Source organism: Anomaloglossus baeobatrachus, chromosome 2 (genome assembly GCF_048569485.1).
Source record: "Anomaloglossus baeobatrachus isolate aAnoBae1 chromosome 2, aAnoBae1.hap1, whole genome shotgun sequence".
In the NCBI taxonomy this organism is placed as follows: domain Eukaryota; kingdom Metazoa; phylum Chordata; class Amphibia; order Anura; family Aromobatidae; genus Anomaloglossus; species Anomaloglossus baeobatrachus.
Window position 1 is genome coordinate 110,410,901 of NC_134354.1, and position 144,179 is coordinate 110,555,079.

Here is a 144,179-nt window from a genome sequence, read left to right on the forward strand (position 1 = left end):
GAATAGTGGAGGGGGCCAAAAGCCTCCATCTCCTCTCAAGGGGTGTGGTAGAGAGCCTGGTTGCTAGGTGGCGTAGGCAGGCACAAAAGGGAAAAGAGAAGGAGGAGTAAACAGTCTGCAGCAGAGTGTGGAGGAGTGAGGAGCATGAAGTGGAGCTCAGACAGGAGGAGAAGTGAAGGTCCCAGATGTGAGCCGGCTCAGAGCAGAGTCCAGGGAGCTCCGAGGAGAGCTGACCCCTTCCCCTGGGCTGCTGTAGTCTGACAGCGTCCGCGCAGTGGCTACCGACGGGGGAGAACGGTCACCTAGGAGTGCTACCCGAAACCCATCTCCAGCTAGAGAGAGAGCACAGAGTGGGAAGTAAGGAGACTGCTAGGGAGAACCAGGCCCAAACGGGCGGCAGATCCCGGAGCGGGGATAGATCCACCTTTCCTTGCTAAACCTGCCGGTGTGGGGCCCTCAAAGCCCACACCACAACACCTAAAAGCCGCAGCCACGTAGCCACAGTTAGGGCCCACAGTTCACAGGAGGCAAGAAGCTGGAGTGATCTGGCCCAGGCAACAAGCACACGGCAAACGAAGGGGAGAGAGGCTTCAGCAACTTCCCTGGGTGACCCCCATAGGGACTAAAAGTCGGGGTTACCCCAAACCACCAAGGGCTAAGGAAGGCGAGTTGGTAGTCACCATCAGAAGTCAGCCTGAAGGATACCTGGTTCCCGCCTGGTTCATCCCAGCTACGCCCGGGTTACTCACCCTGCCACCTGAAGTGAGTAAAACCCCTGAAAGACATCCTGCGTGTGTGGAGTTATTCTGCGCCTTGTGGTACTACGCACCTACACAGGGCCCTGGGGCTTGCCTCACTCTCAGGAGGCTATTCCAACTAACTGCACTCACCATCAGCCCCAGGCGTCCCCTAACCTGCAGTGGCGGTCCCCACTGACCGCAATTCTGAGAGTGGCGTCACGACAAATAGAAGATTTCCTACCTGTGACAAGATCCAGCCGAGTGGAGTCCCTGAAGGTAATGCACCGACACTGCACCTGTGGGGCTTCACATCTGGCGTCACGAACAGGATAAGGACTAGACCTGTTCAGACAGGTGACCATGTGCCTGGGCGGTCCGCTTGAAAAATTGGAAGCGCCGCCATATTGCCACCATGAAAAGCGCGCCGAAAAACAACAGCAGCCCGCGCTGGGAGAAGTTACCGCCCACGAAGAGGTGTGGCTACCCAGAGATCCCCTGCAGAGTTCTGACCTCGCTTGTGAAGAGAGCGGAAGCGTCCAGAGACGGCGGAACGGAAAAGAAGCCAGCAGCTTGTTGCTAGAGAAAATGGCGTCTGAATGCAGAGACCCAGAGCCAGGCTCCGCTGCCTGGTGGTGTCGGGAGCTCGCCGAGTTCTGCGATCAACTGGAGGCCAGGGTCGGAAGGCTGATCAGAGAGGGACGTGCGGAGTTCCTGGGGATGACCGCGGCGGTTCAGGCCTATGAAGGGAGAGCCGCGCGCCGAGTGCCAGACCGGGCGGTGACGACTCAGACCCCGATGCTGTCACCGATGGGTGAGTCCAGTGATGCCCCTGCCAGCGCGAGTGCCCCGACCCCTGCTGCTACGTCCGCGGTCCCTGAAGAGGCGTCCGGCGCGGCGACGCTGAAGCAGGCCGCAGCCACGCCAGGTGCAGCCCGCCAAGCTCAGGCCGCCGCAGCGATGCCCTGCTCGGCCCACCAAGACCCGGTCCCTGCAGCAACGCCCAGTCCGGCCCGCAAAGATCCGGCTGCCACCGCGACCCTCATCCATGCCGCGGGTGTGACGCTGACCCAGGCCGCCGCCTTGCTAGGCCCGGCCCGCCGAGACCCCACCGCAGCAGCAACGCTCGTCCGCGCCGCAAGTGAGGTGCTGAACCAGGCCGCAGCCCCGCCAGGTGCGGCCCGCCAAGCTCCGATCGCTGCAGCGACGCCCAGCCCAGCCTGCACCGATCCCATCGCGACCGCGACGCCGATCCAGGCCGCCGCCATGCAGGGCGCGGCCCGCCAAGACCAGGCCGCCGCCATGCCAGGCGCGGCCCGCCAAGACCAGGCCGCCGCCATGTCAGGCGCGGCCCGCCAAGACAAGATTGCATCACCATTTCCCCCGGCCTGCAAGGCCAGAGCAGCCACCGCTCCCCAGTCCAAGGAGGTCCCTGCTAGGAAGCCCACGCTGGAGGAGGACCCTGCATACTGGCAGCTGAAGGCTGACATGGAGGCCAAGTTCCCACAGGAGATGGTGGATCAGTACATGCTCCCTCCGCACACCCCCAAGAGGATTCCGACAACTCCTGCAGCAACCACGCCAAAGAGTCCCCCGCCTGGGCCTGCTGAAGAAGATTTGCCTAAAAGCCTTACCTGGGAGCTTGTAAGTTGTACCTCGCAGAATACAGTCCGCAAGACACGGCGCCGTAGCAGAACCCAGTCTTTCCCTGCACCGCCATCCCCAGAGCAGAGAGAAGTCACGGCCAGAGACCTAGAAGAAAAACGGTTCCTGAGAAGAGCCAAAGCACAGGTCAGAGGACCCCTTTGTAGAGGAGTTGTGGAAGACTTTAACTTGAAGAGTGGATATGGCTTTATAGTGGCATCAGGTATGAAAGAGGGCATTTTTGTCAATAGACGAGACGTCAGAGCCCACTTGCCCAGAGGACATCCTGGAAGAAACCTGAGAATGGGAGACACAGTGCAGTTTACCATGCATCAAGGCGAAAGAGGCTGGTATGCGCTAGATGTAGCACCATGTCCTAAAGAAGAAGAAAGGAAAGACAGCGATAAAGAAAGAAAAGACAAAGGACCTACTGATGAGACAACCACAGATGAAGAAAAAGGTCAAGGAAACAACAGGTGCCGCAGCCCTACAGGCCCAAGCCCTGGTGAGGAGGAATCTGCATAAAGTTCATGTAAAGTAAAGCAAGTTACCAGTTTGAAAAAGTTTGTTTTGCAACGTTTTACAAGTTTAAGAATGTGCCCACATAAACTCATGTGAGAAATGAACCTTAAGGCTATGAACTGGCTATAGCCACAAACTCTCGCAGTGTAAATAGTTACACCAGAGGGCACCACCACCACCAGAGTCAGCCTGTTTAGGGGCTTGGCTCGTCTGCAACCAGGGAGCACGTCCGTATATAGGGCCTTGGCTTACCTGCAACCAGAGAGCATGCCTGTTTATGGGGCCTGGCTCTCCACCACAAAGAGGGTACCTGGTCAGCACCAACTGTGGAGGCCGCCTCTACATCCTGCCAGAAGAGGCTGAAGGCGCGGATCCACCAGGCCAGGTATACCCTGAAAACCACCAGCCCATGAAAGCCGCCTCTACATCCTGCCAGAAGTGGCTGAAGGCGCGGCCAACGTGAGAGGGTTTTGGGTGGGTTAACGGACTTGTGGGTGGAGGGTGGTGATGTATGGTACCTGGTGGTTTTAAAAATGTTTTACCATGTTTTTACTGTTTTATGCATTTTAAAATGTTGTCTTGCAGCCCGAGGACGTGCTGGTGATAACTAAGGGGGAATGTGGCGCCCCTGACCTGGTCAGGCACCACTGAGTACTGCACCCATGCTGGGGACAGTACAATACAGGTAATCCAGAAGGCTGACCGAGGTGTGACTACACAGGCGCATAGTGATCAGGTCTCACACATGTACCTATGAGAGGACCCCTGGGGATCCCAGGAGGGGGAAAAGCCTTCACCTCCACTGGAATAGTGGAGGGGGCCAAAAGCCTCCATCTCCTCTCAAGGGGTGTGGTAGAGAGCCTGGTTGCTAGGTGGCGTAGGCAGGCACAAAAGGGAAAAGAGAAGGAGGAGTAAACAGTCTGCAGCAGAGTGTGGAGGAGTGAGGAGCATGAAGTGGAGCTCAGACAGGAGGAGAAGTGAAGGTCCCAGATGTGAGCCGGCTCAGAGCAGAGTCCAGGGAGCTCCGAGGAGAGCTGACCCCTTCCCCTGGGCTGCTGTAGTCTGACAGCGTCCGCGCAGTGGCTACCGACGGGGGAGAACGGTCACCTAGGAGTGCTACCCGAAACCCATCTCCAGCTAGAGAGAGAGCACAGAGTGGGAAGTAAGGAGACTGCTAGGGAGAACCAGGCCCAAACGGGCGGCAAATCCCGGAGCGGGGATAGATCCACCTTTCCTTGCTAAACCTGCCGGTGTGGGGCCCTCAAAGCCCACACCACAACACCTAAAAGCCGCAGCCACGTAGCCACAGTTAGGGCCCACAGTTCACAGGAGGCAAGAAGCTGGAGTGATCTGGCCCAGGCAACAAGCACACGGCAAACGAAGGGGAGAGAGGCTTCAGCAACTTCCCTGGGTGACCCCCATAGGGACTAAAAGTCGGGGTTACCCCAAACCACCAAGGGCTAAGGAAGGCGAGTTGGTAGTCACCATCAGAAGTCAGCCTGAAGGATACCTGGTTCCCGCCTGGTTCATCCCAGCTACGCCCGGGTTACTCACCCTGCCACCTGAAGTGAGTAAAACCCCTGAAAGACATCCTGCGTGTGTGGAGTTATTCTGCGCCTTGTGGTACTACGCACCTACACAGGGCCCTGGGGCTTGCCTCACTCTCAGGAGGCTATTCCAACTAACTGCACTCACCATCAGCCCCAGGCGTCCCCTAATCTGCAGTGGCGGTCCCCACTGACCGCAATTCTGAGAGTGGCGTCACGACAAATAGAAGATTTCCTACCTGTGACAAGATCCAGCCGAGTGGAGTCCCTGAAGGTAATGCACCGACACTGCACCTGTGGGGCTTCACAAAAGCAGTGCAGGCAATGGACTTAATAAAAGTACAGTCGCAGAACATTATATCTGTTGAGGTTTCCCAGGATATACCAAATCCCAAACTAAATGCAGAGCGCAAGCTGGACTTTCAAAAAATAAAAATGGAGTATGCTGATTTATTTGAAGGTGATGGATGTTTTGAAGGTAAATACAGGCTAGAAATTGATAAAACCGTGCAGCCTACCAGATTACCTACAAGAAGGGTGCCTGTAGCTTTAATGCAACCACTGAAAGCAGAGCTACAAGATTTACAGAAAAGAGGCATGATAGAACCAGTCCAGAAGAGTACAGATTGGATCAGCAGTTTGGTCATAGTGCAGAAACCATCAGGCAAGTTAAGAATATGCATTGATCCGAAGCCACTCAACAAGGCGCTGAAAAGAAATCATTACCCGATGCCAACATTGGAGGATGTTCTCCCAGATCTATCAAAGGCTAAAATATTTTCTGTATGTGATGTCAAAAATGGATTCTGGCATGTGGAAGTGACTGAAGAATCAAGTTTATTGACAACATTTTCTTCACCATTTGGACGCTATAAATGGCTGAGACTGCCCATGGGACTAAAACCTGCTCCGGAGATGTTCCAGCAGAAATTGATGCAGGCTTTGGAAGGACTTCCTGGAGTAAAAACAATAGCAGATGATATCCTTACAGTGGGAGAAGGCGAAGATATGGAATCTGCAATCAAGGATCATGATCAGAAGATGATACAATTTTTGGACCGATGTAGAGCAAAACAAATAAAGCTGAACGTGGACAAATTCAAACTGAAAATGACAGAAGTTGCATATATTGGACATCTTCTGACCTCAAATGGTGTAAAAGTGGATCCAGAAAAGGTGAGAGCAATTCAAGATTTGCCAACCGCAACTGATGTGTGTGGAGTACAACGATTTCTGGGCATGGTAAATTATCTCTCCAAGTTTTGCAAGCATCTGTCAGATATGTGTGAGCCACTGAGACAGCTAACCCACAAAGATGTGCTCTGGGAATGGACAGAAAACCAGGAAACTGCTTTCCGGTTAGTAAAGAAGGCTATTGCAGACGCAGCAACCCTGAAATATTTCGACCCAGATCGAGAAGTGGTGGTACAATGTGATGCTTCAGAAAAAAGCCTTGGAGCTACACTAATGCAGAACAAACAGCCAATCACGTTTGCAAGCAGAGCCCTAACAACAACAAAGCAGGGATATGCTCAGATTGAGAAGGAGTTACTGGCTGTGGTATTTGGGATGGAGAAGTTTCACCAGTACACCTATGGTCGACGAGTAAAGGGGGCTTTACACGCTGTGACATCGCTAATGCAGAGTCGTTGGGGTCACGGAATTTGTGACGCACATCCGGCCGCATTAGCGATGTTGCTGTGTGTGACACCGATGAGCGATTTTGCATCGTTGCAAAAACGTGCAAAATCGCTCATCGGTGACATGGGGGTCCATTCTCGATTATCGTTACTGCAGCAGTAACGATGTAGTTCGTCGCTCCTGCGGCAGCACACATCGCTAAGTGTGATGCCGCAGGAACGAGGAACCTCTCCTTACCTGCCTCCCGGCCGCTATGAGGAAGGAGGTGGGCGGGATGTTCCGGCCACTCATCTCCGCCTCTCCGCTTCTATTGGGCGGCCGCTCAGTGACGTCGCTGTGACGCTGCACGGACCGCCCCCTTAGAAAGGAGGCGGTTCGCCAGTCACAGCAACGTCGCCGGGTAGGTAAGTATGTGTGACGGGTCTGCGCAATGTTGTGCGGCACGGACAGCGATTTGCCCGTGTCGCACAACAGATGGGGGCGGGTACCCACGCTAGCGATATCGGGACCGATATCGCAGCGTGTAAAGTAGCCTTAACAGTGCAATCTGATCACAAGCCATTGGAGAGCATTACAAAGAAACCACTACTAAATGCCCCAAGGAGACTACAGCGCATGCTGTTACGACTTCAGAAATACGATTTTGACATCTGTTACTGTCCAGGAAGAGACTTACTGATTGCAGATACTCTAAGCAGAGCATACCTACCTGTCACAAATGATGAGGAGAATGAAATTGAAACCATCGCTGGTACTGCAGACAGAGTGCAGGCAGCAGAGAGAGATGTTATGGCTGACAATACCACCTAATAAATAGCCTGAATATCTCCACTGAGTGTGATTACTGAGAGACACAACAACAGAACATAGTCTTTGTAATTGATGGAGGGACTTAACGTTGGGGTGCAGGAGTGAGGACGCCGCTAATAACTGGACAACACAAGGGCCGTAGTTTCCTTTACCTTTTACTTGGTTGATGGTACAGACCCGGGGGACTGGTCCAGCAGGTAACGGAGGTCCGGTCAGCCTAGAAGCAATTGAGGGGATCCACCTAGCCAGGTGGGTTGTAGGCCTTCCTGCTTGCGCTGTAATGTGTAGGTCCCTGCGGCTTGAAGCTACGCTGCAACCCTCTTCCTTATGTTGGTTCTAGTTCTCACCCATATGGCAGGCAGTGTGAGTCCTTTACTGGTGCCGCTTCTTCTATCACAGCTCCTGGCTCTAGTATACTGCTGTGCTCCGGGCCCTCTGTAGATCAGAAGACCTGTGGTCTCCTGCCTTTTGGATTATGCTACGGAGACTTCAGCAGCCTCGGACTCCAATGTCCGGTTCTATGCGCTCGGCCCTTAGGGAGCTATGTCGCAGCTCTCTTCTCAGTGACCGTCACTTTCGTGTGTCTGTGTGTTCCTAACTCCTCCTCCAGGCCAGAATGCATAGAGAAGCTCCCCTCAAAACGGGTTCTCGAGTTCCCCCTTCTGGTCTGAAGTAGGAAGTGTTGAGTGCTAGTGCACCTGTGACGCCCTGAAATAGCCAGGTAGTCACATTTAGATCCTTACACAAACACCTCCCCCCCTTAATAAGGTGACAGCAGCCAACCTACAAAACCTTCAGAAAAGTAATAGTTCTGGCACACTAAGAAGAATGAGGACATGAAAAAAAATTTTCTTGAATGCAGAATCAATTTTATTAGTGCAAAAAACAAGATTAATTCATCCAACGTTTCGACCGTCTTAGTCGTTATCAAGGATAGAATTATCTACCAAAGAAAATCATAGAAAATACATCAGTACATGATATTACAAAACATATACAAAAGAATTCTTTCACAGTAAGCATCATAAAATGGCTGATGCCATGAACAAACAAATCCTCTTATGTAGCACATGATTCTTGGTGAAATATGGAAAAAGCGTTACAACGTATGCATAACCAATTGGGCTAAAAAATGCATGATGTTAATAATATGAGTACAGCAAGCATAAACCCACCTATATCATAATGGGAGAATGTACGTTCAATAGAAAATGGTCATCACCATTAGGTATGAGAGATCAGGAGGTTACGTTCCTATATCTAAAAAAAGGGAATAAATGATATGTGACACATCACAAGACTAGAAAACTAATAAGACACACTCTTTTCCGTATATGACGTCCGGTGAACAAACGGATAAAAATGTCTATACCTCTTGCACTGGTCTATGGTAACGAGCAAAACCAAGCTGGAGGCAATCTATGGTTGTAGTTGTTTCTAGATGGGGGTTAATCATGGATACAAACATCACTCAGGTGTACAGTACAGTGGACCATATGATAAAGGAGGTAACGTATAAGAACGTATAGCATATACGAGATAGGCATACTACCTGGAATAATGCGTAATAATTGATAGTAGAAAAAGGGAAATATTAGGATTCCCTCACTGAATAGTTCTCAGTTACCTCCAAAATATGCATATGCTGAAAGTGACATGTACAAGAAAGGAGATTCATACAAGGACAAGTAGCACCAACATGAGATACATTTGTATAGATCTATACCTCTTGTACTGGTCTATGGTAACCGAAAAACAGAGCTGAATGTGTCTAAAAGGAGATCAACATGGACATAAATATCACACAGGTGTACATCAGATAGAATTACAGAGAGGGTAACATATAAGCAAGTATGTGAGATAGACATACTACCTGGAATACAGTGTAATAATTGATAGCAGAAAAGGGGAACAATGACATTCCCTCACTGACTGGTTCTCAGTTACCTCCAAGACATGCAAATACTGAAAGTGACATATACAGGAAAGGAGATTCATACAAAGGCAAGTAACACCAGTATAAGGTATATTTGTATAGGGATACGCTGAGCAATTAGTCTATATTACCTTTATGTGGCAATTAGAGGAAAGCCATAAGGAGCTGTTACCATAAACAGAGGGATATATGTCCCTGTGGACCTAAATAAGGAAACCTTGTATAAGCCATTCAATCAAGAAACATATACAAAGGTCAGGAAAGACCCAGTGACATGGCACTAAAGGAAGCACATACCTGGAGAGATTTACTGGACAAAATAAGTAACTTGTAAGGTGTATGGCTATGTGCGCACGTTGCGTAAATTCATGCAGTTACGCTGCGCTTTGTAGCGCAGCGTAACTGCATGCGTCCTGCGTCCCGTGCACAGTCTATGGAGATTGTGCAGGGGCCGTGCGCACGTGGCGTTTTAGAGCGCAGCGCTTCGGCTACTGCCGAAGCGCTGCGCAAAAAGAAGTGACATGTCACTTCTTCCGTGCGCTTTGCCGGCAGCTCCTGCTCTGTCTATGGCAGGAGCTGCAGGCAGAGTGCACGTTCTCGCCGGCACCATGCGCTTCAGAACGGAGCTTTTCAGCTGCGCTCTGAAGCGCACCTTTTACGGTGCTGGGCTAGTACGCAACGTGCGCACATACCCTTAGTGTCACTAGAAATGCAGAGGGAGTTTCATCTAACCCTTAAGGAGAGGGAATCTTATTGGATTTTTACCCTGAATACTCTAGAACCCAAAGGTCTCAATAGGGAACATGATATGTGTTTATGATGTTATGTGTTCTGCAATTTTGTCCCCTCTGCTTATAATGGTTAGATGAAACTCCCTCTGCATTTCTAGTGACATTTACACCTTCCATGGGGTCTTGCGATATTTAAGTGCATTTGATGGTAACTCAGAATGTTCTTTTTATATTTGATTGTGAGATGTTAGTATAAGGACTGTAAAACTCCAGTATAAGGACTGAGTCATAATATGGTATCTACATATAGAAACCTTGCCTCTAACCTTCTTTCTCTTTCTTTATAGGCACCTTCTACTTGACCCCTCACCCATTGGCACCAGCATCGGTTATCCATAGTACAATCACCACCTCCACCTGTGTAAGAACGTCACCAGGCACTATGGATGTAGCTGTAACGTTTACCCCTTGACACTATTAACAGCCATACACTCTGTCCTGTGCTCTGTGCCCGGCTCGTGCGTCCTGCAAATAGCCAGGCACGGCGCGCGAGCGGCGTGCAATCCACAGGCCAGCTCACCCTCATCTCACTACCTGTATGCCTGCACACACGCCCCCTGCTTTCCGTCCTCCCTGTCCTGCGGTTCGCCCCCTGCGCATGCGCGGTGCTGATGCCGGCGCTGCGCATGCGCGGCGTGCGATCCACGGGCAGCACACTGCGTTCCACAACCAGGAAGTAGGGTTGTGGACGCTCACCTCCTCTTGTTATAAATAAGCCCCCGCGACACACCAGGTCGCACTTTCTCCAGGGGCCTATACCCTATGCCACCAACACAAGGTATGTGTTATCTACTTTCCCCTCCACCCCGGCCTGACAGGTTATCACTTATTGTGTCCTTTATCTCCCCCTAGAAGCTTTTCACCCTGCTGCCTGACAGTTTACTTATTTTATCCAGTAAATCTCTCCAGGTATGTGCTTCCTTTAGTGCCATGTCACTGGGTCTTTCCTGCCCTTTGTATATGTGTCTTGATTGAATGGCTTATACAAGGTTTCCTTATTTAGTCCCACAGGGACATATATCCCTCTGTTTAAGGCCTGCGCCACACATCCGTGCCTCCGGTACGTGTTTGGCATTTTTTACACGTACCGGAGACACGTGCTTATGTTGACACAGTAATTTTAATCTAAATAGCCTCACGTCAGTGTTTTGGCACGGAGCGTGTGTCCATTACGTGCCTACGTTTGCCCGTGCCGAAAAAGCGCTGACATGTCCGTTTTCCACCGGCATAAAGTCCTCACGGATCCATTAAATCCTATGGGTCCGTGTTTACACGTACGTGATACGGATGGCCTCCGTATGCTATCCGTGTGGTCCGTGTCCGTGTTTTAAATTTGAAGATTGTTACAATTTCAAATACTTTCAGGTGGCGTAGCTAACATATTTGTTTTGCACAAAACTTACTTGGCATTTGCAGAAGGAGTGAGCAAGCAACCAGTTGTATTTCTGTGTATTGAAATACTTATTTTAAGCACAATTTCTGCTTCAAAATATAATAATGGCTCCACGGGTGGACACGGAGAAACTGATAACAGCTGTCGAGACTCACCCACCATTATGGGATACACGTGTTGATGGTTACCATGACAGACTGACAGTTGACCGCCATTGGCTTCAAGTTGCTGAGGAAGTGTACCCCAATAATGCATGGGATAGATGTTCGCCTGCAAAGCGTGCTAAATATGGTAAGTTTGTGTTTTTTTATTATCTTTGTTTTTGTGTTTGTTTTTTTTTTTAAATGATTTAAAACTGTGAATGTTTTGTTATCGTAATGTTGTTTTTACTTAAATTTAAATTTATGAAGAATTGGTATATGTATTAATCTATTTATTCAGTTAATGTTAAATTTTATAAAAGGTTACCTAACATTTCCAAAGTTAAATAATTAAAAGTAAACTTTTATTTATAATATGATTATTAATTCTTCATGAATTTAATTAATTAACAGATAAAACTGTCATGTGATTTTCAATTCCATGTGTTGTGATTCAATATTTTTTTTTTTAACAATTCATATTTCCTTTTTTTTAAATTTATATACATTTTTGTAAAATAACATTTCTATATCATGTCATAAAATAATAAAATAATATTTCTCTTTTTTTAAAATTAATTATATTGCAAATAAAAAAACATACCTTTTTAATATCTATATCACAATTACTTGAAAGTTTATTTCAGAGAAATATTATTTTGTTATGTGTGAATATAGCAAAATGTTTTTGAGTGAACAATATATAAAACTTTTAAATTTCCTCTAATGTATTTGGCCACCTTTATTTTTTATCATTGTATATTACATTTAACAAACATTATTGTCATTAATGTGTGCACAATAATGCTGAATGTTGCAAGTGACATATTGTGTTATATTCCACAGTTGACTTGGTCAAAAGACGTTGGCGTTCAGCACGTGATCAGTACCGAAGGGAGTACAACCCTATACCATCTTCATCCAGGCAAGGCCGCAAACGCAGATATGTTTATTATGAACAAATAAGCTTCCTAGCACCCATCTTAGAAGTAACACAGTAAGTTTTTTTTTTTTTTTAAATGTTTATTTTTTTTCAAATTTTTTTTTTAAATATTAATCACTTTTTTTTCAGAAGTTATTTTAAAAAAGATAACTGTTAAGATTGTAATATGTTATCTATTTGATTATAGAACGGAGGATAATCTCGACGATTCTGATGACCAACCAACAGCTGGTCCCTCTGCTACAGCCACCTCAGCATCAGAACAAGAACCTGGCAGAGGAGACAGTGAAAATCAAGATAGTCAACAAGATGCAGCAGCAGCAACTGAATCACATGAGGGTGGGACAGAGAGTGCACAAACCAACACCCAAGGCTCATCCACACAACAAACAACAACACCAGCAACACAATCAACACAAACAAATGTACTTCCACGTTTTGCACCACAACCTCTCCGTGCAAGAAGAATCCGCAGACCTGAGGAAATGAGATCCTTACCAGAAATAATTGACACACGCATTATTCACATAATGAACACTTTAATTCCAGAAACAGATGCCGAGCGTTTTTGTCGGTCTTTATCTACTAGCTTAACCAAAATTCCATCAGATAGGCAGGAACGTGTACGTGCTGCTATGCTTACCCTACTGTCAGCTAGTCAGGCAGAACAGGAACCAGTGAGAGTTTATGAGGCCATAGAAAATTGGCGTACCATTATGCAACAACATACAGTCCCAAACACAACAGACAATCCAAATACCATTGCAACACAAACAACAATGGCAACAGTAGTTGTCACTAATCCAGTATTACAACAATCTGGTCAACCTTCTATTTCTTCAAGTACGGTATTCCCAACACCAATTAGGCAAGGGTATGTTGCAACCAATACTGATGCCTTAAGCACTGTACAAAGTGCTACCTCACAGCAACCCATAAACTATATGAATTTACAACCCACTCCAAGTACTAGTTACTTTACTCAACCAACAAATATTGGTGGTTTACCTAACATGTTTCCTGGTGCAACATACCCACAATCATTCATGATGCCTCATTATCCAATCTCAACTATGTTACCTACACCACACTTACAAACAACAGTCAACTATCCACAAGGTCAACAACATACACACACACAATACCCACTTACCCATGTAGACCCACAGGTGTACTCAACAACAGGCAATGTGTTGGGACAAACCAGCATGCAACAGACTGTTCCACACACTACTGTAGTTAGTAATAGGAATGTTGTTCAGCAATCAACTGCTTCCATTCCTGAAAATACTATTTCTGAGGCCACCCAAAACAACATACTCAGCAACACTCAGGTTACTTCCCTAGAAGATCTTGTTGACTTATGATACACATTTTTGGTAATCTTTACATTCAACAAACAATGAATGTGACCAAAAAAAGAAAAAGGATTGCCAAAAATGTTTTAAATCAGAGTATTAAAAATAAAAAAACAATGTGTGATTATATTTGGTGCCGGATGACATATATGTTTTATGCCATGGATATGTTTATTTTTTTATTAACATAATTGTACCCAACTAATTTGATGGGTAGATGAGTTCATATCTTCTCAAAAACAAGTTACAAATTATTATGTCTATGTCAATGTCCAACTTGAGACAAACATAATTGGTTGACAATTTACCAACATTGCAAGCAATCTAAAAATTTAGAAAAGTTTTAGATTTTAAGTAAAGTGTCTTAAGATTTAAAAAAAAAAAAAATTTTACCTTTGTAAAAGTTAAGAGAAGATGAGCACGATTTTCATTTGTTATTGGGAAAATAACAAAAAACCATCATTACTTTATGTAATAATAGGCATATTATTAATAAAAAAATATGTTTTCAAAATATTCTGTTTCTTTTTTATATTTATATATAATATAGCATTTTTTCCATAGACGATTTACATTATTATTTTTGTAAGTTTCAACAAAAAAAAAACATGCTACTAACACAGAAATGTACAAACACATACATACAACATTCAGAAATCCATGTTGTTAACAGAAATGTCAGTTGATGATTAACGCAGTTTCACTTTAATACAAGTACGCTTTTAGCTCTTAGATTGTTTAAACTAATTAAAAATTTTCATCTAAGTGCAAAGAAAACATTTTTACCAAAAAAACAAATAACAATGTTAACAAACATCAATATTATTATTAGCATCAAAACAATTAAAGTAATCAGTAAATAAGTTTCTAATTTGTAAGCCAGATGTCACGGAATTATGAGACATAGGTTCACCGGTTGGATTAACAACATGGTTTATCTGAGATTCATCATCAACATAAGTTCCTCCTTCATGTATCCGACAGAAATTGTGAAGCACTATGGTAGCCTTGATAACAGATTTGACAGAGTTTGGCTGCAACTGAATAGTTGTCTGATAAATGCGCCATTTGTTAGCTAAAATACCAAATGCACACTCCACATAACGTCTTGCTTTAGTTAGCCGATAATTAAAGTACTGTTTCCTGTCATCAATTGATCTCCTTGGATATGGTCGCATAACATGTTTTGATAATGCAAATCCTGCATCTGCTACTGTGGCGCCCCTGACCTGGTCAGGCACCACTGAGTACTGCACCCATGCTGGGGACAGTACAAAACAGGTAATCCAGAAGGCTGACCGAGGTGTGACTACACAGGCGCATAGTGATCAGGTCTCACACATGTACCTTTGGGAGGACCCCTGGGGATCCCAGGAGGGGGCGAAGCCGGTGCAAAGCCTCCATCTCCACTCAAGGGGTGTGGTAGAGAGCCTGGTTGCTAGGTGGCGTAGGCAGGCACAAGGGGAAAAGGAGGAGTGAGCAGTCTGAAGCAGAGTGTGGAGGAGTGAGGAGCATGGAAGTGGAGCTCAGACAGGAGCAGCAGTGCAGGTCCCACGAGTGAGCCGGTTTAGTGTGCAGCTCAGGGAAAGCAGACGTGAGGAGCAGACCCTGGAGCTGTGACAGTCTAACAGCGTCCGCGCAGTGACTACCGACGGGGGAGAACGGTCACCTAGTAGTGCTACCCGAAATCCACACACAGCTAAAGAGAGAGCAACGGAGTGGGAAGTAAGGAGACTGCCAGGGAGTTACCAGGCCCAAACGGGTAGCAGGTCCCAGTGCGGAGATAGATCCAGCTTTCTTCTGCCAAACCTGCTTGAGGGGGCACTTCACACCCCCAAGACCACACTACAGAGTCCGCAGCCACGTAGCCACAGTTAGGGCCCATAGTTCACAGGAGGCAAGCTGCCGGAGTGTCCTGGTCCAGGCTACAAGCAAACGGGCCAAAACGAAGGGGAGAGAGGCACCAGCAACTTCCCTGGGTGACCCCCATAGGGACTAAAAGTCGGGGTTACCCCAAAACGTAAAGGGCTAAGGAAGGCGAGTCGGTAGCCACCCTCATCAGTCAGCCTGAAGGACACCTGGTTCCAGCCTGGTTCATCCCAGCTACGCCCGGGTTACTCACCCTGCCATCTTCAGTGAGTAAAACCCCTGAAAGACATTCTGCTTGTGTTGAGTTATTCTGCGCCTTGTGGTTCCACACACCTACACAGGGCCCTGGGGCTTGCCTCACTCTCAGGAGGCTATTACAACTGACTGCACCCACCATCAGCCCCAGGCATCCCTTAACCTGCAGTGGCGGTCCCCACTGACCGCAATTCTGAGAGTGGCGTCACGACAATCCTAAAAGAAGGTTTCCTACCTGTGACCAGACTGTTCCATCCACGTGGAGTCCCTGAAGGTAATGCACCGACACAGCACTGGAGGGGCTACACACTACCATCACATATGGTGCCAACGGTCCAGATGTACCAGGTAGTGCAACTGGTGGGGGGATCAATAATGAATTTTCTTGCAGGCGTTGGGCTAATCTTGATGAACGGAAAATACGGGCATCTGAGGCACTACCATAGGCCCCAATGTCTGCATAAATAAAACGGTATTCAGTGTCAACCAATGCCAAAATAACAACCGAAAAAAACTTATGAAAATTGAAATAACGTGAACCAGAGTTTGGTGGTTTTTTCACTCTGAAATGCTTGCCATCCAAAGATCCTATGCAGTTAGGAAAGTCCACAGAGTCCTTGAAGCCCTTAGAGATTTTCAACCAATCTTCTCTGTTTGGCTGAGGCATCATTTGGTCTTTTAAATGTTGCCATATCATGTCGCATGTGTGACGTACTATAACGGCAATGGTTGATCTCCCCAACAAAAAATCAAAATGTAAAGCAATAAAAGATTGACCAGTCGGCAAGAATCTATGAACACAAGACAAACAATGATTTTCAATTAGCAATATGTTTTTTTCAAGAAAACCAAACAAAACAAAACACAAACATTGATTAAAAACTGAGATGAGATCAAGAAATATCAATTACACATTTCAATGTGAAACATAACACATTTGAAAAAGAATGTAAAAACAACAAATACCTCAGAGTCACCATAAATCTCTCCTCTGGGGAAATGGAAAGCCGCATCCAAGTGTCCTGATGTTGCAAATGAGGTCGTAAAATATTTAGTAAGTAATCAAAACTCTCAACTGACAAACGGCAGTATGAAAAAAACTTATCTGGGAAATTCCGTAACTCAAAAAATAAAGTATGGAAATGACCATGCATAGGCCGCATCATGATTAGTGGATGCACCCACAATCTGTTTCTTCTTACATTATCATATTGCAACATGTGCCGTCTAACGCCAAAACGACGAGATATAATCCAACATAAAAACACTAATGCCTCCGTGGATAATGGCATTGCGAAAAATTTGTCAAAACACATAGGTGCTCCAAGGCAGAATACAAGCAGGCAACAGTTTATAGGTAACTTATATTTATGTCCTAATCACATACACCTATGTGTCATTTAATTCCAACTGATCACCATTATCTCAATGTGTGAAACATGTGAAACACGCACAAAAAAACGGACTGCACACGGAACACACACTGACGTATGTCACGCACAGGAAAACGCACACACGTACACACGTATCACACACGATATGCATACGGACACTACACGGAGGTGAAAAACGGACAGAAAATACGGAACACGGACACAAAAAATGGACTACAGCACACGTACGTTTTTTACACGTGAGTGTGGCAGAGGCCTCAGAAAGCCATGGAACCCATAGGGTGTAGGGGCGACATGACAGCCTGGAGGGTAGGGAGTTGATGGGGTTAAACAGTGTTGGTTCGTTTAGGAATGAGGAAAAGAAGGTGATTGGTTAGGGGGTGGAGTGTGGTGGAAGGAAAGGAGGGAGCTTTATGGTGTATATAATAGGAGGTGGGAGTCAATTACCTCCTTTTGCACTTCCTGGATGACAGCTTGGACGGGCTGGGGAACCTCCATCATGACATCCAGCCTGATGGATCCGAACATCGCAGATCTGCAGCTTGGACGGGCTGGGGAACCTCCATCATGATGTCCTGAGGAATCCTCAGATCTGGTCAGCATGGCGGTGCAGGGCACCCAGGCAGTGCAGTCCCACACCCAGGCTGCCTGGGTGTCTCCTCGGCACCTTCCCCTCCCCCCCCCTCTTTGCTGCAGTGCTGGCAGTTTCAGGACTCGCCGGGGTCTTTTGGGGAAGGTGGGGGTGAGGAGGACGACGTGAGAGCCCCCACTCCCGTGGGGACCCTCCGCAGCTGGGCGGGCGGCGGTAGCTTGCTGCGCCTGCTCTGGCTGTCGGGAGGAATCTCCTGCAGGGCCGCGACGGCCGAAAAGGGGGCGTGTCCAGCCCGGGGGCCTACTTCCGGTGTGAGGCCTCAGCCTGGATTTTTGAGCGATGCGGCCGCTCCCGGCTGGGAGCGCGCCCAGCAGCAGTGGATGGACAACAACCCCCCCCTCCCTCCGCTGGGGGGCCGGAGGACGGCTGCCTGCAGGGTCACCTCACCTGTGTGGCTGGATTATCGGGACCGGAGGACTGGGCGCAGCAGGCGGCGGCGAGGAGGAGACAGGAGGCGCCTGCAGGGTCACCTCACCTGTGTGGCTGGATTATTGGGACCGGAGGACTGGGCGCAGTAGGCGGCGAGGAGGAGACAGGAGGCGCCTGCAGGGTCACCTCACCTGTGTGGCTGGATCATCGGGACTGGAGGACTGGGTGCAGCAGGTGGCGACGAGGAGGAGACATGAGGCCTGCTGTCTATACTGGAGCAGGCATTGGGACAAGGGTGCAGCTCTCATCAGTAGCGGCTTCCCCCAGGAGGGGAGTGCCCAGCATTGTGGAGGCGACAGTCGGCCCAAACAGGGCATGTGGACACGGTGCTCCTGGCGTCAGGGGGCGAACCCGGCGGGCATTCGGTGGCTGCAGCTTGAGGGACTGTCCCGGGATCAGCGACGGACGACTGGCGAAAAGGATGGTGACGGCTGATCTGAGGGCGTCCTCTGGAGGCAGCCTGGCGCGGTAATCAATTTAAGTTTCAGCCTTTTTGTAGTGGTGGGGGGACAGTCGCTATAGTGGAGTAGTGTCTGGAGATATGGGTAGCAGCTGGGGGGGTTTGGAGCATGTGGTTAGTTCATCGGTCGGTTAGTGCCGTGGTCCCTGGGGGGTGTGGGTCCATGTTCTGGAGGCCAGGGGAAGAGTTACGGACGGGGTGGTCTCATGGCAGCGGGGCCGTGAGGGTCCAGGTGGCGTCAGGTCCGGTGGTTACAGTTTCAGGTTGGGGATGGCGAGGTTTGGCGTTTGCCGCAGTTTAGGTCTTGTGAGACTTGGTTAAGGGTGCTGATGATTGCGGCACATGTGAGCGGGTGAGACGGCGCAGTTATTTAAGGTTTGCTGGGGTGTTTCATTATTAATCTTCTGATGCATGGTGGTTCTTATTGGATGAATTATGGTGGGTAAGGTAAAAGGGCGAGGGGTACCGCGGTACGGTGTGTGCGGGGAGTTTTCAGGGGGTTTTTGTGAGTGATGTGTAGGTGCGGGGCCCCGGTATAGCGCGAGGGTTGCTGTGGATAAGGGAATAAAGGTGAGCGGAAATGTAGGAGAAGGTGAGGTGTTGGTTGCTGTAATGGGTTTGTAGGTTTGCAACCGCATCAATGGTAACATGGGGTTAATTTGTGGCTAGTCAGCATGTTATCCCATTGTGGAAGTTGGTGCTGGGAGGAATGTTGAGTCCAGCGTGACTGAATTGGTGTTAATGTAGGTGCTGGGCAGCTTTGGGCTGCTGTGGGTGAACTCGGTTAATCAGCAATGGTGGGCTGCGGACGGAATAATGGAGTTCTTCGGACAGCCGTGATTACGGGTGGGGACTATGCGAGTTATGGTTTGGACTAGAGGATTGGGTACTTGTGGTGCATAGAGTGTAAGTCGGATAGCTTGGGGCCATTTGGTATTATTGGGTGTTTTGCATGGGTGGACTCCTGGCATCTGTGGGCTGGTGGAGTCTATTTTATATTCATATACAATTTAAAAAAAAAAAAAAAAAGGAATTCTTGGCCCGGTGGTAGGTATGGGCATCTGGGTAAGGGTTTGCTTAGGGAGTCGTGGTGCTCCGGTCTCACGGCACGAAGGTATTTGGTTTGAAGGTGCAGTTGTGCGTTACGGGAAAATAGTGGTACGCCCCTCGGTGGTCGGCTTTGAGCGGATACTATGGTGTGGCCAAGGTTTTAATTTATCTTGGGGTGTAATATGAGAGCTCAAAGGGGGTTGCGTGTCACAAGGTTTTTCCTTGAGATCGAAAGGCCCGGACATGGTGTTTGGTAAAGTTGTGTCTCCTGATGCCCATAGTTGCATATGGAGTCAATCGGGCCAGTGGTGTGGCTGCAATTTTCCGGTGGGCATTGTAGTACAGGGAGCTTGTCGTGGTCCGGTTTGCGGAGGCAAGCGGACTATGCATTATGGTTGGAGGTGTTGTTGGGGACCTTGGGATCGAAGGTAATGCTTCAATATCTTCGCCTCAGTAAGGGGTACAGGGCGATGATTGCGGTTGTTTTGTTTTTTGAGGCCGTATTAATTTTGGGGTAGAGCATAGTTCCGTTAGGCCGTGTGGGCCTCGTTGAAATTAAGTGGGCCTGATTTCGGATGAAGAAGGTCCATTAGTGTGGTAGTTGAGTATGTGGGAAGATTTTGGGATTTTCTGGGGAAGACAGCTCGAGCCTCTGTTGTTGTCAGAGGGTGTGATGGCGGAATAAATTGGTCAGGGGAGACCGGTAGTGATATTTGGCTCTGGGGAAGCTGCAAGGTCAGCTGTAGGGGAAATTTCAAGGCTATGGATTGCAGTCGTTTTACAGCGGGGTTTCACTTTAGCGGTTTCCTGGGAGAACTAGGTTTGGGGTGCGAAGTGACCCAGTAGCATAAGCAGTGTGAGTGTCATCCTGTTGTTGTATTTCAACCCCAGTGGTGGTTTAATTCAGCTGGAGACAGGAGGAGGACTGACTGTACAGGGTGACTGTACAGTGGTTCTTTGGTCGGTACTGGGGAGGACGATGGTACAGTCGGTACTGCATTTAATTGGTTATAATAAGGCCAGCGCGGCATGGTGTGGATTCCGGTATAGTTTGGGACCTTGTGGCATGGTGGGCCTGAGTGGCCGTCAGAGGGACCCGGTGGCTCCTGCCACTAAGGATCAGGGGAGTACGGTGCAGTAAGGTGGACTGGGTACGCTGGCTGGTGCATATATTGGATGCTCAGAGTTTAAGTGATGGATGGAAAGGTTTTAATGGTTGGTTTGGCTTGCAAGTTGGGGGAGCAAGCGTTGGGTGTGTGGGGGTCCAGGCCACGCAAGGTGTCACGTGGCCTGTTCTGTGGCGGGGGTAGGTCTGGTCCAGAGGCGGTTTAACGGATAATGTTGTTTGATTGGAGAGTCACTTGTAGGATATAGTGGCTCCGGTTACAAGGATCTTGCAGACATGGGTCCTGCAAGGTGGGGGGTATTGATCCGTAGGTGATTCATACCTCATCTCCGGCCCGGTGTGTGTTGCGGCCAGGGATCATGTTTTGGTGGTGGAAGGTGGTTTCTGGACCGGGCCTACCCAGGGTTACGTATTGTATTACGTACTGTATTATTATTATTATTATGGTATTACCTATTGTTAAATGTTGGGGACGCCCGTTGGATGGCGCCCCCTTGTGTTAGTGTGTAAACAATAGGCAATAAAGGGCTGCTGTGGCCATATTTTACCAAGTCGCAAGCAGTGTCCGTGTATTATTGATACCGGGTAAGGGTAATTTGGGAATAATATAGGAATCAACGACCGGAAAATCCCTCCTGGAAATGTCATGGTAACAGCTCCTTATGGCTTCCCTCTAATTGCCACATAAAGGTAATATAGACTAATTGCTCAGCGTATCCCTAAACAAATATACCTTATACTGGTGTTACTTGCCTTTGTATGAATCTCCTTTCCTGTATATGTCACTTTCAGTATTTGCATGTCTTGGAGGTAACTGAGAACCAGTCAGTGAGGGAATCTCATTGTTCCCCTTTTCTGCTATCAATTATTACACTGTATTCCAGGTAGTATGTCTATCTCATATACTTGCTTATATGTTACCCTCTCTGTCATTCTATCTTATGTACACCTGTGTGATATTTATGTCCATGTTGATCTCCTTTTAGACACAACTACGATTATAGATTGCCTTCAGCTCTGTTTTTCGGTTACCATAGACCAGTACAAGAGGTATAGATCTATACAAATGTATCTCATGTTGGTGCTACTTGTCCTTGTATGAATCTCCTTTCTTGTACATGTCACTTTCAGCATATGCATATTTTGGAGGTAACTGAGAACTATTCAGTGAGGGAATCCTAATATTTCTCTTTTTCTACTATCAATTATTACGCATTATTCCAGGTAGTATGCCTATCTCGTATATGCTATACGTTCTTATACGTTACCTCTTTTATCATATGGTCCACTGTACTGTACACCTGAGTGATGTTTGTATCCATGATTAACCCCCATCTAGAAACAACTACAACCATAGATTGCCTCCAAAAAAAAACCAAAGAGAAAATTGCATGAAAAATACCCTGACTATAAATAAATAAATTGCAAGTGCTTAATAACAGGGTACTTAGTGTATACATTTTTGCAAAAAGGTAAAAAGCTGTCTCACCTCGTCACGGTGTGCCCATCTGAGACAGTCCCTAACCTACTGAAGTTAAAAACATTATCAATACCTGACTTGTGTCATGTCAAACTCCAATATGATTGGTGGCAAGTGGTCAGCTGTGTCCCAGATTAAATACACAGTGAAGTGAGACGCAATTAGTTGTTCAGTCTCAGTATTAGGAGGGCTGCGCCCCCAACTTGCAAAAAAGCAAGATAACATACAAAAAACACAAAAAACCTGAGCTGAAACAATGTTCAGTAAACATGCAACATTAAGCATGTGAATTGCAGCCTTAAGACTAGAAAAAAAAACAAAGAGAAAATTGCATGAAAAATACCCTGACTATAAATAAATAAATTGCAAGTGCTTAATAACAGGGTACTTAGTGTATACATTTTTGCAAAAAGGTAAAAAGCTGTCTCACCTCCTCAAGGTTTTTTGTGTTTTTTGTATGTTATCTTGCTTTTTTGCAAGTTGGGGGCGCAGCCCTCCTAATACTGAGACTGAACAACTAATTGCGTCTCACTTCACTGTGTATTTAATCTGGGACACAGCTGACCACTTGCCACCATTCATATTGGAGTTTGACATGACACAAGTCAGGTATTGATAATGTTTTTAACTTCAGTAGGTTAGGGACTGTCTCAGATGGGTACACCTTGACGAGGTGAGACAGCTTTTTACCTTTTTGCAAAAATGTATACACTAAGTACCCTGTTATTAAGCACTTGCAATTTATTTATTTATTTATAGTCAGGGTATTTTTCATGCAATTTTCTCTTTGGTTTTTTTTCAAGTCTTAAGGCTGCAATTCACATGCTTAATGTTGCATGTTTACTGAACATTGTTTCAGCTCAGGTTTTTTGTGTTTTTCATAGATTGCCTCCAGCTTGGTTTTGCTCGTTACCATAGACCAGTGCAAGAGGTATAGACATTTTTATCCGTTTGTTCACCGGACGTCATATACGGAAAAGAGTGTGTCTTATTAGTTTTCTAGTCTTGTGATGTGTCACATATCATTTATTCCCTTTTTTTAGATATAGGAACGTAACCTCCTGATCTCTCATACCTAATGGTGATGACCATTTTCTATTGAACGTACATTCTCCCATTATGATATAGGTGGGTTTATGCTTGCTGTACTCATATTATTAACATCATTCATTTTTTAGCCCAATAGGTTATGCATACGTTGTAACGCTTTTTCCATATTTCACCAAGAATCATGTGCTACATAAGATGATTTGTTTGTTCATGGCATCAGCCATTTTATGATGCTTACTAAGTGAAAGAATTCTTTTGTATATGTTTTGTAATATCATGCATTGATGTATTTTCTATGATTTTCTTTGGTAGATAATTCTATCCTTGATAACGACTAAGACGATCGAAACGTTGGATGAATTAATCTTGTTTTTTGCACTAATAAAATTGATTCTGCATTCAAGAAAATTTTTTTTCATGTCCTCATTCTTCTTAGTGTGCCAGAACTATTACTTTTCTGATTGACTCCTATTTTTTCTGGGCACCTATTGTATACACAGTGAGCCAGACATATTCGCTTACTACAACCTACAAAACCTTGTCACCTCCCTCAGGGTTTGATGTTCACACCAGTGGGCGGAGCCAGGCAGTTGGCCCCGCCCACCGAGTAGTTCACAAGCCTTGAGGCAGGAAAAACAGTAGCAGTTCCCCATGGGGAGCAGAGTTGAAGGGTGTAGATTAGTCTTGACAGTGAAGTGGAGTAGAGTTCAAAGGCAGACCTGCGTCCAGGTCTGCCACAGTCTAACATCCGGTGTCTGGGTGGGAGCCCAGACACCTCTGGCAAGGAGGCAGACGGTGGTGGCCGCCTGCAGGAGCTGGGATTACAGCCGGTAGAACCGTAAGGACCGGGGACGGGTGGTGGCCCGCCGGTACTGAACCGGGGAACCGATTGGAAACCGGAGCACCAGGAGGGGTACTCAGACCCAGTACGAGGCCCAGAAACCACCGGGCCGAGTCAAATCAACTGATTGAGGACTGGACTTTAGGCCCTTTCCCACATAAGACCCGACTGAAGACAACAGCCCAACCATAGGGGTAGAAAGCCACCACCCAGGCATAGAGACCCGACGGGCCAGCGTCTGCGGGCAAAAGGGCTCTACCGGCACACACCAGGCTGGGGAGCAGACTACCGTTGCTCAGGCATAGGAGTCATCATTTTCTACAAAAGTGAGGTGCAGGAGAAAGGCGGAAACCACCAACCTGAAAAGGGGAAAAGCGCAGCCGGCTGCGGGCACCGTCCACCATCTTGTTTGGTTTACCAGAGACTCCAGCGTGTTTGTAATAGTGAGTACAACAGTGCTTTCGGGCCGCGCACTGCGCCACACCGCTCCAACACGCCAGCACGCATCATCCATTCCCCCGCCTCAGCACCTCCCTCGGGCCCCCCGGGACCATCATTCCCCCTACCCATGGAGGGGTCAACATCAAGCTGCGCAACACCGTCCCCGAAAGCCTAGTCAACAGCAGCAGTGGTGTCCATCCATTCACCACAACCCGTAGGTGGCGTCACAAACTCAAATCCCCTACAAACAACCGCAGCTCCGGCCGTGGACCTCTCCACCGAACACCACCTCCTCACGTAGCGCTAGCAACCCCCCCCTTTCAGAAATGACGTGACCCCCGGGTCCGTGAGGAGCTCGAGCCACCCACCGACGAGCACGGATCCGAGCGGCTCGGCAGCCTGCCGAGCCCCGGGCGGTACACATCCGCTTCTTCTGGCGTCACAAAAAGGATTGAACCCATCCACTTACCTGTGGAAGTGCGCCTTGAAGTTATCGTCAGCAGAGTCCCCGTTGAAAAATTTCAGATTCCGCCAACTTGTCACTGTCCAGTGGCGCGAAGTTTCCCGCCCAAGCTGTCTTCTCCAAGTAAAAGGGCGCGAAAAAAAGTCCCCGCCCCCTGAGAGCGGAGCGGTGCAAAAAGAAAGCAGAGTGCCACGAAAAGACCATGGGGGGGACGCATGGAAAAATGTCGGCGTTCCCGGACGGGAGCAGAGCGGTGCCAGCCGCTGGAGTGGCGGAACCCCGAAGGAGCAGAGGTGGAGTAACTTTTGAGGATGAGGACCGTGGCCCAGGTGAGCTTCCTGCCGGAACCGCTTCTTGGTTGGAGTGGGAGCTGGGTCGATTCTGCATGAAGGTGACAGCGCAAAATCTGCAGCAGGTGCTTGACTGGAAGGCGGAGGTCCGCAGAATGGTCGCAGTGGGGTGGGCCAGGGAGAAGAGGCTCGCATCGGCAGTGCAGCGCCACGACAAAGCCACGCAGACTCCCATGTCGTCCCTCATCAGTTGGGAGCTGGAACCCGCGAGTACCACGACGGGCGAATGCGATGTGGTGCATCTCATGGAAGAAGAGGTACCGTGTACGCTGCCCCCGCCACCGTTCCCGCTGGAAGTTTACAGCCCAGGGAAATACTGCACCTGGATGGGGGGGCCGATGAATCGTCCGGCAGTCGGCCAGTACGGTCCCCTGCGAAGGTAGGAGCCGTACCGCAAGTTAACCCCTGAGGTTCCAAAGTTTTTAAACTTGAATGTTTTAAAGTTTTAAAGGACCCGCTCCTGCAGTAAACCTCCTGCCTTTGTTGAACGTCCTCATGTTCCTGGGATACGCCATCCAGCACACGGGTGGAAGGAGGAGGACCCTGCCCGACTTGTTGAACGTCGCTGCGGTTGGAGTCCCAGTGGGCGCCATCAGGGGTCGGAGCCCCTGGTGGAGGACGGCAGGGAGTTGAAGGAGTGAGGACAGTTCCAGTATCGGAGCCCGGTTCACCGTACCCGCACTGCAGGCAGTGGAGGACGGGGTCTTTTTGGACAGTGTCACCCGTGAGTGAAGTGGCATTGGGGACCCGTGCTGCCCTGTGATGGACTGAGGGAAAGTGACTGGAAGACGCTGTGTCGGCAGTAAAGTCCCGTTTGTAAATAATCCCTGGACCGCCCTACCCAGTTTCACAACCTCCGGAGAGGCAGACTGGAGGATGGGCCTGCGGGAAAGTGATGGCCGAGGCCCCGTCACCAATGCAACTGGTGGCAATCCTCCGTGTCCAGGGGTCCCCTGGACGTGGGGCCCCTGAGAGACAACCGGGTGTGAAACCCTGTACCCGTCCCATAAAGCAACACCTGGGCCCGTTCCTGGACTGGGAAAAAAGGGTGCTGCCCGTTTCTTAGGGGTAGCATCAAGACTAGGTTTGTTTGGGTGGGCAAACAGAAGGACCCGGTCCCATTCCTTCCCGTTATTAATAAAAATGTTATATGTTTGCAACGTTAAAGTATATGCCTCCCGTAAGGGAAGTTTTCAAAATATGCTTACAATTGTACAACGTTTTTTATACTTGTAACCTGTTTTACTCTTTTCCAGTTCAACAAAATAAACCGGTGGTGGACGGGCAGCCTGTAGACGGTCTGCATTAAACCAAGGGGGAATGTGACTCCCTTGACTAGCCAGGTAGTCACAGGTAGGCCCTTACACAAACACCTCCCCCCCCTTAATTAGGTGACAGCAGCCAACCTACAAAACCTTGTCACCTCCCTCAGGGTTTGATGTTCACACCAGGGGGCGGAGCCAGGTGGTTGGCCCCGCCCACCGACGAGTTCACAAGCCTTGAGGCAGGAAAAACAGTAGCAGTTCCCCGTGGGGAGCAGAGTTGAAGGGTGTAGATTAGTCTTGACAGAGAAGTGGAGTGGAGTTCAAGGGCAGACCTGCGTTCAGGTCTGCCACAGTCTAACACCTGGTGTCTGGGTTGGAGCCCAGACACCTTTGGCAAGGAGGCAGACGGTGGTGGCCGCCTGCAGGAGCTGGGATTACAGCCGGTGGAACCGTAAGGACCGGGGACGGGTGGTAGCCCGCCGGTACTGAACCGGGGAACCGATTGGAAACCGGAGCACCAGGAGGGGTACTCAGACCCAGTACGAGGCCCAGAAACCACCGAGCCAAGTCAAATCAACTGATTGAGGACTGGACTTTAGGCCCTTTCCCACCTAAGACCCGACTGAAGACAACAGCCCAACCATAGGGGTAGAAAGCCACCGCCCAGGTATAGAGACCCGACGGGCCAGCGTCTGCAGGCAAAAGGGCTCTACCAGCAGACACCAGGCTGGGGAGCAGACTACCGTTGCTCAGGCATAGGAGTCATCATTTTCTACAAAAGTGAGGTGCAGGAGAAAGGCGGAAACCACCAACCTGAAAAGGGGAAAAGCGCAGTCGGCTGCGGGCACCGTCCACTATCTTGTTGGTTTACCAGAGACTCCAGCGTGTTTGTAATAATGAGTACAACAGTGCCTTCGGGCCGCACACCGCGCCGCACTGCACCAACACGCCAGCACGCATCATCCATTCCCCCGCCTCAGCACCTCCCTCGGGCCCCCGGGACCATCATTCCCCCTACCCACGGAGGGGTCAACATCAAGCTGCGCAACACCGTCCCCGGGAGCCTAGTCAATGGCATCGGTGGTGTCCATCCACTCACCACAACCCGTGGGTGGCGTCACGAACTCAAATCCCCTACAAACAACCATGGCTCCGGCCATGGATCTCTCAACCGAACACCACCCCCTCACGTAGCGCCAGCAACCCCCCCCTTTCAGAAGCGACATGACCCCCGGGTCCGTGAGGAGCTCGAGCCACCCACCGACGAGCACGGATCCGAGCGGCTCGGCAGCCGGCCGAGCCCCGGGCGGTACACACCTAGCATGGGAGACCCCCCCTCTTGCTTCCAGGCATAGCATCACCCCCTGTGAGGAGGGCAATGTTACTGTGGCAACCGGACCACTGAGGTGCCACATCTACATGGCAACATGCGTGGCCATGCAGTAAATATTACATAGGTTGTACTATATGCCCTATGAAAAAAAAATTAACAGTACACATTGCTGTATCTAATCCTGAGTCATCTTCTGCCCAGCGATTCATTTCAGGATTATCCAAACATTTCTATGACACCCTTGGGGGCAATATGAGCAGTCTGAGGGTCAAAGGTATAGAGCAAGTGAACAAGTCTCTGAGATGTGGAAATTGGGAGCTTGTGCTTTTGTCACACAGTGTTCAGCTCTAAACTCGCCGGGTGTCATAGTGCCTCCTGACCCTGTTCACACTGCAGAGTCTGACACGCCACCTTTAGAGATGCTCAGTCAGAGCCGGGTGAAGACCTGCTGTGTGCTTACTAGTGATCAGTCTAGCAGGAGTTAATTTCTGCTGACCTGTGAATTGTTGCTAGGGTCACAGGGTACTTGAGACCTATCACGGTTGTCTCCGCTCTTTAAAAGATGGGGAAATGTTTTTCTCCATGCCGATAATAGCTTAATGCAATTTTGGCCTATGTGCGTGGTGATCCAGCTTCTGGTGAACTGTAAAACACGCACATGTCCCTGCGTGTGCCGAAAATCACGGCACACGTGGGTTGTCTAAGTGCAATCCGGCCTCCGTTCTCCGTGGCCCGTGATTGCACTTAGAGATTAACTCACCTGCGCCCGCTCCCGCTGTCCATGGTGCTGATCTCTCCGGCGACGCAGCATCCGGCCGGCGCTGACCCCTGCAGCAGCTGCTTCCGGGTCGGCTGTGTCGCGCATAATGAATATGCGCGACAGTAATCAGCCGGCTTAGAAGCAGCAGGGAGAACGGGCTGCAGAGGACATCGCTGGACGCCGGGTGAGTTAAAATGTTTTTTATTTTAAAAGCACGTTTTTTTCTGGCACGTGTTTCACGGACCACACCACTCCATGGTCCGTGGAACATCAGTGATGCCAGAAAAAAATGGACATGTCTCCGTGCAGCAATCACGCACACGCGGGTACGCTGCACGGAGACACGTGCAGTGAAAAATCACTGACGTGTGAGCAGACCCATTCATTAGAATGGGTTTGCGTATGTCAGTGATTCTGGTACGTTTAAAAAAAAGCACAAACGTACCAGAATCACTGACGTGTGAAAGGGGCCTTAATGTGGTGTTTTGTGGATATATTTGTTTCCCCCGTCTGTCTTTCTGTGTGGGATTTACCCAGGGCCGGCTCTAGGTTTTTGTGGGCCCTGGGCGAAAGAGTCTCAGTGGGCCTCATCCACACATAGACATGCACAGATACATACACATACAGGCATACGTACACATACTTATTTAAAGAGAAATTCACAAAAACACATATAAACAGACATAAATCTATACACAGTCATATACACTGACATACATAGATACACATCCTACATGCACACACACACACATTATTTTTATATTTTTATATATTTATACTGTACATATTTCTAATAATGGGAAGCTGGCAACAGCCTCATTCACCTCCCTGCTTGTCTAACAGACATAGCCGCACATAGAGCACACTAACACTGCTGTATATACATCACAAGAGAGGCTGGGGACATACACATTACTGGGGGGAATACATATTACTGAGGAAAGGGGTATACAGCAATGGGGGCATACAGCTCTAGAGGAGGGCAGTGACTCTGAGGTGGGGGGACAAACAGCTCTGAGGTGGGGGGTGACATGCAGGTCTGGGCGTATACAGCTCTGGGGTGGGGGGGACATACAGCTCTGGGGGGTATACAGCACTGCGGTGATGGGACATACAGCTCTGAGGGGGTATATAGCACCTGGGTGGAGGGGACATACAACTCTGGGGGTATAGTAGTATGCAGCCCCCATATTCCTCCATATAGTGTTATGAAGCCCCCATATGCACTATGCAGCCCCCATATGGCACGATGCAGCCCCCATATAACATTAAGCAGCCTCCATATAGCACAATGCAGACCCATATAGCATTAGGCACCTACATGTAGTATACAGCCCGCATATAGCACAATGCAGACCCAGATAGTATTAGGCATCCTCATGTAGTATACAGCCCCTATATAGCACAATGCAGACACATATAGTATTAGGCACCTTCATGTAATATACAACCCACATATAGCACAATGCACACCCAGATAACAATAGGCACCCTCATGTAGTATACAGCCCACATATAGCACAATGCAGACCCAGATAGCAATAGGCACCCTCATGAAGTATACAGCCCACATATAGCACAATGCAGACCCAGATAGCAATAGGCACCCTCATGAAGTATACAGCCCACATATAGCACAGTACAAACCCAGATAGCATTAGGCACCTACATGTAGTATACAGCCCGCATATAGCACAATGCAGACCCAGATAGTATTAGGCATCCTCATGTAGTATACAGCCCCTATATAGCACAATGCAGACACATATAGTATTAGGCACCTTCATGTAATATACAACCCACATATAGCACAATGCAGACCCAGATAGCAATAGGCACCCTCATGAAGTATACAGCCCACATATAGCACAATGCAGACCCAGATAGCAATAGGCACCCTCATGAAGTATACAGCCCACATATAGCACAGTACAAACCCAGATAGCATTAGGCACCCTCATGTAGTATACAACCCCTATATACCACAGTGCAGAGCCAGATAGCATTAGGCACCCTTATGTAGTGCAGAGCCTCTATATAGTACACTGCAGAGTCAGATAGCATATAAACAACAGAAACTGAGTATTTGTGTGCAAATATTTAATAATTTTAATATGGACAATTACACATACATGTAGAAAACATTTAAGAAGCATAGATCCGGGAAAAAATACATGTGGTCCCCGTGAATCACCCAAAATATTAAAATGGACGTAATCGGGAGAAAGTCTGAGTATACAAAAAATATGGCAACTGGCTGCGGCTATATACAGTGCGACGTAGTAAAAAATTGCTTACCAATATATAGGTGGTTCAGGGGGACCAGTCAGAGGGGACCTATTGGTAAGCAATTCTGCTGTCTCCATTTGCTTTGGTCCCTTATGGAGCTGATCTTTTTAGTATGAAACACTGTACTCCCCTTGCACTTTGTTTCGTATGTGGCCATGCACCTATTTAGTACTCTCTGGGTGGGTGTATATAGATTTACTAAAAATAGGTGGCTATTATAATTCAATATATATTATATGAGATTCTTGATATAGTCTTCCTATCTTTTTTACTACGCCGCACTGTATATAGCCGCAGCCAGTTGCCATATTTTTTGTATATTGATTGTTCGGCGGTCACAGCGACGTCGCTGAACAGGTATGTTTGTGTGACGCTGCCATAGCGATAATGTTCACTACGGCAGCAATCACCAAATGTCGCAAGAACGAAGGGGGCGGGTACTGTTGCGCACGACATCGCTAGCTATCGCTAGCGATGTTGCAGCGTGTACAGCACCCTTAGGCTACATGCGCACGCTGCTTTTTTTCCTGCTTTTTTGCTGCTTTTTTGGCTGCAGTTTTGTCAGCAGAACTTTCTGACATCTGACTTCCCAGCAAAGTCTATGAGAAGTCAGATTTGCTATGCGCACACTGCAGTTTATTTGTCAGCGTTTTTTTTGTCAAAAGTTTGTGACAAAAAAAATGCAGCATGTTCATTCTTCCTGCGTTTTTGTCAACATTTGTCACCCATTGAAATCAATGAGGGCATCAAAAACGCAGGAAAAATGCATGCTAATCACAAGTGGTGCATTTTACCTGCCTTTTAGCTGCGTTTTTGCAAGCAAAAACGCAGGTGATTTGTCAGGAAGTGAGGTCAGGCAAGTGGTCCCGTCCCGTCCTCCATGTGTTCCCCGAAGTACCGCTGTCCCCAGGGGAGATGATGTGGAGGACGGGACTATCAGCAGCGGCAGCGAGAGGGGGATGGACATTGGCAGCTGAAAACATTGATTTTTATCTCTCTCTGCTGCCGCCGCTGATAGTCCCGTCCTCCATGTGTTCCCCGAAGTACCACTGTCCCCAGCATGCAGGCACAGGGGAGATGATGGACCCCTCTCACCGCCGCCGCCGCTGAAAGTCCCGGGCTCCACGCTCCTGCCGGCTCCACGCTCCTGCCGGCTCCACGCTCCTGCCGGCTCCACGCTCCTGCCGGCTCCACGCAGTAGCACGATCAGCTGAGCTGTCACTGAGGTTACTCGCGGCCACCGCTGGATTCAGCGGTGGCCGCGGGTAACCTCGGTGACAGCTCAGCTGATCGCGCGGCTGCCTTCGTTAGCTGCATGGAGGTGACCGGAGCGGCGGTGTCTTCTGCTGCTCCTGTCACCTCCATGCAGCAGAGCTGGATGCGACGTTGGAGGACCGTGGATTACGCCGGACATGGAGGGCTTTGTCGGGGTTAATAAATTGGTAATGAGGGAATGTGTGTGTGTGTTTTTTATTTCTAATAAAGGATTTTTCGGGTGTGTGTGTTTATTTACTGTAATCTACAGATTAATCATGGAAGGTGTCTCATAGACGCCTGACATGATTAATCTAGGACTTATTGGCAGCTATGGGCTGCCAATAACTCCTTATTACCCCGATTTGCCAACGCACCAGGGCAAATCGGGAAGAGCCGGGTACAGTCCCAGAACTGTCGCATCTAATGGATGCGGCCATTCTGGGCGGCTGCTGACTGATATTGTTAGGCTGGGGGGCTCCCCATAACGTGGAGCTCCCCATCCTGAGAATACCAGCCTTCAGCCGTATGGCTTTATCTGGCTGGCATTAAAATTGGGGGGGGACCGCACGCCAGTTTTTTTTAATTATTTATTTATTTCTATTTTTTTTTTTCAATTCAACAAGCTTTATGGGCTTGTTTGAACTGAAAAATACATGAAACAATTGTTGACAAAACTGCAGCCAAAAATGCACCAAAAAAGCACCTACATTTTTTGTGACATTTCCAGGCTCTCTCTGACAAGGTGCAGTTTTGGCTGCAGTTTTGGCTGCAGTTTGTGAACACGAAAAAGAAGCAGCGTGCGCATGTAGCCTTAAGTGATCCACCATTGGAATCAGGGTTTCTTTTCCTATATAATGCTGCTCTCTGATGAGGTAGCAAAAACCTGGTTAACAATTCCCTTTAAACCCGACTACTACTGAACTAGGCACAGAAGTGGAAACGTCAAGACTGGGCCAAGAAATATCTGCAGACAGATTTTTCAAAAGTTATATGGACTGATGAGATGACAATGACTATTGACGGACCAGATGGATGGGCCCATGGCTGGATGAGTTACGGGCACAGACCTCCACTTCGACTCAGACACCAGAAAAGGGAAGGTGGGCTACTGCTAGGGGCTGATATTATTAAACTAGTTGGATCTTTTCAGTTTGAAGATGGATTCAAATCTCAAAAATTGTCTTAAGAACGACAAATACTCACTTTTGATCTCTTAAATATTCAGGCTTCAGGTTTATTAACCTTTTGGATTGACTGGCACTGTGATTCTTGTATTAAAATTAATAAAGTTGATCAAATCCGCCTAAATCCAGGATCGGCGGATCACTGCCGGATTGGAAAAAAATCCGGATACGCTCCAGATTCCGGTGCCCATATAAGTCTATGGGGACCAGAATCCAGAGATTAAAAACATTGGTGGAAGGGATAGGGGGGTAGGAGCGTGTGCGGTGTACTCACCCGAGGTTGTGTCATGGCAGCAAACTCCTGGGTTACGCTTTTCCCTTCCACAGCCGTTAATTCAATATTCATTGTTTTGCCCGCCCATCGGCGCGTGTAATTGGTCGCAGTTAGACGCGCCCCCACCCTGAGTGGCAGCATGTCAGATGACTGCAACCAATCACAGGCGACAGGACGGCCGGTGGGCGGGGAAAGCAGTGCAAGTGCAGTATGGTGAACATGCATGTCTTTCAGAAACAAATGCACGCTACTGTCACAAGGGTGCGCGGCTGTGCCGGTGAAGCGCTGTCAGACTCGTACAAGTCTATGCAATAAGATAAAGAGTTGCACACAAGTCACAATTTATATGGGAATGATGAAAAGCAAAACTGCTATGGGAATACTAGACTGAAAAATACAATGAACTATCTAAAAAAGTGAAACAAACATGAAAAATGGAATATGCATAACTGCTATGAATAATAGGAATATAAGAGATGTTTAGCCATTGTATTGATCAATGCAAAAGAGCGCCAAACCAACGTCAAGGTAATCTCTATTTTTGGGGTCCCTAGCCTATATGTAACCTCACCTGCAGGTAAAAAACTTGTTCTGTATGGGAAGCAAAGGACCAAGCTATAAATGTGAAGTGAAACAAATGGCTGGGGGTGGGGCAGGGTTCTCAGACAAAAAGTGCATACTAACTAAAGAATGTATGTCTGGAACACCAATGGTGTTAACATGGTGCAAGACTCAAAAAACATAACTCTACAATAGGATAAAAAGTTGCACACAAGTCACAATGTATATGGGAATGATGAAAAGCAAAATTGCTATGGGAATACTAGATTGAAAAATACAATGAACTATCTGAAAAAGTGAAAAAAACATGAAAAATTGAATATGCATAACTGCTATGAATAATAGGAATATAAGAGATGTTTAGCCATTGTATTGATCAATGCAAAAGAGCCCCAAACCAACGCCAAGGTAATCTCTATTTTTCATTGGAATCAAGGTTTCTTTTCCTATATAATGCTGCTGCTCTCTGATGAGGTAGCAAAAACCTGGTTAACAATTCCCTTTAAACCCGACTACTACTAAACTAAACACAGAAGTGGAAACGTCAAGACTGGGCCAAGAAATATCTGCAGACAGATTTTTCAAAGGTTATATGGACTGATGAGATGACAATGACTATTGACGGACCAGATGGATGGGCCCATGGCTGGATAAGTAATGAGCACAGACCTCCACTTCGACTCAGACACCAGAAAAGTGAAGGTGGGCTACTGCTAGGGGCTGGTATTATTAAACTAGTTGGATCTTTTCAGTTTGAATATGGATTCAAATCTCAAAAATTGTCTTCAGAACGACAAACCCTCCCTTTTGCTCTCTTAAATATTCAGGCTTCAGGTTTATTAACCTTTTGGATTGAATGCCACTGTGATTGTTGTAATAAAATGAATAAAGTTGATCGAATCCGCCTAAATCCGGGACCGGCGGATCACTGCCGGATTGAATAAAAATCCGGATACGCTCCGGATTCCGGTGCCCATATAAGTCTATGGGGACCAGAATCCAGAGATTAAAAACATTGGTGGAAGGAATAGGGGGGTAGGAGCGTGCGCGTTGTACTCACCCGAGGTTGTGTCATGGCAGCAAACTCCTTCTGGGTCACGCTTTTGCCTTCTACAGCCGTCAATTCAATATTCATTGTTTTGCCTGCCCACCGGCGCGTGTAATTGGTTGCAGCTAGACGCGCCCCCACCCTGAGTGGCAGCGTGTCAGCTGACTGCAACCAATCATAGGCGGCAGGACGGCCAGTTGGCAGGGAAAGCAGTGCAAGTGTTTGCGGGTCAGTATGGTGAACATGCATGTCTTTCAGAAACAAATGCACGCTGTCACAAGGGTGCCGGTGATGCGCTGTCAGACTCGTACAAGTCTGACTTTACATCAGCCATCACAGCTTGCGCTCTCTGAGCATGAGCGTGCATGTACACAGAAACACATGTACACTCCTGTCAGAAGTGTGCGCGGCTGTGCCGGTGATTCAATATCAGACTCGTACAAGTCTGACATGACATCAGCCGGCACGGCCTGCCAATCTCTGAACATGAGCGTGCAGGTACACAGAAACACATGCCACACTCCTGTCAGAAGTGTGCGCGGCTGTGCCGGTGATGCACTGTCAGACTCGTACAAGTCTGACATGACATCAGCCGGCACAGTCTTCGCTCTCTGAGCATAACCGTGCATGTACACAGAAACATATGCATGCTCCTGTCAGAAGTGTGTGCAGCTGTGCCGGTGATGCAGCTGTTTTTTTTTTTTTATTCAAATCAATTTTTTAAAAAGTCATGCAGTCCCCCCCCAATTTTGTTACCCAGCCATGATAAAGCCGGTTGGGGGGTGGTATTCCATCCCACAGTCACCCAGTATTGCCGCATCTATTAGATGTGACAATCCCGGTGCTATACCGGCTCTTCCTGTTGCCCTGGAGCAGAAATCGGGGTAATAAGGGGTTAATGGCAGAGCACAGCTGCTTCTAAACCCTAGGTCAGTGATGGCACAGGCGTCTATAAGATACCTGCATCACACTAACCTGTAAATGAAAGTAAATAAACACAGACACAGAGAAAAATCCTTTATTTGGAATAAAATACAAAACACACCCTCCTTCACCTCTTTATTAACCCCTAACACCTTGCAGCTCCGGCGTAATCCACACGAGGTCCCACACCGCTTCAGTTCTGCTACATATCGCAGCCAGCTGCCATAGAGCATGACCACAGGCTGTGCAGACAATGGGCAGGCAGATACTGTCACAGGCTGGGGGCGTATGTGCCTGCAACCAATCACAGACGAGAGGACGGCCGGTGGGCGGGGAAAACATGGAAAGCTGTGTGTATGCGATGTGCAGTACAGGAACTGAATTCCTGACCCGGAAGCAGCGTGCCGCCATGACACCGAGTCTTGGTAAGTATGAAACGCTGTTTTATTCCAGTTTTTCTTTATTTTTCAATTATTTTTGCCAGTGCCAGATCATGCACCTACAATTCTTTGAAACTGCGCGGATCTGGATTTTTACAGTTCGGATCCGCTCAGCACTAAAAATGAATCATCAAAAATACAAATTGTCTAATATTTGTGCACACAGTGTAGTTATAGGTTCTAAAGACTATATAAGTGATTACAGTACAGATATACTGTATACAGCATAGTGCCTCACCTGTTACGTCTTTTCTGATTAGAGTCATTCACTTTTCATGTTTTCCTTCCAGCCCAGACCGCCATGACAATTTCTTCCAGACCTGACACTGCTGCAGAGTTTACAAAAGAGACACATTTGACTTTTCACATTTCCAGCTTGATCCTGATCTACTGCCAACTTACAGAGACTTTCCATCATTCTCCTTCCACCAATTCTTTGCCTTTTGTTACCTTAATGGAAAGTATACCCCATAGAAACAAATTATGCCATATGTCTGCACCCTAGAAAATAATGGTCCCTAGACTAGAGGAGAAGAACCAACATGCTTATCTAGTAAAACCGGAGGCCTAGGTCACTTCAAGGGACGAAGTCAAACCCACACATGAATCCGCTAGAAGGTGTCCACATAGGGCCAAGGGATAGAGTTTCAAGCCATCTGACAGGGTACGCGGGCACCAGCTCAGGGCACTGTGTGCGTAGGCGCGAGACAGGTGGGAGAGAAGTTAACGCAGCAAGACGACCAGGGAAGGAACATAAGAAAGGTGCAGCGGTCTTGAGCTCCGAACTAACCGGGATCGACTGGAGCCCATCACAGTGGAACCCAGCACTCCAAAGGCAGTCACTGACTAGTCGTGTTACCTTGGAACATGCTACAGTGAGTAAAAACCTTGAGACTGCATCCCTGTGTTGATCCGTTAGTGACCTTCACCTCTGGCCCTGCATCCCCACCATCACTGACTACTACTCCAAACCGCCCTGGGGCCCAGCTCTACCTGTGTAGAGCTACACCAACCTAGCTGCGTCACTATCTGCCCCAGAGGCCCCATCCCACAGCGTCGGCTATCTCTGGCCGAGTACCATAGGTGGCGTCATGAACTATCATCCCCATCATTTTGCCTTTTAAACAACACCGCCGGGCCTTGCCACCGCAGCGTCCCAAAAACAGAACCGCTGCCCAGTATTGAGTAACCCCCAGGCCCCGGTGCGGCGTGTCAGATATGCAACAATTGAAATTAGTAAGTCACCAATTTTCTAAGTAAATATATTTCTAAAGGTGCTATATACATGAATTTCTCACCAGATGTCGGTAATAACACATCCAATCCACACAAGCAAAGAAGTCAAACCATGGATGATGCTCATAAATTTAGTGACGTTAATAATGAGAAATTACAAAGGAAAAAAGTATTGAACACATAAAGAAAGAGAGGTGCAAAAAGTAAGGGAAAGTCATGACAGCAGCTTAAATCTATCAGAAGGTAGAAAACAATCCTGCCACTTTGCGAACAATAGCTAAGAAAGTAAGCTTAAAATGTATATTTTATTAGGAAGAAAGAAAGAAAGAAAAAAAAAGATTTCAGACAGTGTCTGAAATGACAGTCAATATAGTAAATATGACTGATCAAGCAGAATGGTAGAGTACAGTCTTAGGCCCCCTTCACATGTGCGTGTAAATCACGTACGTGTTATGCGTTCCGTATTTCATGTCCGTATTGCGTTTTTAACGTCCGTTTTCTGGCTCCGTGTGTGATGCGTGTGTCAGCTGTATGTCCGTATGAGATGTGCGTGTGTCTGTGTTTTTAGTCTGTGTGTAATCCGTATTCCATCCATATGCCATCCGTTTTGCTTGTACATATAGCTGGAAAAAGTAATTTAATGAATGGGATAATATGTTGCTGGTGTGTCCAATTCACTCACCCTCACTGCGTCCTGCAAGATAAATGAGATTTCCTAGGGTCCTTTTCTAATCACATGCACCTGTTCCAAAATGATACAATCATTGCCATATTTGCAAAAAAAACGGACACGGACCATACGGAGATGCATCCGTGTCACGTACGTGTGCTCACGGACCCGTTGAGTTTAATGAGTGCATGTGTGCGTGTTCCGTGAGAAAAACGGACATGCTTCCGTATTTAACGCACCAACAAACGTATCACACACACGGACACACGCTCTGTATGGAAAAACGAACGTGTAACTCAGTACATTGATTAACATTGGCGTACGTGTGCCCATGTCTCCGGTACGTGCAGGAACAGACCTAACACGTACCGGAGGCACGTGCGTGTGAAGGGGGGCTGAAAGATGAAAATGAAAAGAGAAGTTGTTTTTTTTCTCCATATGACCAAGAGGTGGCAGGGGGGGGGGTGAAAGCAATTTTTGTATTAATTTATATTTATTTGTGCCGTAAATTGCATAAAAAAAATAAAAAAAAATAATGACCCTTAATAGTAAAATCTTTAATGTCATAAAAATTGAAAATCTCCTGCTAAAAAGATGGCAATTTCAGACTTAAAAAAAATATATCAATATGGTTTTTAAAATGCAGAGATGAAGGGCTACGTCTTTGTTAAAAAATATACTCTTAAATATATTTTTCTTCAAATACGTAAAGGCACATGAAAGAAAGGACTTCCAAAAATGTAAAAAATAAATGTATTTTATCTATTTAAAAATGGTTGCCAGGGTTCACAGTTACAGAAAGGAAAAATAATATACTTTGATAGCTTACGCAAAGAGTTCATTTAGTCCATACTGAACAATGGGAAGTCTTTACCCATCTCTCTTTGGCTCCTGAATGGCAAGGCAAGGGATGTCATCTCTTAGCGTGTCTTCATCTTTGCAGCCTCGAGTCTTCTTGACAGCAGGCAATGTGGAGGAGCGAGCCAATAGCCCCCTCCATCGTGTATTATATACCAGCTGTTTAGTCCATATAGGGTGTTTAGTTGAATATAGCTCCATATGACATAAGCTTCTAGAAGCTACCAGAAGCTTCTGGAAGGATTTATATATATCCTTCCATGCTCAGCATATATATATATTCAATATGGATATTTTAATACTTATTCCTTATAAAAACTTTATTAATATACTATGCCCTTCAACATAAACAGAACTGTGAACTTATATGTCCTTCTATAAAATATTTGATAACTAGATGTATTAATTTTAATGTTTTTACAATTCCCCCTTGAAGCGGGTAGAATAACCCCGAAAATTAATTAATACATCATTAAAATAACAAATCTTCTTTCCTTATTTGGCAATAACGGATTAATATCAATAATAATGATGAATAATAATTAATTTGCATTATTCATGTTGTAAGTTCAATAATATAATAATGTGGATTCATGTTATGATAGGCCATGACTGATTAATCATATAAAAATATATAACTATACTTCGCTAGACCTAAAAAGAAATGCAAAAACAAATCCGGTCACCATATGATGTCCTCTGAGTTGATGTCTTCTTATCTCCGATGTAATCCGGCATAAACACAGTCTCTTAGAAATAAATCCTTTGATAAAAATGGATGGTTACCAATTTAATACAGTCCCGTATTGCGTTTATCATTGTTAGATCAAAGTCCATAAACTTTATTCTTTATTACAAAGTCCATAGCCAATTGTAATACTATTGTATGTTCTGAGGATTTCGATAGCGTTAGGGCAATGACCATCAGAGACGAGTTCTTGGTACAAGATGTTTATAACATGTAACCACGGTAGATACACAACGGAACAAACACAGTAGAACACACACACGAAATACCTTCCCGAAACGGAGCGAAGGGGATTCCCGGGACCACGCACCGGACTCCCCCAGGGAGACCACCAGAGCGAACCCCTATACAGGGACTGTCTGGCAATCACCCCGGAAGGCCTAAATGCGCAGCAGCCGGGACACAAGGGGCAAGTGGTAAAAGTCCAGGAGTGTCCGTACGGAATGATAGTCCAGAGTGGTTACGAACCAGAAGGAACCGGGCAGACGTGCTGATCAAAGACGGCAGACGGAGTCCGGGCACAGCTTGAAGAAACCGGGTATGGTCCAGAGTCGGTCGGTAGTCTTTCAGGAAGATCCAAAAGGCAATCAGGAAGTAGAAGCAGCAAAGCAGGAGCACACAGCAAGCAGTATACTCAGGCACTGGACTGGGCTTAGAGGCGGCCTTTTAAGCAGCTGGACAGGAAGTAGGGCAACAGAACATTAAACTCCATGTTAACTGAGGGCAAGCTCTTTCAAAAGAGAACTGGAAAACCCGGAAACCTGACATTACTCCCCCCCCCAGAAACGGCCTCAGGACGGATCAGGGCCTGGTTTGTCCGGGTACCGTCGATGAAACTGAGCAATCTTCCGGGGTGCCTGAATGTTACCCACCGGTTCCCAGGAATCGTCCTCGGGGGCGTACCCCTGCCAACGTACCAGATACTGAAGCCGACGACGATGGAGCCGGGAGTCAATAATGTCCTCAACCACGAACTGCTCCTCGCCGTCGACCATCACAGGCGGAGGAGGAGGCACGACACGACCATGAAACGTATTAGGAGAAACGGGTTTGAGGAGAGAAACATGAAAGACCGGGTGTACCTTCAGATGGTGCGGTAACCGCAGCCGACAGGCCACAGGGCTCACGATCCCGGTGATCTTAAACGGACCGATGAATTTTTGTCCTAGCTTCTGCGAAGGAACACCCAATCTCAGGTTTTTGGTGGATAACCATACAGAGTCCCCTACCTTATACATGGGTGCCGGTCTCCGGTGAGTGTCAGACGACCTCTTGTAACGCTCCTGAGCCGTAGCCACAGTGTCCTTTAGAACCTCCAGATTTTGTCGTAGCTCTGTCAATCTGTCCTCCACCGCAGGCACCGAAACCGTAACCGGTGACCTAGGCAAAATAGTCGGATGGTAACCCAAGTTAGCAAAAAAGGGCGTTACCTTAGTGGAACTGCTCTGAGTGTTGTTATACGAGAATTCCGCCAACGGAAGCATCTTCAACCAATCGTCCTGCAGATGGCTGACATAACATCGAAGGTATTGTTCCAGGGTTTGATTAGTCCGTTCGGTTTGCCCATTCGTCTGGGGATGGTATGCAGAAGACAAACAGACATCAATCTGGAGTGCCGTACAAAACCCCTTCCAGAACCTAGACGTGAACTGCACGCCCCGGTCAGAGATGATCTCGTCCGGTACCCCATGCAATCGGAATACGTTCTGGATAACCAAATCCACTGTCTCTGCGGCTGAGGGAAGACCGGTACATGGAATAAAGTGAGCCGCTTTTGTCAACCGATCCACCACCACTAAAATGGTATTGTGACCGCCGGAGACTGGCAACTCCACAATAAAATCCATTGAGATAGACCCCCAAGGGCGAGATGGCACGGGTAACGGTTGGAGGAGTCCCGTAGGAGCCACACGAGGGACCTTGCACCGGGCACAAACCACACATGAGTGGACATAGTCCTTTACATCCTTTAAACAGGTAGGCCACCAGAAAAAACGGCTTAGAAATTCCTGCGTCTTCTGTACCCCCCTATGACCAGCCAACACGGAGTCATGGACCAACTTGAGAACCCGAAGTCTTACGGCCTCCGGGACATAAATGCGTCGTTCTCTCAACCACACACCATTCCGAAGAACAAGAGTTACATCATTCGGGGGGGCAGCAAGAAATACGTCACCATCATAGGCCAGCTTGATGTCCTTCCACAAGTCCTGGTCCTGGATTACTCCAACGAAATTGGCATCTGATAACACGGTCTGAGACGGGGTTCCAGGCACGGAGTCCACGGCATGGATTCGGGACAAGGCATCGGCTTTCCCATTACGTGAACCTGGACGGTATGTAACGATAAAATTGAACTGGTTAAGGAACAAACTCCAACGGGCTTGCCGTGGAGACAGACACCTGGCAGACTTAAGAAATTCCAGATTACGATGATCTGTGAGTACTATCACTTGATGCGCGGCTCCCTGTAAGTGGTGTCTCCATTCCTTGAAAGCTGAAATAATCGCTAACAATTCCTTGTCCGCAATGTCATAGTTCCTTTCTGCAGGGGACAACCGGCGTGAAAAGAAAGCACACGGATGCAAGAGACTCTTGTCCCCAGTCCTTTGAGAAAGGATGGCCCCTAATGCGTAGTCGGAAGCGTCGACTTCCACGATAAAGGGAAGTGCGGGATTCGGATGTACCAATATTGGCGCTGAGGTAAAACAAACCTTGAGACGATGGAATGCTTCCTGGGCCTGGGCGGACCACACAAACTTCTGTCCTTTCTTGGTCAACAGAGTGATGGGACGAACGATCTCTGAAAAATTACGGATAAAGCGTCGGTAAAAGTTGGCAAAACCGACAAAGCGTTGTACCTCTTTAATGTTTCCCGGTTCCGGCCAGTCTAGAATTGCTTGTATCTTGCCAGACTCCATGTTCAGTCCCTGAGGAGAGATGACATAACCTAAGAATTGTATTTGTGAGGAATGGAATTCGCATTTCTCCAGTTTGATGTACAGGTGGTTTTCCCTCAGCCGGGTAAGTACGGTTTTGACGTGCTCCTGGTGTTCCTGTAGGGAATCAGAAAAGATTAGGATATCGTCCAGATAAATCACCATGAATTGGTCCATGATATCCCTAAAAATATCATTAACTAGATGTTGGAAAGCCGCGGGAGCGTTACAAAGTCCAAAAGGCATCACTAGGTACTCAAAATGTCCATACCGACATCGGAACGCGGTCTTCCACTCGTCTCCGGGACGTATGCGAAGTAGATTATATGCCCCACGGAGATCCAATTTGGTGAATATTTTTGCCTGTTGGACCCTCTCCAATAGCTCAGGAATCAACGGTAACGGATACCGGTTCCGGATGGTAATTTTATTCAGTTCCCGGTAGTCAATACAGGGTCTCAGAGTCCCCTCTTTCTTTTTCACGAAAAAGATGGGTGCCCCTGCTGGTGAGGTAGACGGGCGAATAAATCCCTTGGCTAGACTTTCATCAATGTACTCTTTTAATGCTTCTAGCTCAGGTGCCGCCAACGGGTAGACATGACCAAACGGAATCTCCGCCCCTGGGAGTAAGTCTATGGGGCAATCATACGGTCTATGCGGGGGAAGCCGATCGGCTTTTCTTTTGTCGCATATATCAGCAAAGTCATTATAAACCGGTGGTAGAACAGGTACCTGTACAGTGCCCTCCGCAGTCGGTGTTACTGGAACCGGAACAGTTGGACTAATGGTCGGACTACTCTGCGGTGGGAAGGATATTTCCTTAGTCTCCCAATCGATGACTGGATTTGTAGACCGTAGCCACGGAATACCTAAAATAATCGGAAAATGAGGAGAAGAAATTATCATGAACACAAGGGTCTCCTGCTGACCTGGCTTCATCACGCATTCTAGCGGTACTGTTTCCCGATCAACTGGTCCAGAGATTAACGGAGATCCGTCTACCGTCTCCATGGTAACCGGTGAGGATCTTTGCTGAGTCCGGATACCGTGTTTCCTGGCAAAAGAGGAGTCCATGAAATTTCCCCCTGCCCCAGAATCTATCATTGCAGAGGTAGGTATTAGCTGTCCCTCCCACCGGATCTGAATGGGGAGCGAGCAATGGGTATATTTCCCTTCTGAGTCCTTCGGTGAGGTGGACATTACAGTCAAGGGAAATACCGCATCCAGGTGTCCACTTGCCTCAGAGATATCGGACTCTGCGTCCGTGTTGTCACATTCTGCCATGGCTGCCAATACCTTATTTGGGCGATTCGGACGTTTCGGGCAGTCAATCAAGAAATGGTCCGATTGACCGCAATAGAAACACAAACGCTCACGGAGCCGGTGTTCACGACGTTCGTTGGTCTCTCGCTTTTGCAGAGAGTCCACTTGCATAGGAACGTCCTCGGCCTCCCGTGGCGTCCTGAGAGCGGGTTCTCTGGAAGGAAATGCAAAGTTGTTTACACGGTTTACAGCTGCCCATTTTTCCTGTCTACGTTCCGTCAAGCGGGTATCAATACGCACACAGTGCTGGAGAAACATTTCAAAATCCCCTGGAGACTCGGAACGAGCTAACTCGTCCTTGATGGTACCGGACAAACCTTTTCTGAAGACAGACAATAATGCATTGTTTCCCCAGTCGGTGTCTACCACTAACCTCTTGAACTCAGTGGCGTATTCAACGACAGAACGCTTTCCCTGACGTAAGGAAAGGAGAGCCGATTCAGCGGTAGCACGGCGATTCGGATCATCAAACATTTGCGCTATTGCGGTCAGAAAGTCATCCAGGTGATTTAAACGGATGTCCCGATTCTCTATCATAGGATTAGCCCAAGCCAGTGCTCGTGAGGTTAATAACATGATTATACATAACACCTTGGACCGGTCAGAACGGTAATAATCAGCATGTACATCAAAAAATAGTATACATTGGATCACAAATCCACGAAACTGACTACGATCACCATTGAAACGGAATGGGGGTAACCTAGGCATACCGGCAGCTGATACGGACGTAGTGGGGACGGCTTCCTGAGCCTCCACTCTGACTTGCAAATCCTGAATAGCCGGACCCAGTACCTGGTGATCATGGCCCAGCTGTGCCTCCACATCTCTAAGTTTAGTTTGTACAGCCTCCATCTCCTGCTGTAAGGAGTTAATCATGGAAAAGAGCTGATCTACTCGTGTCTCAGTCATTGCCCCAGCGAAATCCTCTTATGGCCTGAGTATAATGTAATACTATTGTATGTTCTGAGGATTTCGATAGCGTTAGGGCAATGACCATCAGAGACGAGTTCTTGGTACAAGATGTTTATAACATGTAACCACGGTAGATACACAACGGAACAAACACAGTAGAACACACACACGAAATACCTTCCCGAAACGGAGCGAAGGGGATTCCCGGGACCCCCAGGGAGACCACCAGAGCGAACCCCTATACAGGGACTGTCCGGCAATCACCCCGGAAGGCCTAAATGCGCAGCAGCCGGGACACAAGGGGCAAGTGGTAAAAGTCCAGGAGTGTCCGTACGGAATGATAGTCCAGAGTGGTTACGAACCAGAAGGAACCGGGCAGACGTGCTGATCAAAGACGGCAGACGGAGTCCGGGCACAGCTTGAAGAAACCGGGTATGGTCCAGAGTCGGTCGGTAGTCTTTCAGGAAGATCCAAAAGGCAATCAGGAAGTAGAAGCAGCAAAGCAGGAGCACACAGCAAGCAGTATACTCAGGCACTGGACTGGGCTTAGAGGCGGCCTTTTAAGCAGCTGGACAGGAAGTAGGGCAACAGAACATTAAACTCCATGTTAACTGAGGGCAAGCTCTTTCAAAAGAGAACTGGAAAACCCGGAAACCTGACACCAATGTTGATAAACCACAGTTCATGAGTGTAGAAGAATAGCAAAAGTCTTTGATGTCTGTGCAGTGTAATTTCCTTCATGCTGCCTGGTGTCAGATCCTGGAACAGATGTTAAGACGTTCTTGGTCAGCACGACAGGGGTTAACTTTAACACGTCATTGCTCTTCTTAGTAACTTTAGGGAGGTCTTAATGCACAGACCATGTGTCATTGTCCATCCTGGAATCATAGGACCACTGTGTTTCTGAAGTGCAAACGCGGTAAGTGTATTTTGTATGTTTCACAGTCTTATTTGAGACGTTACCTTTTGGACCTTTTTGCAGAATCCCTTTTAACTTTAGGATAATTATAAAGTCTTTTTATCTTCTATAATCTTGATTGAAGACTGATTCATTCCCTAATCTAAATACCAAATATGGCAATAACTATCACTAATAAATGTCACAGCGTACCATAACTCTAATACTATAATACCATGTCATTATTATTATCGTAGAAGTATTGATATAATTGATACTCAGAATGATAAAATACTGCATAATGGTATAGACAATAGTATTCTCTTGTAATGACCTTTTTTTATCATTGGTGTATTACCCTTCCAAACCCATAGGTGGCAATGTGTTGAATGTAACCAAAATATAATATAAAATATGAAATAATATAATGTGTACCTATAACATGTATCATATTATAAATATGAAAGGCAACAATGTGGCTTATTTAGTTAGATCATTTGTAAAATTATAAACCAAAGCAAATAACCTTTTGGAAAAGACTGGATGATTTCATCAAAACACAATAATACCCATTATAAATTATTATTGATTAAAAATATAATATATATTATTTGTAAATATAGGAAGGTAAACCTAGATATACCTTGATCTTCCATCTTTATTATTCTAATTTAATTTATTTGATTTGTCTATTATTTATTAAATAACCTACTATAAGAAAATGTGTAACTATAAGTAATTTTTTACTCTGACTTTAGCAGCTGCTCAAACAATCAATCATTCAAAGACACATCTATGCACACAAGACTGTCATGTTTTTTCCAACATACACTTCTACATAGAAACTGACAAACACATATCCCTTTTTTTCCAATTATTCTATGCGCATTTAAAAAAATTATGTTACTAATTTGAAGTACTTCTTGAAAAAAACAAATTACAATGTATTACACACTGTACCTTTGACCATGGAACAAACATTTATTATTAGCTTTAGTACCAAGTCACATGCTTTGGTCACGTGCAAAGAACACCATTCCAAAACAGCAAGCAGTTTTACTACACTCCAAAGCTTAGATTACATTTCTAATAACTCTATAGAAGATATATATATTCATAAAAGAAACGTTAAAGCAATAATACTCTGGCAATTGGTACCTGAGAAAATAATAATTATTAATTTAATCGTGCTTTATATGTTACCTGATTGAGGACAAGAACAAATGTATAAATAAAAAGTTAATACTTCATCAATCTGCTTTACTGATAAATTCTGAGGGAAATAAGAGAATAAAATTATTATCATATTTATGATAAAAAATGAAACACTTGAAATCTGTTACTTTCTCTTATTGTTTTATTTTAAATATTATTATTCATATACAGAGATCAAATTATTTATTTATAACATTAAACTATCATTTTACTAAATGAAACTATGACCTTAATTTACTATCACTACCTTTAATATATATATATATATATATATATATATACATAGATTCACTGTATATGAATAAACATACTTATCAAACAATAAAATTAATTTACCCAGAAATCCACTTTATCTTGCTGAAGACCAAACCTAAATTTTTCTTCAAAGATTCGATTTATGAGGTCCATTTTAAACTTATAGGAATCTCTGAACTTATGTAATTCAAGTTTTTCTATTATACGAGAAAGAATGTCTCTCTCTGAAAGATCACCCAGCTGTCGCGGGCTATCAAATCCTATCCCAGGGAGAGGATCTCCACAAGACACCTGTTTCTGTCTTTCAAAGCTTTTACTCAGAATTTGTCTGGAATCCTCAATCCCAGTGACCGATCCCGTCACTGGTGACAAGGATTTTTCCTGTGGAAAAAGACTTTTAGATGACAAAAATTGGGATGGATTGTATGGTTTGAAACACGTATGCATCTTCCTGCGAATTTCATACACCCTGTCACAAAAATATCTGGATCTGGGAGACACTGTTGATTTTTCACAAAAACTCTCCCTTTTTTGTATTGGTTTTTCAGAATTAATTAATTTCTGTTTTGATTGACTTTGGCGACTTCTAACAAAATCGATAAATGTCGTACATTCGAATAGGGACTTTTTATTTAATGCCACCGCACAAGCTGCATTATCAAGGAAATTAAATTTCTTGATGAATAAACGTATCATTCCATCCAATCTGACATTTGGAATGACCGCCCTATACAAACGTTCAAAAACGGACATAAATGAGAACGTACTCTCATTCTGTTCAATTTGTAATTCCTTCAAAATCTCATAATTTGGATCAGATTCATTCCTTGCACAGAAGATGAGATTTTTCAGCCTTATGATATCATTATCATTTGAACAATCGAATGTCTCATTGTCAGAAGACTTTTTTAATGCCAATTGTCTAAAAAAATGCTGAGGTAACCACATACGGAATAACTGATTCGTCTCACTATTGGTTAAATTTAACTTCTCAATGGAACTTTCAAATATCTCTGAATTTCTGCAAACATGTATTTTAGGATTATATGCGGGAATTAATTTGCATATGTCCAATAAATTTTTTCTAAGTTTAATCCCTAACTTAGCCTGTTCTATTTTTAGAAACTGATCGTCGCCATTTTCTCTCTCCACGTGTCCTTTCTGCACGTCTCCCACTCTGGCTCCTCCCCCTTCTGGCTTCTCTACGTCATTTCCTGCGTCTTTCCCAGTGTCCTGAAAATGACCTTGATTACGTAGCACATGTCTGCCGCCATTATCAAAATTCTGATTTGCAAAATTACAGTCAAAATCTAATTTATCATTTCCAACATTACAGTCAGAATTCACAATATCACTGACTGACATTCCAAGTTCTAAGCAGTCTTCGGATTTCTCTGTCACTGACTCTCCTGACAATTCAGGTTGTCTATTTCCACCATTTTTACACTTTTCTACGATTAACTTGTGAAAATCATAGACTAAATGACAGACATTTCTGATTTTCTGTTTCTCTCTATTAAAAGACCTTGCACATTCTATACGTGAATTCTCAAGTTCACACTCCTCATAAAAGCGTAACCAAATCTCTTCCACATTAGAAATATCTGGATAAGTGAACTGAAGTTTACTTTGCTTAACATATGAAGAGATAAAATCCATTTTCTTACCTGAAATGATCAGATGATCTGATGGATGATCCTGTAAGACTTGATTCACCTTGCACAGCACGTCCAATACTTCTTATGGACTGACTTTATCTTTCTTGCTCAAAAAAATACGTCAAAAGTTAACTTCTGTGGCTTTATAAAGTCTTTAAAGTTCATTTAAAAAAAAAACATTCATGCAACTTGACTTATACGTATTTCCTAGGTTCTGCGTGATTTTTATAAATTGTCGATTCCTGATCCTTTGCAGGAGATATATGGCTCTGTCTCTCCCCCCGTATGCAAAGTGAAGGAAGAAGCACAAAAAATGTAGAAAAACACGAATGACCTGGCTCGCCAAAATGTTAAAAAATATACTCTTAAATATATTTTTCTTCAAATACGTAAAGGCACATGAAAGAAAGGACTTCCAAAAATGTAAAAAATAAATGTATTTTATCTATTTAAAAATGGTTGCCAGGGTTCAGTTACAGAAAGGAAAAATAATATACTTTGATAGCTTACGCAAAGAGTTCATTTAGTCCATACTGAACAATGGGAAGTCTTTACCCATCTCTCTTTGGCTCCTGAATGGCAAGGCAAGGGATGTCATCTCTTAGCGTGTCTTCATCTTTGCAGCCTCGAGTCTTCTTGACAGCAGGCAATGTGGAGGAGCGAGCCAATAGCCCCCTCCATCGTGTATTATATACCAGCTGTTTAGTCCATATAGGGTGTTTAGTTGAATATAGCTCCATATGACATAAGCTTCTAGAAGCTACCAGAAGCTTCTGGAAGGATTTATATATATCCTTCCATGCTCAGCATATATATATATTCAATATGGATATTTTAATACTTATTCCTTATAAAAACTTTACTAATATACTATGCCCTTCAACATAAACAGAACTGTGAACTTATATGTCCTTCTATAAAATATTTGATAACTAGATGTATTAATTTTAATGTTTTTACAGTCTTTAACTGAAAGAAGTTACTAACAAAATGTCAGCTCTGATAACATCATATCATCATCATCATATCATCAAGTCATATATCTTTTGTAACACATTCATTATAGATGATCTCATCATTATAATAAATCTGTGCCGCAGATTGGATTGGACAGGTCAGAGGTGACTTGGACACAACCTTAATTACTATTATAGTAATGGCACTAAATACTCACGCCGTGAACACATGTATTAGTAATTATTGTTAATAGGAAAATAAACTCTCCATAATTTACCACACCTTTGATTATTTTTCTATTTGGCAGCATTGATTTTTCCATCATGTTGTTTCACCATTTCTAATGAACCAATTACTTTCCAATATATTTGTAGGGAAACACTAATAGAGTTTTCCTGCTCAGTGCAATTTTGCGGCTAGCACTGCAGATTGCTGAATCCTAACATTGTATAATACAAATGGCTGCTGATAAGTCTTTGGCTTTACCCAGAAAGAAATGAGGTAGGATGATGAAACTTTAAATTTATTCCACATAGTCTCCACTGATGTCCTCACACTTCTTACATCGATATTCCAAGTTCTGTAAACCTAGCAAAAAGGATATCGGTTGTGCCTCAAACCAGGCATCCGTAGCAGCCATGGCATCAGAAATGGTGCGACATTTGGTAGCCTTGAGGTGTTTCTTCAGGTGTGGAAACAGAGGATAGTCAGAGGGAGCTAGATCTGGTGAATAAGATGGGTGGTCAACCAACTGGAAGCCCAGCTCTGCCAGTTTTGCCGTGTTCGCTTGTGCAGTGTGAGTGGAGGCGTTGTCTTGCAGGAACAGGATTCCTTTAGACAGTTTGCCACGCTTTTTGGCCTTCAGAGCTGCCTTCAATTGGTCCAAAAGTTCAAGGTAATATCTTGCATGGATGGTGGAACCCTTTTGAAGGTAGTCCACTAGCAGCACGCCCTCCTTATCCTAGAACACAGATGCCATCACCTTAGTGGCTGATTTTTGCATTCTGAACTTCTTTGGATGAGGGGAACTACTGTGCCTCCACTCTTTTGACTGCTCCTTATTTTCATGGTCATACAAATAAGTCCAGGAAGTTCTTATCAGTCTGGAAACTCTGACATATGGACGGGGAGGTTTTCACTCGCATGCTTCTCTGATCTGTTGTCAAACATTTGGGGACCCACTTTGCAGATAGCTTCCTCATGTCCAAATGTTCATGGATAATGACACAAACACGTTCATGGGAAATCCCCATGATCTCTGCTGTTGCTTTAGCTGAATTTCGTCGATTCTCCAGTATGAGGTTGTGCAAAGCATCGATGATCTCCGGAACAACAAACACTCTCGGTCGCCCAGGACGTCCCTCATTATTGGTGCTGAAGTGGCCCGTTTAAAATTTGGCAATCCAGTTCTTAACTGTGGGATTTGAAGGGCATTGATCCCCCAATGTCTGTGACATATCACCATGAATATCATTTGCGGACTTTCTTTGCAGAAACAAGAATTGTATCACTCCTCTGCTCTCAGTTGCTGTGAATATCACATTAGAGTCCGCCATTTTGTTTTCCCACGTGCATAGAACACTGTTGCCATAAGCAACAAACACAACATTTTGAAAACATATATTAGACACATAAGGCGTTCATGTGATGTAACATTCGAATTATAAAAACAAAAAAAGATCACAAAGCCAAAGACTTATCAGCAGCCCCTCATATAGTGGTCTTCCAGTGATCAAAACTATGGGATTTACAGTTGAAACCAGAAGTTTACGTGTCACCCAGAGCTATGGGGTACTCGGTCCCGGGCCATATATGTACGGGAATGCTGTGTCACGGTTGTATAATGGCCGATGCCCGGTTCCGTATCCCTGGGGATGCTTTTTAAAAGGGTGTATTTACAGGGGAGTGAAAGAGTTTGTATTGTGACGCCACTTGCGGGTTGCAGTTATGGTGATGGAACCGCCGCTGCACAGTCTAGTACCTCTGGGGCTGATGGTGGTGGCAGCCAAGATGGTAGGCCCTCCGCAAGCAGGGATGGGCCCCAGGGAATGGATGGAGGGGTCCGTCGCAGAAAGACGGGACACCACATAGTGGGGATGCAGTGCAACTTCTGTTTACTCACTGTGAAATGGAATGATGGCCTCGAGGACAGCTGGTTCAGACCCTTGGTCCCCTTTTGTCCCAGTGCTGGTGTGGTGACCTGGTAGTCTCTTTCCCCGGCACCTCTCACTTGTGGTTGGAGCCCCAATGCCTGGAGCGTTGGTAGGTCCCTTACTGTCTTTTGGCAGTCTCTTGTCGCACGGTGGGCAGTGAGAACCCTGTAGGGTTGGTGTTCTATTCCGGTCCCTGGCTCAATCTTTACTGCTGGTGCCCCCAGATTCTTTGGGTCAGTGAGGTCCGTGAAGGTCCCTTCACTGTGCAAGTGTATGTCAGGTCACATGAAGCTGTCGCCTGACCTAGGGCCTTGTGCCCCATCGGTGCTCTGGTTCCAGAGGTACCTGGCTGTATCGTCCCTGGCAACCACTCTCTTTGCCACCTGGGTGACCGTTACACAACCCCGTCTGGAGACACATGCATCCCCTTCCACTGTTACTATGGGACTCTCCCTCTTGAGTGTCTGTTTTATAACCACCCACCGGGATGCCTTCTAGTGGACTGGATTGGCTCCACTTCTAGGCAGCCATCCAATTGGTCCCGGACTAGTCAGTCATGCCTAATGGGGAGTAGGGACCTGAGAATGTTATGTGTGTTGTTGGTACTGGCATTGGGTTTCTAGGTCCCTGGGGGTAGGCCCTGCATCTTAGTCAGGATGCAGTACCTAGTAGTGCCCTGAGGGGGTTCAGGGGCGTTACATTTACATGCATTATCTATAAAGACACATCTGCATGTTTTTCTCACTATATGACATGAAATCGGAATAAACCTTTCCGATTTTGGTCAATTACGAACCAAACATATTTATATTTGCCAAATGCCAGAATAATGAGAGAGAATGTTTTAATGACATTTTTATTACTTTCTGCAAAGTCAAAAGTTTACATACGCTGAGTACTATGCCTTTAAATAATATCGGAGGCAGATATCAGTTGATATATGTCCTGAGGAAGGGCGCTGGGACCCTTGAAATGCGTTCTACCAGTATCTTCTTTGTGAATAATAGACATGTATTAACATTATCTGCCTCCTGGATTTGGTGATGAGTGCAGCATGACACCCGTCTTTCCTGATAACCAGTTAAATAATATGGGACAGTCTAGTTCTTCCTTGGGTTTAATTTCCAGATACCTGAAGGTGCCTTGTTCATCTGTACAAACAATTATATGCAAGTACAAATAAGATGGGAATGTCCAGCCATCATACCACTCAGGACGGAGATGGGTTCTATGTAGCAGAGATGAACGAGCTTGGGTCAGACATGTGCATATCAACCCAAGAACAAAAGCAAAAGACCTTGTGAAGATGCTGGCGGAAGCTAGTAAGATTATGCCATTATCCACAGTGCAAACCAGTACTGTATCAACATGGGCATATCCAACCGTGTTTAAAAAAAAAAACCTGTTAGGGCCCGAAATTGATTCCAGATATCTGGTCAGATGCCTGTCCACATATAAGTCAAAGGGGACCAGAATTCGTGTCTTTAAAATGGTGGTAGAAGAGATAGGGGGATTGGAGCAGGTGCATTATAATTACTGAGTCTCCCAGGAGGCTTTAACGCTACTTCTGGGGCTGCTCATTAACCTCATACATAGTCACTGCTTACCCCACCCACTGGTAGTCCCGACGTCTCTGATTGGTTGCAGTCAGACGCGCCCCCACCCTGTGTGGCAATGTGTCTGACTGATTTCAATCAGAGACACTGTTTGTGTGTGCGTATCTACTGCTGTAAAAATAAATAAAAGATAAAAAAAAAATTGGGGCCCCCCCATATTATGATGCCCAGCACAGGCTACATGCTGAAGCCCCCCAGCCATGTGTGTTATCTTGGCTGGCTGTGTATCAAAATGACAGGACCCGCATGCAGATTTCTTTTTTTAATTATTTAAATAAATAATTGAAAAAAATGGGACCCATGCTTATTTGGCCCCACAGCCTAAAAACAGCAGCCTGCAGCCTCCCAGGATTGTCGCATCTAGAGATGAGTGAACCCACAACTGGTTTAAACTTGGTCCGAGCTCAGTTCAAAATAAATGATTGGCAGTTTGAGACTTTTGAGTCTCACATAAAGCCAGCCATAAGCAGAACACTTCCAAGTTAGGGTGGGCGGGCTTTTTTTTTTATTGCACCATACATCTAATCATACTGTTGTTACCCCCCACTGCGAGCCATTCAAACACTGCAAGAGACTCGCACAGGGCTGAGGACCAAGCGTACCTGAGCACAGCGATGTTCGAGCGAGTGGAGTTTACACGTAAAGCATCCGAACTCTGTTTTTTAAAGTCAGTGTTCAGTTTGATAAATAAGGAATAACGTTTGGAACACCATTCTAAGTCCGAACTGGGTGCAAAAACCTAAAAAAAACATCACTAATGGGGAGATAAGATATGCACACCAGTGACTATATAAGGGGAATACATGAAATAGCAGAAACTGCTGTGTGAATACTGACTTGAAAAATCCAATAGCTAAATGCAAGAGTGAAATGTGAAAAATGGAATCTGCATTACTGCCATGAACATGAATGTTTGTTTTTTTAGGTTTTTGCACCCAGTTTGGACTTAGAATGGTGTCTCCAAACGTTATTCCTTATTTGTTAGTAGTTTTTCGTTTGCGAATCCTCCCCAACCACACCTATTGCCAACCCATATCATACGCATAAATAGCCTGGGTCGCAGCTTCCCATACACAGTAAGTTTTTTTAACTGCATGAGAGGACACACACAAGCTAGGGACCCCCAACGTAGAGAAATACTTTGGCGTAGTGTTGGGGCTCTATTGCATTGATCAATTCAGTAGCTAAATTTCTCTTGATTCATATGTTCATGGCAGTAATGCAGATTCCATTTTTCACATTTTCACTCTTGCATATAGCTATTGGATTTTTCAAGTCAGTATTCACACAGCAGTTTCTGCTATTTCATGTATTCCCCTTACATAGTCACTGGTGTGCATACCTTATCTCCCCATAGTGTTCAGTTTGATAACTGAACCTCAGGATCACACATCTTTAGTCACATCCATTAGACAATCCTGGAACTTTACCCAGCTGTTCCCAATTGCCCTGGTGCGGTGGCAATCGGGGTAATAAGGGGTTAATATCATCTCATAGCTGCCATTAAGCCCTAGATTAGTAATGGGAAGCCTCTATGAGGACCCCCATTACTAATCTGTAAGTATTACACTGCTGCCCGCTCTCCCCCAACTGTCACCCTCCCCGATCTGCTGCCCGCTCTCACCCCAATCTGTCACCCTCCCGGATCTGCCGCCCGCTCTCCCCCAGCTGTCACCCTCCCCCGATCTGCCGCCCGCTCTCCCCCATCTGTCACCCTCCCCGATCTGCCGCCCGCTCTCCCCCCATCTGTCACCCTCCCCGATCTGCCGCCCGCTCTCCCCCATCTATCACACTCCCCGCACTGCTGCCCGCTCTCCCCCATCTGCCACCCTCCCCGATCTGCTGCCCGCTCTCCCCCATCTGCCACCCTCCCCCGATCTGCCTGCCCCGCTCTCTCCCATCTATCACCCTCCCCGCACTGCTGCCCGCTCTCCCCCCCAATCTGCCACCCTCCCCGATCTGCTGCCCGCTCTCTCCCATCTGTCACCCTCCCCCGCACTGCTGCCCCGCTCTCCCCCATCTACCACCCTCCCCGATCTGCTGCCCGCCCTCCCCCCATCTGCCACCCTCCCCGATCTGCTGCCCGCCCCTCCCCCATCTATCACACTCCCCGCACTGCTCCCCGCTCTCCCCCATCTGCCCCCCCTCCCCAATCTGCTGCCCGCTCTCCCCCATCTGCCACCCTCCCCGATCTGCTTCCCGCTCTCTCCCCATCTGTCACCCTCCCTGCACTGCTGCCCGCCCTCCCCCATCTGTCACCCTCCCCGATCTGCTGCCCGCTCTCCCCATCTGTCACCCCTCCCCGATCTGCCGCCCGCTCTCCCCATCTGTCACCCTCCCCGCACTGCTGCCCCGCTCTCCCCCATCTGTCACCCTCCCCGATCTGCTGGCCGCTCTCCCCATCTGTCACCCTCCCCGATCTGCCGCCCGCTCTGCGCCTTCTATCACCCTCCCCGCACTGCTGCCCGCTCTCCCCCATCTGTCACCCTCCCCGATCTGCTGCCCGCTCTCCCACATCTATCACCCTCCCCGCACTGCTGCTTGCTCTCCCCCATCTGTCACCCTCCCTAATCTCCTGCCCCCTCCACCCCCTCTCACCCTCCCCAATCTGCTGTCCCCTCCACCCCCTCTCACCCTCCCCAATCTGCTGCCCCCTCCCCCCACCTCTCAACCTCCCTGATCTGCTGCCACACTCCACGCCCTCTCACCCTCCCAAATCTGCTTCCCCCTCCACCCCCTCTCACCCCTCCCCTATCTGCTGCCCCCTCCAACCCCTCTCACCCTCCCCAATCTGCTTCCCCCTCCACTCCCTCTCACCTTCCCCGATCTGCTGCCCCCTCTATCACCTCTCATTCTGATCTGCTGCCCGCCCCTCTCCCATCCTCCACCGCTCCTCCATCCACCGCGCCCTCCTCCCATCCTCCGCCGCCATCTCTCCCATCCTCCATCTAGCTTTTTTTCCATCCCACCTAGTCCCCCCCCCCCTTTTTGCAGCACATGCGTGCGTGCGTCCTGATTTTTTTTTTATGTAAACTAAGAAAGAAATACAAATAAACTTAGTTTAGGGCCTGTAAAATTATACTGTAGTAATCGTCAACTACAGTATTTTTTACTGAATATTGTAAGGGTCAGCCCAGTGCCACACATGAGAGCTATGCACGAGTCTCACATCGCATCATCCGGCACGGTCGCTCTCTTCCAGACAGGAGTGTGCGGCTGTGCCGGATGATACGATGCGAGATTCGTGCATCGCTCTCACGTGTGGCACTTGCCTTAGTGTCAGTTGCAGGCGCTCATATTTTTTTTTTTACTGATGTATTTTTTATTTCGACAAACTAATTCTTTTGCATGGAGGGGTGGTCTAGTTTCCAAAATGGGGTCACTTGTGGGGAGCTCCATTGTTTAGGCAGCTCAGGGGGGTCTCCAAACGCAACATGGCGTTTGTTAATAACTTCAACCAATTTTGCTGTGAAATGGCGCTCCTTCTCTTCTGAGCCCCAACCGTGCGCCCAAACAATTACTTTCCACCACATATGAGGTTATCTGTGTATGCAGGAGAAATTGCACAATACGTTTTATGGTGTATTTTTTCCTGATACCCTTGTGAAAAAAAGCTACCTGGTTGAAATAACAATTTCGTGGTAAAAAAAATATAAATATATTTTCACGGCTGGACATTATAAACTTTTGTAAAGCCTCCAGGGGTTCAAAGTGCTCACTAAACATCTAGATAAATTCCATGATGGGTCTACTTTCTAAAATGGGGTCACTTGTGGGGAGCTCCATTGTTTAGGCATCTCAGGGGGTCTCCAAACGCAACATCGCATCCGCTAATGATTCCAGACAATTTTGCTTTCAAAAAATCAAATGATGCTCCTTCTCTTCCGAGCCTTGCCGTGCGCCCAAACAATTGATTTCCACCACATATGAGATATCGGTGTACTCAGGAGAAATTGCACAATTAATTTTATGATGCATCTTTTCCTGATACCCTTGTGAAAATGCTAAATTTCATGACTAAAGTAACATTTTTGTGTAAAAAAAGAAAAATTTTCATTTTTTCCTTCTACATTGCTTTGGTTGCTGTGAAGCTTCTAAAGGGTTAATAAACTTCTTGGATGTGGTTTTGAGCAGAGTGAGGGGTGCAGATTTTAGAATGGGGTCACGTTTGGGTATTTTCTGTCGCCTAGGTTTCTCAAATCACTCCAAATGTGATGTGGTACCCAAAATTCTTTTTTTTTTTTATAAATTTTATTGGAAAAATGAGAAATTGCTGATGAACTTTGAACCCTTCTAACTTCCTGGTTGCGCTGGTGTAAAGTAAAGATGTGGGAAATGTTATTTAGTAACTATTTTGTGTGACATTCAGATTTATGGTGATAAATTTCAAATTTGAAAATTGCGAAATTATCAAAATGTTCGCCAAATTTCCTAAATTTTCACAAATAAAACGCAAGACATATCGGCCTAAATTTACCACTGACATGAAGTACAATATGTCACGAAAAAAACAATGTCAGAATCGCCGGGATCCGTTGAAGGGTTCCAGAGTTATAACCTCATAAAGTGGTCAAAATTGTAAAAAAAATGGCTGGGTCTTTAAGGTGAAAACAGGCTGGGGCTGAAGGGGTTAAAAAAAAGTCAGCTCAAGACGCAATAAATAAGCTGTCACTGAGCCATAGATCCTGAAAAATGAAAGCACTACTGATCACGGAAAATGGAGCAAAAAGTGTGCCGCTTTTTTTGACAAACCTCTGAATTTTTTTTTAACCCTTAGATAAAAGTAAACTTATTCACGTTTGGTATCTACGAAGCCGCACTGACCTGAGGCATCACAGCGACACATCAGTTTTACCATATAGGGAACACGGTGAATAAAATATCCCAAAAACAACCATGCAATTGCACTTTTTTTGCAATTTTTACGCACTTGGAATTTTTTTTGCTATATTTCAGTGCACTATATGGTAAAACTCATGATTTCATTTAATAGAACAGCTCGTCCCGCAAACAATAAGCCCTCATACAGTCATATGGCAAGATTGACGAAAAATAAAAAAGTTAAGGGGAGCAAATAAAAAAAAACGAAAAACAGAACGCTGGCCGATGGTGAAGGGGTTAATCATGCTAAAATACATTTTGGACTTTGTGTCGGATTGCTGGATATTTCTCACTGTTTTTCCTCACTGTTTGGAGGACAGCTGGAGTAGACTTCAGTGCAGCCCTCATTTTGGAGCCTGGATTCCGGAATCTCACATGGAGTACTTTTCTCCTCATAGTTGATAATGACTGCCCTGGTGTCCGGAGGATGGGAGGAGGGACACGCAGCTCTGGGCGGGGTGTCTCCGGCTGTGGGCGGGGTGTATCCGGCTGTGGGCGGGGTGTCTCCGGCTGTGGGCGGGGTGTCTCCGGCTGTGGGCGGGGTGTCTCCGGCTGTGGGCGGGGTTGTCTCCGGCTGTGCGCGGGGTGTCTCCGGCTGTGGGCGGGGTGTCTCCGGCTGTGGGCGTGGTGTCTCCGGCTGTGGGCGGGGGTGTCTCCAGTTGTGGGCGGGGTGTCTCCAGCTGTGGGCGGGGTGTCTCCGGCTGTGGGCGGGGTGTCTCCAGTTGTGGGCGGGGGGTGTCTCCAGCTGTGGGCGGGGTGTCTCCAGCTGTGGGCGGGGTGTCTCCAGCTGTGGGCGGGGTGTCTCCAGCTGTGGGCGGGGTGTCTCCGGCTGTGGGCGGGGTGTCTCCAGTTGTGGGCGGGGGTGTCTCCAGCTGTGGGCGGGGTGTCTCCAGCTGTGGGCGGGGTGTCTCCAGCTGTGGGCGGGGTGTCTCCAGCTGTGGGCGGGGTGTCTCCAGTTGTGGGCGAGGTGTATATCCAGTTGTGGGCGGGGTAGACCCAGCTGTGAGCGGTGCTATCTCCAGCTGTGAGCGGTGCTATCTCCAGCTGTGAGTGGTGCTATCTCCAGCTGCGGGGCGGGGTATCTCGAGCTGTGGGAGCGGCTATATCCAGCTGTGGGCGGGGTGTCTCCAGCTGTGGGCGGTGTTATTTCCAGCAATGGGCCATGTTCTCCAGCTGTGGGCGGGGTTATCTCCAGCTGTGGGCGGGGTTATCTCCAGCTGTGGGCGGAGCCATCCCGAGCTGCCTCCGTACCGGCTGCAGTCACCGCAGACAGTGTTTCCGGATGTGTTGTCCTCAGCGCTATGGCTGACAGCGACTTGCCCGACGTTGTGTGCCCGGACATGGGCGCTGACAGGCGCGATAAGCGAGGCTCCGGCGCTGCTATACGGGCCGGATGACGGTGGAGCCGGTGCTGTTCTTGGCCATGTTCTCTGTGGCGCTCCAGGGCCCGCTCACTACTCAGTATCTCTGGAGCGGCTGAGCGCGGACATCGGCTACAATGGGAGCAAGAGCGAGGGCTGCACGAACAGCAGCAACCCCCTGGAGAAGGTGAGAGGCGCCCGTGTACCCGGCCCGGGCATTGTACACACAGAGCCAATCAGATGTCTGCTCTAATTCTCCATATGATAGGTGAGAAAGAGCTACAATCTGATTGGTTGTTAGGCTTTGCACAAATATCAATGCTTCTATGCAGTATACAGATCACAGGGGACTGGAGGCAATTGGGAGGGGGTGTGATTAGAGGAGGTGGGTATACCCAGTGGGCAGAAAGGATGGCAGGAGGGGGCAAGACACCTGTGCCCTGAAGAACCACAAGCAGCTATGGTGACAGTGTGCTCCAGGTGTGCGGCTCTGCCAACCCAGGGTGCCGGCTTGTCTGTATTGGGGGGGCGCAGGCTTGTCTGTATTGGGGGGGCGCAGGCTTGTCTGTATTGGGGGGGCGCAGGCTTGTCTGTATTGGGGGGGGCGCAGGCTTGTCTGTATTGGGGGGGCGCAGGCTTGTCTGTATTGGGGGGGCGCAGGCTTGTCTGTATTGGGGGGCGCAGGCTTGTCTGTATTGGGGGGCGCAGGCTTGTCTGTATTGGGGGGGCGCAGGCTTGTCTGTATTGGGGGGGCGCAGGCTTGTCTGTATTGGGGGGGCGCAGGCTTGTCTGTATTGGGGGGGGCGCAGGCTTGTCTGTATTGGGGGGGCGCAGGCTTGTCTGTATTGGGGGGGGCGCAGGCTTGTCTGTATTGGGGGGGCGCAGGCTTGTCTGTATTGGGGGGGGCGCAGGCTTGTCTGTATTGGGGGGGCGCAGGCTTGTCTGTATTGGGGGGGGGGGGGGCGCAGGCTTGTCTGTATTGGGGGGGGGGGGGGCGCAGGCTTGTCTGTATTGGGGGGGGCGCAGGCTTGTCTGTATTGGGGGGGGGCGCAGGCTTGTCTGTATTGGGGGGGGGGGCGCAGGCTTGTCTGTATTGGGGGGGGGGCGCAGGCTTGTCTGTATTGGGGGGGGGGGGGCGCAGGCTTGTCTGTATTGGGGGGGGGGCGCAGGCTTGTCTGTATTGGGGGGGCGGGCGCAGGCTTGTCTGTATTGGGGGGGGGGGGGCGCAGCTTGTCTGTATTGGGGGGGGGCAGGCTTGTCTGTATTGGGGGGGGCGGCGCAGGCTTGTCTGTATTGGGAGTGTCTGACCCACTATTAGGATCCTCCTGTACAATCTCCGCTCTCGTCATCTGTGTGCGCTGGAAATCGCTTCCATATTACACGATTCTGTGCTCATTTGTGTAAGAAATGACGGATTGGCATTGGGGAATAACGTCTACCACATCCCACAGATTTCCCAAACTATTGTTGGTGGCAGACGCCTTGTGCAGAGCACCCGGCTGCTCTTGACGTCCTAACCTCGTTTGTATTCTTCTTCTTTTTTTTTTTTTTTTTTTTTATAGTAAATCTCTCAGTTCTCCGTGTAATGATTCTGGAGTAAATTTTGGTAGATTTTTGCGTTTCCTCCGTTCTTCCCTCTTCACATTTGGGCATAAATTGACATCTGGGTGTTGCCAGTTGCTGGCGTCACCACAATGTTTTGACCGTGCACAGATGACCAATCAGAGTGGATAGTTGAGGACACACCCCTTTGACCATGAGCAGTCATGTTGTTCCTAAATGGAGGAGTCAGGGACAGGAACATGCAGGGGAGAAACGCCGCTCAGGATTCTGTCCCGGCCCTGTCTGGGGGTGACGGTTGTCCTCTGCCTCACATAGTGGGGGGCTTCACCTCTCTGTCCTGTTTTCAGAGTAGATTATCCACTATGAATAAAATTGTCATCTGTAGCCAGTAGGGGGCGTCTTGTCCAAATGCTTGATCTATAGGACATTTAGAAATGCAATTGCGCAGAAGAGGAAGGTGCTCAGATTGTCGAACCCATTGACACAATCTTGACATTAGGCTGCTTTCACACATCCGGTTTTTCCTGTGCGGCACAATCCGGCGCTTTGCAGAAAAAAAGCAACGGGTTTTTTTTGCCGCCGGTTGCTTTTTTTTTTTTGCATAGACTTACATTAGTGCCGTATTGTGCCGCATGGGCTTGCGTTCCGTCCGGTTTTTGCCACATGCGGCAGATTTAGCCGATGCGGCGGCCGGATGGAACGTTGCCTGGCATGTTTTTTGTCCGGCAAAAACCGTATCGCGCCGCATGTGGTTTTATCCACTGCGCATTGCTCCGTAGCCTGCCGCAAGCTGCAAGAACCGGACGGGCCACATGTTAAAAAACGTATGCATTGCGGTATTGTCGCCGCATCCGTTGCATATGTTTTAGAGCCGGATTGGCCGGCTCTGCTAAAACCGGAGGTGTTTAAAGCAGCCTAAGGCTACTTTCACACATCCGGCTGTAGCAGTGCGGCACAATCCGGCGCTCTGCTGAAAAAACAAAACCGTTTTTTTCCAGCATTGACTTGCATTGGTGCCGCATGGGCTTGCGTTCCGTCCGTTTTTGCCGCATGCGGCATATTTAGCCGATGCGGCGGCCGAATGGAACGTTCCCTGGCACGTTTTTTGCTCCGGCAAAAAAAAAACACATCGCGCCGCATCTAGCCGCTGCGGCGCATTTTTCAATGCATGCCTATGGACGCCGGATGCGGCGCGATGCGTCAAAAACCGCATCTGGCCGCCACATGCGGTTTCTTCCACTGCGCATGCTCAGTAGTGTGCCGCAACCGGAAAAAAAACGGACGGGCCGCATGTAAAAACGTATGCAAAGGATGCAGTGTTTTCGCCGCATCCGTTGCATAGGTTTCACAGCCGGATTGAGCCGCAATGCAAAAACCGGATGTGTGAAAGTAGCCTTAGCCTGTCTGTACACACAAAATATCTGATCGCCGAACACTTGAATCGTCGGCCATCTCTCCTGTCTCCCGTACATGTGAACATTCGCCTTCGCTGAGTCTTCATGTATTTCCAATAGGCGGAGTGGAGAATGTCGCCGTCAGACACCTTTAGTGGCAGCTAATTCCCAAGAAGAACCAATGAACAGACCTTAACATTCACCCTGCTCTTCATCGTCTGTCAGGGGAGAGTCGTGAGGTCACCACACAGCTGCATCTTGTGTATGGGGGGGGGCCATAAAGGGGTTTTTCACTTCCAAAAAGTGTAAATTGGATTCTTGTAAAAAAAAAAAAAAATGGGTTAGGCTATGTTCACACAGTGCATCTTTTGCTGCGTTTTTGAGGTCACAAAGATGCACCTAAATGCATGCATTTCCTTCCTCCAGCAAAGTCTGAGATTTCTATTTTCCTGTGCACACTGTTTTTTTGCCTGCATCTTGGCTGCGTTTTTGAAGATGCAGCACGTCAATTCTTTTTGCGTTTTTACAGCTATTTTGAGTCCTTCCAGTCAATAGATTAGGCTTAAAAAACACATTTTCGAAAAAACGCGGTAAAATGTGTCAACGTGCGTTTTTTTAATGCGTTTTTGCCGCAGGTACAATTTTGTGCATTTTTTTTTTTTTTTGGGGGCCAAAAATGCTGCATTTTTGTGGTTAGCAAAGATGCGCTGTGAACATAGCCTAATACATTCCCTCCCCTTTCCCACCACTACTCTGGTTTCTGTATTTTGGCAGCAGAGGTGACATCATAATTACTGCACAAATCACCACTGCAGCCAATCACTTTGCTTGGTGGCTTGTGCTATTTGCGTTATCAGAGTTGCTAAGCTCAGTGATTGACTGCAGCGGTGATCTGCACTGTATTCATGATATCCCCACTGCAGCCAAAATGGGGACCACAGAGCAGTGTGGGGGAGGGGGAGTACTATCTATGACTTTAATTTTTTATATAAATATCCAATCATCTGGAGACCACTATTTTGTAAGTGGATAACCCCTTTAAATGTGGGTAAAATAAGGGATGGGTTTGTGAGTAAAGTGGTGCTAACTAGTGATGAGCGGGCACTAGAGTGCTCCTGTGCTTGGTACTCCTGACAATCCGTCTGATGCTTGGACGGGCTGGACTCCTGTATGAGTATAATGGAAGTCTATGGGGGGCTCAAGCATTTTCCTGGAATATCTCCTGGAAAATGCTCGAGTCCGCCATAGACTTCCATTATACTCAGTACACGAGTCCAGCCCATCCGAGCGTCAGACTGATTGTTACAAGTACCAAGCGCTCTTCACTATGGCTGATCTACACTGGGTACAGCCTGGAGTAGCTGTAGCTCCTCCATCACGTAGTGCTTTAGGGATATATATATATATATATATATATATATATATATATATATATATATATATATATATATATATATATATATATATATATATATATATATATATTATATATATATATATTATAATTAGTGCGTACAGGTCACATCTCTGTATATCGGGCCCGGGTGTGCCGTCCTTGGTACAGTACAATGTGCTCCCTAGAGCCGGGGCCCTTTATCTTATGCAGCTTCATTGCACTTATGTGAAATCATCTTGGTTTCTGTTTAGATACTCGTGTGTTTTTGTATTTTCATTTCCTGATGAAGTCACGTTTGTTGGTTTTCTAATAAAACTTTTAAGTTATTTGTATAAGTTAAAATAACAAACTGCGCCTTACTCACCTCCCGCTGCTCCAGCGTCTGCTCTCTGCTGCTGCCTCCCATCCTTCATTGACCAGCTGAAGCAGTGACCTCACAATGACCCCACATAACCGCTGCAGCCAATCACTGGCTCCACTGAAAGTTATTCTCCACTAGTAGCATTCGTTTTAGCTGAGGGTTTGACCAGATCCTTATGCTGGCACTGCAGCCCTGAGGCCAAATTCACACAGTGGAATTGGGGAACCAATTTCCATCCGTGTGCTGGTTCCCATATTCCACTGCTTTTGGTCCATGTGTCGCCATTTTTCCACTCTCCAAAAATGGCTGATGGAGGTTTCCCAGGCAGCTTCTTCCACCAACCAGTCAGTAAAAAAACAGACTCTGTATGAGTTCTTAGATGATACCGATTTATATATAATATAAAAATCAGTACCGACCAAAAGTTTGGACACACCTTCTCATTCAAACAGTTTTCTTTATTTTCAGGACTCTGCAAATTGTAGATTCACATTGAAGGCATCAAAACTATGAATTAAAACGTGGAATGAAATACAACTGAAAATATGTCTTACGTTCTAGGTTCTTCAAAGTAGCCACCTTTTGCTTTAATTACTACTTTGTACACTCTTGGCGTTGTCTTGATGAGCTTCAAGGGGTAGTCACTGGAAATGGTTTTCCAACAGTCTTGAAGGAGTTCCCAGAGATGCTTAGCACTTGTTGTCCCTTTTGCCTTCACTCTGCGGTCCAGCTCACCCCAAACCATCTCGATTGGGTTCAGGTCTGGTGACTGTGGAGTCCAGGTTATCTGGCGTAGCATCCAATGACTCTCCTTCTTAGTCAAATAGCCCTTACACAGCCTGGAGGTGTGTTTGGGGTCATTGTCCTGTTGAAAAATAAATGATGGTCCAACTAAACGCAAACCGCATGGAATAGCACACCGCTGCAAGATGCTGGTTCAGTATGCCTTCAATTTTGAATAAATTCCCAACAGTGTCACCAGCAAAGCACCCCCACACCATCACACCTCCTCCTCCATGCTTCACGGTGGAAACCAGCCATGTAGAGTCCATCCGTTCACCTTTCTACAAAGACACGGTGGTTGGATCCAAAGATCTCAAATTTGGACTCATCAGACCAAAGCACAGATTTCCACTGGTCTAATGTCCATTCCTTGTGTTGTTTAGCCCAAACAAGTCTCTTCTGCTTGTTGCCTGTCCTTAGCAGTGGTTTCCTAGCAGCTATTTTACCATGAAGGTCTGCTGCACAAAGTCTCCTGTTAACAGTTGCTCTAGAGATGAGGTGTGTCCAAACATTTGGTCTGCAGTGTGTGTGTGTGTGTGTATATGTATATGTATGTGTGTGTGTGTGTATATATATATATATATATATATATATATATATATATATATATATATATATATATATATTATATATCATCGTGCATCCCCCATACTCTGGAACGCTCTACCTCAGCACATCAGACTCTCCCCTACCGTGGAAAGCTTCAAGAGGAACCTCAAGACCCACCTCTTCCAACAAGCCTACAACCTACAATAGCCCTCAGCCCAGTAGACCACTGCGCAACCAGCTCTGTCCTCACCTATTGTACCATCACCCATTCCCTGTAGACTGTGAGCCCTCGCGGGCAGGGTCCTCTCTCCTCCTATACCAGTCTGTCTTGTACTGTTAATGATTGTTGTACGTATACCCTCTTTCACTTGTAAAGCGCCATGGAATAAATGGCGCTATAATAATAAATAATAATAATAATAAAATATATATATATATATATATATATATATATATATATATATATATATATATATAAATATATATAATCATATATATATATATATATATATATATATAATCATATATATATATATATATATATATATATCATTCATACATACATACATACATACATACATACATACATACATACACACACAGTCATATGAAAAAGTTTGGGCACCCCTATTAATGTTAACCGTTTTTCTTTATAACAATTTGGGTTTTTGCAACAGCTATTTCAGTTTCATATATCTAATAACTGATGGACTGAGTAATATTTCTGGATTGAAATGAGGTTTATTGTAGTAACAGAAAATGTGCAATCTGCATTTAAGCAAAATTTGACAGGTGCAGAAGTATGAGCACCTCAACATAAAAGTGACAATATTTTGTAGATCCTCCTTTTGCACAAATCACAGCCTCTAGTCGCTTCCTGTAGCTTTTAATGAGTTCCTGGATCCTGGATGGAGGTATATTTGACCATTCCTGTTTACAAAACAATTCCAGTTCTGTTAAGTTTGATGGTCGCCGAGCATGGACAGTACGCTTCAAATCATCCCACAGATGTTCAATGATATTCAGGTCTGGGGACTGGGATGGCCATTCTAGAACATTGTAATTGTTCCTCTGCATGAATGCCTGAGTAGATTTGGAGCGGTGTTTTGGATCATTGTCTTGCTGAAATATCCATCCCCTGCGTAACTTCAACTTCGTCACTGATTCTTGCACATTATTGTCAAGAATCTGCGGATACTGAGTTGAATCCATGCGACCCTCAACTTTAACAAGATTCCCTGTGCCGGCATTGGCCACACAGCCCCAAAGCATGATGGAACCTCCACCAAATTTTACTGTGGGTAGCAAGTGCTTTGCTTGGAATGCCGTGTTTTTCTGCCTCCATGCATAACGCCTTTTTGTATGACCAAACAACTCAATCTTTGTTTCATCAGTCCACAGGACCTTCTTCCAAAATGTAACTGGCTTGTCCAAATGTGCTTTTGTATACCTCAGGCGACTCTGTTTGTGGCGTGCTTGCAGAAACGGCTTCTTTCGCATCACTCTCCCATACAGCTTCTCCTTGTGCAAAGTGCGCTGTATTGTTGACCGATGCACATTGACACCATCTGCAGCAAGATGATGCTGCAGGTCTTTGGAGGTGGTCTGTGGATTGTCCTTGACTGTTCTCACCATTCTTCTTCTCTGCCTTTCTGATATTTTTCTTGGCCTGCCACTTCTGGGCTTCACAAGAACTGTACCTGTGTTCTTCCATTTCCTTACTATGTTCCTCACAGTGGAAACTGACAGTTTAAATCTCTGAGACTATGGGGAGAGATAAGGTATGCACACCAGTGACTATGTAAGGGGAATACATGGAATAGCAGAAACTGCTGTGTGAATACTGACTTGAAAAATCCAATAGCTATATGTAAGAGTGAAAATGTGAAAAATGGAATCTGCATTACTGCCATGAACATATGAATCAAAAGAAATTTAGCTACTGAATTGATCAATGCAATAGAGCCCCAACACTACGCCAAAGTATTTCTCTACGTTGGGGTCCCTAGCTTGTGTGTGTCCTCTCATGCAGTTAAAAAACTTACCGTGTATGGGAAGCTGAGACCCAGGCTATTTATGCGTATGATATGGATTGGCAATAGGTGTGGTTGGGGAGGGTTCACAAACGAAAAACTACTAACAATAAGGAATAACGTTTGGAACACCATTCTAAGTCTGAACTGGGTGCAAAAACCTAAAAAAACATCACTATGGGGAGATAAGGTATGCACACCAGTGACTATGTAAGGGGATCCCCATAGTGATGTTTTTTTAGGTTTTTGCACCCAGTTCAGACTTAGAATGGTGTTCCAAACATTATTCCTTATTGTTAGTAGTTTTTCGTTTGGGAACCCTCCCCAACCACACCTATTGCCAATCCATATCATACGCATAAATAGCCTGGGTCTCAGCTTCCCATACACGGTAAGTTTTTTAACTGCATGAGAGGACACACACAAGCTAGGGACCCCAACGTAGCTAAATTTCTCTTGATTCATATGTTCATGGCAGTAATGCAGATTCCATTTTTCACATTTTCACTCTTACATATAGCTATTTGATTTTTCAAGTCAGTATTCACACAGCAGTTTCTGCTATTCCATGTATTCCCCTTACATAGTCACTGGTGTGCATACGTTATCTCCCCATAGTGATTTTTTTTAGGTTTTTGCACCCAGTTCAGACTTAGAATGGTGTTCCAAACGTTATTCCTTAAATCTCTGAGACAACGTTTTGTCTCCTTCCCCTGAACAACTATGTTGAATAATCTTTGTTTTCAGATCATTTGAGAGTTGTTTTGAGGAGCCCATGATGCCACTCTTCATAGGAGATTCAAATAGGAGAAAAACTTGCAAGTGGCCACCTTAAATACCTTTTCTCATGATTGGATACACCTGCCTATGAAGTTCAAAGCTCAATGAGGTTACAAAACCAATTTAGTGCTTTAGTAAGTCAGTAAAAAGTAGTTAGGAGTGTTTAAATCAAGAAATTGATAAGGGTGCCCATACTTTTGCACCGGTCAAATTTTGTTTAAATGCGGATTGCACATTTTCTGTTAGTACAAGAAACCTCATTTCAATGCAGAAATATTACTCAGTCCATCAGTTATTAGATATATGAAACTGAAATAGCTGCTGCAAAAACCCAAAATGTTATAAAGAAAAAAGGTTAACATTAATAGGGGTGCCCAAACTTTTTCATATGACTGTGTATATATACGTATGTGTGTGTATATATATATATATATATATATATATATTATATATAATTTGCCTTATTCTGTCTGTCTGTCCGTCTTGCTCCAAAGTTGTGTCCTTACCGTGACATGTCCTTACGGTGACAAACAGCGGATTGGCCGCTGGGCTCGCCATGTTCCCGCCCCCCCCGCACGGATTGGCCGCTCGCCTCGGCTCCTCCCCCCACACGGATTGGCCGCTTGCCTCCGCCCCCCGCACGGATTGGCCGCTTGCCCAGGCTCCGCCCCCCCACAGAATGGCCTCTCGCCCCGAGGTGAGCACATCAAGGTCCTGCAGCGGCGGAACACACACACACACACACACACACACACACACACACACACACATCAGATCACACTCATTCTCACACACACCTCACACACACATCAGATCACATCCACATACTCACAACATCCCGTGATATCGCTTGCTGCTCGGCGGCGATACTGCGCAGTGACCTTCCAGGACCTGCCGGAGGATCACATGGCCGGAAGCATGTGGTATCTCCGGATGTTGTGATTGTGTCAGCGCGTATGTGCGATATCGTCAGTGTGTGTGTGTGTGTGTGTATGCGATCGGATGTGCGTGAGTGTGTTCTGATGTGTGAGTGTGTGTGTGTGTGTATGCGATCGGATCTGTGAGTGTCGGCAGAGGAGCACGGCGTGCAGCACAGCTGCTGGGACCGCCCACCGGTGGGCACAGGGAGAAGTGGGGTGTGTGTGTGTGAGTGTATGCGATCAGATGTGTGCGTGTTTACTGTCTGATGTGTGACTGTGGAGCACGATGGGGGGTGCGCAGCATGGGGGATGGAGCACGATGGGGGGTGCGCAGCATGGGGGATGGAGCACGTTTGGGGGTGCGCAGCATGGGGGATGGAGCACGTTTGGGAGTGCGCAGCATGGGGGATGGAGCACGTTTGGGAGTGCGCAGCATGGGGGATGGAGCACGTTTGGGAGTGCGCAGCATGGGGGATGGAGCACAATGGGGAGTGGGCAGCATGGGGGATGGAGCACAATGGGGAGTGGAGATGGAGCACGATGGGGGGTGCGCAACATGGGGGATGGAGCACGATGGGGGGTGCGCAACATGGGGGATGGAGCACGATGGGGGGTGCGCAGCATGGGGGATGGAGCACGATGGGGGGTGCGCAGCATGGGGGATGGAGCACGATGAGGGGTGCACACCTCCCCCCAAAACACACACACACACTGCCACACACGCACTGCACAACACACCACACACACACACTGGGAACCACAAACACTGCCCTACACAGACACACACAGACAACGCCGCACACACACAACACCCAACACACAAACACCGCGGCACACACAAATATACGCACATACCGCACAACACACACACTGCACAAAACATACCTCCTCCCAAAACACACACACACACACCCCACACCCACACAAACCACGCAACACACATACACAACGATACAGACACACAGCGATCCACAAATAACGACACACAACGCAACACACAAACACCGCGCTCACCCCCCGCCACACCCAGACAACACCCAGAACACATGTACAGCCCCTACACAAACACTTGGTAATTACAGACAACAACATCTAATATATATATATATATATATATATATATATATATATATATATATATATATATATATATATATATATATATATATATATATATATATATATATATATATATATATATTTGCCTTATTCTGTCTGTCTGTCTGTCTCCAAAATTGTGTCATGGTGAGTGTCATTACAGTGACAACCGTCTGATTGGCCGCTGAGCTCGGCCTGGCCCCCCCCCCCCCCCCCCCCCCGACGGATTGGTCGCCGCTGGGCTCGGCCTGGCCCCGCCCCCCCACGGATTGGTCGCTCGCCTCGGCCTGGCTCCGCCCTCCGCATGGATTGACCGCTCGCCCCGGCCCTCCGCACGCATCGCCAGACATAACCTTGCGATGCTGGGATCGTGACGGAGCCGGTGAACGCTGGTAACCATTATACACATCGGGTAACTAAGGTCCCTTAGTTACCCGATGTGTATCATAGTTACCAGCATACACCGGCTCCGTCACGATCCCAGCAGCACCAGACATAACCTTGCGATGCTCTGATCGTGACGGAGCCGGTGAACGCTGTTAACCATTATACACATCGGGTAACTAAGGTCCCTTAGTTACCCGATGTGTATCATAGTTACCAGCGTTCACCGGCTCCCGGTACACATGTGCAGGAAGCCGGCATTATACTCCTCTCCCCCCTACTCCTCCTATTATAGTCCACCTATTATACTCCTCTCTGAGTATAATAGGAGAACTATTATAGCATGATGGAGCACGATGGGATGGAGCACGATGGGGTGCGCAGCATGGGGGTTGTAGCTTGATGGGGAGTGCGCAGCATGGGGGATGTAGCACGATGGGGAGTGCGCAGCATGGGGGATGTAGCACGATGGGGAGTGCGCAGCATGGGGGATGTAGCACGATGGGGAGTGCGCAGCATGGGGGATGGAGCACGATGGGGAGTGCGCAGCATGGGGGATGGAGCACGATGGGGAGTGCGCAGCATGGGGGATGGAGCACGATGGGGAGTGCGCAGCATGGGGGATGGAGCACGATGGGGAGTGCGCAGCATGGGGGATGGAGCACGATGGGGAGTGCGCAGCATGGGGGATGGAGCACGATGGGGAGTGCGCAGCATGGGGGATGGAGCACGATGGGGAGTGCGCAGCATGGGGGATGGAGCACGATGGGGAGTGCGCAGCATGGGGGATGGAGCACGATGGGGAGTGCGCAGCATGGGGGATGGAGCACGATGGGGAGTGCGCAGCATGGGGGATGGAGCACGATGGGGAGTGCGCAGCATGGGGGATGGAGCACGATGGGGAGTGCGCAGCATGGGGGATGGAGCACGATGGGGGTGCACACCTCCCCCCAAAACACAGACACAGACACACAGACACACAGACACACAGACACACAGACACACAGACACACAGACACACAGACACACAGACACACAGACACACAGACACACAGACACACAGACACACAGACACACAGACACAGACACACAGACACAGACACAGACACACACAGACACACACAGACACACACAGACACACACAGACACACACAGACACACACAGACACACACAGACACACACAGACACACACAGACACACACAGACACACACAGACACACACAGACACACACACAGACACAGACACAGACACAGACACAGACACACACAGACACAGACAGACACAGACACACACACAGACACACACACACACAGACACACACAGACACACACACACACAGACAACGCCGCACACACACAACACCCAACACACAAACACCGCAGCATACACAAATATACGCACATACCGCGCAACACACACACACATTGCACAAAACATACCTTCCCCCAAAACACACACACGCACCCCACACAAACCGCGCAACACACAACGCTACAGACACACAGCGCTCTACAAACAACGCAACACACAAACACCGCTCTCACCCCCCGCCACACCCAGAACATGTACAGCGCCCTACACAAACACTTAGTAACTACACACAACAACATCATATATATATATATATATATATATATATATATATATATATATATATAATCTCTCTCAAAAATCATACATTAACTACACAATACGTAAATTCTAGAATACCCGATGCGTAGAATCGGGCCACCTTCTAGTATATATGTAATTATACAAAAAACATTGTTTGTTTATATATAACTAGAAGATATCATACAGATGGGAATAGGGATGATTTTACATGGTGTCTCCTGATTATGGCCTCGCTCATACAAAATCGCCGAGAGGTGCAGCACTCGGGAGCTGGGGGACTTCACCTCAGTACTCCCAATAAGTTATTTTCCAAGTTTTTAGGACATTTTGAATATTTGTAAGAGAGATAATTTTGTCAGTGCATTAGCAATTGTCATAGAAGATACACAATACAGAATGTGCGGATATTTTCTAACCCTCTGTAACACCTCTGTCACAACTAGTCACTAGTCTGCAGTGTGTGTATACATCGGCCTGTGGTGGGATTTTCTTCAGCATGACATCCCACACTTCTTGTGTTGGATAGAAATTTTCTTTGACTTCGATATTGATGGTCTATTTTTAGGACCAGTCTTCATTATGTTGGAGGGGTCCAGCTCTTCGTACCCCCAGCTGGATGAGGAACCCCAGTTACACAAGTGCAATGTCTCCAAGGTTTTTTTTTTTTTTGCCCGGCACAGCTCTACATATTTTGCCGTTCCTGGAATTGCAATTTGGTCTCATCCATTTTTCTGTAGTAGATTGAGTTGACCAAGGGCTCGGTGCACTGTTTTGCCTCCTCAGTTTGCAGACTGAGCACTGTAATATCTTAATGCCTGAAGTCTGTAGTCAGATTCACCTTGTGTTATTGCCGGCTCTCCTTTTTGGCTCCTGTCTGTGGTACGGTACCAAGCGGCGACCCCAGACAGGAGCCAATGATAAGAGGCGACAGTGGGCCTAGATGAGTGCGGCTGCAGGGTCCATGCATAGATGTAGTATCGTCAGACCCTACAGTTGCGCTTACATGGTGTCATTGATGCCTCTCCTCTCTGGCTCCTGTCTGCAGAACAGTATTAAGTGGGGACCACAGACAGGAGCCAGAGATGGCAGCTGGCTGTGGCCCTAGATGGGTGCAGGGTCTGTGCATAGGTGCAGAGCCGCCAGACCCTGCAGCTATGCGTACATTGTGTCATTGCCGGCTCTTCTCACTGGCTCCTGTCTGCAGAACGTTACTGAGCGATGACAGGAGCTAGGGAAGAGAGTCGGCAGTGGCCCTAGATGAGTGCGGCTGCAGGGTCCATGCATAAGTGCAGTGCTGCCAGACCCTGAGCTGCGCTTATATGGTGTTATTGCTGTCTCTCATCTCTGGCTCCTGTCTGCAGTACTGTACTGAGCGGCGAACCCAGACAGGAGCCAACAATGTGGCCTCGCAGTGGCACTAGATGAATGCGTCTGAAGGGTCCGCACATAGGTGCAGTGGTGTCAGACCCTGCAGCTGTGCATACATAGTGTTATTGCTGCTCATCATCTCTAGCTCCCGTTTGCAGTTGCCACTCGGTCCTTTACTGCAGACAGATGCCAGTGATGAGACCTGGCAGTGGTGATAGGTGAGTGCAGCTCCAGGGGCCATGCATACACTGTGTGCAGAATTAGTAGGCAAATGAGTATTTTGATCACATGATAATTGTTATACATGTTGTCTTACTCCAAGCTGTATAGACTTGAGAGCCAACTACCAATTAGGTAAATCAGGTGATGTGCATCTCTGTAATGAAGAGGGGTGTGGTGTAATGACATCAACATCCTATATAAGGTGTGCTTAATTATTAGGCAACTTCCTTTCCTTTGGCAAAATGGGTCAGAAGAGAGATTTAACGAACTCTGAAAAGTCCAAAATTGTGAGATGTCTTGCAGAGGGATGCAGCAATTGAAATTGCCAAACGTTTGAGCGTGATCACCGAACAATCAAGTGTTTCATGGCAAATAGCCAACAGGGTCGCAAGAAGCGTGTTGGGCAAAAAAGGCGCAAAATAACTGCCCATGAATTGAGGAAAATCAAGCGTGAAGCTGCCAAGATGCCATTTGCCACCAGTTTGGCCATATTTCAGAGCTGCAACATTTCTGGAGTATCAAAAAGCACAAGGTGGGCCATACTCACGGACATGGCCAAGGTAAGGAAGGCTGAAAAACGACCACCTTTGAACAAGAAACATAAGATAAAACGTCAAGACTGGGCCACGAAATATCTTAAGACTGATTTTTCAAAGGTTTTATGGACTGATGAAATGAGAGTGACTCTTGATGGGCCAGAGGCTGGATCAGTAAAGGGCAGAGAGCTCTACGACTCAGATGCCACCAAGGTGCAGGTGGGGTACTGGTATGGGCTGGTATCATCAAAGATGAACTTGTGGGACCTTTTCGGGTTGAGGATGGAGTGAAGCTTAACTCCCAGACCTACTGCCAGTTTCTGGAAGACAACTTCTTCAAGCAGTGGTACAGGAAGAAGTCGGTATAGTTCAAGAAAAACATGATTTTCATGCAGGACAATGCTCCATAACATGCATCCAACTGCTCCACAGCGTGGCTGGCCAGTAAAGGTCTAAAAGATGAAAAAATAATGACATGGCCCCTTTGTTTACCTGATCCCCATAGAGAACCTGTGGTCCCTCATAAAATGTGAGATCTACAGGGAGGGAAAACAGTACACCTCTCAGAACAGTGTCTGGAGGCTGTGGTGGCTGCTGCACACAATGTTGATCGTAAACAGATCAAGCAACTGACAGAATCTATGGATGGTAGGCTGTTGCGTGTCATCAGAAAGAAACGTGGCTATATTGGTCACTAATTTTTTGGCGGGGTTTGTTTTTGCATGTCAGAAATGTTTATTTCTACATTTTGTGCAGTTATATTGGTTTACCTGGTGAAAATAAACAAGTGAGATGGGAATAGATTTGGTTTTTATTAAGTTGCCTAATAATTCTGCACAGTAATAGTTACCTGCAAAAACAGATATCCTCCAAAGATAGCCAAATCTAAAAAAACCCACTCCAACTTAATATAATATTTATTCATTTATATAGCGCTGTTAATTCCACAGCGCTTTACATACAATGGCAACACTGTCCCCATTGGGGCTCACAATCTAGGTTCCCTATGAGTATGTTTTTGGAATGTGGGAGGAAACCGTAATACCTGGAGTAAACCCACGCAAACACGGGGAGAACATACAAACTCCTTGCTGATGGTGTCCTTGGTGGGATTTGAACCCAGGACCCCAGCGCTGCAAGACTGCAGTGCTAACTACTGAGCCACCGTGCCGACCTCCAAAACTATTAAGCTTTGATACTTATGAGTCTTTTGGGTTGACTGAGAACATAGTTGTTGATCAATAATAAAAAAAAATCTTCTAAAATACAACTTGCCCAATAATTCTGAACACAGTGTAGCTAAAGTGCCGTCAGACCCTGCAGCTGCACTTACCGGTACATGGTGTCATTGCTGGCTCTGCTCTCTGGCCTCTGGCTATGGTTGCCGCTCAGACACGTACTGCAGACAGGAGCCAGTGACGAGACGTGTAACCTGGTGCTGATGCCGGCTCATTTGCATGTGAAATGAAATTATTTTTTCATTCCAACTAAACCACTAAAAGCCATTCTGCAGGCATGATATTTCTCGGGATGACGGCCCATACATTCCTGTATGTGGTTTGTTAGCACTTCGGTGGTGACGGATTCCTTTTTCCTTCTACAAACTGTTCCAGGAAAGTCTCCTCGGAGCAGCCAGAATCCGGATGAAGTCAGCATTGATTTGCACCTCTAGAAATAATATATAGTAATAAACCATCCTGAGATGACTGCATACATTAGTCAGCATCCTGTAACCAGACACGTGCCGAGCTCCACCTGATTTATATTCTAGCTTGCGCCTCACTCCTTCTGCTGGTATTCATTAGGAAGGTATAAAGTACCGTGCATCGGTAACTACAGGGGTTTCCCAAAGTGTTTCTTACTTTTATTTTCATTTGAGGAAACACTAAAAATACTTTCCTATACATCACCTGACATGCTGAGCCTCCCTCGCGGCTGTCCAGATGGAGTGGCATTGTCTGCAGCGCGAGCACTGAGTCGGGGGCGATGCGGGGAAATTATTTCTTATTTAGTGTCATTAACTTTCATTGTGTTGTATATACAAAGCACAGAGGGCTACAAATATGTGTTCCATAAATGCCATAAGGCACAATTCCGGGTAACACACTGGCACAGGAGGAGAGCGGATCCTTCCCACAAGACGCACTGATTACTCCCCCGCTGTCCAGATCATCTTTGTTACTGAAAACCCATACATTCGTCCATCTGTACATCAGTAGTTCCTGGGGCCACGTTCACGGATCCTAGAAGGTAGCTTTCCTGCGGGTTCTTATTGTTTCTGCTCCATTTTTTTTCATGTCACATATTCTTACAGAGTCCATATAAAATTGGAGGTAGCGTTTTGGCCGATAGTGAGCGTAATAAGTGCCATATTATGTGATCCATTCAACACAGAACACTACGACATGCGCCGACCCCTGGGGCTAAGGGTACTTTCACACTTGCGTTTATTTCCTTCCGTTACAATCCGCCCTTTTGGAAAACAGCGGAATCCGTTAACGGATTCCGCTGTTTCCCATAGACTTGTATGGGTGACGGATTGTACCAAAAGGACCTGCGTTGCTTCCGCTGGGCGATGCTCCGTTGCTTCCGCCCAGCGGGAGGAACGCAGCATGTAACGTTATTTTGAGCAGCGGAATCCTCTGGATTTCACTGCGCATGCTCTTCTTTTTTTTTTTTTTTTAAATCAAACTTTATTTTGGCTTGCGCTGGCCGAACGTTCAGCTGATCACCCAGCGGTCGGCTGCAGGGAGCGATCAGCTGATCACCGGCGGTCGGCTGCAGGGAGCGATCAGCTGATCACCCGGCGGCCGGCTACTGGGAGCGATCAGCTGATCGTTCACAATAGTCTGCCGCTGGTAAAACTGTAAAAAAAAAACAACGAATTGCGTTGTTTTGCAGCATCCGTTGCATCCGTTGTGCCACTATATGCAACACATCCGTTGCATCCGTTACACAACGCAATGCAACGGATACCGTTCAACGCAAGTGTGAAACTAGCCTAATCTGCGTACCACAAAGTTTCTGGTCCACAACATTTCTGATCACATTACTACCGGCAGCACTTTACCAAACCGTGACAATGCCCCCATAGGGGTGCCGGCCCAGTGCTCTTCATTTGCAGGCACGGCATCGCAGGAACGCCGCAGTCTGCCGTGCACTTTGTCCTGTAATCACTCGTTATATTACAGGCAGTAGAGATGTTAGATGAGAAACAGACGTCTGCATGCGACATAATAATGAGAATATATATAAGAGAGACGGGACGGATTGCGTTATTGCCGTATCCCTTACTCATAACTCTGTATAGTCATATAGTCGGGTTTATTTTGGACAGGAGGTTTAATAACGCCTCGTGTTGGGTATATTCACACCTGACAGATTTGTGGCAAAACATTCTGTCACTTAAAATCCATAGTCCTGCTCACTTCTGTATAGCGAGGGGGAGACCTTTCTATCAGTTATTATCATAGTGATTATGCCATACCATAAAAAAAATGGCAAACTATCGTGAACACAGAATTGAGGTGACTTCAGAGATCTGTTTTGCTCTGTTAACTTGCACAGTTTTCTGCTTCTTACCGAAACATGTCTTGAAGAAATTTGGCTCAGAACACAGGAGTTAAAGGGGAATTTTTTTTTTTTCTTGGTTTGCCACTGGAAAATGATAAAAATAGCCTATTCTCAGGTTTAGTGATGCTGCTCCACTGCTGACTGACTGCAGCGGTGACGTCTCTACAGCAGCACACATGAGGTCATTGCTGCAACCGGTCAATGAAAAAAAATGTCACAGTGGTAAAGCGGCGCTGAACATGTGTGTGAATGTTCAAGTGCTGTCAGATATTCATTTTTTTTTTTTTTTATTTATTTTTTTTTTTTTATTAGACTGCACTTTGACCCACAAAGCCTCCAATATTGCGAATTGGAATAGGACATATATATATTGCAGTCCAATATCAAATCCGTTAGCACATCGACATTCACACAGATGTGTAAGTACTCTGTCATTCAGATAGTCAAGGTGGACAGCAGTGTGAGCAGCCTCTTCTTACCTCAGCACCCCTGGTATCTCCAGTATTAGATAAACTGGGTGGAAAGCAGTATGAGCAGCTCTTTCATAAATCAGCACCCCTGGTATCTTCAGTATTAGATTGTATAGACCGAGTGGACAGCAGTGTGAGCAGCCTCTTCTTACCTCAGCACCCCTGGTATCTCCTGTATTTGATCAGAAACACAGTGTGGACAGCAGTGTGAGCAGCATCCCCGGTTTCTCCAGTATTGGATCAGATACAGAGGGTGAACAGCAGTGTAAGCAGCCTCTTTTTACCTCATCACCCCTGGTATCTAAAGTATTAAATCTAAATATCTTGGAGCACGTCTTCTTGCACATGAAGGGAGGGGGCCGAGCTTTTACTGCACAGGCTCATACATGTGTAACATTCTAGTACAAGGTTCTTGCAGTGTAACAAGGCTGCAGAAATTTTAATACTATTGTGATTACCTTCCTAGACCAAAATACTTTGAATTTTCTAATTAAAATTATTTAGGAAATTATCTATCATGACATTTCCTTGTAATTTTTTTTTTTTCTCTTACTGGAGAATCAGTAACAGAATAATTTTCCGCAGTGTTTGGTAAGTGTCACTTTTTACCATCACTGTTTTCATGTACGAAAATGTAAAAGACAAAGCTTCTCCTATCCATTACAGTGTTTATCATGCACAACACACTGCCTGTGAACTGATGCTATCTACAGCGGGGAAAGTAAGTATTTGATACACTACTGATTTTGTACGTTTTCCCACCTATAATGAATGGGGAGGGCTGTAATTTTTATCGTAGGTACACTTCAACTGTGACATAAAAATTCTTGAAATTCACATTGTAAGATTGTGAAATAATTAATTTGCATTTTATTGCATGAAATTGAGTACTTGATCACCTTCCACCCAGCAAGAATTCTGGTTTCACCTGTTTGACCTCATTACCTGTATAAAAGACACCTGTCCAGACCCTCAGCCTCTCCACCATGGCCAAGACCAAGGAGCTTTCTAAGGACATCAGGGACAAAACTGTAGACCTGCACAAGCTGGGATGGCTTTAGGGCAATAGGCAAGCAGCTTGGTGAGAAGGCAACAACTGTTGGAACAATTATTAGAGAATAGAAGAAACACAAGAAGACTGTCAACCTTACTCGTTCTGGGGCTCCACAAAGCCACCGCAACTTCCGCTATCAGCACAGACCAGCACCGCCCTGCCTCCTGTGACTCCACACAGCCACCGCTGCCGCCTTCCCTCCAGAAAGACAACACCAGAGTATGAGACGGACCCCATTTTTTTTTTCTTTTTTCTTTTTTAATCTCAAAATTTAGGGCTCATGCGCACGTACCTGCTGAATATTCTGCAGTGATTTGACAGCACATGTGCGCTTCAAATCTCTGCAGAAACACTGCGTAAGGCTACTTTCACACTTGCGTTGGATGGCTTCCGTTGCTATCCGCAGCCTTGAGGAATTACGGTAACTGTTGCAGGAAACCGTTATATTCCTCATAGACTTCTATTAGCTACGGATAGTAATGGATGGTCTTGCGTTGCATCCGCTGCACGACGCAGCGTTGTTATTTTGACGCTGCGTCAGGCGGAGGGAACGCTGCATATAGCGTTTTTTTGAGCAGCACAATCCGTAGGATTTTGTTGCGCATGCTCTCTGGCTCCCTGCACGCGCAACCAGGGTAAACATCGGGTTATTAAGCAATGCGCTTTGCCTAGTTACCCGATATTTACCCTGGCTACGTGTGCAGGGAGTCCGACACTTTCCAGCTCGGCTCCGCCCCCTTTTGCACGCCACTCCACATGTGCGCACACACACACTCACCTGTCCCCAGCATTGCATTCCTCGCTGCACTGACGTCCTCAGCGCCATGGTCCCGCTCGGCTCCACCCACCCCGCACTCCGCCCCCCCCCTCACACATTCTTGGTGGCCGAATGATCAGCTGATCACCCGGCGACCGGCTGCCGTGAGCGATCAGTTGATCGTTCACAATAGTCTGCCGCAGGTAAAACGAAAGAAGGGAAAAAAAAAAAAATTCCGTTTTGTACGATCCGTTGTGCCACTAAATGCAACACATCCGTTGCATCCGTCACACAACGCAATGCAACGGATGCTGTTCAACGCAAGTGTGAAAGTAGCCTAATGGATGCAGTATTTTTGTAGAAAAAAAATCCGATTTCATGCTCTCTGGCTGCTGCCCCCACCATAGACAAAGCGGGAGCTGCATCCAACGCACAAATAATTGACATGCTGCTTTTATGAACGCACGGATTTGGATCAAAATTTTAGCATCCAAATCGCTGTGTTCATAAAAGCATCGTGCGCACGTGTCATGCACAATCTACATTGTGCAGGGGACGCATGCATTTACGCTGCAGTGCAATACGCAGCGTAACTGCATGCAATTATGCAACGTGCGCACGAGCCCTTAGGGTGTGTCTTATAAAACTAAACATACGGTACTTATTTCATGCAACAAAAAGCAAATTTAATTATTTAAAAATCATACAATGTGATTTTCTGTCACAGGTGAAGTGTACCTATGATAAAAATTTCAGACCTCTCCATTCTTTGTAGAAGGGAACACTAGTAAAATCGGCAGTGTATCAAATACTAATTTTCCCTTCTGTAGGTGCTGTCTGTCAGTTTTCAGACCTCAATTAAAATTGCATATACACGTCTCCGTGATTTTTTTTTTTTGTGTGTGTGCATTTGTCTGCAAAAAAAAAAAAAAACCCCAGTTAAGTGAATACCTACGTAGACCACAATGTATGTGTTATATCTGTGAAAACCAAGTATAGAACACGTGAAAAATTGACATGTAAATGAGGCCTTAGTGTACTGCGGTGGTGAAAGGTTCCAGGATCCTGAGGAAGTCTTGAAAGATTAGTGTCATTTTCTAAGAGTTTAGATTATCTGATGCATAGGATTTGTCCATCACTGCTGTATAAACATACGGAGCTTACACCGCATCACTACCTGTTGTGTAAAGGCGTCAGCCCCGGCCTTACCAGGGTTTGTGGCTTATTGTGCACAACAATTACCTTAATGTGTTTTTGTAATGCCGGTTCTGTCACTTGAAGTATGACAGAAGAATAATTGTGCCAAAAAAAATAAATGTCTAGAAGGCGATTCCTTCTCAGAACATTTATACGTTTTATGATAAATAAAAAAAAAAATTGTGGTAAATTTACCATTTATAGGGGCATTTCTCAGAGCCTTTTTGTAACACTATTTGGTTCATGGCAGCTACTTTGCATGGATAATGGCTTAAAGGGAATCTGTCAGCAGGTTTTTGCTATCTAATCCGAGAGCAGCATAATGCAGGGAACAACAGACGAAGACTAGAGGCGTGACCCCTATTGGGCTGTCTGCTGTAGTTTTGATAAAAAACACCATTTTATTGGCTGCAGATAACCCAGTTCTCTAAATGCTGAGCTCTGTATAAGCCTGCCGATATTACTGGTTGTTAGCTTTCTACCTATGCACAGGGGGTTATACAGAATCCATGAGTTTACTAGTCTAGTAGTAATCTCCTGATGATAAAACCAGTTGTTTTTTTTTTGTTTTTTTTTTTTTATATGAAACTACAGCAAACAAGGAAGTGACACATCGCTAGAATCAGGATCTCTGCCCTGCTGTTATGCTGCTCTCAGATTGTGGCAAAAACCTGGTGACAGATTCTGTTTAAACATGTTTTCTACATTTTTTATTTTTTTTATTTTTTTTTTTTTGCTCCACAGGGAGAAGAGTATTATAAAATACCAAATAAGTGCTACTTTATCACACGCGTCCATCGTCATCCCAGACATACTGGAGGTGATAACACCCCATCTGGGCAGTCACTTGACCAATGAGGCTACTGATTTCGCTACAGGGCTAGTCATCAGTGCCAGAGACCACCAATGTTTTTTGTAGTGGTTTTGAAAAATGCTGTGATTTCCAGATGAGTATCTAGAAATCCTGACACTGGATATGTCTACAAAGCCAGGCTCTTCATATAAAGACTGTCCAAATATTTCTATTTGTTAGACCTCTCCTTTAGCGAAATCTGCCCAGACCCATGCTATGTGCATCTTTGTTCTTAAAGGGGGGGGATCTGAAACTAAAATTTTATTTTACCCCTAAATCTCTATCTATCTCATGTCATAATCTAATATTTTTTTATTTATTTATTTTTACCTAATCTACTTTAATTAAAAATTCCCTAACCACAGTTATATTTCTTTCCCTACTTTCTGTTTGATGATGCTTTGTTGGAGATTCCCAGTGCATGCTGGGATACTCAAGTCCTTATCAGGGGACAGAGGCTGTAGTCAGTGCTGCTGTCCACACCCTGAAAAGAAGCATCATCAGTGATGCTTGTTTCAGTGGCTGTGCTAGTCCCTGCTATACTGCACGTTTTGGTTGTGAATTCCGATGGCTGCTCGGTAGACTCCTATCACTATGTAACGTTCTCAGTGCACAATGACAGCGCACTCCCTCTCTGGCTGTGAGCAGAAGTGACAAGTCGGCAACAGCATGCACTGTCATTGCACATTGTAAGTAAAGAACGAGCAAGCAGAGACCAGCACTGCTGCCGCCAGTTACTGAAGCCACTGATGACGCTTTGTTTTAGGGTGGGGACAGCAGCTTCAAAAGTGACCTCAGCCCCTGCCCCCTGATGACGTCTCATATGAGTATCCCAGCGTGGGGATTCTCAAAAGAAGTGTCATCAAGAAGACAGTAGTAGGGGGAAAAAAAATAAAGCGGTTACATAGTGTAGTGAGCGAAGGATAGGGAATTTTTAATTAAAGTATATTAGAAAAAAAGATTAGGTTGTAAGTCTGACATTGGATACATGTGTACAGTAGTAAAGCATCAAAATTGCCACGGTTGTGTATTTTTATCACTGGACTCTTATAACTAAATCATAAATTTATGTGGATTTATTACCAGGACAAAGTGTGAGTCACTCATTTTATTACAGTGATAAAGGTTCTACTTAATATCAAAGTAAGAATGTTATGCTTAAAGGGTTTTTCCAAAATCTAAAAAAAACATTTCACCAGAGGCCAGCAGTGTAGTCAAATATCAGCAGAATCCATACTCCCCTCCGCTCCTGTGCCCCCTGATGACCTGATTACTTGGTTGTGGCAATGATGTGCCATCCACTCATTTGACTTGTGCCATCACAGAGATTTGTGGTGCAGGGCTCAAGACTGATAAGTCTAGTAATTGACTGCAGCGGTCACCTGTTTTTGTAACTCCCTTTTTGTAACAACCTGTCAACATGATTTTGTAATATCAAGTAAAGATACAGCTGTAATGGCTCTGTAATACTGATTAGTGATACCTTTGGTGAAGAAATCCGCTTTGCTCTTTAATTGCCATTTGATATTTTCTGTTAATTGGATTTCGGTGCACATGGGCCAGATTGTAGATTGGGTCTTCTCCTCCCTTTCTGTGATTTGGGTGGATTCCATTAGGAACCGCTAGTTCATTATTGAGTGTTTTTTCTGGGTCATTGTACCCCACTATGTCTCCAATTTAATCATATTGGCTATGGTGTATTTGTATTATATATTTTGAGATCTGATTGTTGGTTCATTGTTGGAAATTAATTCCTTGTAGTACTATCACCTCATATCTGTTAGGGTCACTCCAGGGCCTGAAGGGATAGTCTTCGTTGAGCGGGGGCACCAAATGCGCAGGCTTTTAGGGTGCCAACCTCCACGGCAAGGAAGGGGTGAGTCCAGGGCGATATAAGGGTCAGGCCCCTCCCTTGTACTCTTGGATATCCATTTTTATCTTCAATTGGTGCAAATGTTGGGATTTTTCTTCCCTTTTTAGACTGATTAATAATAAAAGATTGTATTTTTAGGAGTTTTTTTGCTTTAGTGTTTCCTGTCTGTGATTTCCCGGTCTTTCTGCCTGCCTCCTCTGAAGAGATTTCAAACACAAGAGGCAAATCACTGAAAGAGCAGTGACCTGTCATTCACAGACCAGACACAAGTGGAGGGATCGGGCAATCAAAGACAGGGAGGCGACGACCCAGTGTACAGTCCAGCTACCGAAAACTATTAGCAGTAAACTTCAACTGATGATTAAAAAAGGATTGCAAAGCAGATTTCTTCACTAGAGGTATCAATTTAATCCGTATTACAGCACCATTACAGCCATATCTTTACATTACAAAATTGTGCTTACAGGTTCACTTTATTAACCTCTAATGCAGTTTTTAAGAGAGCTTTTTATACAGCACCATGTTAACACTGTTCTACTGTTAGGCAGACTCTCAAGTTCTAATAGGCTTCTATGAACAAGACAGATTTTGGAACATTAGTGGCATCTAAGGGGGTTAAACCAGGATCAGACTTCTCTTCAGTGCCAGTTATTATAACAGGGGGCTAGCTGCCCTTTATATAGATCAGCGCTACAGCTTTACCAAACCAGTTTGACTTCCAATTGTCAATTTTATTTAATATACAAAACCAAAGAAAAACCTCTAAAAACAAACTTTATTTCACTATATTTATATCCAATTTTGATTCGGTTAAAACAATCAGGACAAAATCTCCATACAATAAGATGTCAGACAGATGTCATATGACGGTGAGAAACACACAGTGAGGTATTAAGTTGGGTAGTGGGCAAGAAGTGTGTGTATATACAGTACAGTGCTCATCCTGCTGAGATAACTGAGGGATAATAGAATGTTTAGAAACCGGGGCCTATAAAATCTCTAGGATTGTCTTTGCCTAGCCGGGGAGGTTAAATTACCTTACTGTTTTGGGTGCCCCCGCTCCTCGGCGGCTGACCCTCCAAGCGTACCACTATCAAGGATACCCTTATACCACCGACACCAAGTGCAGAAAAATAGGTGCTGATGAACGTCATGTAGTCATATGTACTATATTATGGTAGTATGTGTGGTAAAAAATTGATCCCACACTTGTTCATACACAAAGCCTATATATCTGTATAGAATCCCAGTTACTTATCTGCTGGGACTAGATTGACCATCCCGACGCGTGTTTCCCCCCCTCCCACCCCCGCAAAATTTCCAGGTTCATCAGGGGATACTGGCGAGACTTGGAAAATATCCAGTGATTGTTTAGACCATCTTAAAGCACTGCTAGTGAATCTTGCAGCAGAAAAAACGATAATAGAGATCTACTGGAGGTCCCAGGAATCGGACCAATAACCTGTGATGTTTGGTGACCAGCGTTTCTCCATCTCAGCGTCATGATGCTCCTGTCTACGACCCATCATGGGCTTCTGATTCATCAGGGTTCCCCGGCTTATCTCTCTAATGGACGGAAATAAGACTTGGCTCTCTCTCAGGACTAGGGAGATACAGTATATAGTGTAGAGAGAAGGAAACCACAGCCTGTCCTTCCTATTGGCATGCTAGTAGTGGCCACTAGTGGCTACAAAGATGCAGTGAGTATGTTGCTTTCCAGGTTTGACATTCTCTTGAATGTAGGACAATGGGTAAATTATCTTGTCTGTTATACACTATAATATGGTGAGTTTGCAAATATGTAGTTATATATGAAGTTACCTCTGCCTTGTGCCCTAGACTCTGCTGTTTTATCATGTGATCCACCGTGACCATCTGAAAATGCTGATGGAAGCTTGTAATGTGCTAACAAAGGAGGAAAAGTATCTTCTCTGCCTTAATGTAACCTTACAAGACAAAACAATCACTGATCTCTGGGAGACCGGCCAGAGAAAACACTGCTGGCAGCCAACGAGGGCGCTCAAAACAGTGAAATTCTAGGTGCATTGCCCCTTGGGAAATATGCAAATCAGAAAAGTCTGTGGAGCCTCTGTTAGGAGGCTCGACACCGAAAACTAGCCAGATATCCCTCCGGGAAGGACCTAGCCAAGGAGTGGCTCTTTTTAGGAGACCACCATAACCACCATATTAAGTGGCCTTTTTAGTCAATATCCAACTTTTTGACAAGTTTAAAGATATGACAAGGGAAATACCACCATATTGAGTGGCCCTTGGCTAGGTCCTTCCCGGAGGGATATCTGGCTAGTTTTCTGTGTCGAGACTCCTAACTGAGGCTCCAGACTTTTTGATTTTAATGTAACCTTAGATTTTCACCAGCACTTATAAAAATGTGAATGCTACTTATTTAGGCAGTGTTTATGTCCAGTAATAGAATGGATCCTGCAGAGATCCATTGGCAAAAAAAAATGAATCCCTCATTAAGTACTTTGCGGCTCCAGTGGCCCATGCCAGTCCTGCACTGATAACATTCTGTGCATAAATCACGTGCTGAGGCTGGTGATTGGCTGTAGCTGTCATGTGACTGACGTTCATGCCATAATCATAGCAGGTTCTGGTAAGTAGTAGTTTTTTGTTTTTTTTTTTGTTTTTTTATAAATAACTTTTTGCATATTTAAAATCCAACACGTCACCTTCTTTATGTCTTATAGTCTTAGGTTGCGGATTCCTTTATTAGTTACAATATAAAAATAGAGTATAGATCTGTATAATATATTTGTTTAGATGTAAGAAGCAGTGTCTGCCTCTGGCTACTTTACCATATATTAGAAATGCAGCGGATTTTTGCTACGTATTTGGTTACGGAAAGTCCACAGGATTGTATAGTCCAGAACCAAAATAAAATGTTGAAGACATCTGCACTGCTATAAAATGACAAAGGTCCAAAGAGCCGAGTGATAAAATATAGGTGGTCTTTATTTCTACGCGTTTCGAAGTGTATCCTCACTTCTTCATTAGGAAGTCTACCTACCACATTTTTCAGATTATAAAGCACACATTTGGGAGGAAAATGAGGGGTGCGTCTTATAAGCCGAATGTAGCTTACCGTAGGGTGATGGAGAATGGTTGCAGTTGCAATGCTGCGGGTGGTGAAGCAGGGGCCATCCCGAAAACGTCAGCGGTGCGGGCTTCAAATACTGGCACCTGGAGTCTGCTTGTGTGCAAATGGAGCTCACGGCTCAAGGTCTCATCTGCACACGAGTTGCCTCCGACCCATTGATCTCCCAGCAGCGGACTTAAGGAAAATAGCATCTGAAGGTGGTGCGTGTGCAGATGAGAGCTCTACTCACCATTGAGCCAATAGTTCAATCTGCACACGCGCCGACTCCGGGCGCCATTTCTTTGAAGCCCTTACTGCCACCTGTTTTTGGATGTTCCTGCCTCACAGCACCCGCAGCAAGGATCTGGGATATCTGCAGCATCGCCCTACTCCACCACCGCCCCTGCCTCTTGTGACCCCACTCCACCACCGCTGCCACCTCCCCGTGGTAAGACACCACTGGATTAGAAGACTAACCCCATATTTTTATTTTATTTATTTATTTATTTTTTTTCTTCATTTATTTTTTGTCTAAATTTGGGGGTGCATCTTTTATAAAACTAACATTACAGTAATTGATTCTGCAGTAGCTGGGTTACGTTTTTACTACTGGTTGTCACACAACCTAAGGTGAGCGTGTAGCTCTCATCACCTTTCATTTGTTTCTTGAGTAAGACCCCATTGCACGTTTTATCCACAGTTTTTTTTTTTTTTTTTTTTTTTTTATCATAAAGGTTTTTATTGAGTTTTCAGAAAAATACAAACTTCTCATACAACAACATCAAGAACAGGAGCATTGAGTAGCAAGAGGTGGAATAGCCTCGAGCCATTATCAGAATATCAATCTGGGACATTAAATACCCCTTACAACAACAACCTGAACATAGGAGCAGGGAGGGAGGGGGGAAAGAGAGGGGGTGGGGGAAGCAGCTCTACAAGACATTCTTAGGCATAATCAATTTATTTATGGTGTAGGTGTCGGTATCTGGGGGAGGGCCGTTGCATAAAGGGAAGTGGCCCACGGGTGCCATTGTTTAAGTCTCACCGTTCTCTTCTCTAGGTTGGGGGCCAAGTTGGTTTCGTATAGCCAGTGTAGGTTGATCCTCTCAATTAGATCTCTTTTTGTAGGGGGGCTCACCGACCTCCACTTGTATGCCACACAGTACCTGCCAGCTATGAGAATGTGAGAAATGATGTTTTTTAAAAGATCCGGGATCCCATCTAAGCCAATGTGTAGCACCGCTAAGGTTGGGTTTGGAGAAAGGCGGAGACTAGTAACCTCATGGATTAGATTGAACACCTCCTGCCAGAAGTTAGATAACTTAGGGCAAAACCACCACATATGACATAAGGTGCCCCTGTGGTTGCAGCCCCTCCAGCACAGTGGTGACACATGTGGGGAAAAAGAAGCCAGTTTAGTAGGGGAGTTGTACCACCTCAGATGAACCTTTTTTAATTGCTCTATATGATTGAGACAAGAAGAGAACTTGTGGATCCATTTTGAGGCCGCGAACCATTCTTGCGGCGGAAGCGGAGAAGCTAGATCTTTTTCCCATTTGAGCATATACGGCAATTGTTTGTCCGGTTGTGGGGAGTTTAGCATATTATGGATATATGAAAGGCCTTTGATTTTGCTATTTTGAAAGAATTTTTTAATTGAGGCGTGGTCAGCTGTCGTGGGAGCCGGGAGATGAGGAGCGGACTGAAGAAAGTGACGTATTTGAAAAAACTGGAATAGACTGTGTCGGGGAAGGTTAAATTTATCACACATTTCTGAGTACGGGAGTAGGACGCCTTCTCTATAGAGATCTGCTAGGGTGATTGGACCTCCACGTGTCCAGGCGGCAAGATTCAAGTTCGGAATGAAGGCTTCTAGCGATCTAAGGGGAATGCTGGGACCTAAAGCATGTGACACTGGCTTGCTCCACAAGGACCAAGCTTTCTTTAGAGCTGCTGTGGTGGGTAGAAGATCGCCGGGGGGCGAAGGGGTTAGGAGCAGGGAGTCTATGAATTGTTTAGGGGAGTGGACCTGTGCCCAGGTGTACTCAATCTGTAACCATCTTAAGTCTGAATCATTCCTCCACCAATCTCGAGCCGGTTCCAGGATAGCGGCTCTGTGGTATGTTAGAATATTAGGAATACCCATTCCTCCACCACTTAACGGGGCATGCATGCATCTCAGGGCTATTCTAGGTTTTTTCCCAGCCCATATAAATTTACTCATCAGCGAATGAATTTTGGTGAGATACCGTTGCGGAATTGTTAGGGGCAGGCACCGAAGTAAGTAGATAATTTTTGGGAGGCAGATCATTTTAAAGGTCTGCATTCTCGCCACCCAAGAGAGCGGGAGAAGAGAAAGGCGAGTAAGTTCTCTATCCAGTGAGGTGTGCAGGGTCAGCAGATTTTTCCGGATCACGGAGTGTAGCGGGGCCAGTATAATACCCAGGTAGGGGATACCCTCGTCTTCCCATTTGAAAGGGTAAAGATGAGAAAGAGTGGCTCTAGTTGAGGCGGGCAGGAAGAGCGGAAAAATTAAGGACTTGGTAATATTAAGCTTGTAATACGAGACTTGAGCGAAGGAGGACAGGATCTCCATTACGTGTTTTAGGGACACCTCTACATTAGTGCAGGATAAAATCACATCATCCGCATATAGACTGATCACATGGTTTGTACTCCCCACTCGAATCCCCGAGATCCGAGGGCATTCACGGATAGTCTGCGCCAGAGGCTCTATAGCAAGGGCATAGATGATAGGGGAGAGCGGACACCCCTGGCGTGTCCCATTGGATAATTCAAAACTCCGAGATATAAATCCGGATGCCAGAACTTTGGCGTTAGGGTTAGAGTATAGTGCCATTATGGCGGTAAGTATGGGGCCTTCAAATCCAAACTTGGCCAGTACAGATTTCAGATATCCCCAGTGCACCCTGTCAAACGCCTTCTCTGCGTCCAAGGACAGGAATACACTGGGGATTTTCCTCCCCTCAGCCACCGCAATCAGGTCCAGCATACGTCTCGTCCCATCTTTCGCCTGCCTCCCCGCCACAAACCCCACTTGATCCGGGGAAATCAGTGATGGAAGGACTTTATGTATTCTAGCTGAGATTATTTTGGCGTACAATTTTAAGTCGCAGTTTAGGAGGGATATTGGCCTGAAGTTTCCTGGTGATGTAGGGGGTTTTCCTGGCTTTGGCAGGGTAGTTATAATGGCCTCTAGATTATTTGGTGAAATATCTGCTGTGGCTCGCCAAGAGGAGAAAAGTCTCAGGAGGAAAGGAGACAGGGTTTCAGTGAATTGCCTATAATAGGAGTTAGTGAGGCCGTCTGGGCCTGGAGCTGAATTTCTTTTGGCTGTGATCACCGCCTGGCGAACCTCTTCCAGGGAGAAAGGGGAATTTAGTTGCTCTAGATGTACTGTAGATAACCGAGGAAGATTAATATTGTTTAAGAAGGAATTAATTGCCGATTGGGTAGGCTTTGGGGCAGTGGGGTCATTTTTAAGGTTGTAGAGAGACTGATAAAAATCAGCGAATGCATTGGCTATTTCCGTTGGGTTGCGTATTGTGGCATTAGAACCCGTCACGAGGTATTCAATTTTGTTTTGCATTTCTCGTTTTTTAACCCTCCTGGCTAGTAAGGCACCCGCCCTGTCACCCATCATATAGTACCGCTGTTTGAGGGATCTTAAATTTTTCTCATAGTCTACCATCAGCAATTGGCGGAGCTGTGTTCTTAGTTTCCTGAGTTCGTCAGATGTTGACATGTTTGGGGCAGATTTATTGTGGGCTTCTAAAAGCGCTATGTGGGACAGTAGAGCTTTGGAAGTTGCCTGACGCCTCCTTTTCTCCCTAGTGGCAATTTTGATGAATGACCCCCTAATAAAGGCCTTGTGTGCAGACCATAGCGTTTCCTCGGTACCTCCTTGTTGTCATTAAATTTAAAAAACTCTGCGAGGTCGGCCTGCAACTCCTCAGAGATTTGTCTACAGGCCAGGAGGGAGTCATTCATGCGCCACCGGGTAAAAACGGGCGTGCGGCTTTGCTCCTGGACTGTCAGGTATATGGGGGCATGGTCCGACCAAGCTATAAGTCCAATTTTTGAATCTGAGCAATCCAAAATAAGTGAGCTTTCAACCAGAAAGTAGTCCAATCTGCTGTATGAGGTGAACCGAGGTGAGAAGAATGTGTAGTCCCTCTCATTTGCATGTTGGTATCTCCATATATCATGGAGATGCCTTTCTGAAATTATTGTGCTCATTTCCTTCCTCTTTACAGCAGTATTGGAGCAATCCAGAGTGCTGGACATTAACATGTTAAAATCCCCGCAGATTATTTGCTTACCCTCTGTAACGGATGAAAGCTTGGAAAGAAACCTCCGCAGAAAGCTGATCTGACCAGAGTTGGGGGCGTAAAGGGTTGCAATAGTATACTTAGATCCATTTATGGAGCAATTAATAATGGCGTATCTACCTTCAGGGTCTAAATGTTGGGAATGTAGTGTGAACGCAACAGTATTTTTTACACAAATGAATACTCCAGCCTTTTTTTTTTTCCCACAAGCCAACAGTATGAAAGGAAATTTAGCATTATTTAACCTGTGCGAGTCCCCTTGGAGGAGATGAGACTCTTGACCACATATCACATCACATTTGGATTTAACCACTTCCCACCAAAACATGGATCTCTTGGCTGGCGAGTTCAGGCCCCTAACATTTATAGACATACAGTTCAGTACCATTGTACATGAAAAAAAGTCTCTTGCCTAGAGCTGCGGGGGGAGAAAGGAAGGTTAGGCAGGAAAGAGGTAACACTGACAACATTAACATCACTAACATTACTGATGTAGGGAGCATCAGTCCACATAGAAAAAAGCCCAAAAAGGGGGCCTGCGGTATGGTGGAAATGTACCGCCATGGGGGCTCAGGGTCCTGGTTGAACAGAACCAGCGGACCTTAAAAGTAGCAACTAAGTCTCAGCCGCGACTCAGACATATCACATAACTCACGCGACGGACCAATCTTCATTCACTTTATCCCTTTGGGATGATCCTGTGGCTCTTGGAGATCTGGCCGGGAGATTTGCCATGTTCCATGAGGATAGGAGCTTTGCCAACTGTTGTGGGGAATGGCAGACGTGGGTGTTTCCTGCACGGAAAAGCAGGATCTTTACAGGGAAACCCCATCTATAGGATATAGCTTCATCCCTGAGAATTTTGGTATAAGGGGCAAATTCCCTCCTTTTTGCCAGGGTTCCTGCAGACAGATCCGGAAAAATGGACAGGTGCTGGAATTGCTCAGACAGAGGCGGCCTCCTTCTCAGGGCTTGCAGCAGGGCTTCTTTGGTCTTGTAAAAGTGCAGGCGAGCCAAAGTGTCCCGGGGGACATCAGCACTGAGGGATTTAGGCTTAGGGACTCTGTGTATTCTGTCCACCAGGAAATCAGTTGCAGACAGGTCTGGGAGCAGCTCCTGCAGCAAGGAGCCTAGAAAGCTCTGCAGCCCCTTGTCTGGTATGGCCTCTGGAATTCCTCTGATTCTTATGTTGTTTCTGCGGGACCTGTCCTCTAAATCCAAGACCTTGGTATGGAGTTTTTGCACTTGTTCCTCCAGTGCTGCATTGGCATCAATGAGGCTATTGTGTGACTTTGTCAGCTCCTGCATTTTAGTTTCAATGTGTGCTGTGCGACTGCCTATGGCAGTCATATCTCCCCTCAGCTCAGCCACCATATCTTTCCAATCCTGCTGCAGTGATGAGCGGAGGGCACTGAGCAGTTTCTGCATGGTACCTTTGGTAAGCGGTATATCTGCAGCGTCTGTGTCCAAGTCTGGGCCTGCTGTGGATCCCCTCCTGGATGAGCGTGAGGAAGCTGTGGAGGAGGATGCTGCTGCCATTTTCCCTCGTCCCGTGCTGGAGAAGAAGTCTGTAACTTTCGCCGGGGACGGCTTCTTCTGGGACTTTCCCCTTGGCATGCCACGTTCCTGGGTACCTCCGCAGCACTTTCCCCCCGTGTGCAGAGAGATTGGTGCCACTGGTGAGCCGCAGTGAGCCGGTTAGGAGTCGAGGTGGCTGGAGCTCAGCAGCTAGGTGACCGGTGCCATTAGCAAGCAGGCCACGCCCCCTATCCACAGTTTTGTATCTTTCATTTTACAGCCCAGCACATTGCATGGGATTTTAAGAAATATTATGCACGCACTGGGCAGTATATCCTAGGCGTAAATTGACGCTGGCTTCAGGATGGCAGTATGGTAGGAGTCGGTGGTCTGGTGAACTGTGCGGCTTCCCATTGGATATCACTGCAGGACTTTTGCTGGGGAAGGTCTGCAGTAAATCCATAACCGTAGGTGGGGTCAGTTCACAAATTGACACCTGCATAAAGTCCACTTAGATTTTACATCCCATACATGTGATTTAGGATTTCCGCCATTAGTTAACATACATAAAATCTCTGCTGATTTTTTTATTAAAAATATAAATGTGGGTGTAAAAATCAAGTTACCATACATATTCCTCTGGATCCTGCAGGAAGAAGCCTGAGGAGTGGTGACGTGTGGATTATCCCGATTGAGTGCGGCTAATCATTGTGCCGATCTGTCACCTGAGAATTACCCTAAATAGATGACAAAATAACACTAAATTAGCAATGTAAACGTTCTTACAGAACTTGGCGTAAATTCTTATGTAGGCATGCTGCCTAAAGAGCCCACACTTAGTATGACTATCCTTGTAGTACACCTTTGGTGACAGATGGAGTTACGATCGCTCAGGGGTGACAGTACTGTACTTTGCCTTAATCCAGTTATTTAGGAAATAACATCTTAGTTTAGGATTAGAGGCAGAGACTGATGGGTCATAGTGAGAATACCTGTGAATGATCACAGGGTCTGGTCAGTAATTGTCCTCTGCATATTTATCATTCTGCCACCGTTACATTTTCATTATTCTACAATTTAGGCTACAGATATTTTTATAGCGTCTAACAGTCATGTATTTGTTGCTGATCAAAGCTTTTCCTGTACCTAATTTCTGATGTAACCCAATTCTGGAACGTTGTGTCTTGACCTCTGTCCCTCTGTCCTGTTTGTAGGAAGTGGAGTCCCTCACGTCGCATTGGAGCCTGTACCTGAACCTGAGTGGTTTACTTGTCGGCCTCTTCTCCGTGATGCTGCTCGGCCCCTGGAGTGACCACGTGGGTCGACGCGCTGTACTCATCGCTCCATTCATCGGACTGTCCTTGCAAGTTGTCGTCTACCTTGTGGTCATGTACCAGGAACTCCATGTTGGTTATTTATTGCTGGGACGCATCATTGGTGGCATCACTGGTGATTTTAACATGATCCTTGCTGGCTGTTTTGCCTACATTGCAGATATCACTGATCGACCATCACGGACTTTTCGTGTTGCCATCTTGGAGGCTTGCCTTGGCATTGCGGGAATGGTAGCCAGCATCATTGGTGGACACTGGAGGAAAGTGCAAGGCTACATTTACCCCTTTTGGCTAGCTTTTGCCGTGAATGTTTTTACTGCCTTTTATGTTTATTTTTGCGTCAGGGAATCTGTGAAGGAAAGGAAACCATCCCGATTGTTTACCATCAGACATTATCAGTCGATTTTCCACCTCTTTACGTTGCCTGGAGACAATGGCCGACGTAGCAAGCTTTTCCTATACTGTTTAGCTCTTCTGCTGGTGGTGACTGTTCACATGGGGGCAAAGGATTTGATGGTGATCTATGAGCTCAGCTTTCCCCTGTGCTGGGATTCGGACCTAATCGGTTATGGATCGGCAGCAGAGCACCTCACCTACCTCAGCAGCCTGGCAGGGTTACGACTCTTCCAGCTGTGCCTGGCAGACAGCTGGGTGGCAGAAATGGGTTTCTTATCAAACATCTCAGGCCTGGTGGTCTTCTCCTTGGCCGCAACTACTCCAATTATGTTTACAGGTGATGTACAATATTTTATCCTATAGATTTAAGCACTTAAATACTTTAAAGCATTTTATATGCCCAAAGCTGTAAATTCATCAGTTTTGTACTCCCACCATATGCCAAAATTGTGATATGCAGTGGAATATGGATATGTTTAGCATATGCATCTGGAGATTTCTCCGTGCATACGCTGAACATGGGGGCAAAATGACTCTTCTTTATAACCTGTAACTCTCATATATGCATAAAATACTTTAGGAAACGACAAAACCCTCAGACAGATTAACATCCATAGTAGTGATGGCCGAAAAGTAACTATTCGTTTTCGGATAATGCTTACTGAATACAGAGTACTATTTCAGTATTCATCAAGGCAAGAAAAATGCTTAGGTTCCCCATTGACTTGCATAGATTTGTTATTCATGACGAAATCCGGAATAATTCTTTTAAATTGTCTATTCAGGGAGGAAGGAGACAAACTCTAGCGCCACTTATTGGAAGTAGCAATCCTAAAACTCAAAAGTGGTTCTCTAACTAGCCTTTTCATACGACTTAGGATTTATGCCAGATCAGAACCTCAATTTGCATACAGTGTTTCGGGGTGATTGACCCTTGTCAGCGCAAAGTATGAGATCTGATCTGGCTGTATGAGAAGCTATAGTGGGGTCTAAGGGGAAAACCTTTCTCCTTGCGGAGACTGACAAACCAATCTGGCTGTTGGTGAGCTGAAATACTCCTCTGGGAAATATTTAAATTGTCTCTTCAGGGAGGAAGGAGATTAACTCTAGCACCACCTATTGGAAGTAGCAATCCTAAAAGTCAAAAGTGGCCCTTTAACCAGCCTTTTCATATGACTTAAGGCCACTTTACACGCAGAGATAAATCTTTGGCAGATCTGTGGTTGCAGTGAAATCATGGACATATTGTTCCATTTGTACACAGCCACAAACCTGCCACTGATTGTCCACAATTTAACTGCAACCACAGATCTGCCGCAGATTTACCTCTGTGTGTGTAAAGTGGCCTTCAGGATTTATGCCAGATCAGAACCTCAATTAGCAGACATGGTATTTCGGGGTGATTTCCCCCCTCATCAGTGCAAAGTATGAGATCTGATCGGGCTGAATAATTCTTTGGGATTCATTACAAATAATACGAACATGAATAATTACTATTCACCCATCACTAATTCTTAGTATTTTTGGTAAGCCCTTCTGTGCCGAGGTGAGGTCTTCAGTGGATGCCTGTAAAATATCAATTCGAGAGATCAGTTATAGACCTTTATTACATTTGTACATGGTAATTAGGTCACAATAAGCCCCTTATTTTTGAGCGTAAACAGTCTTAATTCTGCTAATCTTCCTGGGAATTTAATTTGACTTATTCCCTCAATTACTCACGTCTCCCCCCTCTGTATCCCCATCACTGCTATGTTTTACAGGTGGTCCAATGAGAGTGCACAAATGACGCCACAAACACAGCAAAACCTGCTTTTTGCCAAGATTAGCAGGTTTTGGCTGCAGGAAAAACATAGCAAAAATGCAACGTGTGAACATAGCCTAATAGAGAGTAGCGCTTGTCCATCTCCACCAGCTCCACACACAGTAGATGCAGCAGAGCTGTGTGTGCAGCCTCCTCTCCATACTAACCAGCCATGTCAGAGCCCTGTGCTTGGGATCGGTGGACCTCTGCAATCAGCAAGATGTCGCTGTTCTCGATTTAGGACAGATCTCAGTATTTAGGACCTTCCTGTTGTGCACACAGACATAATATGCTGACAAACACTTTAGTGGGGAATGTGCAGACAGCTGTAATAGTCTGGAGATGGAGGGCAGCGCGGCTGTGCTGAAAACTGCTGACCGCACAATGTGGTTTTCCTGCTGCCGTCTGCTGTGGGGTTTATGGTGTTAAAATCAAGCTGCTCGTAAAAATGAAAGCACTGAGCTGTAGATGAGGATCGACCTGTTCAGCCTGTTCTAAGCAAGTGAATCACATCTGGTGTGCACATCCAGCACAAGGGCAGTGGGACGATTGCATTATGTAGATAGTGTGAACTAGGGCGAGATTATTGCATGCAGATTTATTCCGCTCCCACTGAGCTCAATAAATATGTATGTGGTAGGATCTAGGCTTTCCCTTTTTGTGGTATCTGACAGCACAAGTGTTTTACTTAAAAGAATAACTGTTTTGTTTTTATTTCATAAATCAATAGCAAGCATGAAAATAAGCAACTCTGTAATATATCTTATCAGACAAATCTGCTTCTTTCTCTGGCAGAATTGATCAGTCATTGTCAAAATTCTCAATTCTGAGATAAAATCTGTATTCAGTGAAGACTTTCCCATTACTGAGAGGAGATGGCAGCTGGTGCTGATGAGATTTTACGTAGATAGAAGAGGAAGGAAAGGTGGAGCTCGACCTCGAGCTCCTCCCTTTGGGCCTCGAGCTCCTTCCCTTGGGCCTCGAGCTCCGCCCCCTCCTCCCATCATCATAGAATCTCCCATCTCTTCTCTTCCAAACTAATCAGTTTATATATTAGCTGTAGTACCCGGGCATTGTGGGATAGTAACTGTCTCTCTCCCAGTCTCTGTCTCTCTGTCTGTATCAGTCTCTCTCTGTCTCTTTCTCCCGGGTCTGTCTCTCTTTCTCCCGGGTCTGTCTCTCTTTCTCCCGGGTCTGTCTCTCTTTCTCCCGGGTCTGTCTCTCTTTCTCCCGGGTCTGTCTCTCTTTCTCCCGGGTCTGTCTCTCTTTCTCCCGGGTCTGTCTCTATCCGTCTCCCCACCGACATCATATTACCTCACACATAAGCGTCTTATACGAACAATGTCCTTTGTTCCTATAGCAACTAATTACAGTCATGGCCAAAAGTTTTGAGAATGCTACAAATATTAATTTTTACAAAGTCTACTGCTTAAGTTTTTCTAATGGCAATTTGCATATACTCCAGAATGTCATAAAGAGTGATCAGCTTAACAGCAATTACTTGCAAAGTCAATATTGGCTAAGAAAATGAACTTTAACCCCCAAAACACATTTCACATCATTGCATTACTGCCTTAAAAGGAGCAGCTAACATTGTTTTAGTGAATGTTCCATTAACACAGGTGTGGGTGTTGAGGACAGGGCTGGCGATCAATCAGTCATGATTAAGTAAGAATGACACCACTGGACACTTTAAAAGGAGGCTAGTGCTTGGTATCATTGTTTCTCTTCAGTTAACCATGGTTATCTCTAAAGAAACATGTGCAGCCATCATTGCTCTGCACAAAAATGGCCTAACAGGGAAGAGTATCGCAGCTACAAAGATTGCACCTCAGTCAACAATCTATCGCATCATCAAGAACTTCAAGGAGCTTCCCTTGTTGCCAAAAAGGCTCCAGGGCGCCCAAGAAGGACCAGCAAACGCCAGGACCGTATCTTAAAACTTTCAGCTGCGGGATCGGACTACCAGCAGTACCGAGCTAGCTCAGCAATGGCAGCAGGCTGGTATGAGTGCTTCTGCACGCACTGTGAGGCGGAGACTGCTTGAGCAAGGCCTGGTTTCAAGGAGGGCAGCAAAGAAGCCACTTCTCTCCAGAAAAAACATCAGGGACCGACTGATATTCTGCAAAAGGTACAGGGAGTGGACTGCTGAGGACTGGGGTAAAGTCATTTTCTCAGATGAATCCCCTTTTCGATTGTTTGGGACATCTGGAAAACCGCTTATTAGGAGAAGAAGAGGTGAGCGCTACCACCAGTCTTGTCTCATGCCAACTGTTAAGCATTCTGAAACGATTCATGTGTGGGGTTCCTTCTCAGCCAAGGGAATCGGCTCACTCACAGTCTTGCCTAAAAACACAGCCATGAATAAAGAATGGTACCAGAATGTCCTCCAAGAGCAACTTCTCCCAACTGTCCAAGAGCAGTTTGGCGCCCAACAATGCCTTTTCCAGCATGATTGAGCTCCTTGCCATAAAGCAAAGGTGATCACTAAATGGCTCATGGAACAAAACATAGAGATTTTGGGTCCATGGCCTGGAAACTCCCCAGATCTTAATCCCATTGAGAACTTGTGGGCAATCATCAAGAGACTGGTGGACAAACAAAAACCAACAAATTATGGCAAAATGCAAGCATTGCTTATGCAAGAATGGACAGCTATCAGTCAGGATTTGGTCCAGAAGTTGATTGAGAGCATGCCAGGGAGAATTGCAGAGGTCCTGAAGAAGGGTCAACACTGCAAATATTGACTTGCTGCATTAACTCATTCTAACTGTCAATATAACCTTTTGGTACTCATAATATGATTGCAATTATATTTCTGTATGTGATGTAAACATCAGACAAACACATTTAAAAACCAGAGGGCAACAGATCATGTGAAAATATAATTTTGGTGTCATTCTCAAAACTTTTGGCCATGACTGTACAGTTCCTATTAATAACCTAATAGCTTGCTGCTCCATTGACTTTAATGGAGGCAGGTTTTTTGGAGAGTAACTGTAAAGCACAGAGTTAAATTTTCCCGTCAAACCATTGTCTATGACGTTCCCTGAGTCACATGGGGAGTCTGTGCAAAAGTCTGATTGTAAATGCGACGGTACAGATTCCTTTATCATACATACATACATACATACATACATACATACATACATACATACATACATACATCTTTATATATATAATAAAATATATATAATATAAAAGATATATCTATCTATCGAATATGCACACACACACTATATTATACAAAATTATATATATACATATATATCTCTATCTATCGAATATATATATATATATATCTCTAACGAATATAATATATATATAACATATTCGATAGATAGAGATATCATATATATATATATATATATATAATATATATATATATATATATATATATATATATATATTTATATTTTATAATATAATATAATTTTCTTTTTTTTTTTTTCATTTATTTTTTATTTTTCTCACCTTCCCCTCTCCTTAAGCCCCCCCCACCTCCTGAGCTCACCATTCACAGTGTAAAAGTAACTTAGCGCCTCCATACTGCTTATTGATAGATTGAGAGAGGAGTCATTCTTTTTTCCTGTAAATTAAAAAGGACATGTTGGCTCTCCTGACTTGTCTATATTGCTCAGAAAATAACTTCTGTATCATCTCGTCTTAGAACTTTTGTGCTGTTCCTCCCTCTATTCTTCCTCCTGGAAAAGATCAACACCTTGGTGATAAGATTCTCCTCCTTAGTAGGACTACTTCTTTCCCTGTTGCTAGATGTTGTCATTTTATTTCCAGGGGTAATGATAGAAGGACAAGAAAAGCTTCTCCAAGAGGATGTCAAGGAAAATGACCTTTATTTTACACATTATAAATATTTCCTTGTTTCAGATATAACAAAAGCATAAATGGTCACATCCTTATGTTTTCATTTTTTATTCTCTAGGCTATGGTTTAAGATTCTTCTCCATGGCCACAACTCCAGTTATCAGATCCAAGCTGTCCAAACTGGTGGAAGAGGGAGAGCAAGGTAAGGAAGGACATGTAATGTTAGCGTCCTCAGTCTAATGTCCATACTCTAAGATGTCGGCAAAATGATCCGCATAACCAATAATATAATGTATATTTTAGGATAACACATTGATGGTGAAATCAGCCACCAAGTAGTTTGTTTATAGGCACTTATCTAAAAGGAAGAGTAATCTCCTGGAATTTAATGGAAATCTGTCAGCAGTTTTTTGCTATTTATTTAATCTGAGAGGAGCATAATGTAGGCGCAGAGATCTTGATTCCAGAGATGTGTCACTTATTAGGCTTCTTGCTGTAGTTTCAATATAATCTGTTTTATCAGCAGGAAATTATCATTGCTCAACGAAGTCACGTGCCAGGCAGTCCAGCTAATCTGTTTCCCCAGTCCCAATCCTGATTGGCAGCTTCCTGTGTACTTTGTCAGCAAGCTGCCAATCAGTGGTGTGGGCAGGGTTTTACAGAGCTCAGCAATTAGAGCAATGCTACAGCAGAGGATTCTATCAAAACTGCACCAAGCAGCCCAGTAAGTGATACCTTGCTGGAATCAGGCTCTGTGCCCCTACATCATGCTGTGCTCAGATTACATAACAACAAAATCCTGCTGACAGATTCCCTTTAATAGCACAGAAGACAAAGATCAATCTGTACTTTGTGGATATTATCAGAATCTGTGGGATTCACTGACAAACACCCAACGTGTACAACACAATGAGCCGGACCCTTGAATTTCAGGGAATGTGCTTGTTATGTGAAACTAGATAGTGGCATAATAAAACTGCAAGGACAAAGGTTCGTCATTCCCAGTAATTATTACACTCTTCCCAGTTGCCTCACATTCTGGCTGATCATGAAGGTCTCATCTAGTTATTTCATTGTTAGTGTGCCTTAGTATTATATGGAGGAGTATTAAATATTCAACATGTTCTGAAGTGTGCAGTCTGCAGAATTTATTATATAATTCTTATTGTCTCCAATCTTCTCCTTCACAGGGGCGTTATTTTCCGTTGTTGGGAGTGTGGAGGGCGTCTCCTTCATCTTGGCCACCAGCATCTTTAATTCTTTGTACCCAGCTACTCTCTACTTCATGAGAGGGTTCACCTTCTTGTTTGGAGCCATCATCCTGCTGATCCCAGCCGGAATCATTGGGTAAAGTGATTGTATTGCATCTCCCTTTTTTTCTAGGATTTAAATGATCGAGATTCCCATGGGAAGCGTTTATGGCACATCTAGTAATGGTCTGCTTATTGCATTGTACAGTCCTGACAATCCAGATAGGTGATGGTCAGTGGAGCTGCCACTGATCAGGCAATGTCTATGATGGGAATCCCTCTTTAGCAGTCCCTCTGGCACAGATACCGTGCTTTCCAATAATAAGATCTCCCCAAAAATAAGCCTTAGGATTTTCGGAGCAAGGCTTAAATATAAGCCCTACCCCAAAAACAAGCCCTAGTTGCGGATCAATAATGAAGTGTCCATGCAGCTAAAAAAGTTAAAGATACTGCAGGACACTTCAATATAGACAGCAGGCACCCTGCAATCATACTCAGCAGATGCTGAACCGGAGAACCTGGAGTGATCCCACACACCTCAGACCGCTCACACATTAGATCGTTCACATAATCACCCATCAGGTCTCAGACCCGCACTCGCCAGATCCAGCGATACTGATTTCTTCTGGCCGAGAGTGTGGTGGAGCGCAAGGACTTGTGGCTGCGAATGGAATGCAAACAGAACCCAGTACTGCGCAAGCTTCCTGCTGCCGGAGGCTGTGTGTGTGTGTGTGTGTGTGTGTGTGTGTGTGTGTGTGTGTGTGTGTGTGTGTGTGTGTGTGTGTGTGTGTGTGTGTGTGTGTGTGTGTGTGTGTGTGTGTGTGTGTGTGTGTGCTCTGATGTGAGTGTCGGCCAGAAGCAGGGGAGGATGGTGTGCAACATACATGCTGAGAGGGCTCGCCGGAGATCACAGGAAGGACCTGGGAGCCACACAGACATCCAGGCCCTAATAACTAGGTCTCCTGGGAATGGGTGGGGTCTACTTTTTTGGGGGGTTAAACTTACCCCCAACAGTGTTAGTATAAGACCTACTTCAAAAATATTCATTCAGACAGGATGAAGGCTTGTGTGCCGAAACTAGTCTCTGGTTGATCCTCCAGAATGTCACTGCTACTATGGCTGGATTTTTAAATTTACATCTATAAAGCAATGTATGGGACGCCCACTGCAAAGGAAAAGTCTAAGAGATTGAGGTCTGACTGACCCTATTAGTATTCCTGGGGACCCTTTTTCTGAGAGCTCTGCTACTTATAACATAAACCTCCTCCATTACTTTATGTGCTGTATTAGTAGAAGTGATCCTCCATGTTGGATTTTTCAGCTACTGTACAACTTCGGCTCTGTAGTGGGACTTATAATCTACACACTACAGTAAAAGGTTCCTCTGAATCCTATCTAGTATTGCGTGTGACCTAATAATGTCCAGACATGCACCAAATTTATTTTCACTTTGTGCTTCCTTAATTTGCAATAAGTACCATTATATAATTGAGATTTGCAAAATCTTCAGAATAAAATCTATCAGCAGGAAACAGCAGACACTTGCTGGTTGATTGAGATTAAATTTCACCACCACCTCTTTTATTTAATACTAGCTGTACTACCCGGCTTCGCCGGAGTTAATAACTGCTGTTAACAAAATAGAATGTATTAACAAAAATGTATTCTGCACACAAAAACCACAAAACAAATAGATAGAAATGTAATTATTAAAAGGCAAAAACTAAGCTAGTAGAAGCATTTCACAACATATATTTCAACACCACAGATATTCCACACAGATTTAAGTAATTGGCCAAGTAATGTTCTCAGTCTGTCCCTTTCCCCGTCTGTCCCTTTCCCCGTCTGTCCCTTTCCCCGTCTGTCCCTTTCCCCGTCTGTCCCTTTCCCCGTCTGTCCCTTTCCCCGTCTGTCCCTTTCCCCGTCTGTCCCTTTCCCCGTCTGTCCCTTTCCCCGTCTGTCCCTTTCCCCGTCTGTCCCTTTCCCCGTCTGTCCCTTTCCCCGTCTGTCCCTTTCCCCGTCTGTCCCTTTCCCCGTCTGTCCCTTTCCCCGTCTGTCCCTTTCCCCGTCTGTCCCTTTCCCCGTCTGTCCCTTTCCCCGTCTGTCCCTTTCCCCGTCTGTCCCTTTCCCCGTCTGTCCCTTTCCCCGTCTGTCCCTTTCCCCGTCTGTCCCTTTCCCCGTCTGTCCCTTTCCCCGTCTGTCCCTTTCCCCGTCTGTCCCTTTCCCCGTCTGTCCCTGTCCCCGTCTGTCCCTGTCCCCGTCTGTCCCTGTCCCCGTCTGTCCCTGTCCCCGTCTGTCCCTTTCCCCGTCTGTCCCTTTCCCCGTCTGTCCCTTTCCCCGTCTGTCCCTTTCCCCGTCTGTCCCTTTCCCCGTCTGTCCCTTTCCCCGTCTGTCCCTTTCCCCGTCTGTCCCTTTCCCCGTCTGTCCCTTTCCCCGTCTGTCCCTTTCCCCGTCTGTCCCTTTCCCCGTCTGTCCCTTTCCCCGTCTGTCCCTTTCCCCGTCTGTCCCTTTCCCCGTCTGTCCCTTTCCCCGTCTGTCCCTTTCCCCGTCTGTCCCTTTCCCCGTCTGTCCCTTTCCCCGTCTGTCCCTTTCCCCGTCTGTCCCTTTCCCCGTCTGTCCCTTTCCCCGTCTGTCCCTTTCCCCGTCTGTCCCTTTCCCCGTCTGTCCCTTTCCCCGTCTGTCCCTTTCCCCGTCTGTCCCTTTCCCCGTCTGTCCCTTTCCCCGTCTGTCCCTTTCCCCGTCTGTCCCTTTCCCCGTCTGTCCCTTTCCCCGTCTGTCCCTTTCCCCGTCTGTCCCTTTCCCCGTCTGTCCCTTTCCCCGTCTGTCCCTTTCCCCGTCTGTCCCTTTCCCCGTCTGTCCCTTTCCCCGTCTGTCCCTTTCCCCGTCTGTCCCTTTCCCCGTCTGTCTCTCACACATAAGCTTCTAATACTAACAGTTTATTTTGTTCTTATAGCAACCACTGACAGTTGCTATTAATAGCTATAGCTCCCACCTCCATTCAGATTAATGAAGGCAGGATTTTTGGGAGTAACTGTAAAGCGCGGGGTTAATTTTTCCTGTCAAAACAGTCTATGATGTTCCCTGGGTCACATGGGGCGTCTGTACAAAATTTCATGATTGTAAATGCGACTGTGCAGATTCCTTTAGCACACACACACACACACACACACACACACACACACACACACACACACACACACACCTTTATATATTAGATTGAGACTCCTCATAAATGAAGCAGTTGTGATATAAGGGGCAGCACCGTACTGCAGCCTTACGGCGCTGGTGTCCTGAGTTCAAATACCACCAAGGACAACAATTGCAATGTATGTTCTCCCTGTGTCTGTGGGGATTTCTTACTCTATGTTGGTATACGTATTCTTGGATGTGTCTGTTTAAATGGCCACAGTGTGAATGTGTACCTACACATTGTACTTATACCATGTGTTTCCGTCTCATTCTTTTCATTTTGCTTTAGTTTTTTTGTACATATAGAGGTTTGGCTCCCCCTTTTTGGGCTCTGCATCTAGTCTACAAAGCTTTCCATGGACAGATTTGGGCCCTGCTCTGCCCCCGTCTATTTTGAGGCCTTCTGGCACAAAGAGAGGTGAACTACAAGAGTTTGGGACCACACTTGATTGAGTACACCTTGTCAAAGTAGAATGGCTTTTACACTCTTTCGATGAGAATAGGGACAACGAAGTTTCGTATTTTGCAGATTATAAGGCGCACCACAAATTTAGAGAGAGAAAATAGGAAAAAAAATAATTTTCAATACTAATAAAGGGGGTGTGTCTGAAAATCCAACTCTTCTAATCTGGTTATAATTTACTGGGGGGCGCTGTGAAGCGGGGGTCGCAGCTGAAAGAAGTCGACAACTGCGACACCGCGTGCTGCGGGCCCGAGGCTGGGAGGAGGGTAAGTGTTGGCAAAATGATACGGGCTACATTGATTTCAGGTCAGTGGACGCGATAGGCTTCAGGATGATGGCTGCGGATGCAGTGCACGAGCAGAATGAGATCTTGTAGAGCCAAGATCTCAATCTGCCCCACTTTTGCAGCCATTTTCCTAAAGTCAGTTGTGTCAGGAGCAGCGCACGCACAGATTGAGATCTTGGAGAGCCGAAATCTCAATCGGTGCGCGTGCTGCATCTGCAGCCATTATCTTGTAGCCCATCACATCCACTGACCAAAGATCAATGAAACCCATAACACTCCTTCATAACCTCCCCTCCTCCCAGCCTCGGGCCTGCCATATGCCATGCCTCCGACGACTTCTTTCAGCTACGATTCCCCACTCGACTGTGCCCCCCAGTAAGCTATATCTGGATTATAAGATGCACCCCCATTTCCCCCCCAATTTGGGGGTGGGGGGAAAGTGTCTTATAATCCGAAAAATACGGTACCCTATATTGTTTACATGAACTATCTTTATTTTCTTACTGCAGAATATTTGCTCTTTTTGTTTTTATCCTAGGTTATGTCTATTAAATGTTACAGTGTGAATATGCGCCTATCTATTTAGAAATCCTAAAACTTGACAACCACATTTTTTTTTAATTGAATCCCTTCAGTTGTTGACCTAGCTGCGGAATAGCCGCATGTGATGTTGATATTTTCTCCTCGCTTCCTCTGGTTTTCTTCTATTGATGCCTATGACTTTTCCTGTTTTTCTATAGCAATGGCTTCTGACCGTTTTTTGCCTCCAGCAGAATGTGTATTATATATACTCACTCTCCCATTACCAGGATTGGTCACTAACAATTATTTCCTCTTATTTCTTTGTAGATTGATCGAGATTTGCGGCCAGAAACCGCTGTACAGCCAGTTTGCTGAAATTTCTTGATTGCCTTATCGGGACATTGCACTGTAGAAGATGATGAATTTTATAACTCCGCATCGGGAACAAGCGATTAAAGATCTTACAAATTTGACAAATATAGACTTCTCTAATAATCTTTATGGCACTTAAGGCTTGTATAGTTATTGTGAGTAAAGATTTAGCCATCTTCAGAGGAGATGGTCAATTTAAGAAGTCAAGCTACGCGAACGGCTCCATAGTCCATAATGGTACCTGACCAATGGGTCTAGATAAATCCTGCTTGAACCTGGGCAGTCATATTTCAGTGCCTGGCACCTGACTGATGCAGGGCATTGTAGGTACGACTAAAATAAGTGTCTTGACTGAGCTAGGTGAAGCACTTATGTACTGAGCCCCCTTTACGTCTGTGCCAACCCCACCTCATGGTACTGAGTGCACCGCCATGGTTGTATATGTGCTACTTACAGACAATCCAAGTGCATGAACCTTCTGCTGCTAACACACTTTTATGTACGTGACTGAATGGAAATGACGCCATGTATGTCAGCCTTACCGATGTAGCTGAGCTCAGTTTGTCATTCAGTCGCTAACTTAGGGTCATGCACTTGGAATAGCCGCAGTGTTTTAACCACAAATAGTATATTAATATTGTAGTATGACAAAGTGTGCAAAATGCTCCACTGTAAGTGTCTTAAAGTGATGATGATTTTTTTTAATACATTTATTTCTGTATGTTTGTCCTATATTGTTACCTCTGACTTCATTTGCTGTGAAATACAGAAAATCCTAGAAGTGATAATGAATGAAATTGTTACTGTCAGATCTAATGCATTTATTCATATACGTCCACCACCCTGCATGGCTACTTACACTGCCAACATGGCCTCATGCAGTGTGACTCCCAGTCATGGTGTGACACATTTCTACAATAAAATGTGAATGTATCTGTGAAATCATTCCGATATATTGTTTAATCTGATGTATATGCATTTCTCACGGTTTGTGGTAACACTCCCATTAAATCCTTTGCTAAACCTGCATCAACTCTTTATAGTGATGGATGGTGTGGGTGACTTGTCGAGTGTTATAAAGGGGGTTAATTTTGTTTCAAGTTTCTAATGTTAAGAGTTATATGTTCAGGTTGTGACCACCAGGACTAAAGCAATTGGACTGCTGTGAAGATATATACAGTATGTGGCTATAAAGGCAAGTTGTAGCTGAGGAGTGTCATCATCCATACCAATAAAAGCATTGAAAAGTTGACCGACAAGGCCAGGAGAGCTGTCAGACAGGCAGAGCAGGGTACACCAAAAGACAAACAGGAATCGATGATCTATCATTCAGGATTTGCAGCAGAGTTTGTAGTATGAACAAGTCCAGATATGGGTTTATGCTTACAGCAGACAAAGGGTCAATCGGCAATTAAATTTAGTAACCACCGGCAGCAGTGACTCTCTCATTAAAATGGCATCTATCAAGGGCTGGGGAGATATACCGTCAGTCATTAATGTGTTGTAAGATGGAAAATGGGCATGCATAAATTCTGAAAAACAAAGGGTCAAATTGTGATTGCTAGACTACTGTATCAGAGCAAGTGCATCTTGAAACCTGCAGGTGTTGTTTGTATACCCCCTGTATGAAGGAATAACATGGGCGCCAAAGACTCATTGATGGACTGTTGAACTAGGAAGCGGAGGCATTTGCATGTTCTGAGTATGCAGAAGAACTACTGTGGACTAATCTGCAGAAAAAAATTACTGATGTCCACTGCTATAGAGCCTGTGATGGGCATTAGAACTGAAGCATTGATCTATGGAAGAAGGTGGCCTGGTTTGATTTCTCTTTTACATCATATGGACAACCAGGAGGCAGTGTGTCTCTAAGGCTATGTGCGCACTAGAAAATTGACTTTTCTTAAGAAAAATCCGCACCCTCTGGCAGAATACCGCGCCCGCTACAAACACCGCGGTAAAACCGCACCCGCGATTTGTCGTGTTTTTGCCACGGGTGGGTCCCTGTGGTTTTTTACCATTATCTATGGCAAAAACCGCAGGTACTCGCAGAAAAAAAGTGACATGCACAATAATTCCGCAGCGGAAATTCCGCAGGTAAATCCGCAGGTATAGAAAAAAAAAAACGCAGTGTGCGCACAGCATTTTTTTTTTTTATACCAGTAGGTCTTGCTGGGAATGACTGCAGAAATGTTGGGACACATTTTCTGCAGCAAATCCATGGTAAAATCCGCAGCGTGCGCACATAGCCTTACCTGGGAAGCTGCAGTCCTGGAAAGCATGAAAACTTAGAGGCAGGGTGATGCTCTGCTGTGAAACCATGAGCTCTGGCATTTATGTGAATGTTATTTTGATACTTTCTACCTAAACATTGTACAGACAGACCCTGTTTACCCCTCTTTCAGCAGCGTAATGCATCCTGCAAAAATTTTTCTAGAATGGTTTGACGAACATGAAATAGTTCAAGATGAGTAGCCTCCAAATTCCACGGACATTTTGAGCAACTCTGGGATGTGTTTGAAAAGCTAGTCCGATCCAGTCGTCAGATGGTTGTAACTGACCCATACCCAACTTTATGTTTAACTGCACACACAATTTATTAGTGTATTCAGAGTGGAATAAGTTTTGTTTTTTGTTTTGTCTTTCCGTTGCAGAGATATTAGCAATCAAATATTTGGAACCTAATGAGTTAATGGATCCCCCTGGCTCTGTGCTGTAATCTCTTCAGGTCTTATTTAAGCTGTGGACTCTGGTCATGTGACCCAGATGATTTCAGCACCTCTATGTTGCCTGCTTATAATTGGTCAGCATCATACAGAAGGCAGAAGTACACTCCCTCAGTGAAAAATATATGTATGTCCAGTATAAAATTGTACGTAATATTTAGAATGGTCTTCTTTTTGGGGCCCAATGTAAAAACTGTTTGCACACCTGTAGGTATTGTATAAGTTTTACTTTATCATTTTTTCTTAATATTTTACTATAAATATAATTTCCATAGTTTAAATATCCTCAAAATTAATCCTAAAGATCATCCTATGTGATCACGAGGAAGGATTTATGGATTTCAAAAATGTGCAATTCTAAACATAAGACTGAATGAATATATTTGCTTGGACATGATCAGAACAGGCACAAACGTAGCACTAAAACTTTCCTTGTGTATAGCATAGTATCAGCCAGTGTTTGTTCATTTTTTTTTTAAATCTCATTTCTCTGTGAATACATTTTAATTTTGTATTTTCTCTTCTCACGATAATTGTTGAAGGAGACATATCACAAATTAAACATAGGCACTTAAATATGGCCTTTTCAAAGAATGGATCGCACACTACACTGTGTGCAAAATTATTAGGCAAATGAGTATTTTAATCACATAATACTTTTCATACATGTCCTACTCCAAGCTGTATAGGCTTGAGAGCCAACTACCAATTAAGTAAATCAGGTGATCTGCATCTCTGTAATGAGGAGGGGTGTGGTGTAATGACATCAACACCCTATATAAGGTGTGCTTAATTATTAGGCAACTTCCTTTCCTTTGGCAAAATGGGTCAGAAGAGAGATTTGATGGGCTTTGAAAAGTCAAAAATTGTGAGATGTCTTGCAGAGGGATGCAGCAGTCTGCCAAACTTTTGAAGCGTGATCACCAAACAATCAAGCGTTTTATGGCAAATAGCCAACAGGGTCGCAAGAAGCGTGTTGGGCAAAAAAGGTGCAAAATAACTACCCATGAATTGAGGAAAATCAAGCGTAAAGATGCCATTTGCCACCAGTTTGGCCATATTTCAGAGCTGCAAATAAGCATTAAAATATACACCTTTATTGATATAGATACTAAAAAGAGCAACCTTAATTACTCTAGTATAAACAAGTCAAGCTCATAAAGCCATCACCACCTACGGTGAATACACCATGGCCACTTAAGTCAGCCTAATGAAGGACATTCCAATCAGGGGTCCTATCTGGTGATGGCCACAAGAGATAATAAACACAGGAAAAAAAAACCTAAACAAACAAACCAATAAAGTGACAATGCTGTGAGCAAAGGACAGTGGTCCAATTGACAAAAAACACAACAAAAGAAATAATGAATGCCTAAAAAAACAGATCAATGTGTGCTCATATTCCTGACAATGGTCAGTTATAGATAGACATTAATACACAATGGATTTTCTAGGTATTAAAATAGGAATGGTCTCACCCAGTCCTTTTTCATATGAGGGCATGCAGTCTCTACATCCGAGTGAGTAGCGTCGTCCACCATTTACTAACCCTACTACTCTTTGGATTCAGAAAATAAGAAATAACTGCTGCCCCAGACTTCCGTCCTAACAAGGACGGACCACATCTGAGGTCTCAAGCTGGACCCCTACGCTGACCCTGATGACATCCCGACGCGTTTCGTCATTAAGACTCTTCAGGGGACACAGTAATTGTCAGTCAGGTCCTTGTTGCCAGCCCTCACAAAACCACACTATGACCTCTCTGACACTATGGTTTTGTGAGGGCTGGCTTCCTTTGAACAAGAAATATAAGATAAAACGTCAAGATTGGGCCAAGAAAAGACTGATTTTTCAAAGGTTTTATGGACTGATGAAATGAGTGACTCTTCATGGGCCAGATGGATGGGCCAGAGGCTGATTAGTAAAGAGCAGAGAGCCCCACTCCGACTCAGATGCCAGCAAGGTGGAGGTAGGGTACTGGTATGGGGTGGTATCATCAAAGATGAACTTGTGGGACCTTTTCGGGTTGAGGATGGAGTGAAGCTCAACTCCCAGACCTACTGTCAGTTTCTAGAAGATAACTTCTTCAAGCAGTGGTACAGAAAGAAGTCGGTATCGTTCAAGAAAAACATGATTTTCATGCAGGGCAATGCTCCATCACATGCATCCAATTACTCAACAGCGTAGCTGGCCAGTAAAGGTTTAAAAGATAGAATGACATGGCCTCCTTGTTCACCTGATGAGAATCTGTGGTCCGTCATATAATGCGAGATCTACAGGCACGGAAAGCAGTGCACCTCTCGGAACAGTGTCTGGAGGCTGTGGTGGATGCTGCACGCAATGTTGATCGTAAACAGATCAAGCAACTGACAGAATCTATGGATGGTAGGCTGTTGAGTGTCATCATAAAGAAAGGTGGCTATATTGGTCACTCATTTGTTGGGGTTTTGTTTTTGCATGTCAGAAATGTTTATTTCTAAATTTAATGCAGTTATATTGGTTTACCTGGTGAAAATAAACAAGTGAGATGGGAATATATTTGGTTTTTATTACGTTGCCTAATAATTCTGCACAGTAATAGTTACCTGCACAAACAGATATCCTCCTAAGATAGCCAAGTCTAAAAAAAAAAACATTCTAACTTCCAAAACTATTAAGCTTTGATATTTATGAGTCTTTTGGGTTGATTGAGAATATAGTTGTTGATCAATAATAAAAAAAAATCCTAAAATACAACTTGCCTAATAATCCTGCACACGGTGTATGTAGCCACCAGATCAAGTCTGGCATCCAGGGGAAGAAGAGATTTGAGAGGAATATTGTGAGCAGCTGTCAATCACTTATTCTCAACCAATCAAAATTGCAGGACGGGTTGATAGTAATGCTGATCGTCTCGGAGTAGCACTGACAAGTTGCAAGATGTTTATTCCAAATAGCCTTGGCAATTGGATGTCGGCATCTATATAGTTGTCCCCACAATCTGAGTCCTGAATTAAAGGTCTTTGACTACAATATGTCGTACAAGCACTTGACCACTGCAGACAGTCAGTGTCCTTACATGTCAGGTGCCGTATTCCCTGACAATATTATTTTACAATATAAAAATCTGTGTGATAATTTGAGGGAAACTTTGCAATTTTGCAGACTGTGTAAATGTGCCTCTTAAGTGTAACAAGGAAGCCGCACATTTCTTTAAAATCCTCGCATCTAATCTCTTGGGGAAGCCTTGCGCAAGGCTCACACATATACAGGGCTCTCCTCTGCGCACTGCATTGGGGTTTCCTCAAAAAACAGGATTTCCTAACGGTGCTATTCACTATTGTAAGGCAGATGGAGTCAATATACAACATTCTGCCTCACCTTCCTTCTTTCAGTGTTCACGTTTTTCATACATGGAAAGAAATAATTTGCCACATTTTTGTGCAAGTTGTAAAAAGATGAACCCTACCGAGATGGAGGCCAGGCAGAGTTTAAAGTGACTGTTTGGGTTGGAGTCAAAATCCTTTTAATTTTTCTATGGAGTTCTGTTGCTCACCTTACTGTCTTACCCTATTGTCTCCACTATAACCAAGTCCTTCTTTTCTTTAGTCTTGATTATATCCCTTCACTATCTTCCCATTGCCCAATGACTTCAGTTCAAAACCCTAATCATGCCCTTCAAAGCCATCCACAACCTGTCTCCTTCTTACATCTGTGACCCAGTCTCCTGGTACTTATCTGCACGTAACTGTCGATCCTCACAAGATCTCCTTCTCTATTCCCCTCTCATCTCCTCTTCCCACCACCGCATCCAAGATTTCTCCTGTGCCTCCCCCATACTCTGGGATGCTCTGCCACAACATATCAGACTTTCGCCTAGCTTGACAAGCTTCAAAAGGAACCTGAAGACCCACCTCCCCACCTCTTCCGAGAAGCCTACAAACTGCCGTAACCCTCAGTCCGCTATAGCACCTCACGACCATCTCTACCCTCACCCATCCCTTGTAGACGGTGAGCCCTTGTGGGGAGGTTCCTCTCCTCCTGTACCAGCCAGTGCCTTGTTTTGCTTATGATTATTGTACTTGCCCATACTATGTATACCCTTTCCACATGTGAAGAACCATGGAATAAATAGCGCTATAATAATAAATAATATATTTGTAATCAATGTATATGCAGTAATAAGATATTATTATTATTATTATTATATTATGGATATTATATTATCCATGGTGCATTACTGTATAGGTACCAATATTAGACCTCATCTGCAATGTGTTTCCCCATACAGACATCTTATCCAGATCATTCTGTAATATTATACAGTTAGGCTCAGTTTTTATTATGCTACATCGTTGTAACAGTTTGAATATCCAGAAGCATTTGTTCATGTGAAATAGCATTGGATGAGTGGGATGGTGTCTGTGCAGTACAGCCTGCATATATTTGAGTAAAAAGTTGGCACTAAAATTTGGTACCCAATTCCGCTATTTTCTGTTTGGATTTTCGGATTGTATCTATCTATAAACTGAGCGCCAACATCTGTGCTCCTGAATATTCGCTTTGGAGACGGCGAGGGAAGTGTCTAAGAGGTGGAGTAGTCCTGGGGGGAGGTGTCAGTGTGCAGGGGTGTGGCCGAGCGGGCACAGTGTGCAGGGGGCGTGGCCGAGCAGGCACAGTGTGCAGGGGGCGTGGCCGAACTGGCAATGCGTTCGGGGGGCGTGGCCGAGCGGCCAATGCGTGCAGGGGGCGTGGCCGGGCCGAGAGGCCAATGCATGCTGGGGGCATGGCCGGGCCGAGCAGCTAATGCGTGCGGGGGGTGTGGCCGGGCCGAGCCGAGCTGCCAATGCGTGCGGGGAATGTGGCCGGGCCGAGCCCAGCGGCCAATGCGACGGTTGTCACTGTAATGACGTCATTTTGGAGCAAGACAGACAGACAGAATAAGGCAATTATATATATAGATTCTTTGCAATATATTTTTGCAGATCATTTCTTCTATTGCCCTCAAAAATTTTGAAACCTACTAATGTCAGACTTACCAGACAGTAGATACCTGGATCCACCTTCTTACCCTTGGATATCATCAGTACCATATCAGTTATCCTGCAATCCTCTGGCTCTGTTACAAAATTCTAAGAATTTCCTTTTTTTTTTATTAAATTTGTCTTTATAACAAATATACAAAACAAGCTTTTTTTTTTCAACAACTGCAGATATTGGGCTCGGTCCCTGCATGACGTCTATTTCACTGAAGTTAGGTTTAATCAATGTGCATAAATTAATATAAAATGAACTTCACATGTGTGACCACTAGAGGGCAGAAAAGGCTGGTGTACAATGAATGGAAAGTCCAGTCCAGCAGAAGGAATCACATTATATGGGGAACTGCTAAATATTTTTTTTTTTTATCATTGTTTACTTTACTTAAATTGTTGGCTTACATCACTGTATAATAAAACTAATAATAACAGAGTTTTAAAACAAAAAAAGTATTTCACTTATTATGAAAGTAAGGCCCAGTTCACTCTAATCCATTGTTAAAAGACCCTTGATTGATTTGTCCATATATCTTTATAATAAGCTTTGGAAAATTTCAGTCTTTTTTATGACAAAAAGGAAAAGAAAACATTCATACTACGGCCACATTCACATTTTCAGTATCTGGTCAGTATATTGCATCTGTATTTGGAAGCTAAAACCAGGAGATTGTGAACAAAGCAGAAATGGTGCTGTGTCTCTATTATATTTTTCCTCTGATTGTGCCACTTCTTTATTTTGTCTTACAAATACAGAGCATGTGAACATGGCCTAAAGTGCAGGAGATCCAGAAATCCCCTTTATGATGTCTATATGCATCTTCCAGCCAGGCTGAAAAAAAAAGTAGATCAACATCATCAGTAAAAAGTACTTTTACTTGTACCAATATGTTGCTACTTTGTGCATCTATGTCGTCTCTCATGCTTTATACTGCAGGTCTGCTCATCAGATTGGCTTCTCAGGAGGAAACCAGGGAACAAGTAAGGGTATGTGCAGACATTCTCTGCACCAAAAAACGCAACTTGTGGCAGTAAAATGCACCAAAAAACTAATGGATTGACGACATCTTTGTGGAGGATGATGTCATCATTGTTACAGTGGACGTTGAGAGCCTGTATACCAGCATCCAACATGAGGATAGCCTGGCAGCGGTCCGTTTCTTCCTCGGGATGGGCAGTCGGTGTGGCAGGATGTGGGAACTTATCCTGGAGTTGCTCCGCTTTGCCCTTACCCATAATTTTGTTCTTTTCAAGGATCAATATTATCTTCAGAAACGTGACACTGCAATGGGTGCGGCATGTGCGACCTTGTACGCCAAACCTTTCCTGGGTTTCTAGGAAAGGCAGGTTTTTGGCGAAAGGGCACTGGTGACAGCACCCATGCACAGTGCTGGCTAAGATATATTGACGATATTTAAATTTTTTTGGCAGGGCACGGCGGAGCAACTGAGTGTATTTATAAGGCAGTTGAATTTGAATGAATATAACATCAGACTTACTTATAGGTAAATATAACTTCAAAAAATCCCTTATTAGAAAATGTCACACTCAAAACAATGATTATCAAAAAAGACTCCTGTGAAATGGTAGAAGGCAAGTCCCTATCCCAGGGGTTCTAGAGTGACAAAAAAGAAACAATAATATTGTAGAAAAATATGTATTTTATTTCAAATATTAAAAACTATTTTTTAAATAAAAAGGGTATATGTGCAAAAACAGGGTTAATCCCCACGGAGGCTATACAAAAAACTAGGTAAAAAACATGAGGCTGAGCAGGTCCAAAAAAATTCATAACTAACAAAATGTAGATTAAAGTGCAAATGTCAAATTATAGCATTGTAGATATATGAAATATTAGATGTTATCAAAAATTACAATATCATAAATAATATATCAGATATTAAGTGTTGCTAGAAAAAAATATATACAATCAAAATACATCAAATAAAAATGAATTTATAAAAAAATATACTGTGCAAAATCAAGTTAAAGTGCTCAGTGCTATGTATTTATTACTTTACTGTTAATGCATAAAACAATAAACAAATATTGTATCAAAAAAGCCCAGTGACATGTTGTTCATAATAGTGGGTAAGATATATAGAAATAATAAATCGGGCAACCAATAAATAGCTACAGCTTAAAATATAAAGCTTCAAAGAAACTGCACGGTTACCTGCTAAAGGGCTATTATATTTGTAGACCTCCATTCCCGACGCGTGTTTCTCACACCAAAATACCCTGAGGACGCACGACAAAACACATGGAGGTAAAATGAGTCTTTATGTAATATACAATACAATAGCCCTCAGTCCAGTAGACCACTGCGCAACCAGCTCTGTCCTCACCTATTGTACCATCACCCATTCCCTGTAGACTGTGAGTCCTCGCGGGCAGGGTCCTCTCTCCTCCTATACCAGTCTGTTTTGTACTGTTAATGATTGTTGTACGTATACCCTCTTTCACTTGTAAAGCGCCATGGAATAAATAGCGCTATAATAATAAATAATAATAATATTATATGGAGGCTTGTCTGTATTTAATTTTGGTGTAGTTACGATCTACTATTATGTCCTTCCCTGGAGATCTCACTGCTATGGTTACTTATTATTTTTTGAGTAACATGGGGTGTATAGGCATTTTTTTCTATTCCCATGATGCAATGTATAATCTGTTCTATTGAATCAGTTAGGTTTTTCTATCAACCTGTGGAAAAAAAAACAGTGAACACTGTACTTACATTATGGCCTTGCTGACATCCCCATGGTTACCCACAGTGACCTCCCCAGCATGCGTGTGGTGTCTGCACTGCCTCGACACCGGTGGAACTGCTGTCACTATGGCAGCGATGTATGCGCAGGAGCCAGATTACGCGTCCCTGCTCCTGCGCTTTGGTGCTTGACGGCCGGCTTTCTAGTGGCGTTGCAGTTAGCAGACGGCGCATTCGTCAACTGTGTAAATGACGTACGAAAAAGTCGGTGAGAGCAGACATTGAAAAACTACCACTAGAAGAAAGGAGATATTATTCATATACGTGGGACCACTCATTTCCCAGGCGAAATGCGCGTTGGTGGGTGCTGGGGCAATTTTCCTCTTATGGGACACTGATGCCTGTTATTTTCTGGAAGAACTAAGCACTTTCTTGGTATCTATGGGAAATCATGCATGGATGTTTTTCCTTCATAATTACTATTTGTTTTCTTGCATCAGGCACTTTATATAAAGGACATAGGATTTTAAACTATCACCAGCTCCATATCACCAGGGGAGGCTGATGATAGGATTTTAAACTGTAAATGCCGTGATCATTAGAAAAAAAAAATATACATGTAGCATTGTATACTGCAGCTGTAATGGGAGTATACTCAGTAGAGAGGTTGTTAACTGACTGACATTTGCAGTAACTGCACAGGACATCTAGTTTAGATCACAGCGTTTAGCGTTTTTTACTTTTCTGTATCCATGAAATGAATTTTAAAAAAAATTAAGTAAAGGTTATATATGAATTAGTCTTAAGTTTAGGGATCTAGTTGCCTTAGGCAAATTTTAAATTTAGTTCAATTAACCCTACGCTGACTAATAGAACAAGTTTCTTAGTCTATGTGCACACGTTGCGCAGTGTCCATGCTGAAAATTCTGCAGCGATTTGGCTGCGCGCCTGTGCACTTCAAATCGCTGCAGAAACACTGCATATTGGATGCAGTGTGTCTGCAGAATAGATGCTGATTTCATGCGCTCTGGATGCTGCCTCTCCCATAGACAGAGTAAGAGCAGTATCCAAAGCGCACAAAATAAGTGACCTGTTGCTTTTTTGAGCGCAGCGATTTGGATCATAATTTCAGCATCCAAATCACTGCGCTCTCAAACGCAATGTGCGGCTGGATTATGCACAATCATCATAGATTGTGCTGGGGACGCAGGATGCATGCGTTTAAGTCGTGTTCACACACACACACACACACACACACCTGCTACGCAGAGGGATTAGCAGGTAGTAGGCAACTGAATAGATTGTTCTATTCTTTCAGTTTTATGCATGGTTCTTATTGTTTGTTTTGAGAAAGTTAAACAATCATTTATTAACCAAACTGCCTAGAGTCCTTTTCCTGTTGCGTGGTTTTGCTGCATACTGGGGAGCCCACCCTGTACACGACTTTAGATGAAGCATAAGTCGCAATATGAATTTCACTGTGCTACAATGCGACCTAGCGGGGCTGTGCAACCACCGCCTGCCCCATCGAGTGCATCTGCGTGCTCTTCATCCTCTGTGACTGTGGGGACAGCAGTCACACATGCTTTTTCACGCTGAACTTCCACCCCTATACCCGCAACAGGGAGTGTGATTGGCAGGTCGTCAGTTGTTTTGGAAGTTGAAACAGATGGTATTGTTGAGCTGTCAGACATCGAGAGAACCACCATTGGATGAATGCAACATTATATCCACGCGAGCACCTTCGTCATAGATTGGCTGGACTACCTGCAGTTAATAATTGCGTAGCAGAAATGGAGGAGTGTAGAATGCACATGTGGTGTACCTTGCTTGGCAGCAAAGGAACACTAACTTAGTATTCCAGACACTTTTAGGATGGCAGAAAAAGTGTCAGCTCTTTATGCAAATAAAATAGCGTGGCAAAAATGTGCAGGAGGGTAGAAGGCAGAGGTGGTGGAACTTGCTTGGCACCAGTGGGACACTAATTTAGTATAGCAGACACTTTTTGGATGCCACTAAGTTTCAGCACTGTTTTCTATAAAAATAGCGTGGCAAAAGTGGGCAGGTGGGTACAGTGGCCGGGTTCTGTGGGTACCAGGACAGGAAAGGAAGCCTCACTTTCTATCCCTCCTAATGATGAAATGCAGCAAGGAATTCCCTGAGCTGAGGTACACAGAAGCTGTTATCCAGAGCTGTATATAACGTTTGCACGGACTTGCCTAGCAGCTATAGCTCTGAGCGCCTGGAAATCAGCCCTGAAAAGGGCTGAAATAAACAGCAGTCCCTAATCTCTACAGCGCTGTGTCTATAGCGCACACAGCAGGAGCGGCGGCAGCAGTAGCATGAGCGGTGACTGTCACCCACACACAGAATGCAGATAATGGCGGCGTGAGGGAAAATGGCGGTATTTATAAGGCAAGGACATGTGACATTCACAGCCTATGACACATGCCCTTGCTTGTCTGGCAAAAAGTACACTTAGCTATGTGTGTGTCTGATTGGCTGACATCCTGGCCTGCCCCACTGCACGCGCGCTTAGGGAAAGGGGGAAAAGAAAAAAAAAAAGCCAACGGCATTATCCTAGCACTCAGCTGCAGCACAGATCTAAACCGCGTCCCCCCCGCACACTATATGCTGAAATTTGGTAATAGCGTGAATCACAGTGACTCACATTATTACAGTGAAAAGCCGGCTAGTAAATAGCTAGGCTTTTTGCTGATCGAACTGTTCTCGAACGTAACTCGAGCTATCGAGTTTTTAGCAAAAAGCTCGAGTTCGATCTCGAGCACCCCCCAAAATCACTCGAACACTCTGGGAGACACTGGATGCGAGGGTGTATTTGCACTGTACCTATATGCGGGCCACGTATCCTTGTATATCGTATGGATGTGTATACCTTTCTCCATTTGCCCTCCCCTCTGCCCATTTCCTGAATGGCCGATGCGCGTGCGCGGTGGCACTCCATTCATGTTCGCGTCGGCCGGCCTTCATACGGTGTGACGCGCGCACCCTGTGTGACGACACGGGAAGTGCCCGCGTCATTTTCGTGAATGCCCTATGACGCGGTCCTCTGCTGCAGTCCCACCCCGCACGCGACAATGGCTGACAAGCCGGTCATAGCAGCGGGCTACTTAAGCGTGGTTAAGCTCTCCACATACCACACCACGGCCCCCCGAAGAAGACAGCGAAACGTGCGCGTCGGGGCATGTTTTTCTCGGGCTCCACTTAATCCTTATGGGTGAGTTATGATGGGATTCTAACAACAATATTATGATACTGTTTATATCTTCCTGTCTGCCTTGAATCGGTATTCTGATCCATGACCTGCTCCCAGATGTACTGTACTGTGCCCCCTTTACATAATTGCATCCCTGCACTATACTCCATATGCTAAACGTCTTTATAATTGGATATACGATGCATTATGTTTTGTGTGTTTGGGGCATTATTTATCTTGACTTTACTCCCCATATGGGAGGTGGACCAATGTGTTTAAACATCAGTGACACCCTTACGAGCCTAATCATTGTCTTATGTCATTCTTTTTGGTACTGTATTTTATGTCATTTTTTTGCTATTTATCTATTTAATAAACACTTTGGTCCCATTGTGACTATGACTACCTGGGTTCTCCTGGTATGCATAAATTCTGTTAGGGTTTAGTCTTTATACAATGTTTGACTTAGTGTCACATCTATCCCTCATTCTCATACTTTATACAGCTCAGCAGACAGTATCACAGTACAGTTTTAGATTCGCAGACAGTATCACACAGAATAGGATTAGATACACAGTTCAGCAGATAGTACCACACAGGACAGGTTTAGATACACAGCTCAGCAGATAGTACCACACAGGACAGGTTTAGATACACAGCTCAGCAGATAGTATCACACAGGATAGGATTAAATACACAGCTCAGCAGACAGTATCACACAGGACAGGATTAGATACACGGCTCAGCAGACAGTATCACACAGGAGAGGATTAGATACACAGCTCAGCAGACAGTATGACACAGGATAGGATTAGATACACAGCTCAGCAGACAGTATCACACAGGACAGGATTAGATACACAGCTCAGCAGACAGCATCACAGAGGAGAGGATTAGATACACGGCTCAGTAGACAGTATCACACAGGAGAGGATTAGATACACGGCTCAGCAGACAGTATCACACAGGGCAGGATTAGATACACAGTTCAGCAGACAGCATCACAAAGGAGAGGATTAGATACATGGCTCAGCAGACAGTATCACACAGGAGAAGATTAGATACATGGCTGAGCAGACAGTATCACACAGGGCAGGATTACCGTAGATACACAGTTCAGCAGACAGTACCACACAGGACAGGATTAGATACAGCTCAACAGGCAGTATCACATAGGAGAGGATTAGATACCCAGCTCTGCAGACAGTATCACACTGGAGAGGATTAGATACACAGCTCTGGAGACAGTATTACACACAGGATAGGATTAGATACACAGCTCTGGAGACAGTATTACACACAGGATAGGATTAGGGTGTCATTGGAGACTGTAGTAGCAGCAGCGGCGGGGGAGGGGAGGGGCGCCGGTAATCACACACTGCTCTGCATGCACGCACGCAGCAGATGCAGCAAGGGGAGTGGATGGGGTGTCATTGGAGCATTGGAGACGGTAACAGCGGCGGCGGGGGGGGGGGCCGCCGGTACTCACATGGTCTGCATGCACACGCACACAAACACAGCTCTGCTGCATGCAGCGGCGGCAGGGGAAAGAGCGGGGGGAGGGGGTGTCATTGGAGACGGTAACGGCGGTGGGAGGGGAGGGTGGCCCGGTGCCCGGTGCCCTGTACTCACATCCCAGCGGTTGACAGGAGTAAAATGGAGCAAACAGCATGGCTGTGAGCTCCAGTGTGGCGCTGATCTCCTCCCTCTGCTGTGATCTGGACAGCCCAGGGTGCGCGTCCAGGTCACAGCAGATGCCTTCTCTAATGTTACTAAATGGGTTCGGAGACCGACTATCAGAGTCTATGCCCAGGGGGCTGCCATAAAGGAGGTGAGTAACTGTCATTACAAACACCAAATCCAAGATGGCAGCCCCCAGTGCGTTCAGTAAAATTAGAATGAAATAAAAACTAAATAAACAGTGATTTTAATTTTGTATTAAAAATACTTGATTTAATAATCACTATTATTAATACAAAAATAAAAAACCGCGACACCCTTCCTTTAAACAAGAAAAGGAAGGGTGGTGAAGGATTTGTAAAAACTTGGAAAGTTTATCATATATACAATACAAAGTGGTAACTTGGCTCTTCTACATATGGGTTACAAATGTGGTGATCTATAGAAATAATAATAAGCAAAGCAGAACAATAAGTAGATGATTTTGTGCAATTAATGATAATGTGCTGCTGACATCTGCTGCACCAGTGACACCTGCTGGATAAAACTAGCTATTACGGGGCAAACTCAACTAGTGTTAAAATGTTTACTGTTCAAAGCTAAAAAATGACTTTTTTATAGATTTTTTTTATAAATTAAAAAAAATATATACGTAGCACAGAAGGAAGAGATAAAGAATTTTGTTTTCAGAAACATTTAACATTTTAAAATATAACATTCTAAATAGAATGTTTTCAAAGCAAAGTCTTCTGATCATGATTTTATTTTCTATCTCACATCAGAAAGAAGAAAACAGAAGGAACATACGACTTGCCTTACTGGGACCGTGCAGGTAAAGTGCGCCAGAAAAGTATACGGATATAGAAATCTCTACATCACGCCACCATTTAACATGTTTTATCAATTGTATATCTATATATTTTTTTTTTATCTCTGCTGGTAAATATTGCATTACATGATGTGATTACATTTTTTATATGAATATTTTCTGTACATAGAATATGTCCATATATAAAAATATCTACAATATTCATATATATTTTAACCCCTTCCCAACCTTTCATCTTATGTTGGGTTCTCTTCTCTGCAGTGGGTGCAGCTGCTAAGCCCAGAACTATCCTGGTAGTTGATGGCTGTGTTATTCAGCCATCATCTGCCACTAACGGTTGCAGATGGTGCAAAGTTCCACCCGCTGCCATTAAAGGGAACCTGTCACCAAATGTTTATCATACCCAACGGTCGATGCGGAGCAGACTGGTCGGATGGGCGTCTCCGTTCTCCGGGTCCAAGTGCCTCCTCTTTCGGCCATCTTTGTCCTCCTTCTGAAGCTAGTGTGGATGATGCGTTCTACGTCATCTACACTGGCTGACATTGAGGTCCTGCGCAGGTGCACTTTGATCTGTAGTAGTTTTTGCAGCTCTTCGGATTGGTTCAGTACGACGATGTGGCCCTTAGGCCAAAAAATGTTGAACACCTCTGCCTTAGGGTACGTGCACACAACATCATTTTAGATGTGTGTAATCCCATAGGTGTTCAGGGAGAGGCTTGTGTTTGTTGTTCGTAAGTGCCTTTATTTGCATTTTTAAGGTTGTTTCCTGAGTCATCTTTGCAATGTCTTTGGCTTCCAGGATTTTTCTTACTCGTATTAATTAGTTAGTGGCTTCTAATAGAAGCCTATAGTTTGCTTTGCTATTCTTCCACAACCCAAAGGTACATTTGAAGGTAGTGAGGTGTGGGCCCCCAGCATGTCCCTGACTCCTGTACATGCCCTGGTGTAACTCCCTCCACACATACCACCCAGGGGACGTGCCGGGACAGTAGTCACAAAAAAACCAATGACTAATAAGACAGACATGGGTGACAACCAAACTCACACACACAGGACCAAACACCAAGGGACCAAGAAAAGATGCACAGGAGATAAATATGGAGAAAGTAACTAAACAATGGGGTAACTTCACACCAAGCAGCAGCAGAAAACACCTCCTTCACACTCAACAACAAGCTACAGAATGAATTCTGAATAACTGTCTCCCTCTGTAGGGAGCAGAGGGTATTTATCCAGGTTGGGAGTGGTTATAAGCGTTAAACACCTGAGCCGCGGTAATGAGCTTGCTGCTAGCAAGAAAACTGACATTAACCCGTGCATGCCAAAAGGAAAATGACAGTCTCCAAAGGTAAAAAGAGACTCTGGGCCTGAGCCTTTAAAAGAGCGAGTATAGCGACTACCGCGCCAGATTTGGCATATCTAAGAGATGCGCAACTTCAAGGGCAACTGCTGGCTCCTATTTTTAGGCTGGGAAGGGCCAAATAACCATGGCCCTTGCCACTCTAATAATATTATCCCCAAAGTTGTCAACTGACCATTGGGTGGTTTGGAAAAAAAAAATGGGATGGAACCCTATGTCGTTGTTTAAAATTATTTATTCAAATAATTTAAAAAAATCAACTTGGGATCCTCTATATTTTTTAAAAACAGCCAAGGGACAGGTGACAGCGAAGAGTTGCAGCCCGCAATTGCTGCTGTACCTGTGCTGGTTATGAAAATTAAGGGGAACCCCATAGAATTTTTCCAAAATTATTTATGAACTCTGCTAAATAGCTGTACAAGCTATCTATCTATCTATCTATCTATCATTTATCTGGCTTTGCACATCTATTACACATTAAAAAAACTATTAATTTCAGTATCATGCGTGTTTATTTCCAGATACCGGTCACAAGGATGTCACACAGACGTGTCAGACGGACATACGGATGTCACACAGATGACACACACAGACACATGCATGGTCAACACGGATCATGCAACACGTGCATTTTCTACACAGATGTGTGAAGGGCGCCTTGGAGATAGTGTGTAACGAGGATAATGTAAAAAATGGGAATTCATATAATAAAAACAAGGAGGGAAAGTTTTTTTTAATATATATATATTATAGTGTATATAAATAAAATTAAATAATGAGAATAAATAATGATAAATAGTGTGTTGATTGTGAGGGGAAGGGAGTGGGGCAAAGGGGAGTGTGAGACACGTAAATAAAATGTAACACACATATCAGCTATGCACAGAATAATGTCTCAACCTAAATCATGAGTGAAATATGTGAAAAGAGGGAACTACATAAACACAAGTACATTACACTGTGTGCAGAATTATTAGGCAAATGAGTATTTTGATCACGTGATAATTTTTATACATTGTCCTACTCCAAGCTGTATAGGCTTGAGAGCCAACTACCAATTAAGTAAATCAGGTGATGTGTATCTCTGTAATGCGGAGGGGTGTGGTGTAATGACATCAACACCCTATATAAGGTGTGCTTAATTATTAGGCAACTTCCTTTCCTTTGGCAAAATGGATCAGAAGAGAGATTTGACGGGCTTTGAAAAGTCCAAAATTGTGAGATGTCTTGCAGAGGGATGCAGCAGTCTTGAAATTGCCAAACTTTTGAAGTGTGATCCCCGAATAATCAAGCGTTTCATGGCAAATAGCCAACAGGGTCACAAGAAGCGTGTTGGGCAAAAAGGCGCAAATTAACTGCCCATGAATTGAAGAAAATCAAGCGTGAAGCTGCCAAGATGATATTTGCCACCAGTTTGGCCATATTTCAGAGCTGCAACGTTACTGGAGTATCAAAAAGCACAAGGTGTGCCATACTCAGGGACATGGCCAAGGTAAGGAAGGCTGAAAAACGACCACCTTTGAACAAGAAACATAAGATAAAACGTCAACTGGGCCAAGAAATATCTTAAGACTTGGGGTTAATAAATTGGTGAAAAAGGGTGTGTTTTTTTTTTTTTTTAAATAAAGGATTTTTATGTGTTTGTATTTATTTCATTTTAGTTACAAGGTCAGTGATGAGGGGGTCTGATAGACCCTTCCACATAGCTAACCTCGGGCTTGCTAACAGCTGTAATTTTTTGACAAATCACAGCTGTTAATAACTCCTTATATTACCCCGACTGCCACTGCTCCAAGGCAATCGGGATGAGCCGGGAAAAGGACTGGAATTGTTGCATCTAATGGGTGTGACAGTTCCAGGGTGGCTGTGGGCTGCAATTTTTAAGTTGGGATTGGGGCAATAACCATATTCCTTCCCAGCCTATTAATACCAGTCCCCCAGCTGTCCGCTTTATCTTGGCTGGGTATCAAACTAGGGGGGAGACTGCACGGTGATTTTTTTAAAATTATTTATTGAAATAATTTTTAAAAAGCCGATTGGGGTCCCTCGTATTTGGATACACAGCCAAGGTAACGTGCTAAGCTCGGGACTGTAGCCGTCTGCTTTATCTGCGCTGGGTATCAAAGTACGATGGAACATACATCATTTTTTTCCAGTTATTTATTTCTTTTTACACTTCACCAATCACAGACGCTGGCAGAGAGGGTGGGCAGGGGAAGCAGTGCATGTTCATAAGGGTTAATGAGCAGACCAGGAAGTAGTGTGACTTGGAAACTCGGTAAGTGTATTCTCCTGCTTTAATGACCGGAAGTCTTTTTTTTTTTTTCACTGCGCCTCCCAATCACAATAATGCCAGTAGCAAAGATGGCTACGTCATTAGTTTGATTGGCAAGTAAGCCCAGCATGTTTAGTGGCTGAAAATTAGTCCCCAAACGTGATGGGAGGGTCTCAAATCTCACAAGGTAAATACCAAAATATGTGAGGAGTAACGGATATCGAGAATACCTTAATATTTGTGCGAGTAACAAATAATGCCTAGTATATTCGCTCCTCATTACTAATAACTGTACTGTAACCTCTTAATATGATTTACAGCACTGGTTTCTATCACTAAATGGTTACAAAATGGCGGTATTATCGGTGTTGGTCATTGTATAGGGATTTTTTTTTCAGTTACAGTGCAGTCGTAGTGGGTACAGCTGCGGTTCCCCGGTACCCACTATTAGGCTAGGGTGACACAAATATATTTTCTCCAAGAAAAAAGGTCCGATTGTGCTAATCACACTCTATTCAGACTCAGATCCGAGTTTGATCAAGTGCTTGATTAGAGTGGGATCCATTTTTCTCAGAGCTGGAGAATAAAAAAAAAGTTTCTCTATCATCTCCATTCTGTCAGTTCATGAAAATCGGACCGCACTCATATGTCCTCCAAGTGTGGTCTGATTTTTTTTTTTCACTGAGCCATAGACTTGAATGGCCAAGTGTTACAGGAGGCAAATCATGCATGCGGTAATTCTTTTCCTTGGACCACTCTTTGTGAGGATAAAAATCGGACACGTGCATAGCCTTATTGAATAATATTGGTCCAAGTGCGACCCAACTTTTTGATGGATACCACTCAGAGCTTGTGCAGACTTTTTTGCTCTAAGACTGAGAAGCTGAGTAATACAATGTACTGAATATATAGTAAAAAAAAAAAAAAATTACCAATGCACCACTCCTGCATTTTTTTTAGCAGCACTGGAGTGGTGCTTTAAATCTAAATCCACTCTGCCTCGTCTTATACTTACCCTCCGACGATTTAATCCTTTTTCGGCTCCACTATAGTCCCAAATATCTGTCTTGTAACTGTAACTTCTGACTGGCTGGAAGTCAGAAGGTATGTTATAAGCTCTCAATACAAGGCTATTAGAGACAGAGCAAGGCTCTCCTAGACTTATATTGATTTCTGACCTCGGGCGCTCTCTATGACACACTGGAGCTGTCGGCAAAGTGCCCGAGACCTGCCAAAGCGACTGTGAAAACAGATGAAGCCAGAAGATGAAAAAAATACAGGGTTTAAGGGACCTCGGTGAAATAAAAACAAAGTGGAGTGATGCTTTAAGTGATAAGAGAAAATAAAATCAATTTAAGAATAAAAAGTAATTTATTCTAATAAAAAAAAAGAAAGATACATATCTGGTAGCACTGCATCAGTAATGACCAGTACAACAAAAATATATTTTTTTATTCTGAACAGTAAACGCCACAAGAAAAAAACAATCTGAAAATCGACAACAGATATTACATTTTAGGGGCATTATGCCTCACATCAGATGAAAACAATTGTAAAGACATATGTACTCCAAAATATTACCAATAAAAATAAAGCTTATTACGCAAAAAACAAGCCCCTATCGAACTCTGTATAATTTTAAAAAAATATGGCTCTTCAAATAATGGTGCAGGAAAAAAGGTTTTTATTTCTAGAAACTGTATCAATTGGGCATCACTGTAATATTATAAACCCGTACTGTAAAGCTATATCTTTATTTATCCCACACAGAGAATACAAAAAGATAGAATACAAGAACCAATGCCATACAAATTAAAAATGTAATGGCTCCTGTAATGTGACAAAGAAAAAAAAGGAAAAAAAACTGTGTGGACATTAAGGCCAAATTAGGTCTGGTCCTTAAAGGGTTTTAACTACAATGGGAACCATTTGGTTTCATTTAAGGTGTCCAGCATTTGACAGGTACCCTAATGGAAACCAAACTGCCTCCAATATAGTTAAAGGATTACATCTGATGGTATTTGCAGCCATCGTAGGACAAATACACTTTGTGTCAAAACTGATTGGGGTTCTTGTGCAGTTTTCCATTATTGATGGTGGTTCTGGTGATATAGTCATGTACTGATGATAGTTCTGGTGTTTAAAACACCACTTCAGAGGTAGTATTCATGTACTTATGATGTTTTTGGTAATGTATTCACAACCAGAACCATCATCAGTAGATGACACCAATATGACACCAGACTCATAAATAGTACATGAATGCAGCAGCAGAACCGCCATCAGTACAGGAATACATCACCAGAATCACTATTAAGTGGGCTTTACACGCTTCGAGATCGCTCCAGCGATCTCGTTGGGGTCATGGATTTTGTGACGCACATCCGGCCGCTGTAGCGATCTCGTTGTGTGTGACTCCTAGGAGCGATTTTTGATCTTTGCAAAAATGTCCAAAATCGCTCCTCGTTGACATGGGGATCCATTCTCAAATATCGCTGCTGTCGCGTGGGCGAAGTTGATCCTCGTCCCTGCGGCAGCACACATCGCTACGTGTGACGCCGCAGGAATGAAGAGCCTCTCCTTACCTGCAACACGCCACCAATGAGGAAGGAAGGAGGTGGGCGGGATGATCGTCCCGCTCATCTCCGCCCCTCCGCTTTGATTGGCCGGCCGCTTAGTGATGTCGCGGTGATGTCGCTGTGATGCCGAACGACGCCGACCAGGTAAGTGCGTGTGACGCTGCCGTAGCGATAATGTTCGCTGCGGCAGCGATCACCAAATATCGGCATAACGATAGGGGCGGGTGCTATCACGCTCGCCATTGCTAGCATCGGCTAGCGACGTCGCAGCGTGTAAAGCCCACTTTAGTGCATGATTACATCACCAGAACCACCATCAGTACATGACTACATCAACAGAACCACAATCAGCGCATGACTACACCAACAGAACCATCATTAGTACAGGATTACATACTCAAACCACCATCAGTAGAGAAAAATATAATAGGAACCACATTCAGAATACAAATACATCACCAGAACCATCAATCAGCACATAAATAAATCACCAGAACCTCCATATGTACAGGAATACAGTACATCATCAGAACCATCATCAGTACTATCAACTACAAGAACAAAGTTTCGTACAGCAATCAAATGAAATGTCAGGTCAGTCCAATATATATTTGTATTGGTTAAATCTACAACTCCCAGTATGTCCTTAACAATAACAAGATTCTGAGAGTTGTTACCCGCCATCATCAGACTGCGGACCATACAAGAACCTTTCATCTTCTCTAGTTTTCTGCAGCACATCCCGACACAATGCACTTAAAAATAATGAGGGTGATTATAACGACCTCTACATAAAAATACAATATTTCACGAAATTGAATACACTCCTCACACTTTTGTTAATATTTTACTACCATATCTTTTCATGAGACAGCACTGAAGATAAAAATAGAGAAAGCGTGGCTCAACTGTCAAGGAGTAAAAAGACAAAAATAATAGAAAATAACTCCGGCACACTCCAAAGAATTGTGTTCAAACAAATATCTTTTTATTGTAATATAGCCCGTAGTGAAAAATGGTATTTTACAGACAGTGTCAGAACGTTTTCGGCAAGATATGCCTTTCTCAAAGGACTGTCAGTATAAACTAATGAAGGGCATAGGAGAGCAATTAAAGCTATTACCAATGTGTATGATCCATAGAAGACGGCCTGAGAAAGTATATGTCCGCGTATCCAAAGACAAACTGCTTTAGGCTATGAGAAAGAAGCTTTGTATATATGTGGTAACACTCACTCGCTAAGGGTACTTTCACATCCGCTGCTGGATTCCGCTAATTTATACTGAGCATGCCCAGAATGGAAAAAAATGAAAAAAGAAATAAAACAGAGCTGACGGATTCCGTTAGACGGACGCCTAACGGACGACAAACGGATGCAACGGTCCGTTATTTCACAGAAATCAGCTAACGGATTCCTGTGAAATAACGGACCCGTTGCATCCGTTGACACCACAAAAATGACGGATGCGTCAAAACGACGCAGCAACGGACCCAGCGGATTCAACCCAACGCAAGTGTGAAACTAGCCTAAGCAAGATCATTGGGCAGGTGCTCCTTCACAGCGGTCACCTGCCCAATGATCTTCCTTATCACAGGCTTTCATTCCAGGAGTATCTTTGTCTCCTACTTCCCATGCCCATTGTGAATTGCAGCCTGTGTGACTCACCATATAATGATTGATTGCTCTCAGTGAGAGAAACAAAATTAAAATTTTGTAGTTGTGATACCTTTTAATGGCTAACTAAAATAAAATATGATGTTATAAAGCAAGCTTTCGAGACATCTCAGGTCTCTTCCTCAGGCATGGTATGACAAAATATCTGAAGAAACACAAATATATACACAAAACAGGGCAGAGCGATGCATAGTAAAAGGACATTTAAATAAACAAAGACTGAGCTTGGAAAGTGAATCCTTAATTAGCTTTGATTAGTGATTCTCATGCCTGAGGAAGAGACCTGAGATGTCTCCAAAGCTTGCTTTATAACATCATATTTTATTTTAGTTAGCCATTAAAAGGTATCACAACTACAAAATTTTAATTTTGTTTCTCTCACTGAGAGCAATCAATCATTTTTCAACTGGCTAACACGGTACCAAAACCTTTTTCTTTTAACTCACCATATATACATAAGGTTTTCACCATAGGGATGTCTTAGCCTCCCTCTTTCCTTACTCATTGTGGACTGTAGCGAGTGAGTGTTACCACATATATACAAAGCTATACAGCTTGGAGTTGGACAACATGTATAAAAAGTATCATGTGATGAAAATACTCAGTTTGCCTAATAATTCGGCACACAGTGTAGTATAATGCATCCCAAAGACCCCTATACAGTATGGTCATCACAACGCCCAGGATAGTGCCATCCTCAGCCTCCTATACAGTATGGGCACCAGAGCCCCAAGAATAATATGCCCTGCAGCCCACTATAAAGTATAGTTACCACAACCCCCAGAATAATGTCCCCCACAGCCCCTTATACAACATGATCACCACAGGCCACAGTATAATATCACCCTGTGGCGGACATATCATTGCTGCAACCTGTGAGGTCACACAGGGGCTCAAGAAGTATGGGGGCCAAGTACTACCTCCAAAGCAGGTGGAATTCTGCATACATGTATTGCTCTTGCCCAGGGGCCATTTTCTATCTGTTTCCACCAGTGATATCAGCCATATAATGTGATGTCCCCACAGCCCCCAGTATAACATCCTTCACAGACCGCCATACAGTGCCTACAAGTAGTATTCAACCCCCTGCAGATTTAGCAGGTTTACACATTCTGTATTAACTTGGCATTGTGACATTTGGACTGTAGCTCAGCCTGGAAGTGTGAAATGCACTGCAGCAAAAAAGAATGTTATTTCTTTTTTTTTTTTAAATTGTGAAAAGTTTATTCAGAGGGTCATTTATTATTCAACCCCTCAAACCACCAGAATTCTGTTTGGTTCCCCTAAAGTATTAAGAAGTATTTCAGGCACAAAGAACAATGAGCTTCACATGTTTGGATTAATTATCTCATTTTTCAGCCTTTTCTGACTAATTAAGACCCTCCCCAAACTTGTGAACAGCACTCATACTTGGTCAACATGGGAAAGACAAAGGAGCATTCCAAGGCCATCGGAGACAAGATCGTGGAGGGTCACAAGGCTGGCAAGGGGTACAAAACCCTTTCCAAGGAGTTGGGCCTACCTGTCTCCACTGTTGGGAGCATCATCCGGAAGTGGAAGGCTTATGGAACTACTGTTAGCCTTCCACGGCCTGGACAGCCTTTGAAAGTTTCCACCCGTGCCGAGGCCAGGCTTGTCCGAAGAGTCAAGGCTAACCCAGGGACAACAAGGAAGGAGCTCCGGGAAGATCTCATGGCAGTGGGGACATTGGTTTCAGTCAATACCATAAGTAATGTACTCCACCGCAGTGGTCTCCGTTCCAGACAAGCCCGTAAGGTACCTTTAGTTTCAAAGCGTCATGTCAAGGCTCGTCTACAGTTTGCTCATGATCACTTGGAGGACTCTGAGACAGACTGGTTCAAGGTTCTCTGGTCTGATGAGACCAAGATCGAGATCTTTGGTGCCAACCACACACGTGATGTTTGGAGACTGGATGGCACTGCATACGACCCCAAGAATACCATCCCTACAGTCAAGCATGGTGGTGGCAGCATTATGCTGTAGGCCTGTTTCTCAGCCAAGTGGCCTGGCCATCTGATCCGCATCCATGGGAAGATGGATAGCACATCCTACCTGGAGATTTTGGCCAAGAACCTCCGCTTCTCCATCAAGGATCTTAAGATGGGTCGTCATTTCATCTTCCAACAAGACAACGACCCAAAGCACACAGCCAAGAAAACCAAGGCCTGGTTCAAGAGGGAAAAAATCAAGGTGTTGCAGTGGCCTAGTCAGTCTCCTGACCTTTACCCAATTGAAAACTTGTGGAAGGAGCTCAAGATTAAAGTCCACATGAGACACCCAATGAACCTAGATAACTTGGAGAAGATCTGCATGGAGGAGTGGGCCAAGATAACTCCAGAGACCTGTGGCGGCCTGATCAGGTCTTATAAAAGATGATTATTAGCTGTAATTGCAAACAAGGGTTATTCCACAAAATATTAAACCTAGGAGTTGAATAATAATTGACCCACACTTTTATGTTGAAAATTTATTAAAATTTAACTGAGCAACATAACTTGTTGGTTTGTAAGATTTATGCATCTGTTAATAAATCCTGTTCTTGTTTGAAGTTTGCAGGCTCTAACTTATTTGCATCTTATCAAACCTGCTAAATCTGCAGGGGGTTGAATACTACTTGTAGGCACTGTATAATATGATGTCCCCTCAGCCAACAGTAGAACATCCCCCAAACACCCCATATAATATGATGTATCCACAGCCCCCAGTATAATATCCCCAAAGACCCCCATATAATATGATGTCCCCACAGCCCCCAGTATAATATCCACCATAGACTCCCATATAATATGATGTCCCCAAAGCCCTAAGTATAATATCCACCAAAGACCCCAAAATAATATGATGTGCTCATAGCCCCAAGTATAATGTCCCTCACAGCTCCCATTCAGTGGCTAAATAATATAAGGAAAATATAAAAAGTTTATACTCACCTAATCCAGGCTCCCTATTCATCGCAGTCTCCATGGTAGCGTTTAGAATGGAGTTGATTTTTTGAGCGAATGAGGTCACCAAAAGGGGCGGGGCCTCCTCAGTGCAGGGCAGATCTGCTACCAGGAAGCAGCAGTGTGAAGAGTGCAGATGGATCTCCTGTGCAGAGCGGATGGATCCTGACCCTGAAGTGGGATAATAATTCAGCTTTTGATTATTAGTTATAGAACTTTGGTCTCAGACTTTATTTTGGGGGCACAAAAAAATGTCTCCTGTCACTACTGGGGGCTGCAGGTTGTGTATATTTCACAGGGAATGTTCTGAAGCTGCGAGCACAGTGCTGTGGAGGGTTACATAAGGAAGGGGGGATTTTGGGGGTTTTACACGGCGCAGGGAGCGATACCCTATGTGGGGGGGGCTTGCAGGGGGCGATGCTGCATGTTTGGGGGCTTGCCCTGGGTATCAGGCCGATGCTGCACATTGGGAGAGCTTGAACTGGGCAGGGGGATGATGCTGTACGTTGGGGGGGCTTGTGCTGGGCAGGAGGCTGATGCTGCATGTTGGGGGCTCGAGCTGGTTGGGAGGCCAATGTTGGGGGCTTGCCCTGGGCAGGGGGCCGATGCTGCACGTTGGGGGGCTCGCGCTGGGCAGGAGGGTGTGTTGGACATTGGGGAGCTTGCGCTGGGCAGGGGGCCATGTTGCACATTGGGGGGGGGCTCGCACAGAGAACTCTGTTGTGTGTTATTAATGTTCTCCCTTTGTTTTTCAAATACAGCTTGTGACTACTGGCAACAGGGCGTAATTGCTCCCCCCGTTGTCCCACCTTAAAGACTGGGAGACGGGGGCGTGTCCTGGACATGGAGGAGTGAAGACGCTCATAGCCGGAGCTCCCGGGCCCAAAGCTTCACACACTCTTCTCCTCCGGCCGCGCGCAGATACAATGCCCCCAAAGAAACGACCACCTGCAGTACATGATCCGGCATCTGACAGAGGACCCTCCGGAGCCCTGGCAAGATTCCTCTCCTCCCCGGCAGCGGCACCCCACAGCGCCGGCAGAGGCAAGATGGCAACGGCTGGAACAGGGAGCGTGGTGGAGGGGAAGTCCCCGCAGGCAGCGCGGCTGCAGCGCCAGCTAAGTGAAGGGGAGAGGGGGGAGGAGGCGGCTGGAGGCACTGCCGCTCATAGCGGGAGCCCAGCCACGTCCAAACCAGCGGGGCCCCCACAGAGAAAAGATGGAGAGCAGACCCCGGGAGGTACCCTCATATGGGAGTCGCAGGCTGCTTCCAGGCCCTCTGGCGCCCCCAGCCTGAGGGACAGTGACTCTGGGAACCTGGATGCCCCCCTGACCTCCCCCTCTGACATGTTGGATATCCAGGCCCTGAGGGAGCTTATCGTCACCCTCCCCAGCAAAAAGGATCTGGATGAGGTGGCTTCTAGAATAGAACAGGCTCAGCTGTCAGCACTGTCCTCACAGACTGGAGCGCCTGGAGAAAGGCTGGGAAGCTTCCAACATACGTATTAGAGACATGTCCCTGCTTCTGGACGACCAAGAAAACAGAAGCAGGAGAAACAATGTCCGACTGAAAGGCATTCCGGAGGACTGGTCGCCTGAACTCCTGCGCTCCAATGCTCTGGCTATCTTTAATATTGTCACAGGCAGACCCCCTGACGCAACCTACCTCTTCGACAGGATCCACAGGGTGGCCCGCCCTAACACCAGGGCATCCTCCAACACCAGAGACGTCCTATGCCGTCTCCATTATTATGGAGATAAGGAGCGGATCCTTCAAGGGGCATGGGCACATGGCCCAATAGAGATGGACGGTGCACTCGTGTCATTGTTCCCAGACGTCTCCAGTCGTACCCTATATATGAGGAGGCTACTTCACCCGCTCTTACTCCGAAGCAAAGAAGCGGGCGCCACCTACCGCTGGGGACACCCCTTCCATCTTATAGCCCGCAAAGGAACTGTTGTCTATCTGTTGAGGAGACCCTCAGATCTACCAGGACTGTTCACATTCCTGGGGATTGACGAGATGTCGGTTCCGGATTGGCTCGCCTGGGACCCCCCGACCCCTGTGAGGCGGAGGGAGAGGGGTGGGGGGGTGGTCCTTCCTCCTCGTCGGATGAGCGGGGCTGATCCCGCCTGATCATTGAGCCCCTTGATATCTCTACAGCATTGAATGATGACATGTGCATAATGTTTACCTTCCAGGTGCTTTAGGGTTTAAAGTTTAAGGTCGTTTCTCTCATAAGTAATATTCGTTGTGTCGTGTGCGGCCGGTGGGGGGGGAACTTTTCCTAGTCCCGGCAGGAGCGCCGGGATGTAAAGTCCGGCTTCTTTACAGTTGGGCCCGGACTTTGGCCCCTCCGTGATTCCATACTCGTACCCGCTTTCCTATCTTCCCTGTGGACCCGCGGCTGGTTCCTAGGTCTGCGAGCTTTGCGTGAGCTTCTATACCCTGTGTGCTCTCTTTCTCCTTTTTTCTCTCTTATTCCCTTGTCTCGGTTGTACCTCTGTTTGTATCTGCCCCCTGACTCCTAGTTAGTTCCCGTTTCTCCCTCTAGCAGGGCGGACACTCTCTCTCCTTCTATCCCCTCCCTTAACCCCTGCTCACTCTCCCTTTATCTAAAGCTACTCCTCATCCCCCCCCATCTCCCCTCTTTTCTTTTTTCTCTTTTCTTTCTTTCCCTTTCCTCCCTTCCTTCCTATCACCCCCTCTTGCTTCCACCCTCCCTTTTCTCTTTTTTTTTCTTTTGTCCTCCCCCCCTTCCTCCCGGGGGCTAAGGGTGGCCAGTGATGAAGGAGACGTGTTCTGAGTTGCGTATTGGCTCATTGAATGTGAGGGGATTGCATGATCCCGGGAAGCGCTCAATTCTCCTGAACCTCCTATGGAAGAGCCGCATACAGATTGCTTTCTTGCAGGAGACCCATTACAGCCTGGAGAAACCATATAAGCTTTCGGACAAAAGGTACCCGGTTGTGTTTCACTCCCCCTCTCCCGACCCCAGATCCAGGGGAACCAGTATACTAATAGCAGGTTCACTACAATGGGAGACACTGGAGTCAAGGACTGAGGGGGAGGGGAGACTTCTATTGGTGAAGGGGCGTATCGCCTCCCAATTATACACATTTGCGGCCATATACTTGCCAAACACAGGTCAGTGCACAACGTTTTTACGCTTCCTTGACATAATAGACGACTTTGCCGAAGGCACTTTAGTGATAGGAGGGGACTTTAATTTCACCTTAGACCCTAATATTGAAAATTCTGGGGGAGCTTCTTGTTTAACACAAAGGGCAACACAGCGTATCAAACGGGGACTGCGCGAATTTCAGCTGATAGATACCTGGAGGCTTCTCCATCCTGCAGACAAGGACTATTCATTCTACTCTTCCGTTCATGATAGTTATTCCCGCCTCAACTACCTCTTCGTCCGTCATAGGGACCTCCATGCCCTGCGGGCAGCGACAATTGAAAGCATCTATTTCTCTGACCATGCGTTGATTACGATCTCGCTTGCCCTGGACTATCCCGTCGACAGGCAGTGCCAATGGATCTTGAACAACTCACTACTAAATGACCCGATAGTCATGGATGAGATCCAATCGGCTTTGTCGGAATATTTTGGGCAAAATACAGCTGGGGAGGTGTCGCCCAATGTGGTATGGGAAGCCCACAAATGCGTCGCGTGGGGGCTTTTTATCAAGCATGGCTCGCGTCTGAAAAAAGTACGGGCGGCGGAGGTGGCTGCTCTTCTTTCCGAAATTCATCAAGTTGAGGCCCTCCATAGGAGATCCTGTGACCCAACGTCCAGATCTCGACTGATCCAAAAAAGGGAAGAGCTGCGCACCCTATTGACTCATAAGGCAAAGGGTGCCATGGTTAAATGCAGGAGACATTTTTATGAGTTCGGAAATAAGAGCGGCAGAACCCTGGCCAGAGCGCTACGCTTACAAAGAACGCGGGGTTATGTCCAGCGGGTCCAGGACCCGGGTGGGAGGATGGCGACTCTGCCCAGGGATATCGCCACGGCCTTTGGTAACTTCTACGCCTCCCTTTACTCTATTGATGGAGATAAAACCAATCCCGCCCAAGCAGACTTACGCCTGCGGATCAGGAAATATATTAGTAATTCAGGAATGCAAGGGCTCCGTGCAGAGGATGCAGAAGGTTTGGAGAGACCTATCACAGAACTAGAATTACTCGAGGCTATCAAAAACTCCCCAACGGGAAAGGCCCCGGGCCCCGACGGCTTCCTCCTAGCCTATTACAGAAAGTTGGGATCAATGCTAAATACTCCCTTCCTTCAGGCCTTCAATATTGTTGCAATGAGTGGCTTGTCCCCCATCCCTAGAGACACTTTGTCTGCTACCATAGTGGTCATTCCCAAAGAGGGCAAGGACCCTTCTCAGTGCGCGAGGTACCGACTCATCTCCCTGTTGAACACTGACTTAAAGCTTTTTGCGAAGATCCTGGCGGACAGGCTTTCTCCTCTGATGGGAGGCCTCATTCATTTGGACCAGGTTGGGTTTCTGGGAGGGAGAGAGGCCAGGGACAACACGACCAAAGCGCTAAACCTGATTCATAAAGCCCGCATGGAGAAGTTGCCGTTGATGCTTCTTTCCACAGACGCCGAAAAGGCCTTCGATCGTGTTAATTGGGTTTTCATGACGGAGGCCTTGAGAGCGATTGGGCTAGGCAGGTCTATGTTGAACTGGATTGGCTCTCTCTACAGTGGTCCTACCGCAGCGGTCAGGGTGAATGGCCTTCTCTCTGACAGGTTCCCGATAACTAATGGGACCAGGCAGGGATGCCCCCTGTCTCCTTTGATATTTGTTTTGACCCTGGAGCCCCTACTGTGTCATATTAGAAGAAATCGTGACATCATGGGTCCTCGCACTAAGGTTCACGAATTCAAAATTGCAGCCTACGCAGATGACCGCCTATTTTTCCTCACAAATCCCTTGGTCTCCCTGCCCAATCTGCTCCGGGAATTCGAGATTTATTCCTGCCTATCCAATTTCAAAATAAACATGACCAAGTCTGAAGCCCTGAACGTGAACCTGCCTCCGGGCACGGTTGCCTCACTTCAATCATCTTTTAGCTTTAAATGGGCATCTAGATCTCTTGGTTACTTGGGGGTTCGGCTGGCGGCGGATACTAACTCGCTTTTCAAACTGAACTTTCTTCCCCTCCTTGGGACTATCAGAGAGGATTGCACGAGATGGGCGAAAGGCTGGTTCACTTGGTTCGGTAGATGTGATATCTTTAAAATGAATGTCCTCCCTCGCATCCTTTACCTTCTCCAGGCTCTTCCAATACGGATTCCCAGCTTCTTTTTTAAGGAACTGGCCGCCCTACAAACCAAGTTCATCTGGGACAATAAGCCAGCTCGAATCTCCCGCTCTTTACTGTGCAGACCTAAGAGGAGGGGGGGATGGGAATCCCTGACCTGAAGGTATACAGCTGGGCCTCACACATGATCAGGGTTATCGACTGGTGTCGCCACGCCAAGACGAAACCCTGGGTGGCACTGGAACAAAGTTTCTCTGCGATCAGTCTTACCGCAGCCCCTTGGATTCCGAGCCCTCTTCCCGCTAACCTGAGACATCACCCTACAATCGGTGCCACTCTGGAGTGCTGTTCCCTGGGACAGGTCCGCAGATTACTACTCCCAGTACCCTCTCCTCTCTCACCCATAATTGGCTCCCCAGACTTCTATCCGAGTCTGACGGATCCCGTCTTTCGCCGCTGGATAGAGGAGGGGCGCTTCCGGGCGTGTCACCTAATAACTGACGGGGGCTGGCCCTCGCTCGGGGCACTCACAGAATGCGAGACACCGAGACAGTTGGGAACCTGGAGGTCCATGCAACTCAGACATTACATCAGCTCTCTCCCTGACCACTCGCTGTACACGGCTCGCCCCACGGAGTTTGAAGCGCTGTGTACCCGGGAGGGAGTGCTACAGCACTCTCTTTCCCTGGTGTACAGGATGTTGACGGACCCTGGCGACCTCCCCCCCCCCACATTTCTCGTACACTGGGAACAAGACTTGGGTCTTTCCCTGACAGATACGCAAAGGAATAAAATTTTGGCGCTCGCCCACAAGACCTCAATAAGCTCCAGACTTCAGGAATCCAATTATAAACTTCTGTCGAGGTGGTATAGGGTCCCAACCAGAATACACAAGATGTTTCCAGGCGTAGACCCTTGCTGTTGGAGATGTGGGACGGCTGAGGGGGACTTTGTACACATATTCTGGTCGTGTCCGGCCCTCCGAGGGTTCTGGAGTGGAGTGGGGGAGGTGATTAAACACGTGACTGGAACATCACAGACCCTGGGTCCGGAGTTGTTCCTTCTTCAATTGACTGAGATGTCTGTCTCTGCATACAAACAGTCGCTTTTGCACTTTCTGGTGATGGCGGCCAGGTCATGCATCCCCTTGAAGTGGAAGTCGGATGCCCCCCCTGCTCTGTCCCTCTGGGCCTCCAGGGTCAATGAGCTTCTGCAGATGGAGGAACTGACCTCCTCCCTGCATGATCGGTACGAGCGCTTCCACGGGATCTGGCTTCACTGGATGCAATTTAAGCTCTCCAATGAATACGACCTCCTTCTGCGTGATGCGTAGGTGGAGCGCATTCTCCTCTGTCGTTGGCCTTTCCCCCCTGGCAAACCTCCCCCCCCCCCTTTTTTTTTTTCCTTTCTCTTTCTCCTCTCTCTCCTCTTCTTATTCTCTCCCCTTCTTCTCCTCTTCTCCCATCTTCTTCCCCCTTTCTCTCCCTCCTTTCCCTCTCCCTTCCTTCTTTCTCACCTCCCCCCCCCCGCTCTGCCCTATCCCTTCCCCTTTCCACTCTTCCTCTACATTCCTCCCCCTTTCTTTTTTCTCAGCTGGTGTGAACTCTCCCCTGTTGAGAGATGTTTGAATGATCTTTAGGCACTCTTGCCTCCTTTTTGGTACTTCTCTTTCTTGTCTATGATAAAAATTGAAAAAGAACGGACCTGTTCGACAATTTGTGGGGTTGGCTCAGATGCTAGTGATTTTGTATTGAGATGTATTCTCCTAAACTCTGTTCAACTGTTTTTGTCTATTTTGCCAACTGACTGCTTTATGGTTTGTAAGGGTCTGCTGTATAAATAAAGAATTTAAAAAAAAAAAGACTGGGAGACCAGTGTGGTCTATTCCACATCACACCTCCTGTGTCCTTCAATGTATTTAACGAGAGGATTTTTATGGTAAATGCAGAAATACAATTTTTACATTTAAAACGCAGAGGACTCGGATACAAAAGATTTTTTCTTTCACTGTCGCTGATGTCTAACATGACTTAATTCTACATTGATTTGTAAAGTTGATTGTTATACATTTGTATGCCCGACCTATTGTCTTCTCCCTATTACCCTGTAGACTGTAAGCCCCTGAGGGCAGGGTCCTCTCCCCTCTGTACCAGTCTGTCAGTGTTATACATTTGTATCCTCGACATACTGTCTCCTCCCCATTACCCTGTAGACTGTAAGCCCCCAAGGGCTGGGTCCGCTCCCCTCTGTACCCATCTGTCAGTGTTATCCAGATGTTTCCCCGACATACTGTCTCCTCCCCATTACCCTGTAGACTGTAAGCCCCCAAGGGCTGGGTCCGCTCCCCTCTGTACCCGTCTGTCAGTGTTATACATTTGTATCCCCGACATACTGTCTCCTCCCCATTACCCTGTAGACTGTAAGCCCCCGAGGGCTAGGTGTGCTCCCCTCTGTACCCGTGTGTCAGTGTTGGTTTATTCACTGTAATTTATATCTGTATTTTGGATGTAACCCATTCCCATGTACAGCATGGAATCAATGATTTTCTATAAATAAAAATGTATAAATATATTTTTCTCCTTCTTGCTAGATTATTGATATACTTGTTTTAATAAAACTGTGTTAGAAGTATGGAATGAATGTTTATTTCTATAGATATAAAGCTCGGAGTGACATTGGTGCACAGTCACTGCCGGTTGGATCTGTATCGGGCTGCGTTCACACATTGTTGTAGGTAGTTTCCACAACAACTCACAAATTCCTCACACACTAAATTGTTCAGATCTCGCTGACAATTTATTTTATTTTCTGTCTTCAGCATCCCCCTGATCCTCGCTTATGCCCCCCATTTAATAGGTCCCAGCCGTGTTTCTCGTCTGTTTCCTGCCTTTTGTGGTGACATAGCTCCATGTGGCTCATACCGCCTGATTTAGATCATATGGGGCAAACCCTTTTTTTACAGACTTTTTTTTAAAGGGATGTAACTTGCTTTTCACTGAAGGAATGAAGCTGGTGCCACCACTGTTCCATAGGACAGGCTCTGGCAGAGGTCACACTACATATTTTACAAAGGGGTAACAATACTCCTAAGAAATTTTGACAAGTAATTTTAGCCAAGGAGGAGAACATCATAATTTTCAGTAACTCAAATCTCTAGTACATAGATGGGTACCCATAATACTAAGAACAACCCCATTATCACTTCTATCTAGCAGAATGCGGCACTTTTATCTGCTTTGGAATTGGGCAGCCATGCACATGCTCAGTCTGAGCTCCATTCTTGACCTATGGGGCTGCCAAGTGATGTTCTCTGTGTGTTTTTTTTCTGGCAGCCACATTGAGCATGAGTACAGCAGTGGTCAGAGACATCCAACTTGTTGCTCCATTCTGTAATGGATAAAAATTCTGTGTTTTCCCAATCAGTGTGGGTCCTAGTGATCGCACAGACTCTGATCAGAAGGTTGTAACCTAGCCCATGAATAGGTGATAACTTGTTTTCACTACACAAACCTATTAAGCCCCATAAACAACCAATCCCTACAATTGTTTGGCCGACAGCTCTCTCTTGACTATCACATACAGGATTCCTCGGCCAAATGTACTTGTGTTCTCTATTAGAGAGCAGATGTCGGCCTCCTCTAATGGCAGATTATCTTTGAAGAGAACAAAAGGATCAACAATTGGAATTCCAACACATCAGTTCCTACCCTCCCTTGACATCCATTCTCGAGGTAAGTCGGAAAGCCCCCATACACATCAGATTGTTGTCTGATCCTGCCGACTTTAGCCCTATGTATATGGGAGCCTTCATGTAATCTGTATAAGGGTTTATTCAGACATTTATGCATGTCGGTACAATCTCGGAACGCAATGCATGGACTGATCGAGGCCGTCCTTATAGACAGTACAGTAAGCTCAGAAATCATGAACCTCAGTACAGCAACTCCAATCTAGCCATCTCTGTAGTGAGACAGCTAGTATGAAGTTGCTGCAGGGAGGAAGACGTCCTTATAGATAGTACAGTACCCAGAAATCATGGACCTAGGTGCAACAACTCCGATCTAGTCATCTCTGTACTGAAACATCTATAAGGGTGCGCTCACACGAGCGTGAAAATTTCACATTGCAATCTGACCAATGTTAGTGAATGAGGGAGAGCAGTTGGTCAGCTTTTCTCGCATCCAGAATCTGGTTGAGAGAAAAGTGGCAATATGATATGATTTTCTGCTAGAGCCGTATCCCTCGCACCCATTCAAGTGAATGGATGCGAGAGAAAAACATCGGACTGCACTGGGATGTTATCCAAATGCAGTGCGATATATGCACAGGCTGACAA

The 144,179-nt window shown here is 45.5% G+C and overlaps 1 protein-coding gene across 1 annotated transcript; it reads left to right on the forward strand.

Annotated features, from left to right (window-relative positions):
• Window positions 1–60,203: 60,203 nt before the first annotated feature.
• On the forward strand, window positions 60,204–108,555 carry SLC46A1 (solute carrier family 46 member 1). The gene is given in 7 exon segments (XM_075333199.1): window positions 60,204–60,341; window positions 60,344–60,448; window positions 60,451–60,527; window positions 95,302–96,154; window positions 101,565–101,648; window positions 102,637–102,793; window positions 107,484–108,555. Coding segments are annotated over 7 exon segments (1,395 nt in total). The 5' UTR covers window positions 60,204–60,280; the 3' UTR covers window positions 107,542–108,555.
• Window positions 108,556–144,179: the final 35,624 nt, after the last annotated feature.